At 39.4% G+C, this 144,179-nt stretch overlaps 1 pseudogene; it reads right to left on the bottom strand.

The window, feature by feature from the left end:
- Positions 1 to 41,134: 41,134 nt before the first annotated feature.
- Positions 41,135 to 112,934, bottom strand: LOC114680955 (annotated as a pseudogene).
- Between the last annotated feature and the right edge of the window lie 31,245 nt (positions 112,935 to 144,179).

Raw genomic sequence — 144,179 nt, 5'->3', positions numbered from 1 at the left:
TTTATTGAGAACTTATAGTGTAACAGGTACTTATTTAATTTCTATTCACCCAATAAAGTGAGTGTTTTATTATTTTCTTTTGCTCTTTGGCATTTGTTATTAAAGTAAGAATTTGAAGTTCTGTTTAATGTAATAGATAAAAAACAAAAACCCTAGAGTTTTAGAACTGAAGTGAAGTAGATATTGGACAGTCAGGAAAAGATTTCAAAGTGAGAAGAATAGAAAGGATTCCTTCTATTACCACCAAGTAAAGTAATCAGAATAACAAGGAATATGCAGTCCATCCCCTGACTCTATGGCAGGCAACTTCTACCTTTATATAAAAGGCAAGCAACAAACCAAGTCATTTATGCTACTCACTACATGCTACAGGATTGGGAAATAAGGGACTCTTAGTGAGTCTAGCCTTCAGAGAAATAAAAAGGGAAAAAATATCACAAATGATTCCAAAGCTGAACCCAAGCCCTGTCCTCAAAGAACAAACACAATCTATGAAGTCAGAAGAAAAGTTCGCCCCAGTTACCCCTGTAGTTTTCCTTGAAATAAATTAATAGGGCTTCCTGAAAATTCAGGATCCTTGGAAGGAGATTGTAATTGTATTAGATTTTCCCTAAATTGTTTCATTTCATAATTAGCTATAATTTTATGGAGCAGGAAGACAGTGAAAACTCAAGTAGGGTGGAGCTTAGTGAGATAGTTCAGAACACCTTGCTGAGTTAAGACATGATGGAGAGTTCTGGCAGGAACAATACAAAGAGAAACTCCAAGTAGAGAGCAGTTCTGGGGCAGTAGGAGGGCTCCCTCTAAGTGCTGGAATGCCAAGCAGAGAGGTCAAATTCTCCAGAAATCATGGGGCAAGATTCATTCTCAGAGACCAAAAGAGTTTCTTCTTTGATTTGTGCCTTCAGTTGAACTTTGGTAGTGACAAGGTATGAAGATATGTGTGTTTGGGTGGGGGCATCTTTAAAAGAATCTGTTCTCTTCACTTTCCTCCCAAATTGTGGATATGTTTGGAGGACTTGGACTGGAAGAGGTCTCAGGAGCTGTGCTTTGTGAAAATGTTTGTTTTGGGCAAGACCTGGGTTGGACTTTGCAGTGAAGATTCTCCTGGGAAATCTGGGTGTTTCCTGTGCTTCAGGGCATTTGATGACTGTATATGAAGGAGTGAAGTGCATGTAGGCACAAGAGAAAACTAGGAAAACATCTGGGTGTGGTTTACTCTTGCCTTTGACCATATTGATGTTAGCTGCTGTCTTTCTTGGTTTCAGCCCATGTCTGTGACAACCTATGGTCTGGTGGTAGCATCCTTTGTGGGTTTTATTTTTTTTTCTGTTGTTTCAGAAGCCATTACTAGTTGAAGACATTGCCACAGCAATTTGCCACTCACCCACACTGATGGCTTTTACAGCCTGCTACAGGCATTGCAATTCATAACAGAGGAAGGTTGAGCTAAAAGTGGTTTTGTCCATTTGAGAGAAGAGCAAAGTCAAGAGGGCAGCTAGCTTTATTATAGGATCCCAGAGAAAACTGCTCCTGGAGGAGTAGTCATGGCTGGATTTCTGGTAAGGGAAGCAAGAGAAAAGACTGAGAAGGTGAGTGTCTAGCTTCCAACCAATCCATGAACTGCAGAACAGTTTTGTGTAAAATTTAGACAGAAAAGCCTGGATGTATGTGATCACATTCTTAATTTTAAGTTTTGTGTTTATCATGTAGCTATTTATTTAATGAGCATACATAATACTGGTTACATTCTAGAAGATATCCCAAAGGAGTTTACAAATATTAACATGTTCAGTTCATCATAACAATGTGAAGTAGGCAATGATACTGTATTCTCAAGGTCCAGTGTAATAGAACTATATACATGACCTTCCTCAAGTTTTACAATATGCTATGCTATCTCTTTTGCTAGTGTGCTAATGAGAACATGGATTGAAGTACTTAGCAATATAGAATTTCCTGTAAGAGAAAGAATTGCTTGTGTTAGGATGGTTATGATTGCTACTAGCCAGTGTTTGTGTAGATGTAACCAACCATCTTATTAAATAAGAAACACAGAACCAATGCAAAGAAGAAAGCCAAGAGATCAGAGCTAAGAGCCTTACCTGCCTGCTGCAGCTAGCCTCTTAAGCCAAGAGACCTCTTTGAAAAGAGAGCTACTTCCTGTTTGTCTTTATATAGACTTTCTGTTCTGCCTTCTCATTGGTTATAAAACCAACCACATGACTGCCTCGTCATTGTCTGTATGTACAGCCCTCCAGGTCTTCTATGGTATTGAGATTAAAGGTGTGTGTCTCCAAGGCTGGCTATACCTTTGACCACACAGAGATCTACCTAGCTCTGCCTACCAAGTGCTGGGATTAAAGGCGTGCGCCACAAACGCCCAGCTCTGCTATGGCTTGCTATTAGCTCTGACCCCCAGGCAACTTTATTTATTAACATACAAATAAAATCACATTTCAGTACAATTAAAATATCACCATAGTGTAGTACTACACCATAGTGTAGTACTGTAATACACCATAGTGTAATACACCATAGTATAATATCTCCTGTAGTACTTGCCAATAGCTTCAGCATATGTGAAGAAATACATCTGCACTTTCAACTATGGAAGCTTCAGTTCAAACTCTGGTCCTGTTACTCAGCAGCTATGAGACAGTGGAGAAGTTATGTAAAGTCTCCATGTCTCAGTTTCTTTTCTTGTTTTCACTTTTGTGACATAGTCTCATTATGTAGGCCAGGCTGGCTTGGAAAATCATGATCTTTCTGCCTCAGCCTCAGTTGAGATTACAGACATGTGCCACTGTGTCTGGCCTCAGTTTCTTAAATGGGATGATAATTACCTAAATTATTGGTTGTTACTAATATTAAATAACAATGTCTGTGAAGTATTTAGCAAAACACCTTGAAGACAGTAATGGTTAGCAAATATTTGTTGCTCATTTAACTACCTGTTGCAATTAAACTAAATTTTTATTCTTTAGATATTTTTGGTCAATGAATTAGTCACTTATTTCCAGGGGTTTCTTGGTGACATTGCTTTGCATTTATTTATTGATCTGTTTCAAGCCTTTGGGTGAGATACTCTATTTAATTCTAAGGTTGGTGCAACTATGTTTTTGTCAGTGCTGGGGATGGGACCCAGGACCTTAAGTACAACAGAGAAGTGCTTTATCACTGAATGATATCCCAAGACTGATAATGTAGATATTATCTCTTCGTTAATGATGTGGGAACTGACGCTAGAAAGATGGCATGACTCCAATCATGGGAGATTTTCTGACCAACACTCCAGTGTTCTTTCCAGCATTATTCTCCACCCTCTCCCTACACACATGCCTCAGGCTCTCTGATTGTGCAGCATCAACCTAAATTCTTAAATCGTATGTTGTTCATGTGAGCAGACTCATTTTCCCCACATGCTTCTTTAGGAAGTGATGGGGAATTCAACCTGTGCCTTTCCCTCCCTATCCTTTTCCTCTCCACCTCTCATCATATGCTTTTCGGACTTGCCAAAACTTCCTTTCCAGGGTTGAAAGCCAGATCATTTCCAATTTGGCATTTTCAGAGAATGATAAAGGCAACAGGAACACAGGATTTTATCTATGAATGTCATTTCTTACATCAACATCAAACTTAAATTGTGGATCTCACCTTAATTTTTGTATGCAGTGAATTCTAAAGGCCTCCTACCTTTAGAATTAAATAGAAAAGCCATAGGGGGCTGATGGGTGTGAGGATGGCTAATTGGAATGGGCTCTATCTTATGCTGCACAGAGAGCTCCACCCAAGGACTCCTAAGGGGAAGAAGCTTGGGTTCAGGGATGCTTCTGTTGCTCCTAGGAGAGCAATTGTGGTCCTCTAGTACATGATTCCAAATTGTTTTATCTTTGTAGCCATAAGACAGTTTCTTTCTTTCTTTCTTTCTTTCTTTCTTTCTTTCTTTCTTTCTTTCTTTCTTTCTTTCTTTCTTTCTTTCTTTCTTTTAAAGATTTATTTATTTATTATGTATACAGCATGTATGACTACAGGCCAGAAGAGGGCATCAGATCTCGTTACAGATGGTTGTGAGCCACCATGTGGTTGCTGGGAATTGAACTCAGGACCTCTGGAAGAGCAGTCAGTGCTCTTAATTTCTGAGCCATCTCTCCAGCCCCCAAGACAGTTTCTTAACGAGCTGCTGTCTGGAGCTGAGTTGCAAGTCTAGTATTGGTATTGTTGATGTTACTCTATGCCCTCTAGCTATGCTTTCCGAAATTGCTGATGCAGTCCTTCCCCAAATACTATTTCCTTTCATTTCCCAGATTACATTAAATATTGTGAGGGTGTGTGGTGGGTTGTTTGCTTGTTTATTTTGCATCTGGCTTTGTGTTTGCTGCTTGATAAATGAATCCTCATAGGACTTTGAGGCATCAATGAATGTAGGTTCTTTTGTGGCTCTTCTTAAGTTAATGGAGGTGTTCTAGATGCAAATTCTCAATCTGATAGATGAAAAACAAAAATTCCAGTCGCTGGTAAAGACTCTGATAGACTTCGCAAAGTATACTATCTTGAATTACTAGTCTTTTGCCCATCTATAGGATGAACCTTGAATTTTTGCATAAACAAAGATACGTGTTCTTCTGAACAAAATCCTGGAAAAGTGAAGTGTAGTGTTTATGATTAAGATGTGGGGAAGTAAAGTGCATCACAGTCTAATTTGTGGTTTTCAGTCCATTCTGTCCCAGTGGAGTGAGTATGTAAGCATACTGTATTTTATTTCTTTTCTGATTCCCCTGACTAGACTCCATTGTCAGTGATGGTAGCTTCGAACAGGAGCTTGGGACAGGAAGCAGACAATTGAAGAGAGCTTAGTGGCAGGCTCCATTGTCAGTGAAGTTATTTGGTCATAGCCATGTTGATACTTGAACAGCTCCCTGTATCTGAGTCAGCATGCGTCTTAGCTGTGGTTATGGTTACTTCTGATTCTGAGATACCATGAATCTGTGTGCCTTTCACTTACCATTCTGTCCCAATGACTGACCTTCCTAGGTGATTCTGGCAGTGGAATGTGAGAAGTAGTTTCTATAGACCTTCCCTCCTTCCCATCAGAAAGAACTGCCTATGATGAATAAAAGACAAGGTAGACCTTAGCAGTGGGTGGTTTTATAGCACAGTAGTATTGCTTCCTCAAGTAAATTATGGTTTTTAAAGGGATCTTCACAATGAAAGTAACTATATACAAGGTATTACCAGGGTTCACTTAATTTGGTTGGAATGACAGGTAGAAAGGACTACTCAGGAGTTGAGCAGTGATTATTCTGTGTGATCAAATAGACAGAAATCATGCATTCTCTGGGGCCCTGACTTTGATGTTGCCTCATGAATGAACAGTGGAAAGGTGGGGGTCTGGAATAAGGAAGGTTATATCCCACAAACAGCACGGTTGATTTGTCCTGAGGTCAAGGAGGAAGAGGTGACAATGAATCCTGGTCTGTTGCAGACAGGAAATATGTAACTTAAGTCCAATGTAGACCCTCAATTATCTATCAGGTGCTAGGCAGATGACATCTGGGCCTTTGTTTCTTAGCCCATGCATAAAAAGACTCTGTATTTAAGACAGAAGATAAGGCCCAATATAAAGCCCTGAAAGAGAGTATTGAGGCATAGTAAAAAGCAAGGTTGCATGAAGACTTCAGGTCCATCCAGGTCTTCCCCATTGTATACCAACTATAGGACCATGGGCCAGACTTACAACCTCTGAACTTTGCTTCATCTAAAAAAATAGGATAATTTGTAAGGATGTACAAAGGGTGAGGTGTGAGTCGTAGGTTGAGTTCTTCAAAAGCAGAGCTTGACAAGAGGATTCTGTGTGTGCTCTATTAAGTGATAACAGGAGAGATGGGTGTGGAAAAAGGATAAACAAGTTAGGAACTGCAAAGGGTATAAAGAGGATAAAGTCTCATCCTCAGCTTGACCCTGCAGGTTTCCATCTCTAAGTCAGTCATTGGCCATTACCGAGAGGTAGGGTGTGATGGCCAGCATCATCTTCTAGTCTCTCTTAGGTTCTCTGTTTGAGAAATGGCTCTAGGTTTGTCATGGGCTGCTAGAAAATAAAGGATACTGACACTAAAAAGGTCAGTAGAAAAAGTAAAAAGAATGTTACAAGACCAAGAAATCATGACATCTGCTATTGAAGATTTCTCCAAGAGACATAGAACTGTGCTCAGCCGGAAACAAAATACCAGCTGACACCTTGAGACTTCCAAAAAAAGAAAGTATAATCCTTAACAAACTGCAATCGAGTTTGTGCTGAAAGCCTGAGCAACAAAAGAATATGAAGGCATGGTACACTAAGGGAAACACAGTTGTTCCCCTATAGGAAGCACACTGCTGTATTCAAGACAAGGAACAGAAATACTGCCTTGTCCATACACACTGAAGCCCCTTTAGAATCACCATTGCTGGACTGGGCTCATTTCTAAGAAGTCTCACCTACCACAAACCTGAGGAGTTTTAGAAGTTAAATATGTAAGCTAGTTACAGTAAAAGAGAGCTAACACCAAGGATCCTGAGGCCCTTAGAAAGGCAGAGCAGGCAGGAGCCTCTCTCAAGGGACTGGGTTTGCTATGAGTGATCCCCAGAAAGTATTGGGGAAGAGAGGATAAATCTAGATCTCACACTTTCAAAAATAAGAGGGAACTTGGTGTTGGGCTGCAGTTCTCAATCTGTAGGTCACAACTCCTATGGGATTGAAGGACCCTTTCACATCGGTCGATTAAGACTACCAGAAAATACAGCTATTTACATTATGATTCATAACAGTAGCAAAATTACAGTTGTGAAATAGTAGTGAAAATAATTTTATGGTTGAAGGTCACCACAACATGAGGAACTGTATTAAAGGGTCACAGCGCTAGGAAGCTTGAGAACCACTGGTGTATAACACAACAGTTGTCATGGGTAAAATAACAATAGTCACTCAACATTAGTCAGAGAAGGAAGTCATCTGCTTATTTTTGTGACTGCCTAGTGACTTTATTTTATTTTCTTTTTTCCTTTTTCACTGCTTTTGTGAGTTGAGAACATCATGGTCTAGCTGCCAGCAGGTCCATTTCTCACTTTCTCTGCTTGTCAGCAGGAATATATTTCATTTTTTCAATGGCACACCCTTTTTTTTTCCCTCATCAAAGTTAAAAGAAACAGCCTTATTTGGTGGCTGTGCAAATCCTAAGGACATGCCAGCCCTTGTACCACCTGGGATATGCTATCAAAACTCTATAAGAAATGTGTTCAAATTTTAGTCCCAAGAATGTCTTCCTTGAAAAATCGGCAGTCTTTCTTGCCATACATACATTCCGTGCTTCTTTTGAATTTTAGGATGCACACAGCCAAACCTGAAGCATCTCCAGGCGCTGATATTTGCTTTTCTCCTTTTTCTCTTTGTATTTCACTATTTTTCTATTATCTAGTATCATTTTCAAATACAAGTGAATCAATCCTGTGCCATGTTGCATGGTTTGCAACTGAGACAAGATGAGATCTCAAAGTATTTCTCAAATCTGTCTCTTGCAATTTAAGGATAGAGTGTCTGTCTTTTCTCTTTTCAATTTGTTTCCTGCCCTTAACATAGAACAAAGAGATGCTCAGTAAACCTAGTTGGAAACTTTTTGTTTGATGTTATTTTATTTTTTTTATGGGCGATAATAGTTGGGGGATTTTTTTCAGGCAGACAGCAGGGGTCACCATGGAGCTGTGCATAGTGGAGAGGCCTCTCACAGCAGTTCTTCTGAAATGGCATGGGGCTTAATCATTCAGGGATTCAGATGTGTATCTCGGCCCCCTCCAGCTTTTCAACAAGACAGCACTTTGCGATGGTTCTTGTCAGCATCGTATTAATAATAAATACAGTTGTTTGAAAGGAAAAGATAAAAGGTAGCTTCATATAGTGTTTACAAAAAATCCATTTCAAACACTAAGAAACTCTGAAAAAAGGTGGTTACAAAATGTGTTTACTTAAATATTGTGAAACAAGGATGGAAATTCGCAGCGCAGGGTATTTGTCATCTACTCATGACTAGCAGATGGCCTCCTCCTCCTCCTGCTCCTCCTCCTCCTCCTCCACAAGCCGAATGACTCACATTGTACAGGGTGTGCAAAATGAAATTTCGAAACTCCACAGAGTAGAGGTGGCAGTGCCATAACTTGATGCTGGAGGAGTGTGCCAGCCAGTTGACTTTGCCAGCCAATATGCTGCCAAAGACTTCACAAAATGTCTCTCACTGGAAAGAGTGTGGATGTGTATTCAGCCCACTATCTCTGAAAGGATCAAGGAAATGCTCCAGGTTGTGGGTGAGCCTGGGTGTGTGTGAAGGGGAGGGTGGTCTTCCCTGCCAGACCAGAGCTGGGTGGTAATCACTGCTACAAAGGTGAGTCATGTCAAATGGACTCACCTGTTTTGGCTTGCCAGCCTTGGAATGGTGGCAGGTCTGCCTCTAGCCAGCAAGGACTATTATCACACCTTCCAATAAATGGGAGATTAAGTAAAGGTTAGCGATAATGATTTAAGTTCAAAGTTCTTTTTTTTCTTCTATTTAATCAAAAGAAACTCTGGATCTTCTATGTTTAACCAAAATACTAGGGTTGTATATTAGGTGGTTATATTTGTTTAAAAACTAGAGTTCTTACCTCAAGACCCAGCCATCCCACTCTTGGGCATATACTCAAGGAATGCTGATTCATACCATAAAGATACATGCTCAGCTATGTTCATAGCAGCACTATTTGTAATAGCCAGAACCTGGAAACAACCTAGATGCCCATCAACGGAAGAATGGATGAAAAAAATGTGGTACATATACACAATGGAGTACTACTCAGCAGAGAAAAACAATGAAAGCATGAAATTTGCAGGCAAATAGATGGAACTAGAAAAAATCATCCTGAGTGAGGTAACCCAAACCCAGAAAGACAGTCATGGTATGTACTCACTCATAAGTGGATTCTAGATATAAAATACAGAACAATCAGACCACAACCCATAGAACCATGGAGGCTATATATATAGCATGGAGGTCCCTAGGACGACTGTGGCTTATAATAAATTTCGGTTTTACTCAATTATTGAAAAAAAAATAGCCAAATGAATGGAAACACATGAACTATGAACCAAAGGCTGAGGGGCCCCCAGCTGGATCAGGCCCTCTGAATAGGTGAGACAGTTGATTGGCTTGATCAGTTTGGGAGGCAACTAGGCAGTGTGACCAAGTCCTGTGCTCATTGCAAGAGTTGGCTGTTTGAAACCTGGAGCTTATGCAGGGACACTTGGTTCAGTCTGGGAGGAAGGGACTGGACCTGCCTGGACTGAGTCTACCAGGTTGATCGCAGTCCTTGGGGGAGGATTTGCCCTGGAGGAGGTGGGAATGGGGGGTGGGCTGGGGGTAAGGGGAGGGGGTGGGAGGGGGAAGAATAGGGGAACCCGTGGCTAATATGTAGAACTGAATGGTATTGTAAAATAAATAAATAAATAAATAAATAAATAAATAAACAAACAAACAAACAAACAAACAAACAAACAAACAAACTAGCCAAGGAAAATGTAAAAAAAAAAAAAAAAAAACTAGAGTTCTACCAGCCAGGTGGACAGATGCATTTGACTTTTAGCTAGATTTTATCTTTCCTCCATAGGCACAGAGATGCTCCCAGCCTCCCATAGTCTGAATCTTCTGGTGTTTACACCTTTGTGAAGTCTCTTGCTTTGGTGGTAAAGAAAAGTCTTGTGGTTTCTTTGGCTCTCTTTGAATACTTGCTCTGAAAGAAGCTAGTCGTCCTATAAAATCTCTTACTACCCCCAAACAACTATGCTTTGAGGAAGCTCAAACAGCCACATAAAGAAGCTGGGTAAAGAGAGGAATGCCTGGCAAGCCTTTAGCTGTTTCTAATCTTGGCAGATGAGACAGGCATGTGACTAAAGAAGCCATTGTGGGTGTCTTGTTCAGTTTAGTCTCTTAACGACTCCAGCTACCATCCAACTATAACCACCTGAGAGAACCCAAGGACCACCAGGCTGAGCCCAGTCAATCCTCAGAATAATTAGTCCTAATAATACATTGTTTTAAGCCACTAGGCTTTGGGGAGGTTTGTTTTACAGTAGAAGATCATCTAAATATGTGAGTGAGGGAGGAAATATCAGCTGACTAAACAAACTATTCATGTGTGTGTGTGTGTGTGTGTGTGTGTGTGTGTGTGTTCTGTCTGTCTGTCTGTCTCTCTCTCTCTACACACACACACACATACACACACACACACACACACACACACACACACACACACACACACACTGTAGCTAAAGTATTTTTGTATATAAATATGGCCTGAATTTCCAGTGTTTTAGACTCTGGTGATATGATGGCCACAAACAACAGAACAGTGTATAACACAGATATTACAGAAACAGAATGCCCTTTGATGTGCCTTATGCTGGAGCATATTTTATGGAGCTAAGAAGTAGGAGAGAGTCTGGAAGTAACTAAATATGACAATGCAACTGTCAACTTTGGGAGGTATCATTTCTTGCTTCTTACTGAATATCTAGATGTCTGAAATGTAACAAACTGGAGGAAGATGGGCAAAAATGTCTTGACTTGTTTTTTTAGATGAAAGAAGAAAAGATGAAACAGTAAAATATTTGAATTGCAGGAGCTTGGCTGAAAAAAAAATGGTTAAAAACAACAGCATCGAGGTTACTAGTGCCTGAGAAAAAAAGCACATCTTAGCTGTTACTGAGATTAGGTTAAAACCGGTAAAGGAGGGGAATAAGGGCAGTAGAGAGGAATGGGTCACAAGAAGCAAGCCCGGGCTGCACAGAGGTAGTGTGTTTTGGGGGTTAATGTCTTTCCAATTAACCACAACAATGGCTTAGGTACAAACACATTTGCAGTGTCAGAAAGTTTAGCAAAGCTCAAGTGGGGAGCTTTATTCAGCTATTAATAGGCAGAGTAACTTGGTGAGTCACTTATTCTGTCTGGGTCTCAGTAAGGTATGTTGTAGCTTATAGAGGACTCCACACAGACACAGCATTATTATCACTTATAACCAATAGGGAGTTGTACTTTAAAGGAATTTTTTTGTTGTTGTTTTTTGAGATGGGTTTCTCTGTGTAGCCCTGGCTATCCTGGAACTCACTCTGTAGACCAGACTGGCCTTGAACTCGGAGATCTACCTGCCTCTGCCTCCAAAGTGCTAGGATTAAAGGTGTGCACCACCACTGCCCAGCATACTTTATGAAATTTAAACTTGATTTTAACTGCAAAACCTTATGACTCTAAGCCAGAAAAACAAACAAACAAACAAAAACAGGTACAAACTTTTACAGTAAAATAACTAGACTTGTAGGCAGTAAGTATGAAAAAAGTCACCCATTGACATTTAAGAAGAGATACTCTTAAGGTGAGGATAAGGACCAAAATTCCTGATCAATCACTTAGGACAATGCCAGTGCACAGCGGTCACTAACCAAGACATATGGACTCTATGAACAAACTATTCCTGAGAAGCTTATGAGAAAGATGACTTAAACAATAGCTATGTCCACTGTAAATTTGCCTTTACCTCTTGTTTTTATGTTTTTTTATTTAGTCCTATTGTCTAGGTAAAGTCTGCTATCCAAATTTCTAAACAGTGCTTAGAGTTATTTCTGTCCCCCATTTTAAGCACTCCTATATCCAGGTATAGTGGCATGCACATGTAATCTGAGAGGCTGTGGTAAATGATTTGTGAATTTCAGGCCAGCCTGGACTACTATAATATATTCCAGGGCAGCCTGGCATATATAGTAAAATCCTGTCTCAAAAAGAAAAATAAAAAAATAAACAGTAAGCATATTATTTCCAAATAGTAATAACTTCTTAGTCTATAATTCTTGAAACCTTTAAAGAAAAATATGAAATGCATGGAGAATACCTGTCACAGATCCAGTAAATGTCAACATTCTACCATTGTAGTTTCATTTATTGTCCAGGTCCACTATTTATTATTCACACCAGTTTATATGTAATTATTTTATTTTTGAAAGTGGGTTTGTCCCATCTAATACAATAGAACCTACCAACTGCTTTGCATTGTACTTTCCCCAGCACACTCACTAGCAGCATTTAATGTCCCAATGTTTCAAGAAACTATTGACTTGCAAAGAAATACCAGGTTGCTAACTAATTTTTTTGTCAGAATCTCAACCATTTTAGACATGTTTTCTGTGAATGATCCTTTTTTTAAAAAAAGTTAGGGTTTTATAATTATTTTGCTTAGGAAAAGGTTCACATTCGTCTGCGTTTTGAGTTACAAATATCAAAATGGTTACAGCTGATTAGTAGGAAACTTTATAATAGAATTTCTGGACAGACTAGGTACTCAAGCCTGAAGATACATTATCAAAGACAGTAACCAAATGATGCTACAAAACAGTTCCAGGAGGTATTGCCCTGTTAACACTGCTGCTTGTGGATGCTGCAGATTACTGGATGCACTCTGAACAATTACAGTTCACTGAAAGCCACTGCCTCTGCATCACCTTCTTCGAAGAATGGTCTCCATGGTGTCAGCTTCCGTACATTGGTCTCCTTTGACTGAAATATCACATGGGTACACCTTATTGGCTGAGTCCAAAGCAAATGTTTATAATATAGCTGCAAGGAAGTGTGGAAAAGTGAGTATCTGACTATTAGGTTGGGAAAGCAAGAGTCCTACGATGGAAGCATTAACCTTAACTCAGGTGTTCAAACATTTTGAGTGGCCACAAATTATGACATGTGTTTGTTGAAGTCTCTTTAAGTCTACAATGAAGTAATCTCTGTACTGTTTTCACAATGTATGAAAAGGAGACTAGAGATGGCATGTCCATTTCCATGCCATGAAAAATGGATTCATTTCCTCTCAAGTCAAACAAAATCTCAATTCTTTCAGTTAAAATGCCACATGAACTATTTTTCTCTTCATGTGATATCTCTTCTAGATACACTGCAAAGTGTTAACCTAATGGTCTTCACCACTCAGTCGCATTTCCTCTTCTAATGTGATTTCTATGCCAAGCCATTCTTTGATGTAATATTTTCTTTGTTCTATGATGCTCTCTCATTTAATAACAGGTTTCTAAGCCCTAAATGCCTCCCCCATGAGGAAGAACTCATCTCAAAGGTTATAGAAAGATGATGCCAAATGATATGCATAAGTCACTCCCCTTTTCAATAAATTTTATAATTACAATCATGTTGAAATACTTTGTTTTAACAGTAGCCATCTACTTCCCATTTTAAAAAGAAGGAAAGAGGAAAAAAGAAGCAATGTCCAGAGATAAGAATTCACTCTTAGAAACTTACAAAGCTATTACAAAGCATTTATAATTCATATCAAACCTCTTTATTCTGCCATTTGAATGATCAGATTCATTCTTTCAAATCAAATTTGGATAATTTTCATTTCACATAATAGACAAAGTAGGATTGAAATTATGTAAATAAATATTAAAATGTATTCATTATATATTATCCAGGTTAATAACATAAATATACCAAAAGGTCACTCTAAAAAGTGTTTTTGTGTATAAAATAAGACAAATTGGTCTTCTCCTGAGGGATATAAACCATAAAATCACCACAAAATCATTTCTCTCATGTGATATTTTTTTCACTAATAAACCAAACTGAGATATTTACATCATAAATCTAGTCTAGTCATTCTCAATGGTTAAATGTGTAAATCATCCTCTCCTACAGGGAATACAACTTAGTGGGCAATTCAGTGGAAAGGTACTAGCCACACATTTGATGAAGTATATCCATAATTGTCCAAAGTCTATTTTGTGTTATTTAGGGTTATGTGATGAGTCAGGTTGTTTTGTTTTGTTTTTCTTCACTGAATGTAAATGAAACATTTAAGAGACCGAGGTCAAACTGAATGTCAGTGTGAAATATGAATAAGATCACTTTTATTATTAATAGGATTCTGGATCTTAACAACAGAATTTCATGATCATAAAGGGCTTGAATATTTTCCAGTTTTTATTGATAGTTTGAAGAAAGCAGTATTAAAATATGCCTTTCCATAAAAATGTTAAAGGCTTATTTTGAAACGAACAAAAATAATGAGATTTACAACCTCCAATAAACACTAAGATAAGTGAGAGAAAAAAAAGCAAGAATCTTAAACAGACAGTTTATGTTCCTTTTCTATTGTTGTGGAGCATGAATTTACCACCTTAAAACAATACTCATTTATTATCTTACATCACCCACAAGACAAGAGAGCAGTCACAAAGCAGTTCTCAACCCAGGTGTCAACCAAACTATGTCCTCATCAAAGACTTTACTGGGGAAAGAATGTTCCAGGTTCCCTTGGGTTGTTGCAAAGATTCATTGCCTTGTGACAAAACTCATTACAGCTTTCTTCTGCAAGCTAATCAGCATTTCAGAGAACAAATTAGTTCAGAGAGTTCTAACACATCATAAGGCGACATGCTATCACCTTTGCCATATTCCGTTAATTATAGATAGTTCACCAGTTCTGTCTGCAGTTAAGGAGAGGTGATTATACAGGATGAGAACATCTTAGAATTGTCCCCACTGCAGAGGTGAATCAGTAGTCTAGCCTGCCAATGAAATCCAAGGCAGAGTCTATGAGCCAGAGCATCTTGTTGGACTATACCATTCTCAGATTTGTAAGCATGGGATTCTCAGATATGTTAAGGATTTAAAGAGAACATGTTAGTTTAAATGGTTAAAGGTTTAAATGAAAACCTTTTGGTTTCTAGGTTATGTAAAGCCTAGAAAGGCACACTGTATAGAAGTAGCCCTAGCCATTTTGTAGCTGTAGATGGACTTAGTGTCTATCTATCTATGTATCTATCTACAGCATATAGGGAAACACAGTTGAATAGACCACACACAGACGGTTCTGCTTGTGGCATCACTAATGAATTACTCCTGGAAGTCTAGAGGGGCCCTGGGGTTTTGATCAAACACCCAAAGCACAGTCTTCATTGAATGTTGAGAGGAAGTTTACTTATTTCATGAGGAGACACAAACAGAAGTGAAATTAAACAGACTTCAAGTGAGGGAAAAATGACATGAAGCAGTAAAATGTGTGAGTGGAGGGCCACTGTCCTCCTCTTTGGAAGCATACACTTGTGCAATCCATCTTAAATAAAAGCACTGCTTTATATGTCCGTGCTCTTTAGCATATGTACATGTATAAGAACATGATTATGGGCATGTTTGTATATATGTGTTCACAGAGAGGACACAGAATTATGAGAATAATACTTATTTTACATTTTTCCAAATTATAGAAAGAACAAATACACTACCTGGACCTGTCCTTAGTGCATGAGCTGGCTGTTTGAAACCTGGAGCTTATACACGGACACTTGGCTTAGCCTGGGAGGAGGGGACTGGACCTGCCTGGACTGAATCTACCAGGTTGAACTCAATCCCCAGGGAGTCTTTACCCTGGAGGAGATGGGAATGAGGGGGTGGGCTGGGGGGGGGGGGGGGGGAGAACAAGGGAATCCGTGGCTGATATGTAAAATTAAATTAAATTATAAAATTAAAAAATAAATAAAATAAAATGAAAATAAAGTATTTTAGAGAAAAGAGAGCCCAGAGATTCTGTTAAACGACCCACAATGTATAAGACAGTCTCCCAAAGGATAGCTCATTCAGCACCAAATATTAGTTCCATATTGAGAAAACATTATATAAAGCCAATCCCATTCAATGTCTTATCTCTTGTTTCATTCCCAAACTATACCTGCAAGATGAGGAAACTTTATCTGTTTTCCAAATACTTTAACTAGCAAGGTCATTGGATAAAGAGGGACTGAGCAATAGCGTGTGTGTGTGTGTGTGTGTGTGTGTGTGTGTACAGTATGTAGTCAGAGAGACTGCCTGAGTTCTATTTACTTTTACAGCTCCATAAAAATATTTAACTTTAACCTTTTTAAATCAGAAGAAAAGCAATACAGTAGTAATATGCATACTGTTATATATAATAATAATGACTCAAATAAAATATATTTAGCATTTATACTATCTCAGTGGTAAAATGTAATTATAAATATTTTAGTAGAGAAAGGAACCATGAAATCCAAAGTGTCCAGGACCCACAGAAATTATAACGCACCCCTTTTACACAGGAGGAAACATCTGGAAGTTGTAAGCATAAATAAAATGTGTAATATCCCCATGGATGTAGGAAAGCCATTTTAACAGAGAAAAATGAAATTTTTGGTAAGGCTAGCAGGCATTATTACAAGCCCACTTTGGGTTGATAGCCTTCAATTTGTAGGTCCAGCAGTTTATCTAATAGAACAATTCTTGTCAGACCTCAGCTGCATGGGTATGGCACAAAGCAAGAAAACACTTGAGATTTCCTGTACTAACATTTGGAGTAAGGAAGAGACAATCAAATTTTCAAGAGAATTTGTATAATTAAAAACTGAGGGAGCTAAGCTGACTAAAAGTGAAGAGAGAACAGAACAAGGTTTTTGAATCAAGTGAAAGTCAGCAAAAAAGAGATTCCAATCAAGTTGAAAAAAATGTAACGTGTGTTATTATTTGTGAGCTTTTTGAAAAGCTAGCATGTGCTCAGATATGCATCAATCAAGAACTAAAGATTTAACAATACGTATTTGTAACTTAGGGAAGTCTTTTCCAATTTGATGTTTCCTGTCTAAATGCAGATGTCCTTAAAGAAGGGAAAAGCTATGCTTTTTTCACTAAGCACCTTAACTTACTATTAGTTATAACTGGGCTTTGATAAATAGGGCCCTGAAAGTGGACCTAGGAGGCAGGCAAATTCAAATATGTATTTAATAAAAAACAATACAACTTACAGTATAGCTGCTACTGTGTGAATAGCTGCTTTGTGAAATGCCATGTATTAGACATTTGTTCTCCAGTGCAACAACTTGGGAAGTTATTGGGTCATGAGATCTCTGCTCTTCTTAAGCTATTATGTTTATATGTTAAGGAGCTCTCATGGAACTTAATTTAATATTAAAGAGATCTCTTTGGTATTGAGAGCTCTTAGACTTTCAAGCCTCCAGAATCATGAGAAAAACATTTTCTCTCTATAAAACCCAGACTCTGTCATAGCAACAGAAAATTAAACAAGACAATAGTAAGCATTATAAATATACAATTTAACTCTCCTTGGAACCATATCCCAGCCCACAACTCCAGCAGAAGCCCCCTGTTCCACCAGAGACCATGCCATTAGCCAGAACCGCAGGTAAGCCCAGTGCCTGCGGACAACCAATGTTCCCTCAGTGCCCACCCAGCCTATCCCCAACCATCCCTTCTCTCCCCAACACCATATCCTGGCCCATAACTTCTGATTGAAGCCCCCTGCCCCACCAGAGGTCATGCAGGCCGCCAGAGCCCAAGTAGGCTGCTTGTCTGCAGATGCTCCCCATTATCTCAGTCCCTGTCCACACTACCCCCAGTCGCCCTCCACTTCCTTGTCATGCTATCCTGTCTCCCAGCTCCAGCGGATACCCCTGCCTGACCAAAGGCCACACTGGCCACCAGAACCACAGACAGTCTGCCCACCAGGGCACTGTCCCCACTCAGTACCCAACCAGCCTACCCCTAATCATCCCATCCCTCTCCATCACCATATCCAGGACCCCACCTCCTGCAGAGGACCCACCAGCTAGACCAGAAGTCACACCAAACATCAGAAATCCAGACCCCAAATTAGGTGGAGACCCTCTACTCAACCACAATCCCCTCCAGCCAGAAGACCAGGGAGGAAACAGAAACAAAGGCAGAAAATATCCATACAACAAAATCAAATTCAGAAATCAGCATCAAGACCTATAATCACTCCAAATCCAGATGCCTACACACCAGGGTAAGAATACAACCAACAACAGCTAGGGCAATATGTCACCACCAAGCCCAGCCTACTATGGCAAGCCCTGAATATTCCAACACATTTGAAACACAAGAAAACAACCTTAAAACCAACTTTATGAAGAGGTCCTTAATGAGGAAATGAATAATCCCTTAAAGAAACAGAGGAAAAGGCAAATGAAAAATTGGAGGAAATGAATAAATCCCTTAAAGAAAGCCAGGAAACCCAAAGGGGAAACAACAACAACAAACAGTTGATGGAGACTAATAAAACTGTTCAAGATTTGAAAACAGAAATGGAGGTCATAAAGAAAACACAACTAAGGGGACCCTGGTTAAATGGAAAAATCTAGATAAGCAAACAGGAACTACAGATACAAACATCACCACCAGAATACAAGAGATAGAAGAAAGAATCACAGACATTGAAGATATGATAGAGGAAATAGATACATCCATCAAAGAAAATGCTAAAATAAAAAAAGAATCCTGACACAAAACATCCAGAAAATCTGGGACACTATGAAAAGACCAAATCTAAGAATAAGAACAGAAGAAAGAGAAGAGTTCCAGTTCAAAGGCCTAGAAAGTATTTTTAACAAAATCATAGAAGAAAAAGAAAAACATGTGTATAAAGATAAAAGAGGCTTACAGAACACCAAATAGACTGGAGCAGAAAAGAAAGTTCCCTTCCCCACATAATAATCAAAACACCAAACATACAGAACAAAGAAAGAATATTAAAAGTGCAAAGGAAACAGGCCAAGTAACTTAGAAAGGCAGACCGATGAGAATTACACTCAACTTCTCAATGGTGACTGTAAAAGACAGAAGGACCTGGGCAGATATCCTGCAGACTCTAAGAAACCACAGATAGCTGCCCTGACTACTATACCCAGAAAAACTTTCAATCACCATAGATGGAAAAAACAAGATATTCCATGATAAAGTCTAATTTAAACAATGTCTATCCACAAATCCATCCCTACAGAAGACACTAGAAGGAAAACTCCAACCCAAGAAGGCTAACTACATCCACAAAAAACACAGGCAATAAATAATCTCACACCAGCATAACCCAAAAAAGAAACACACACACACGCACACGCACACACACACACACACACAACACACACACACACACACACACACACACTACCACAACCACCACCAACAATATAGTAATAGGAATTAACAACCATTGGTCACTGATATCTCTCAGTATCAATGGACTCCATTCCCCAATAAAATGACACAGACTAACAGAATGAATGAGAAAATAGGATCCATTGTGCTGTTGTGCACAACAAACACACCCTAACAACAAAATAGACATTACCTCAGACTTTAAAGGTTGGGAAAAGACTTTCCAAGCAAACAGACCTAAGAAACAAGCTGGAATAGCCACTGCAATATGTAACAAAATAGATTTCAAATCAAAATTAATCAAAAGAGACAGGGAAGGACACTTCATACTCATGGAAAGAAAAATCCACCAAGATGATCTTTCAATTCTTAACAGTTTTGCCCCAAATTCAAGGGAACCCATGTTTGTAACAGAAACATTACTAAAGCTTAAATCACACATCCACCCTCATACATTGATATTGGGAGATTTCAATACCCCACCAATACCCCACTTTTGCCAAAGAACAGGTTATCCAGACAAAAACTAAACAGAAAAATACTGGAGCTAACAGATATTATGAACAAATGACCCTACAGACATCTATACAACATTTCACCCGAACACAAAAGAATACACTTTCTTCTCAGCATCTCAAGTAATACTTTTCAAAATTGACCACATATTCAGTCACAGAGCAAGTCTCAGTAGATACAAGAAAATTGAAATAACCTTCATCCTTTCAGACCACCATGAATTAAAGCTGTATTTCAACAACAGAAACAACAGAAAGCCTACAAACTCATGGAAACTAAACAACTCACTACTGAATGACTATTGGATCAAGGCAGAAACAAAGAAAGAAATTAAAGCCTTCCTAGAACTCAATGAAAATGAATGCACAGCATATCCACCAAACTTATGTGACAAAATAAAAGTGGTGCTAAGAGGAAAGTCCATCGCACTAAGTGCATACATAAAGAAATTGGAGAAATCTCATATAGCAACTTAACAGCACACCTAAAAGCTCTAGAACAAAAAGAAGCAAGCTCATACAAGAAGATTAGATTGCAGGAAATAATCAAATTGAGAGCTGAAATCAACAAAATAGAAACAAAGAGAACAATACAAAGAATCAATCCAACAAAGAGTTGGTTTATTATTATTATTATTATTATTATTATTATTAGTTTTTTCGAGACAGGGTTTCTTTGTGTAGTTTTGGTGCCTGTCCTGGATCTCAATCTGTAGACCAGGCTAGCCTCAAACTCACAGAGATATGCCTGACTCTGCCTCCCGAGTGCTGGCATTAAAGACGTGCACCACCACCACCCGGCAAAGAGTTGGTTTTTTGAGAGAAGCAACAAGGTAGACAAACCCTTATTCAAACTAACTAAAAGACAAAGAATATCCAAATTAACAAAATCAGAAATGAAAAAGCGGACATAACAACAGGGAGGAAATCCCAAGAATCATACTTTAAAAACCTGTACTCCACAAAATTGGAAAGCTAAAATAAATTGATAATTTTCTTGATAGATACTGCTTACTCAATTAAATCAAGATCAGATAAATCACTTAAATAGGCCTATAACCCCTAAGGAAATAGAAGAGTTATTAAAAATCTCCCAACCAAAAAAAAAAAAACAAAAAAAAAACCCAGGGCCAGAATTTTAGCACAGAATTCTACCAGAATTTCAAAGAAGAGCTAATGCCAATATGCCTGAAATTATTCCATGAAATAGATAAAGAAAGAACATTGTCCAAATTCTTTTTATGAGGCTCCAGTCACTCTGATAGCCAAACCACACAAAGACTCAACAATGAAAGAGAATTATAGACCAATTTCCCTCATGAACATTAATGCAACAATACTCAATAAAATGTCCATACACAAAATCCAAAAACACATCAAAATGATCATCCACCACTATGAAATAGGCTTCATCCCAGAAATGCGGGGGTGGTGCAACATATAAAAATCAGTAAATGCAATTCACAATATAAACAAATTGAAAGAAAAATACCCACATGATCATCTCATTAGAAGCTGGAAAAGCCTTTGACAAAATCCAACACCCCTTCATAATAAAAGTCTTAGAGATATAAGGGACATACCTAACATAATAAAGATAATTTACAGCAAACCAATAGCCAACATCAAATTAAATGGAGAGAAAATCAAAGCAATTCTACTAAAATTATGAACAAGGCAAGGCTGCCTATTTTCTCCATATCTATTCAATATAATACATGATGCCTTAGCTAGAGCAAGAAGACAACTAAAGAAGATCAAGGGGATACAAATTGAAAATGAAGAATCTAAAGCATTGCTCTTTGCAGATGATATGATAGTATACATAAGTGACCCCCCCAAATTCTACCAGGTCACTTCTTTTGATGATAAGCACCTTCTGTGAAGTAGCTAGATACAAGATTTGCTAAAAAAAAAAAAAAAAAAAAAAAAAAAAAAAAAAAAAAAAGGGCTGGAGAGATGGCTCAGCGGTTAAGAGTACTGGCTGCTCTTCCAAAGGTCCTGAGTTCAATACCCAACAACCACATGGTGGCTCACAACCATCTGTAATGAGATCTGGTGCCCTCTTCTGGCCTGCAGCCATATATGCAGGCAGAACACTGTATACATAATAAATAAATAAATCTTTTTAAAAAAATCAGTAGTCTTCCTACATACAAATGACAAATGAACTAAGGAAAAAATCATGGAAACAACACCCTTCACAATAGCAATCAAACAATATAAAGTATCTTGGGATAAATCTAACCAAGGAAGTGAAACACTTGTATGACAAAAAACTTCAAGTCTTTAAATAAAGAAATTGAAAAAGATATCAGAAGATGGAAAGATCTCCCACACTCATGGATTGGTAGGATTAACATAGTAAAAATGCCTATCTTACCAATTCAATGCAATCCCCATCAAAATTCCAACACAATTCTTCACAGACCTTGAAAGAACAATATTTAACTTCATATGGAAAAACAAAAAACCCAGGGGAGCTAAAACAATCCTGTATAATAAAAGAATATGTGGAGGTTTCACCATCCCTGACTTACAGATTTACAATAGTAAAATCCACATGATATTGAGATAAAAACAGACACATTGATCAATGATGTAAATCTATATTCCTATGGACACCTGACTTTTGAAAAAGACAGCATTTTCAACAAATGGTGCTGGTCTAACTGGATTCAGCATGCAGAAGAATGCAAATAGATCCATATCCATCCTGCACAAAACTCAATCCAAATGGATCACAAACCTCAACATAAATCTACATACTCTGAACCTGATAGAAGAGAAAGTGGGAAACTGCCTTCAATGCACTGGCACAAGAGACAACTTCCTGAACAGAACAATGGTAGCAAAGGCACAAAGAACAACAATCAATAAATGGGACTTCATGAAACTGAACAGCTTCTGTAAGACAAAAGACAGCATCAATAAGACCAAATGGAAGCCTACAGAATGGGAAAAGATTTCAACAACTCCACATCCAACAGAGGGTTAATATTACAAAATATACAAAGAACTCAAGAAACTAGACATCAAAATATCAAATAACCCAATTAAAAATAGGGTACAGATTCAAACAGAGAATTCTCAGCAGAAGAATCTCAAATGGCTGAGAAATACTTAAAGAAATGTTCAACATCCTTAGCCATCAGGGAAATGCAAATCAAAACTAATTTGAGATTCCATCTTACACCTGCAAGAAAAGCTAAGATCAAAAACACAAGTGACAGCTCATGCTGGTCAGGATGTGGAACAAGGGAAACACTCCTCCACTAATGGTGGGAGTGCAAACTCGTACAGCCACTTTGGAAATCAATATGGCACTTCCTCAGAAACCTGGGAATCGCTCTACCTCAAAACCCAATTATACCACTATTAAGTATATACCCCAAGTACACTCCATCCTACTGCTAGGAAACTTGACCAACTATGTTCATAGTGGCTTTATTCATAATAGCTAGAACCCGGAAACAACATAGATGTCCCTTAACTGAAGAATGGATAAAGAAAATGTGGTACATTTACATGATGGAGTATTACTCACCTGTAAAAGCAATGACATAATGCAAACTGCAGGCAAATGGATGAAAGTAGAAAAAAAGTCATCCTGAGTGAAGTAACCCAGACCCAGAAAGACAAACATGGTATATACTCACTTATAAGTGGGTCTTAGCTGTGAAATAAAGGATAATCATGCAACAGTCCACAGGTCCAGAGAGGCTAAATAACAAGGCGGGACCTAGGTTGGTACACATACATCTCCCTGGAAAGGGGAAATAGAATAGAGGTGGACTGGGAGCAGTTGGGGATTGGAACTGGAGGGTCCTGGGGGGGTGGTCAGGGAGATGGAGGAAGAGAGTACTGGGAGCAAGGACTGGAAATGAGGGATGCAGAGGGGAGGGGAGTGATGTAAGCACATAGTGCAGTGGAAATTTCCTGGAATCCACAAGAGTGACCCTAGCGAAGACTCCTAGTAATGAGGGGATATGGAGCCTGAACTGGCCATCTTCTTTAACCAGGCAAGGCTCTCAACCATGAGACTGAGAGACATCAACCCAGCCACAAAACCTTCAACCTACTTTCTGTCCTACCTGCAAGATGTGCTGGGGTAATGGTGGTGCAGAACTTGTGAGAGTGGCCAAACAAATGATTGGTCCAACTTGAGGCTCATGCCATGAGAGGGATCCCATGCCTGACACTGTGTGGATGGCCAGGAACCAGAGGCTGGGCAGCCCAGAGACCCAGGATAGAACCAAATACAACTGGCAAAAAAAGTCAATGTAATGATTTCTAGTGATATTCTGCTACACTCATAGATCAGTGCCTAACCCAATTTTCACCAGAGAGGCTTCATCCAGCAACTGGTGGAAGCAGATGCAAAGACCCACAGCCAAACATTAGGCTCAATTAGTCCTGTGAAGGAGGGGGAGGAAGGATCTTAGGAACCAAAGGGGTCAGGAACAGCACGAGAGCACAGTCTCACAGATGGGAACTTATGGTGGTTCACAGAAATCAGGGAGGTTGTGTGGGTCTGGGAGGTTGTATAGGTCTGCCCTAGGTTCCTTGTGTATATGTTATGGCTGAGTAGCTTGGTGTTCTTGTGGTATTCCTAACAGTGGGACCAGGGGCTGTCTCTGACTCCTTCACCTGCTTGTGGGACCTTTTTCCTCCTGCTGTGTTGCCTTGTCCAGCCTTGAGGTGACGATACATGCCTGGTCTTATTACAGCTTGTTAGGCTGTGTTTGCTTGATGTCCCTGGGAGGCCTGCTCTTTTCTGAGGGGAGGAGGAGAGGCAGTGGATCTGGAGCAGAGAGCAGATAGGGAGAGAGACTGGGGACAGGGAAGGGACGGGAAACTGCAGTCAGGATGTAATATATGAGAGAAGAAAAAATACGATTAAAACAAAAAACAACCCTGCTTGCTTCCAGCTACATGCTGTGCAAGGCCTCTTCCTAACCCAACAGTTGCCGAGTGAAACACCAGGATGAAGTTTCTGCCTTTGATTTCTCTGTGTTCTGGGCACTTGGGGCCACGCTTAGGTCCCTGAACACTTAGGTGTGGTCCCAGCTAGCTGGAATAAAGACTTTCAATTGATAAAAAAGAAGAAAGAAAGTAGTATGGTGCAAAGTAATAGAGGAAGTTGTCCAAGATAGACCTCTGGCCTCCACGTGTGTATGCACACACACACACACACACACACACACACACACACACACACACACACACACTTATATGTATTAATGTTGAATGAGATAATTTACAATTGAATGCTTTTCAAGTATTATTTTCATTAGTATAGATCAGCTTGGGTTTTGTTTTCAATTTGCTGCAGCCATTTTACCAGAGCACTTATGTAGTAGATTTTCCAGTCTAGTTCAGTTGAATCTCATTTGCCTGTGTGAATCACGTTTCTGACATTAAGCACCTTTCAACTCCTATTCAGAAACAAATTTCCATGGGTCTTTCTGTTTCTATACATCTTGTTAGCAAAATAAGACTATTGTTTGTTCTGAGTTATATTTTCAAGGATAGTTGTGTAGTGAACAGTATTTTCCTCCTGAGCAAAGGCCAGAAATGCTTGCTTTTCACTTTAGAATGTCTAGATTTCCTAAGCTCCAAGTTCCTATGTGCTGGTGTTACCTGGTCCTCTTCCCAGCACCTTGTAAGAGCTCCCACTCAGGAAACTTTCACAGATGTGCTTCCAGCCTACCTACTACTATTTACTGATATAGTAAATTGCCTATCTCTGACCCAGGAGTTCTGTAAATTGCCTATTTCTGACCCAGGAGTTCTGTGTATTCCCCTACCACCCATACTTGTTAGATTATAAGTAGACCAGTATGTAAAATAGATGAAAAATGTTAAATAAATAAATTAATCAATGAAATGAACTGATGAGGGCTGAGGGCATGACTCAGTTGTAAATCTATTGAAAGGCTGGGCCTTGGATTTGAAGCATAGAAGTTTTATTAGACATCTGGAGAAGAAAAGGGGCTACTACACAGGAAAATTGTTGGGTAATGGCCCTTGGTCATGAAGAACTGAATCAGGCTGTGCTGCTCAATAGCCCTGAGCTGTAAAGAATTGCTTGGCCCCAGCCTAACCTTCTGCTCTCTGTGTGAAACCATATGCCCAAGTATTGAAAACAACCCACTCTGCTCCCGGTCAAACTACAAAAAAGTCTCTGTACCTTCCTGGTAGCTACCTAGGCATATATACCTGTTCTCAGATCCATTTAATGCACCCAACCTTCATCTACTGAAGGACTGGGGTCTCTTCTGTTCCAATAAAGCAGTCTTGGCCTGTTGGCATAAAAAACACTATACGTAGACCAAAATCTCATATCTTTTTTGTCTTAGCATGAATTAAAATGCACATGAAGTATTCACTGTATCAAGTCAGCTTTTAAAAGTCTATGAATTGAAATAATTACAAAATGCTAAGAGCTGGATTTCAAATGATGAGTAAAACCCCCTCTGCCTTGGTCTGAAATCCTTGATATTTGAAACACATTCAGCATTTGTAATTTGAAATAAATAATTCTCTACTTAAAAGGTCATATATCTGAAGTATTAAAAAATGTAGAATACATTAAACTTTAGCTATTTGTAATGAAAGTCGGAGGCAAAACCACTGCTGGAAAAACTAATACTAGTTTCCATGGAATTTTTGTGTCAATAATCACAACTATGTACAATTTCCAAAGGCCGTTATAAACCACTCCAGCCACACTGACCTGCCATAAATTGTGTATAGAATTCAAGAGAACAATGTTTTAAATAATTGGATGAGCTGGGAAATTGCTCATTTCTTGACTTGATAATGGGAAACAGTGAGTGAGAAAGGGAATTTAGGGAGGATTGGAGAATGAAGGTGAGAAGAGAAACCACACCCCCAACTGCATTGCTGAATGAAGAACTCTAGCGTGAGATCCAGGGAGTTTCCACAACCAGGTGAGAATTGGACTCAATTTCCTTCTAGCAGAAGAATTCTTTATCAGCTGTAAATGCCACTTGTAGTAGAGGCTCTAGTGACTGAGAACTAACACCTTGTTGACATGGGTTCAATGCTTGGGTTTTTATAATTTTACCTAATCTCCATAGGACTCAATTTCCTCATTTTAAAGGCAGAGGAAATCATAGCACATTTCCAAAGGCTATTGTGACAATTCATTGAACTATGTATTAAAATGTCTTACTTTCCACATAGAAAGTGTTTAATAACATTAGCAATAGACATTATTAAGAAATTTCTGGAATTAAGGTTTCAGGCACTTAATCAAATACACTTAATTTATTACCTTTGTGTGTTGGTAACTTCTTTACATTATTTGAAGTGGGTAGGACAGGGATGTAGCACGTTCTGAAGGACTGAGTTAGTATTGGGTGGGGTTGATATCTTAGACAATCCTGTTAACTACAAAACACTTTGCAAATGTTTAAGTTTGGGTAGAACACTGAGATTTTGCAAAAACTCTGTCCTTTCTTTATCAAACCTCTGTGTATTAAAATGAAATGAATCATGTGGAATTTTTGATTCATTTACACTTAGTAAAAACCTGTTGTTTTAGCTAGTATTTGATGTTCAAGAAGTTATTGCTTCCTATCTTCTTTGTAACTTACCCTTTGCTTTATTCTTTTTGGAAGTTAAGTTATGTGGTGATTAATGTTCACATAAAATAAGCCTGCTTTACTTTAAAGACTGAATGCTGCAAGCCAGGTAGAAGTGATGTCTTCACCATCACCAATTGCCTCCTGATGAATCCTGCTACCTTCTTCCAGCCAGGAACTGGTAGAAATTGGGTCAAATCCACTTAGTATTATTGTTTTGGGGGATGGAGGCAGAGTCTCACGCTATAGCCCTACAATTCACTATATACCAAAGGATGTCCTTGAAGTCATGATAGTCCTGCTTCAGCCTCTCAATTGCTCTACCCAGCTTCAGTTACATAATTATTATTTTCACCAATATTAACAATTTGTTGAGCATTTAATGTGTGATAGGTACACTCAATTACATTTGAATTCTTGAAACAATTCTGTGATGTAAGCATTATTATACCCTTTTATTGGTGAGGAAATAAGCCTATAAAGTCTAAATAATTTGCTCAGGATTGCCCAGTTTGTATATGACAGAACCAGATTTTGAACAAAGAACCTGGAGTCCATCCCTTTGTGCTTCATCTATCTGTGCCTTAAATGACTGTAGTCCTAGAGATCATCCATATTCTGGATACAACACTGAGTTAAACCAGGACCTACCTAATTATAAAATCAGGAAGCAAAGATATAAAGAAGGGAGAGTGTTAGGATGGTCTAGCATCAATCATATTCTTCCAGACCCAGTACTGTTTCACAATTTTAATGATAATAGTTGATAGTGGTAAGAAACTTGTAGTACAGTGTGTGGGATGGATGAGGGTAATTCTTAAGTGCTGACACTAAGGACTAGACTAGTGGACTATAAATATTTTAAAAGAGCTTCCTGTGCCTCTGCTCTAAAATTAGCCATTTTTAGAATTAAGTTACAGATAGTCAAGAAGATAAGCAAGCATGTATTCTATGAATAAGAATTTAACTCTGAGAGATAGAAAACCCAATGACTAGTGGCTTGAATATACAAAGTTATTTTCTGAAAAAAATAACTTATAGTAGCTCAACAAAACACTATAGTCTGAAAATAGCTATGTTAAAAGAATTAGGCAACATGGCCAAGGAGAATTCATTTTAGGAATGTGGAGTAGCTTACCACCCTAAAGTCGATTAAAAGAGTGAACTATATCAATGTAATAAAAGTCAAACCACAAAATTATCTCAATAGACCCCAAAATAGCAGCAATTAAAATTCAATACCACTTCATGATAAAAATATTGAATGAGGACTTCCCTTCTGGACCAGAGGTGAGTATCCGGGCCCAAACCGGACCACCCCACCCCTGGGCACCAGCCACTCTGGGAAGACCTGCCCAACTTGGCCCCAGGTTCTGGCCACCAGACAGGTCCCCTTCTAGCCCAACTGGGAGGGATCCCCTTTTTCAAGCCCCCCGGCAGCCCCTGCAATCTCCGCGCCCTGCCCCCACGCCCATCTGCCCAAGATCCCAGCCACCTCCTGAGACTTAGAGACCGGGCCCCTGCTCCCATCCTGCTCCCGACTTCCCTTCTGGACCAGAGACTTCTGGTCCAGATAAGAGCTTCCTGCCCCAGAGTTCCCATTTGGACAAGAGAACTCCCATCTGGACAAGAGACAGAGACTTCCTGAATCTGTCAGCTCTTTCTGAACGAAGTACACTGATAAGACCAAGAAGGAACCACAAGAAGATGGGCAGATGTCAAGGCAGATGTACATACAACAAAATGAAGAGCAATACAGCATCATCAGAACCTAGCCCGCCTCCAACATCTAGACCTGAACATCAAAAATTGGAAAAAGCAGAAGAAAGTAGCCTTATGAGTAACATCATGAAGAAGGTAGAGCCTTGTGTAGAGCTAAAGACAAGAAAATTGGAAGAATGCTGTAAACAACTAGAGGAAAGGGCAAACAAATTAGAAGAAAACAATAAAGTCCTGCAAGAAAACAATAAAGTCCTGGAAGAAAACAATAAAGTACTGGAAGAAAACAATAAAGTACTGGAAGAAGACAATAAAGTACAGGAAGAAAACAATAAAGTACTGAAAGAAAATCATGAAAAAGCAATGAAACAAGTAAAGGAAACAGTCCAAGACCTGAAAAGGGAAATTGAAAAAATGAAGACACAAACAGAGGGATTGCTGGAAATAGAAAACCTGAGTAAAAGATCGGGAACTTCAGATGCAAGTATAACCAACAGAATGCAAGAGATGGAAGAGAGGATCTCTGGCATTGAAGATACAGTAGAAGAAATAGTTTCATCAGTCGAAGGAAACACTAAAGCCAACAAAGTCATGAACCAAAATATCCAAGAAATTTGGGACACCATGAAAAGACCAAACCTACGAATAATAGGGATAGAAGAAGGAGAAGAATACCAATTCAAGGCACAGAAAATATATTCAACAAAATTATAGAAGAAAACATTCCCAACTTAAATAAGGAAATGTCTATGAAGATACAAGAAGCCTATAGAACACCAAACAGACTAGACCCCCCCAAAAGTCCCCTCAACACATAATAATTAAACAACTAAATGTACAGAATAAAGAAAGAATATTAAGAGCAAAAAAGGAAAAAGGCCAAGTGACTTATAAAGGTAAACCCATCAGAATAACACCCGATTTCTCAATGGAGACTTTGAAAGCCAGAAGGACCTGGACAGATGTAATGCAGAAACTAAGAGACCATGGATGTCAGCCCAGACTAATATACACAGCAAAACTTTCAATCATCATAGACGGAAGGAACAAGACATTCAAAGACAAAGCCAGATTTAAACAATACCTATCCACCCCTACAGAAAGCACTAGAAGGAAAATTCCAACCGAAGGAAGTCAGATACACACTCAAAAACACAGGCAATAGATAAAGCCACAACAGTAAACCACAAAGAAGAGAAGTACACACACACTACCACCAAAAATAACAGGGATGAACAATCACTGGTCGTTAATATCCCTTAATATCAACGGACTTAATTCACCTATAAAAAGACACAGGCTTACAGAATGGATACGAAAGCAGGACCCATCTTTCTGCTGCATACAAGAAACACATCTCAAATTCAAAGACAGACACTACCTAAGAATAAAAGGCTGGGAAAAGACTTTCCAATCAAATGGTCTTAAGAAACAAGCGGGTGTAGCCATCCTGATATACAACAAAATAGACTTCAAACTAAAATCAATCAAAAGAGATCAAGAAGAGCATTACATCCTCATCACAGGAATGATCCACCAAGATGAAGTTTCAATTCTGAACATTTATGCCCCAAACACAAGGGCACCCACATATGAAAAAGAAACATTACTAAAGCTTAAACCACATATAAAACCCCACACATTAATAGTGGGAGATCTCAACACCCCACTTTCACCACTAGACAGATCTCCCAAATCGAAACTTAACAGAGAAATAAAGGACTTAACTGATGTCATGACCCAATTGGACCTAATGGATATCTACAGAACATTCCATCCTAACAAGAAAGAATATACCTTCTTCTCAGGACCACATGGAACTTTCTCTAAAATCGACCACATACTTGGCCACAAAGCAAATCTCAACAGATATAAAACAATTGGAATGACCTCCTGTGTTCTATCAGACCACCATGGTTTAAATTTAGATTTCAACAACAACAAAAACTACAGAAAACCTACAATCTCATGGAAACTGAATAACGCTCAACTGAATCACCAATGGGTTAAGGAAGAAATAAAGAAAGAAATTAAAGACTTCTTAGAGATCAATGAAAATGAAGATACCACATACCCAAACTTATGGGACACTATGAAAGCAGTGTTAAGTGGGAAATTCATAGCACTAAATGCCCACATAAAGAAGTTGGAGAAATCTCACACTAGTGACTTAACAGCACACCTGAAAGCTCTAGAACAAGAAGAAGCAAAGTCTCCCAGGAAGAATAGACGCCAGGAAATTATCAAAGTGAGAGGTGAAATTAATAAATTAGAAACTAAGAGAATAATACAAAAAATTAATGAAACAAGGAGTTGGTTCTTTGAGAAAATCAACAAGATAGTCAAGCCCTTATCCAAACTACCCAAAAGACAGAGAGAGAGAATCCAAATCAACAAATCATAAATGAAAAGGGGGACATAACAACAGGCACTGAGGAAATCCAGAGAATTATAAGGTCATATTTCAAAAACCTCTACTCCACAAAACTGGAAAATCTAAAAGAAATGGACATTTTTTCTGGATACGTACCACATACCTAAGTTAAATCAAGACCAGATAAACTATTTAAATAGTCCAATAACCCCTAAGAAATAGAAACAGTCATTAAAAGTCTCCCAACCAAAAAAAGCCCAGGACCAAATGGTTTCAACACAGATTCTACCAGATCTTCAAAGAAGAGTTAATACCAATACTCTCTAAATTGTTCCACATAATAGAAACAGAAGGAACATTACCAAACTCCTTCTATGAGGCTACAATTACCCTGATTCCTAAACCAAACAAGGATGCAACGAAGAAAGAGAACTACAGACCGATCTCCCTCATGAACATTGATGCAAAAATTCTCAATAAAATACTGGCAAACAGACTCCAAGAACACATCAGAACAATTATCCACCATGATCAAGTAGGCTTCATCCCAGCAATGCAAGGGTGGTTCAACATACGAAAGTCCATCAATGCAATACACCATATAAACAAACTCAAAGAAAAAAAACCACATGATCATCTCACTAGATGCAGAAAAGGCATTTGACAAAATCCAATACCCCTTCATGATAAAAGTCTTGGAGCGATCAGGAATACAGGGAACATACCTAAACATAATAAAGGCAATTTACAGCAAGCCAACAGCCAACATCAAATTAAATGGAGAGAAACTCAAAGCAATTCCACTAAAATCAGGAACGAGGCAAGGCTGTCAACTCTCCCCATACTTATAAAATATAGTACTTGAAGTTCTAGCCAGAGCAATAAGACAACATAAGGAGATTAAGGGGATACAAATTGGAAAGGAAGAAGGCAAGCTTTCCCTATTTGCAGATGACATGATAGTATACTTGAGTGACCCCAAAGATTCCACCCAGGAATTGATAAAGCTTATAAACACCTTCAGCAACATAGCAGGATACAAGATCAACTCAAAAAAATCAGTAGCCCTCCTATATACAATGGACAAAGAAGCTGAGAAGGAAATCAGAGATACATCACCCTTTACAATAGCCACAAATGACATAAAATACCTTGGGGTAACACTAACCAAGCAAGTGAAGGACCTATATGACAAGAACTTTAAGTCCCTGAAAAAAGAAATTGAAGATGTCAGAAAATGGAAAGATCTCCCATGCTCATGGATAGGCAGGACCAACATAGTAAAAATGGCAATCTTACCAAAAGCAATGTACAGATTCAATGCAATCCCCATCAAAATACCAACACAATTCTTCACAGACCTGGAAAGAATAATACTCAACTTCATATGGAAAAACAAAAACCCCAGAATAGCCAAAAGAATCCTGTACAATAAAACAATTCTGGAGGCATCACAATCCCTGACTTCAAGCTCTACTATAGAGCTACAGTAATAAAAAACAGCTTGGTATTGGCATAAAAACTGACATGTGGACCAATGGAATTGAATTGAAGACCCTGACATTAACCCACACACCTATGAACATATAATTTTTGACAAAGAAGACAAAAGTGTACAATGGAAAAAAGAAAGCATCTTCAACAAATGGTGCTGGCATAACTGGATATCAACGTGTAGAAGGCTGCAAATAGATCCATATCTGTCATCGTGCACAAAACTTAAGTCCAAATGCATCAAGGACCTCAACATAAATCCAGCTACTCTGAACCTGCTAGAAGAGAAAGTAGGAAGTAGTCTTGAATGCATTGGCATAGGAGATCACTTCCTAAATATAACACCAGTAGCACAGACACTGAGACAAACAGTCAATCAATGGGACCTCTTGAAACTGAGAAGCTTTTGTAGAGCAAAGGATACAGTCAACAAGGCAAAGCGACAGCCTACAGAATGGGAAAAGATCTTCACCAACCCCACATCTGACAGAGGACTGATATCCAGAATATATAAGGAACTCAAGAAATTAGACATCAAAACAACCAACAGTCCAATTGAGAAATGGGCTATAGAACTAAACAGAGAATTCTCAACAGAGGAAACTCAAATGGCTGAAGGACATTTAAGGAATTGCTCAACATCCCTAATCATCAGGGAAATGCAAATCAAAACAACTCTGAGATACCACCTTAGGCCTGTCAGAATGGCTAAGATCAAAAACACTGAAGACACTTTATGCTGGAGAGGATGTGGAACTAGGGGAACTCTTCTCCACTGCTGGTGGGAATGCAAGCTTGTACAACCACTTTGGAAATCAATATGGCGCTTTCTTAGAAAATTGGGAATCAATCTCCCCCAAGATCCAGCTATACCACTCTTGGGCATATACCCAAGAAATGCTCAATCATACCACAAGGGCACTTGCTCAGCTATGTTCATATCAGCATTGTTAGTAATAGCCAAAACCTGGAAACAACCTAGATGCCCTTCAACTGAAGAATGGATAAATAAATTGTGGCACATATACACAATGGAATACTACTCAGCAGAGAAAAACAATGACATCATGAGGTTTGCAGGCAAATGGATGGATCTAGAAAAAATCATCCTGAGTGAGGTAACCCAGACTCAGAAAGACAAATATGGTATGTACTCACTCATAGGAAGATGCTAGATGTGGAACAAGGATGACTGGACTGCTACTCACATCACCAGTGAGGCTACCTGGAAAACGGGACCCCAAGAAAGACACGGAGAAATGGATGAGATCTACATGAACAGCCTGGACATGAGTGGGAGCAATGAAGGGCGAGGGTCGAGGGAAAGAGAGCGGGAGATCCCAGCTGGATCAAGAAAAGAGAGGGAGAACAAGGAATAGGAGACCATGGTAAATGAAGACCACATGAGAAAAGGAAGAAACAAAGAGCTAAAGAGGCCCACAGAAATCCACAAAGATACCCCACAAAAGACTGCTGGCAATGGTCGAGAGACAGCCGGGACTGACCTACTGTGGTGATGGGATGGCAAATAGCTGTGCCATAAACCCCATCCAAGGACTGAGGAATCTGGATGCAGACATCCACGGCTAGGCCCCGGGTGGAGCGCTGGGAGTCTAATTAGTGAGAAAGAGGAGGGTTTATATGAGTGAGAATTGTTGAAACCAAGGTTGAATAAAGCACAGGGACAAATAACCAAATGAATGGAAACACATGAACTATGAACCAAAGGCTGAGGGGCCCCCAACTGGATCAGGCCCTCTGAATAGGTGAGACAGTCGACTGGCTTGTTCTGTTTGGGAGGCATCTAGGCAGTGGTACCAGGTCCTGGGCTCATTGCATGAGTTAGCTGTTTGAAACCTGGGACTTATGCAGGGACGCTTGGCTCAATCTGGGAGGAGGGGACTGGACCTGCCTGGACTGTGTCTATCAGGTCGATCCCAGTCCTCGGGGGAGACCTTTATCTGGAGGAGGTGGGAATGGGAGGTGTGCTGGGGGGAAGGGAAGGGGTGCTGGAAGGGAGAGAACAATGGAATCTGTGGCTAGTATGTAGAACCAAATAGTATTGTAAAATAAATAAATAAATAATAATAATAATAATAATAATAATAATAATAAAAATCCTATATACAAAAAAGTATTTAATGAGCTGGGAGTAAAAGAGCATCTTCAAAACAAATAAACAATAAAAAAAACAAACAAGAATACCCAAATAATATACTAAATGGTGAAATTATCTATAGCTATGCCAAAATGAATTCACTAAATCTCATCTAAGTAGTGAAATGATGAAATTTCATCTAATATAATGAACAAGATGTGTTCCATTTGCATCACAACTACTTTCTCTTCTAAAAAGTTGAGTCAGAATATTTAGGGAGTAGAAAGAATGAAAAGGTATCAAATTTGGACCAGAACAAATAAAGCTATCTTTGTTTGCAGGTGACATGATCTTATTTATAGAAATTCTAAGGAATACACTACAAGTTCTACTAGAGATAACAAATTCATCCTGACACATGCTACAGGATCATTATAGATAGTAGTTAACTGTATTCCTATACATTTGCAAAATGGAAAGGTACAGAAATGAAATTATGAACACAATTACGCTTACAATACCAACATAATAATAAAATCCTTAGGAACAGGCCTAGCATGTTTCAAGGTCTTAGATTACATCCCCATTAGGACTCACATAAAATTTCTAAATAAATAGAAGGGCAGTCCATGTTCACTGGTTGGAAGACTTAATGTCATCAAAACAGCATTACTTCCCCAATTGATCTACAGATTACATGCAACACCTACTGAATCATAGCTGGATTCTTTGTAGGAATGAATAAACTGATCGGAGATTCATATGGAAATTCAAGTGACCAAAAGAAACCAAAACACTCTTAAAAAATGTAGCACCACCATTTAGTGGAAGAAAGACATCCTTTAAACAAATGGTGCTGAGACAATTGGAGAGCGACCTGCAGAAGAATGAATTGGAACCTCTTTCTCACACCATAATTCATTCAAATGGATCATGTTGTAAATTTTAGCACACACTTCTTAGTACACTGCTAAATGCACAAAAGGAGGATGTTTTCATTAAAATTAAAAACCACTTTTATCTCAAAAGACATGATCGGGAAAGTTAAAAAAAAGATGATTCACAAAATACAATATTTGATATAATATTTTAAAGTAATATTTCACTGGGGATTTGAGTCAAGAATGCATAAAGAATTCATAGAGTTCAACAATAAAAATAAAAATAACCGGGCTGGAGAGATGGCTCAGAGGTTAAGAGCACTGACTGCTCTTCCAGAGGTCCTGAGTTCAATTCCCAGCAACCACATGGTGGCTCACAGCCATCTGTTATGAGATCTGGTGCCCTCTTCTGGCCTGCAGTCATACATACTGTATACATGATAAATAAATAAATAAATAAATAAATAAATAAATAAATAAATAAATAAATAAAAATAACCAAATTTAAAGTTGGACAAAATATCTAAATGGACATATTTTCCAAAGAAGATACATTGTGCTCTCCAGCCATTTGTTCCTTATCATCATTCATCAGAGAAATACAGATCAAAGCCACAAATAGTTACAAGTACACACTTAATAGGTTAGGCATACTGTTTTGAAATGGAAAATATCAAACATTGGTAAGAATGTAGAAAAATTCTATCCTTCATACTCTGCTGGGAGAAACATAAAATAGCAGAACTACTTTAGAATGCATTTTGTAATTTCTTCAAAAGTTATATATAATTTTAATTTACCATTCTTCTCCCAGGTATTTTCCTAAGATAAATGAAAATATACTTTGCCACAAAAAACTTATGCAAAAATGTTGTCTGTAATGATACGCATGAAAGTCAAAAGTATAATAGAAACAAACCAAATTTTCATCAAGTTATGAATGGATAAGCAACTGAACATTATTGAGCTATAAAAAATAACTAAATATTTATATGACTTAAAACATCTTTAAACCTTAAAACTATTATGCTAGGTGAAAGAAACCAGTCACAAAAGACAGAATACTATATAATTATGTGTACTTGAGACTTCTACAACTAGCAACTCTGTAGAACATAAAGTAGATTAGTGGCTACTAGAACTCGGGGCTGGTGGATTATGGGGAATTGAGCAGAGTGATAGCTAAAGGGCACAAAACTTCCCTTTGAAATAATGAGCATGTTCTAAGTTTAACTGTGGCAATGGTTATGCAACTCTGTGACTATTCTGAAAAACATTGACTTGTGTGCTCTTAATGTGTGGGTAGTATGGCACAGGAAGCATATCTCAACAAAGCTGTTACTAAAAGAAAAAGAAAAATTAGAAATTAAAAGGTTATTTGATCTGGATATAGAAAACAGAATACTGTAAGGGTCAGTATATGTTTGGACAACATGGTGCTTTATGGATATCCAGCATGGGCCAAGATTGTGAATGCTGGACATTTAGGGGCCTATGAGTCAGCAAAGAATGGCTGACACTCAAAATCCAGAGAACCCCAAAGTAAGCAATCATGCAGTCAGTTTATGGCAGTAGTCATATTACTGCCATAACATATGTAGTCATATTGTAATTTATGGCAAATAGCACTTTTGTGTGGTTTTGTGTAAATATGGGTTTGAGGTCAAAGGTAAATACCTTTGCCTTTTGTAGCCAGCCTTTGTAGGACTATGTGTAGTACCTACCTGCATCTTGTATGCCAGTCTGCATGTCTGTGCTTGTGCCCATCTGTGTGTAGCCAGTGTGTGCTTCAGTGCCTGCTGGCACCCACCTGTCTGAGGTCTGTGTGCTGGTGAATAAAATTGGTCTTATCTGCCTATGGCTCCTTGCATACTTATCAACATTCCTGGCTTTGGAGCATGGGTCTCATACTGATGCTACACCAGTCTTAGAGGTGGTGAAGACTGGCAAGAAAGCAATTATAACAATGGACACATGGGATGGATACATATGGCCTTGGCCCCACTGAAGATGGAGAGTCGGGACATCAAACTAGTTCCATGAAGGGCTATGCTTTTGATGAGAAGGCAGACTAGACAACTATCTATATGACACTTAAGAAAAACCACAATAAAAACTATCACAGTCTGAGCTGAAGTGAAGAAAAAGCTTCCATGGGAATTTATAATGATGAACCTGTCCCACTGTGTGGTTGAAAGTCATCTTTATACTTCTCATGCTATTCCGGAAAGCCTAAGCAAATGCATGCACACTGTGGACAGGGGTCTTTGGGGGTGAGAAAGAAAAGGGGTCACATCAGAGGCTCGGGGCCCATCTGGCCTCTCCTCAGGCCCCAGGAAGGGCCTGCTCTACCTCTCCACCCAGCTCTTCTACTTCAGGAAGAGTGTCTCCTGGGGGAGCAAGCAGGCTGTCCTCTTCAGCCCTAACCTGGGCCTGCCTCTGCAGGGTCCAGCATTCTCGGCCTTCAGGGAGACCCCGCCTGGCCACAGCCCTGTGTTTGGAAGCCCACACTTCCTTATGAAGGACAGTGGGCACTGGCCAAGCCACAAGGCTCAGGGGACCATGAGACAGCAGGACAGGAGGAATTCTGGCTCTGAGGACAATGTCCTAGACCTCAGATGTCGACACAGGGTTGACAGGGAACACAAGGACCAGGAGGCCTTGGGCAGTGATGCCAGCGAATTCAGTGACACCTCTGTGGAGGACAGGGGCAGCATGACAGTGAGCACTAAAAGCCTCAAGTTGTGACAAGCATGTCCTGGTTCTCTTGCCATAGCTGTGTGTGTGTGTGTGTGTGTGTGTGTGTGTGTGTGTGTGTGTGAGAGAGAGAGAGAGAGAGAGAGAGAGAGAGAGAGAGAGAGAGAGTGTGTGTGTGTGTGTGTGTGTGTGTGTGTGTGTGTGTGTTGGCAGCATGGGGTGGGGGTAGGAGATTCTGACCATTAAAGAGCAAAAAGAAGGGTCCCTTCTGCACAGCCCCCCTGTATAAATATGTACACTAACCTCAAATGACATTTTTATTTAATGGATGTGTCCTGGCACATATGATATTTGTAGGATTTTTTGTAAATTATTTAAAGTACTGTAACAGATATGTTTGAAAATGTCATTCAATCTTTCAAGGTGTGCCTAGCTGCAATTCTCGGTGGTCTCCATGCATGTGTGAAATGAGCAAATACTTGGTTCTCACTGTCCCTGTGAGGGTCAGAGACAGAGGCTGGATCTCTGGGCCATTTGCTGGTGCAAATATTCAGGCCTGGAGACAGCAGCAGCTGTCCACCTCAGAAGTGCTAATATGGCTGAGGTGTCTCAGAATGCCACTGGGACAAGGGTGCTTCATGAGGACTCTAGTCTCTGGCCAGAGGCTGTCTCTGCATCCTGTAGTCATGGCCTGTAATTAGAAAACACTTCAAAGCACAACAGCCAGCAGATAGCTTGCCAGTCATCCCCTGTCTAGTGTGGGAACCTGGCTGCTGGCTCTGGCAGCTCAGCTGAGCCCAGATTGTCCAGTATCCAGTTGCTGGGACATTCTAGCATCCCTATAAACCTCTTTATACTGAGAGAGCTACTGGTTTGCTTTTATTTGTGACTCTAAAAGGCGATTCCCATGTTTGTTTTGACTGTCCTGTTCTTGATGTATGTATGGGTGAAGAGTGAGGCCATGAGATGGTTTGGTCCCTGAACACCTTAACCACCTGTGATGGAGAACCCCTGCCCTGGAAACAGTGGAGACAAACCCTCCCCACACCAGCCCTGTAGGACTCAAAGCCCAGTTGTATGTGACCAACGATGACACCAGCAGCCTGCACGGCTTTCTGCAACCCTGCCTCTACACAGGAGAAAGAAGGGCCTGGCCAGTACTGAGGCCAGGCTGCAGGCAGCAGCGTTGGGTCCTGTAAAGTTAGCCAGAGTGATACTGCCTTGGTGCGGAGGTGCCAGTTGCAACTTGGGGCTGAAGATGTGCTGGACCCGAGATGTGAGGATTACATCTGTGTTGTGGTTATCTACCTGAGTCATGTCACTCCTGAGTCATGCAGCTCAGTATACTGGGTTGTTGTGGCTCTTGTGGCTGAATTCTGTCAGTATTCTAACGTGGAAGTGAGTTTTATATTTTATGCACCTGGGTCTTAATTACAATTCACTTCTGTGCCCAGATGCAGACACATACTCCCATCATCCTCAGTGTCTGCCATGTTGAAGCTGTGATGTACACAGGGCTCTGTGGTCCTGTCTCACCCCTGAATGATCTTGATCTGTGTATAATAAATTCCATGTGCATATTATAATTGCTTATGTATTTCTGGGAGAAACAGCTTTGTGTCATCCATGTTCCCACTTTATAAATTTTGCAAGAGTGCTTTTAACTCTTGAAAACAAAAGCATCTTGTTTTGTAATTAAGACCCATTGGGTTTTTGTTTTCATGTTTCTAACGAATAAACCAAGTACTATCCACAAAAAAAAAGAAAGAAAAGAAATGGAAAAACCACAATGAAAACTGTCACAGTCTGAGCTGAAGTGAAGAAAAAGCTTCCATGGGAATTTATAATGATGAACCTGTCCCACTGTGTGGTTGAAAGTCATCTTTACACTTCTCATGCTATCCAGGAAAGCCTAAGCAAGTGCATGCATATACACAAACACATACATACAAGATCCCTGTATTCACTGCAGATACAGCTGACTCAACGCAAGTTGAAGGACACAGGGTCAGAGAACCCTGTTCCAATTACAAGAGTGGGATAGAGAAACTGTTCTAGACACTCAGGAGAACTTAAATTTCTGTAATTGGAGGCAGGAGGTTAGGAATAAATGAGCCCATATGTGAAAACTTCAAGACAGTGCTTAATAATTTGCTGTTCTAGAAAGTCTAGCATCTTCTTGAAGCTATTAAATAGGGAATGATGGGATTGCATTTGTCTATCAGAAAGTAAGCTCTTGGTGGTGGTGAGGAAGGTGAATCAGATTAGGCTGGCCCAAGAAGAACTAACAAAAAGCAAGTAATGGAGATTAAAGTGTGATAAAAGCTTTTAAGGAATAGAACTAAATTGGGTGGATCTGGGGAGCAGACTTCTTGTATATAGATGTGAAAATCTGATGGCTGTAACACTCATTACAGGGTGGTTTAACTCCAACTCCATTAGAGCAACAGTTCAATTTGATTGATATGGTGACATTAATTTAGGAATATTTAACAGTGAAAAAGATAGTTTTATATATAATTAAAATATTGTGCTTGAAAAACTAAATAGCAGTTGTAGTGATTATTGGTCCATGGAGAAATAATAATGAAAACTAGAAATATGGGTAGCATCTGTGCTCATAAAATAAATAAGGAGGCCATGAAGTTAGGAGGACGATGCCATGGGAGAGGGGATTAGGAGGACTTACAGGGGGAGTCGAGGTGATTATGACCAAGATACATTGCATACATGCATGAAAATTTCAAAGCCATGTTTTTTTAAGAATATAGAAAGAGGCTTTATTTGTGAGGAGCAGGAACTTAATCAAACAAGCCAAATCCTGAGTCATCATCTGGCTCCTCAGACTCCTTCATGTATCGTCTTTCTTGTCTGCTGCATCAGGGGCAGAACCAGTGGCAGGAAGGGCAGAACCAGGTGCAGCATAAACAGCCACAGCTTCACCAGCCAGCACAGTGGCGAGTTTATCAACACCCTGGGCAATGCCATCTTCAATATTTTTTTCCATTTAACCCAGTAATGACCTTTTTGAGCCCATCATTGTCCACATCCACTTCCAGACTATGTGGGTCTTCTTGATATTTTTGGCAGAGGGAGAGGAACTGTCCTCAAGGGTGGCCAACAGGTAAGAGGCTATATACTGTTTGTCTGTGGTGGACAGGCCTCATGTGTGTGACCTCGGTGGTGTCTAACTTCTTTTGATTAATAAATAAAAATTTTAATGAGAAAATATTTAACTAACTAATAACTTATGCCACATATGAAAATTTATGAGATAAGGCAGCATGTAGAGAAAATAATTGGACCTTCAACCACAAACATATGAAGAAAGAAGTCTGAAAATTGATCTCAGAAAATCTAATTACAAAAAAATGAAAAAAAAAATTAGACTAGTATGGAGTCTATTGGAATAGAGAAAAATCTAATGGAATAGAGAAAATATAGAGAACAAAAAAATCAAATATGGCTTTTTGAAAACACAAATAAAATTTAGAGACTTCTAAAGAAATAATAATAAATGAACAGGAACCCTAGGAATAAACAAGGGATATTTACTATAGTGTGTGAAGCAGAAATTGCTTTAAAAACTGAACAAATCAACAAAAAACTGCAGTTTTAGTTAGATACTTTGAAATCAGCAAGGATTGTGAACTCAATAATAGCATCAGTCAACTTGATTTAATAGAACATTCCACCCAACAACAGTGGAACACAGATTATTTTCAAATGTCTCCAAATACTTACCAAACAAACCTTCTCAAATATTTAAAGTTGAAGGCATATGACATTTTTTATTTCATGTCTGTTGTTGTGATAAAAAAAAATTAACCTGACAAAAAGTAACTTAGGGAAGAAAGGGTATATTTGAGTTCACGATTCCAGGTTAGTCTTATCATAACAGGGGAATCAAGACAGTGGGAATTTAAAAAAGCTAGTCCAAGCAGAAGGGAGAGAATACTATAAATAAGAGCAGAACTAAATGAAATTTATGTAAAAACAAACAAACAGAGCATGGGAAGATGGCTCAGTGGGTAAGTGTGTCTTGGGGGGCATTGCCTATGGAGCCAGGTGCTAGTAAAGATGACCCTGAGGGCAAGTGTAGAGGGTGGAACCCAAGTTGTTTACAAAAAGATATGATTGGAGCTTCAGGACAAGAGAGATGATGTCAGTACATGATTCCCTCGAGGACAACACTGTAAATACTGTAGACTAGGGGCATGATTGGGTAACCTTTAAGCTGATTGGCCCAATGGGCAATCTACCCTCCCCAAGTCTTGTTTACTTTATGCTTTAAAAGAGCTTGCTGTTCCTAATAAACGAGTCCTTGCTTGAATTGGCTCCCCATTGCTGTCTGATTGTCGGGGATTGGGGGGTGGTGGTGGAGGGATGGGCTGGGGACCAGGCAAGTGGCGCACTTACCTTTCCTCAGTTCCAGGTTGTCCCTTCTTGGGACACCTAAGTTCCCGGTGGGCCAGGACAGGTAAGAGTGCTTGCTGTGCAAGCATGAGAACTTGAGTTCATACCTCCAGCACCCATGTAAAAAGCCAGGCATAGTGGTGCCAGCCTGTAATGCCAGCACTGTTAGGAACAGAAACAAGAGGATCACTGAGGCTTGCTGGTTGAGAGCTTTACTTCAGATTCAATGAGAGACTCTGTCTCAAGGGAATAAGATGTTGAGTGATAGAGCAGGACACAACACCTGCACACACATACAAATCATAAAGTAGAGAATCTTTCTTTGAAAGACTGATAAAGTTCTAGCATAATTAACAAATATAAAAAGAGATGATATAATCACCAGTCACAGGAGCAAAATTGGTCATTTCATACAGCTACTGGTAAAGATAACAAGGCAGTATTACAATTACTCTATGTACATAAAATTAACAGTATGGACTAAGTAAACCCATTTTTCAAAAACTGAAATTACTCCAAACCCAAATTAATGAAATAGATCATCTGAATGGTCCCACACCAATTAGAAAAACAGAATTGACAACTAAAAAGCTTCCCCAGAAAATAAATCTGTTCAGCTAGGTATTTTCACTGAAGAACCAAGTCTTAACCTTCAAAGTGGAGTTCATGAAAGTTTCTCTCCCAGAAAATAAAAGGCTCACTGACATGTATCCTAGCTTGCTTCTCTGTTTCTGTAAAAAAAAAAAAAAAAAAAAAAAACACTGAGGAAAGCCAACTTGTAGAGGAAAAGGTTTATTTCATCTTGCTAATAATACCAGGTCATACTCCATCATGGAGAGAAGTGAGGACAGAAGCTCAAAGAAGAAACCTGGAAGCAGGAACTGAGGCAGAGACCATGGAGGAATACTGCTTACTGTATTGTTCGCCATAGCTTGTTCAGTCTTCTTTCTTATACCATCTAGGACTATGGACCCAGAGGTGTTACCACCTACATTCTGTTGAGCTCTCTCACATCAACCATCAAACAAAAAAATGCCCCACAGAGTTTGCTGTGGGCAACCTGATGAAGGTAATCCTTCAGTTAAGGTTCTCTTCCCATGACTCTAGCTTGTGTCAAGGTGATTGAAAATAAAATTGACCAGCACAGGTGTGATAGCAGCCCTTATATATTGAGGAAAAGCAACTGAATCTTATTGGACTTGTGCCTCACTCAATGGAGGAAATTCATGCCAGATGCTGATAACCTAGCAAACTATTCGTGGGTAATGAGGTCATGGACTCTAAAGAAAAATCTACTACTGCCATTTCCTAAACTAGTAAATACATTCTAAAAAGCTATCATTATGCTTACAGGGAAGTGTGGCTCTTAATTCTCATCAAAGAAGCTTCTTTTTACAGGAAACAGAAACCATTACAAAGAGCTACAACTGGTCAAAATGCAGACAACAACTGACTGTGGGGTTACCACAACTGACTGTGGGGTCCCCAGCCCCAGTAGAAACATCTACAACACAACCCCTAAACCTAAAGTTCAGGAAACATTGTAAAAGCCAGAGTACTATGACATCTACTTGAGATAGTGTCTTCTGTATACAACAGGGAAGCTATATCCATGAAATTCCAACAAAATGGCTGCTTTAACAAGGCCTGTACAATGACAAAACCAATTAACATGCCATCATGGATGTGAGAAATCACACAGGGCCCTACCCCTAGAAGAAGAGCTACAAACAATTCATGGCTGCTAGGAGAGAGTCTTCTCCAGGGACAAGGTCAGTGATAGGGTTTTGCCCCTTTAGAATCCTCTGCCTGGGATTCCTCTGTGGGATAGTTTCTCTCTGTCATAGGAAATTTTAGCTCAAGGGCTAAGGCTTGTTCTTGCACCTGTCATCACTTCCTCTAACCCCTTTTGACTGCTTCTATTTTACCCCTATAGTTGAAAACCCCAAAGCAAAATTTCAAAGGTGGTTTAGGGGTGCTAGGGTCCCATTGTCTACTTTTGCACCTTCCTTATAATGCCTAGAACACATTAAATGATGGAGTCATCACCTAGCAAAATGTGATCCTTGGAAATGTTTAAATTGTCAACTTAATCTCACACATGCTTTTTTTTTTTTTACTGTTTCATCTTTTACAACCCCCTATGTGACATGCTTTAACTTCCTGGTTTTACCTTTTTCTCTTCCCATTTTGTAATAATTCTATACTTTTAGTGCAAAACTATTTTACCATGAAAAATTCATTTTCATCCAAAAAGATCTTGTCTTTATCCTTTCCCCCTTAACCCCCCAAGTGTATTTTCATACCTGCAATATTATATTCTTTCACCTACTTGGCTTCTGCTTGCCTTATTTTTAATTATAAGTTTCTAAATCTAGAAAACAATTATTTTTTCTTAACAAAATGAAGTGACTTTGAACTTAATGAAAATTAGGGGTGTTGTATAATATTATTTTAAGTTGTGTTATATTTGTTTATGTTGTGGAACATTTGTTTAATGATGTAAATAAAGATGTGCAGCATCTTTTATGTTGCATTTGTTTAACTCTGTGAAGCTGTGTTACTTTGCCTGCCTAAAACATCTGATAGTCTACTAAAGAACTAAACAGCCAATAGCAAGGCAGGAGAAAGCATAAGCAGGGCTGGTAGGCAGAGAGAAATAGAAGGAGAAATCTGGGAAGAAAAGAAGAAAGCAAGAGAACAAGGAGAGGAGGATGCTAGGGGCCAACTGCCCAGCCACACAGCTAGCCACAGAGTAAGAGTGAAAGTAAGATTACAGAAATAAGAAAAGGAAAAAGCTTAGAGGCAAAAGGTAGATGTTATCCCATCTACCTTTACAGATAAGAAATCTAGCAAGAAACAAGCCAAGTTAAGGCTGGACATTTATAAGTAATGGTAAGTCTCTATGTGTATTTATTTGGGAGCTGGGTGCCGGACCCCCAAAAGAGTAAAAACAACCAACAACAGAGGGGTGCTGTATTTGAAGCCTTTTCTATGTTTTCTACATAGAGTGTATTTGAAACATCAGCTATAAATATAAACATAGGCAAAGCATGTTTCCAGTCCTGGAGACATTTTATTTGCTCTTATTGCCAAAATAGAAATTAACTTATTTGTTAAGGATTTATCCAAGCCCTGTGAAAGAAAAGAAATTTGGCTGATTCTATGGGAGCACTCAAACATCATAAGATCATTTTATATTTTCTGAACAGTATATGAGTGTAACAAGCACACATGTAGACCAACAGTACATACACCTACACAACTATGTTTGTAGTGTAGATGAAAACACTTAAAGATTCTTTAGCTTTCATTTACATTGTTCATCTTTTTAGTGTCAGATAGACTATTGGTCTGAGGACTTCCTCCATAGCACTAAGCAGTCTTTAATCCTTTATCTGTACATCCAGTGATATGACTTATAGTAGAAACAAAGTAGAAATTTTGCACCTCAAAGACATAGATAGCTTAGTCAGTAAAGTACTTACCATGCAACATGAGGACAGGAGTTTAATTCCCAGAGCCCACATAAAAAGCTGGAGTATATGTGTGTATATTTGTGTGTATGTATTTGTACATATGTTTCTATGTGTGCATGTTTGTGTGTGTGTGTAGGTGCTTATGCACAAGTGTGCATACTTGTGAAGTAGCTACTGACCTGATATTTTGGTTTTGGTATGTAGATCACAACGAACTGCTGGTATCCTGCCATCTTCCCACCCTCAAACATCAGTGCTGATCATTCTGTGAAAGTGACTTTTAAATTTAGAGTAAAGCAGATTCCTTCTATGTGTGAGTGGGCCTAATCTATGGATGGATTGAATAAATCCAAGAATGGCTTCCCTCAAGCATGGAGAATTCTATCATAGCCTCTTTGGACTTAGATTGAAAACCTTCCCTAAGTGTCCAGCTTGCCACAAGCCTATTCTTCAGATATTTTTATTAACCACACTTCTACAATTGCATAAACCAGTTATTTAATACCTCTCTTCTCTCCATCTCATAGAAAAGGATATAATTCTAGTTATAATCTGTTTATGTAATTAGTTTTCTTGGTTTTCAACTATACATCTAGTTAGAGAACTCTGAATGACAAAACCATTAATCAGCAACAATTAAGGCCAAGCTTTTCATTTCTATGTTAAAATCCTTGACACTTTGGAACTGAGTTTTAGTGCTTTGGTAACATAATTTCTGTAAATACTTATATAAAGCTCTCAACAAATATGTATTATACCAGATAGTCGTACAGGTTGTAGAAATGTAATAAAGGAAGAAACCTCTTGAGAAGCAAAGTTCTTTTAAATAGGGCAGGGGAAGATTTCTCAGACAGGGTGGAATTCGTGCAGAGACTGAGGAAAATGCACAAAGCAGCTAACTGAAGTTGCGGGAAGAACTGTTCCAGGCTGAGGGACAAACATTGCAACCTCTGTGACACCTGATAAAATATAAATTCATTTGTCTCTTGTGTCTTCCCACTATAATGTAAGATCCTTGAAGACAGAATATGTTTTTCCCTACTGACTCCACAGCATTTAATACAGTGCTCAGTGCCTGGCTGATACTCCTTCATCCTTTGTTGAGAACTAGATGAATAAATTGTTCCTCTTGTTATAGTATCTGACAAATTAATTGTCATTTATATGTACAACTGTATTATACATCATGTAAAAGTGAAAGAACTATGTTTATAATATGAAAATATAATATTAAAAATAATATATGCTTAATGGTAATATATATAAATATCTAAAATGTTTAAAAATATAATTTTATATTCACTATAGTTAAATATGTATTTAGTACCATACTGTGCATGGAAATCTTGTATAGCAACATTTGAGAAATATAATAGGAATTGTATGTTCCAAAAGCATTTCCATCAATAAAATTATAAAAATCATGTGTTCTTTCCATAAGAAAGCAGCTGCTGAGTAACTAAAATGCCATGAAAAAAAAATCAGAAACATAACATGTACTAAAAGGCCAGCATGCAAACACCTACCTTCAGGGGTTCATAATCTTGGGCCAAATATGTTTTGTGTTTTTGTATGGTTCTAAAAATCTATTCAGTTTGGTTTGTTTGGTGTGTGTGTGTGTGTGTGTGTGTGTGTGTGTGTGTGTGTGTGTGTATTCAATGGGAAGGAGAGGAAGTAGAGCTAGAGCAGTGGTTCTCAACCTGTAGGTCTCAACACCTTTGGGGACTGAATGACCCTTTCACAGGGGTTACATATCAGATATCCTGCTTAACAGATATTTACATTATGACTCATAACAGTAGCAAATTGCAATTATGAAATAGCAACAAAAATAAATTTTTGGTTGGGGATAACCACAGCATAAGCAATTGTATTAAATAGTTATAGTAATAGGAGGGTTGAGAACCACTGGGCTAGAAGATGTAGCAGAGGAGCAGCATAGAGGCTGTATGTGACCAGCAAAGTTTTAAATACTTGCCATGTAACTCTACACACACAAAAAAAAAATTGCTGAGCACTGCTATAGATATACGTGTGTTCATGTGCTAGCATTGGTGCAATAAAGTACCACAAACTAACAGCTTAAACAACTGACACTTATCTTACAGCTTTAGAAGCTAAAGAGCTGAGTTCAAGATATGACATTGGATGGGGAAGGAGGTAGGGAGGACCTGTGAAGATTTGAAGAGGGGGAAATGTGATTGAAATATATTGTAAGGAAAAAATTCAATTTAAAGGATATCTTCAGGACTGGGACTCGCTGAGAGCTGTGAGGTGGGGAATTCACTTGTTCCAGTTCCATACATTTGCCTACAAATTTCATGTTGACTATACCATTGTGTAAGTGGACCACATTTTCTTTACAATATTCACTCTGTGACCCTCCCTTACACCATGGTGGTTTGCTTTTCATCTTTGACATTTCTTGGTTTGTACATTGTGGCCTTCATCTTCTCATGACATTCCTTCTTTGTGTCTTTATCCAAACTTTCTTTTTATAAACATGCCAGTCATAATGGCTTAAAGGCACACCCTACTTCACTATGCCCTTCATCTTAACTCATTACATCTGTAGCAATCATATTTTCAAATAAATTCACATTCTGAGCTACTGGAAGTCATAACTTCAACATGTTAATTGAAGAGGGGAACAGAATTCTATCCATAACCATATGTTCCAAATACAAAAATATAGCTTACACATATGTGAATAGTTAATGAGAGTCTGAAACACCATGGGGATTTTTATATGAGAATTGAGAGTTAGTAACAAAGTAGGGGAGATAAAGGAAACATCTCGGCAATGGGACTCCAACAATATCTTTAATTTTGTTTTATTTTATATGTATAGATATTTTGCCTGCATGTATGTATGTGCACCACTTGTATGCCTGGTGCCTGTGGAAAAGAGAAAAGGTATCAGATTCTCTGGAACTGGAGTTCCATGGTTATGAGCCACCATGTGAGTGTTAGGAATCAAATCTAGATCCTCTTGAAGAGCAGCCCAGTGTTCTTAGCCACTTAGTCATCTCTATCCCCCTTAACTTGTTTTTTAAATGAGCAACTGTTATGCCCAGATTGTGACCCCCCAAAGAGACCACCGAAGACATTGGATGTCCAGAATGCAACAGCAAGGTTTATTCTGCAGATACAAGTCTAGCTAGACAGGGGACTCATTCCTACACCCAACACAGTGAGGCAGGGAGGAGTTCCTCTTTCTTTGTGTGGCTGGCTATTTAAAGGCAAAAACCACAAGCCCTTCAGGGGGGTAGGGGGGTTTGCACGGGTGCAACTCGGATTGGTTTATTTTTTATCTCTGTTCTCTTTTAATTGGGTGAGGGTATGTAACCTTTGAATTTACTGGTTGGTAGTTACAATTATCACTTTGGGGGCTGTCCAGCACAAGTCCCAGGCTTTGTCCTTGAGCCGCCATGGGGGCTGGATGGCCTAGCACATCATGCACATAACTCTAAGTTGGTGAGGGGCCCCAGACAGTAAACATCTGGCTGACCTTTGAGCAGTCAGAGTATGTGCAGAAAGGGAGCTACTATGTCTTTTGTTCACAGCCCTCCCAAAGACTGCTTGCTCAGTCTCAGGAAACTGAAATTGAGGCCTGATCTCTGAGACAAGACTGAGCAGCCTGTTATGGCATCTGCTTGGTCCTTTCACAACCAAGATAGCAAAAAACCTTTAGCTCTTAGTGCTAGGATTACAGGAGTATGTTCTGTTATTTTCTGAACCCTTTTTTTAAAAAATATTTTATGTATCAAACCCATGAGTCATTTCTTCTCTAAGAAGAAGCTACAGTGGGACTGATACACTATGTCCAATATTACAGGAAGGATGCCAAACCATTAGAATAGATCACTGTATTTTATGTTAAAATGAAAAATAGTAGTTGGTTTGCTTTCATTAGACTTGTTATTTGTGAAGTTTTTTTTTTACTCTCTCTCTCACTGAATGTGTGTGTGTGTGTGTGTGTGTGTGTTTCCCTTCTTTGGGATTTGTGCGTGCGCGCACCTGCCATGGTACATATTGGAGATACAACTTGCAGGAGTCAATTCTCTCTCTCCACTTATGTGTCCCAGAGACTGAACTCAAGATGGTCAGGGTTAGTGGAAAGTACATTTGTCCACTTAGGTCTTGCTTCTGTTATTTATAAAACATCTCTATCAGTATGATCATATTTGGTAGATTCAGATGTGTCTGTGATGTAAGGTAAGTGGGGTCTGGGACAGGTCAAAAGAGCATCCAGGTGTACTTTTTGATCTATGCTTCCAATACAATGATGGTAGGGACACACAAGAACTTTAAGACATGTTTCCTCCTCCCTTCTGACTTTCTGTTCTCCCTCTCTTTGAACCTTCTCCTGTCTTGTAAGGTTCAGTTCATTTAAATCCAAGCATTGCATTTGCTTTCTACCCAGTACTAACTGCAAAAACTTATGCAGAGACCTGGTGGGGCAGGGGTGGGGGAAAGGGGGGCACTCAAAGTCCAACCTTACTTCATCAATAGCTAATTGCTTACTCTTGGACAAATTCCTCAGCCTTTATGTTTTCATCTAAGAAATAAAAGATCTCTCAGATCTAAACGTCTAGAAAGACAAAGGTGATGTGTTGTGGAATATTATTTTAAAGTGTTTTGTATTTTATCCTACTGCTTTTGTTAACAATGCAAGGATGTGTTACAGGTTTTTTTGTTTTGTTTGGTTTGGTTTGGGTTTTTTATTATTATTATTATTATTATTATTATTATTATTATTATTAAATAAAATTAACCAGTGAGCAGGAGGCTGAGTCAGCAAGTAGCTGACAGGAAGTGGTAAGGAGGAACCACATGTAACTAGGGTTCTTAAGTGTGGACTAAGCAGAAGGACCGTTGGGTTTTTTGGACCGGCCAGCAAAGGGAGAAGGTTGGATTGCTATTCAGCCTCTCTGAGTAAGCAGAGTTCCACCTCAACCTTTGAAGAGGGAGTTCTTTGGTGGGCTAGAGATCTAGATAAAGTTTCCCTTAATAGCTTTGAAAGAGTCTGTGCCTGAGGGAAAGGAATTCCCTTGGGCTGTGGCCCTTGTGGCTGTTGGTAGCTGCAGAGTTGCCGTCTCTGATTAGGAAAGCAGTTGCTTAAGGGGCAGCCACTGTAAATAACAAAAAACAGCTAACAACAGCGATGAGTGGAGCAAAATATAGAAATGTTACAAAATTAATGAATACAGGAAAATTTTATTTAGACAATGCATGTGTTTTCAATTCTGTGATCTGTTCAGTAGTTGATGTGATTGTCCTTTACTCAGATGGGAACATAATTGCCTGTTTATCCTGGCATCATGTAGATACTATGTTAACCTTACTGATCTATGCAGCCTGCAACATAACATTCTCCACACATTAATAACTTTAACGGTCCCTTTGACGATGATGTCACTTGACTCCTAGAAAAAGAAAAACTAAACAAAACATAATGAAAGTGCCAACTGAAGTGCTCATCCCTGAGCCTTGAGTATGGTTCTGGCCTGAGCTTCACTTGATGAACACTTGTGCCCTTAACATATGCCTTCAAGAAACAAAGTCACACCAAGTTGTATAAGTTTTTGGAGAATTTTGTGGAATCACAGGGAAGAATGAGGTTGGACAACACACTGGATCTTATGTAATTGTTCCCAGTTGGAACCATGCCTCCTCTGAGACTTATCTTTGAGTTTCCAACCACTGGTTTTATCTTCCTACTAAGCCCTTCCTCAATGCTTGTCACTTGTTTTTCTATGGAGTAGATTCCTCCTTTAGTGAGAGACGTGTTTTGGAACCCAATCTTCCATGTATATCATTATCCAAGTAATACCTCAACAAAATTGGGTTCTGCCTCTTCTAAAATATCCCTCTTCTAGACACTGAGATAAACCACAGGCAGAGATCTCTAGCCTATCAAAGGCTTCATCTGATGCACTGCTGGTTTTACTCTTATGTCAATCAAAGGATTGTCTCCAAAAACCATGGTCCTTCTCAGGCACCAAGATTATGAACTGACACCAGAATTGTCCTGGACACAGGCCCCTAACTCCATCAAAAACCGATCTTCTCAGAAAACTAGCTTTCTTACTCTATCTAAAATTCATTGGGAAAAGCTACTTAATTTTAAGGAAAAATCAGAAAGTGGATAACATTGTATAAGTATAATTTTCTGAGATTATTAGACACTTTTTCTTTTGAAATGAATAAATAAAGGAGAGAGGGGCAGAATAATACTGGCACAGGTTTTACTTTTTAAGGTTTGAATAAAATTAGCATAATTTCCCTTTTATTAAGCTACAGAAGATAGAAAGCACATTATAGACACTGTAGGTGGAGATGTGGGTGGACACATAGGAGGAAAAATGAGAGAACACTGAGAATACAGCTGAAATAGTGAGCAAGTAAGATGAGGCATTGCAGCAAGGATGGGGATAGAGAAGGGAAGTCTCCAACTCTGTTCACAGACAAGGGCATGGAGCAGAGAAAACAGACAGACTATTTGGCTGAGCTAAGAGATTGGGGTACCCCGGACTAAGGGAGTTGGGTACAGGCAAAAAAAATAATAAAGAACACTTTATTTGCTTGGAATTTTAAAAATTATGCCTATGTTTAAAGGGAGGAAAATACAATAACATTCATTATTTTTTAAAAAAAATCTAGTTTTATTCACATTAATTGTGATAGCATTAGAAGCTATACAACTCAGGAAACACAGCATGCTACCATTTGATGAGGAGCAAACTGACTGCAATAGTGAATATCAGGTTTAGTGTTCTTTCTGCTCTGCTTCCCCAAAGCTTAGGCAGCAAAACCCTCTATCTACACCCTGACTGCACCACTCATTTTACAAATGAGGAAAGGAAGGAAGGCTCAATGAGGCTGTGCAAAGACAGTGATTTTTTAAAGCACTTTTTAAAAAAAAAACCTTGCGTATGTGTGCTCACATGCATATGTGGACGTCAGAAGATGACTTGTTGGTTCTCACCTTTTGTCTTGTGGGTCTCAGGGATCAAACTTGGGCTGTCAGGCTTGGCAGCAAGGGCCTTTACCTGCTGAGCTATCTCACTGGCCCTAACAAAGTGCTTAAAGAATATATATTAGAACCTTGGAAGGTAGACAACAAAATTTCCATATATGATTTCTGTTGAAAGTACTCTGCTGCATGACACAAAGCAGAGAATGAATCAAGAACCAGGGATTGAGGAAAGCTTTATAGTTTCAAATGTTTGCTTTCTAGTAGATGAATTTTTTTTTTATTTCCTGGCTTAGCCTATGCTAGGCACACAATTTAGGTAGTACTTGCCTCAAAAGCTCAGAGAATTGTCTATGCAACAGTTTCTCTCCCCAAAGCCTTTGGAATTAAATTCCCAGGTCGTGGCTTTAAAACGAGCCCAGAGATGTCATCCTTCTAGTTGGCTTTCTATCTCCACCTCCCTAGCCCTGGCTCTGTCTGTAGCCTCTCTCTACATTCAAGATCTTTCCCACTTTCCCCCACACTCTTTCAACTCAACTCCACCTTTTCCCCTTCTGGATATTGCATACATCTTAAACCACTCAGTATATTGTAACAATATACTGTAAACTAGGTAGTTTATGAACAACAGAATTGTGTTGCTTACAGATCTGGAGAAAGAGAGGCCCTAAACCAAGGCACTAGATGATCTGGAGCCTAGTAGGGCCTGATCATCAGACTATGACGTCCATATGTCCTCATTTGGCATGTAGTGCAATCAAGCTCCCTCGGACCTCTTTTGTAATGGCACCAATTCCATTCACTAATTAAGTAATTAATCTCCTGAATGTCCCACCTCTTAATGATATTTCACTGGGGAATAAAGTACATGAATGGTGGGAGAACAAACTTTCAGACCATAGCAATATCTTAGAAGTTGCAGATAGCAACTTGCTGTATGCAGGCTATCCCCTCATTATCCTCCCTGGAGGAGATCTGGTTGTGTTTAAAATACCTTGCCTGATACTGGGCTTCTCTCAGCCACTTTATCTTTTGAAGCTCATTCATTGTTCATATCAGGACACTATTTCCTTCATAACATGTATTACAGATTAAATCAATTTTTTGCCTATTTGTATCTAAATTTTGTTTATGTTCCATCAGGGCATTGACTATGTTTCTCATGGTTTTTGAGAATTAGTAACTACCTATTTTTAACATATAGTCAGCACTCATGAGTTCTTTAAGAATGGGTTTGTAATCTATCATGGAGAGTTAGACCGTTCATAGCAGCCCTCCAGAACCACAAATTATCTATACTCATAGACCAGAAAAAACATCAATAACCACATAGATTCAGGATGCTGGCTCAGTCATAATGTTGTCTTGACTACTATCAGGAAAATTTCACTTTCCAACCCATAGCAGAGTAAGTCATAAATGCCAGTTCTTCACATTTTCTATCATGTATTTTTTGTAACTCTTAATTTTGTACTCAGCCATGTCTTATTTTGGTCAGTGTATGTCCAAGTAATACCAGGACTCCTCTGAGCCTACAACTTGAGATTTTTCATTAGATGTTTTGATTAATGCAAATATATGCAATTTTTGACACAGAAGAGATGAAATAATCACCAGCAACCCTCAAATCTTAAAAATTGTATAGATTCCTGCAAGAAGGGGGAAATTGATAATACCAAATTAATGAAAAACACCTGAACTGATAACTACATGAATGACTATTAAAATGATTAAATATTATATAAATGTCTTTAATAGATAGTTGGTTTCCAAAATAGGAATCAGCAAATTTTCTGTAAAGAGCAAGATCATACACAATTTACGAGCCAAAATTGATGCTCACATCTGCAATCCCAGGACTGTGAAGTGGATGGCAAGTTCTAGGCTACCTGGAGCTACAGTGAGACCCAATGTTATCCCTCAATTTTTTTATACTTTCTGGATCATATGAGCTCTGCCATGCTAATCAATGCACAGAAAACAACAATAAACAACACATAAGTTCTTTTCTAATAATATTTATTTACCTAAACAATGATCTGGATTTAACTGATGAACTATAGTTTGCCAACCTTGGCATAAAGCAAAATTAACAAGAATACATTATAGGGTTCATAATATTCATAAATGCACAACAGATACCAAGAAGAGTTTTAAGATTGAAGGGAAGAACTGAAAAGATGCAACAGTGTAGCGCCCACACTACCACCCATTCACCATGTCCGAGGGAAGGGGCTGAGAATTTAAAACTGAGACAAGACAGTGGGACATTCATCTCAGTAGAATGCCAAATGCCGTTCATCAAAGGAGGGAAGAGGCCTTAAATACAGGCTTACAGCACAGTGGGAGAACCCCGGAGGGCAGAAGTTCGCTACAGATGTTTTACATTCTTGTATCCTAGCTGTTTACACCAAATGCAGGATACACAAACAAGGAACCTCTGGTAGGCTGTTCAGGAGGAAGGAAACCCTCAGGGAATTAGCATAGGGAGGACATCTGATCAAGGTCAGCAAGCAAGGCAACAGCTACTCAAGGAAGTGGGTGTGTGTGGGGGTGGGGTGGGGTGTCAGGCCCCAACACAACAGTGTGGCTATACTACATATGGAAGGATATCAATTGACTGTAGACTGTGATAGCGAAACATCATAGCCAAGTGAAATAAAGTAGAATCATAAAAGTACTCAATCCAAAAGCATGCAAAAACTAGAAACATGCTTAACTAAGGACCCTTTTCCATTTTCATTGGCAGTGTGGATCCCACATGTGGTGGTTTAAATAGGAATGGCCCCTATAGGCTTATATATTTGAATGGTTGATCATTAAGGTGTGGTGCTACTTGAGAGGGATTAGGAGGCGTGGCCTTATAAGAGTAGGTCTGGCCTTGTTGGAGGAAGTGTGTCACAGGGGAGGGGGATGAACTTTGGGATTAAAAAAGCTCATGCTAGTCCCAGTGTCTCTCTTCTTCCTGCTGCCTACGGATACTGATGTAGAACTCTGAGCTACCTCTAACACTATGTCTGCCTGTGTGCTACCATGCTCCCTGCCATTCAGATACAGGACTAAACCTCTGATACTATAAGCAAGGCACAGTTAAATGCTTTCCTTTACTGTGGTCATGGTGTCTCTTCAAAGCAATAGAACATTGACTAAGACACCACTTTTCCTTATCCTCACCAATCAGAGTTTGCTTTTAGATTTTTTTTAAATTTTCATTTTGGTTTCTGAGACAAGATCCTTTTTTATAGCTCAGGATAACCTCAAACTCGTGGCAGTCCTGCCCCAGCTTCTTGTGTGTTGAGATTACAGATATGTGCCACAATGCTATCTATCTTCTGACTTTTTAATGATCATTATCTTAGAAAATACAAAATTGTATCTCATTGAGTTCTTCATAGATGCCTTTTACTGTTGAAGTTCTCTTTTGTTCCAGGCGTGTGGAATGTTTTTAACTTGGGTAGATGTTGAAGATCATCAAATACCTTTTCTGTTGTACTTTTGTTTGCTGTAATTTTTTTAGTTAGCTTATAAAATAATGAGTATCATTAGGACAATTCCATCCATGTATATCATTGCAACTTGTTCATGTTTGTCCTCCAGTCTCTGTCACCTCCACACTGGTTTTTTCTTTCTTCTAGAAGTTGTCTTTCTACATTCATGTCATATATATGAGAGAAAACTTATTTTGCCTTTCTTCCCTCCCCATCCCTCTCTCTTGCTCCCCTTTCTTCAATCTTTCCTTTAGACCCTTTCCTCCTCAACCCTATAGTCTGCCTTTTACTTTCACATCTCCCCTTGATGCTACTGGGATTGAACCAAGAACCTAACATGCTGGGCAAGTACTGTTCCCAAGAACTACATTCCCAGCCCTCTTTTCACTTTATATTTTGAGACAGTCTCACTAAGTTGCCCAGGTTGGCCTCAAATTTCCTATGTATCCCAGGCAGAACTTGAATTTGCAATCCTCCCATATCAGTCTTCTGAGTACTTGTGAGGCAGTCTAGCATAGGGAATAGTTAGTAACCTAGGACTCCATTGGATTTGAGTTCTTACTCATACCCCTAAGATTAATCCACTTGGCATCCTGGCTCCTTTAGCTGCATGTATCATGCACACACACACTCACATGCACACACACATGCACACACACACACACACACACACACACACACACACACACCCCTCCAAACAATGTATCTAGCAACTTCAGCCCCCACCTACTTCAAGCTACACACAGAGTACTCCCTCAACAGTGGTGTAGGTTTCTCCTCCCACAACAACAATTACATTTAGACAGTTTCTGTTCAAATATATTTCCACTGTATCCAGGTGGGAAAGATAGGTGACTGATCTGGCCTGAATTGCCTTCTGTTTTCATATCTCCCCTGAACACTATTGAGGTTAAATCTAGGGCCTAGCACATGCACTGGGAAAAAACTGTGTCTTTAAGTGAACTTTTAGAAGCAATCCCCAATGCAACATCTTATGTATATACAAAATAGGGTATGTGTGCATATGAATAAAATCATGCACACTATGGGAAGGGACATGTACAGTGGAAAAAAAATGATGGACCCAATTCATCAATCAAAACAGAATTACTTTCAGTTAACCTCCTAATAACTAAACACTTACTCCTCTTGAACTCCATAAAAGGAAGCACCAAACAGACACAACAGTCGGTGTCTTCACTCTGGCAGTGTATACTGACTGGCTCTGTAGCTTTGCTTCCCATAATGCTTCACTGCCACTTTGTACTCCGTGAGACTGTATTCTTCAAATAAGAGAGCAGAAATCTGGAAACACAGACTAGCTACCAACCATCTGAAGCCCCAGATCTCTGTCACCAGGCCCAGGCAGTATTCTTTCACTTCATTAATTGTGCTTTTCTTTTTTCTTTGAACATGTTTCTTTGAGAGAATTGGTCTGCTAAATCCAACAGCTCAAGCCCCTCTTAGGCAGTTTCAGAAGCATAACTTTTCAAGTGTTTTGTCTTTCTTGTTTCTTTCCATTTTCTGTAATTTAATGTTGGAAACTGGATATCTTAGAAAACATTTTCCCAGGTTTGAGTACTGAAACACTTCTAAAATTTGTTGTCTTTTTTATTGTTTGCTTGTTTTATGACAATAATATTATTTTAGTGAAAGATGTACCTGCCCTCATGAAGCTCTGACATTGTGTCTCAGGGATGACAATGATTTTGATAGATCTCTCTTTGACTTCCTCTTTTTGAGACTATGCTCTGATCTTAATGTCCACCAGTTGCCAACTGATCCCTTTATCATTTTTTTGTGTGTTTTGTATAGTTCATTCACTCAACTATTATACTGGAGAAAACTTATTTCATGAATATTTCATGAATTTCAAGAATTATTATTCTTTATAATTTTTTTTATTCATTTTACCTACCAACCACAGATCCCCCTCTCATCTCTCCTCCCACTCTCCCCCACCTTCCCTCCCTCATCCCCTCCTCCAATAGGGTAAGTTCTCCCATGGGGGGCAGTTAATACTGGTACATTCCATTGAGGAAGGATCAAGCCCCTCTCTGCTTTATCAGGGGTAAGCAAGGTGTCTGACCATAAGTAATGGGATTCAGAAAGCCAGCTCATGCACCAGGGATAGATCTTGATCACACTGCCAGGGGCCCCTCAAACAGACCCAGCTACACAACTGTCTCCCATGTGCAGAGGGTCTAGTCTGGTCACATGCAGGTTCCATAGCTGTTGGTCTAAACTTCATGAGTTCCTATAAGATTTGTTCAGTTGTCTCTGTAGATTTCCCTATTGTGATCTTGACCCCCTCCCCTTGCTCATAGAATCCCTCTTCCCTCTCTTCGACTGGACTCCTGGAACTGGGCCTGGTGCTTGGCTGTGAATCTCTGCATTTGCTCCCATCAGTTACTGGATGAAGGCTCTATGGTGACAGTTAGGGTATCCACCAATCTGATAACTGGGATAGGCCAGTTCAGTCACCTTCACCACTGTTGCTAGTAGTCTAAGCTGGGGTCATCCTTGGGGAGTCTTGGGAACTTCCCTAGCACAAGGTTTCTCCCTTGCCCCATTATGTCTCCCTCTATCAAGATATCTCTTTCCTTCCTCTCCCATTCTATCCCTCCCAAGCTCGACCATCCTTTTCCCTCATGTTCTCATCCTTTACCCTCTATTGCCCCCTGCCCCATCCCCAGTTTACTCATTAGGATCTCCTCTGTATCCCCTTCTCAAGGTGATCTGTACATCCCTCTTAGGGTCCTCCTTGTTTCTTAGCTTCTCTGGAGCTGTGGGTTTGTAGTCTGGTTATCCTTTGCTTTATATCTAGTATCCAGTTATGAGTGAGTACATACTATGTTTGTCTTCCTGAATCTGAGTTACCTCATTCAGGATATTTTCTAGTTCCATCAATTTGCCTGCAAATTTCATGATGTCATTGATTTTTACTGCTGAGTAATACTCTATTGTGTATATGTACCACATTTTCTTTATCCATTCTTTGGTTGAGAAGCATCTAGGTTGGCTATTACAAACAATGATGCTATGAACATAGTTGAGCAAGTGTCCTTGTGGTATGCTTAAGCATCCTTAGGGTATATGCCTATGAGTGGTATCATTGGGTCTTGAGGGAGATTGATTCCCAATTTTCAGAGAAACCGCCATACTGATTTCCAAAGTGGCTGTATAAGTTTGCACTTCCACCTATGATGGAGGAGTGTTCCCCTTGCTCCACATTCTCTCCAACATATGCTGTCCTCCCATTCTGACAGGTGTAAGATGGTATCTCAGAGTCGTTTTGATTTGCATTTCCCTAATGACTAAAGATGTTGAGCAATTGCTTAAATGTCTTTTGGCCATTTGGGATTCTTCTGTTGTGAATTCTTTGTTTAGACCTGTAGCCCATTTTTTTTTGTTGTTGTTGGATTGTTTGGTATTTTGCTGTCTAGTTTCTTGAGTTCTTTATATATTTTGGAGATCAGCTCTCCATCAAATGTGGGGTTGCTGCAGATCGTTTCCTATTACATAGGCTGTCATTTTGTCTTACTGACAGTGTCCTTTGCCTTACAGAAGCTTCTCATTTTCAGGAGGTCCCAGTTATTAATTGTTCCTCTCAGTGTCTGTGCTACTGCTGCTGTATTTAGGAAGTTGTCTCCTGTGCCAATGCATTCAAGACTACTTCCCACTTTCTGTTTTATCAGATTCAGTGTAGTTGGATTTATGTTGGGGTCTTTGATCCACTTGGACTTGAGTTTTGTGCATGGTGATAGATATGGATGTATTTGCAATCTAGGCTTTCTGTTTTTACATATGAAGTTGAGTATTGTTATTTCAAGGTCTGTGAAGAATTGTGTTGGGATTTTAATGGGGATTGCATTAAATCTGTAGATTGCTTTTGGTTAGATTGCCATTTTTACTATGTTAATCCTACCAATTCATAAGCATGGGAGATCTTTCCACTTTCTGATATCTTCTCCAGTTTCTTTCTTCAAAGACTTAAAGTTCTTGTCATACAGGTCTTTCACTTGTTTGGTTAGAGTTACCCCAAGATATTTTATATTATTTGTAGCTATCATAAAGGGGTTTGTTTCCCTGATTTCTTTCTCAGCCCATTTATCATTTGTATATAGGAGGGCTACTGTTTTTTGTTTTTTGGTTTTTTGGTTTTTTTAGTTAACCTTGTATCCAGCCATATCACTGAAGGTGCTTATCAGCTCTGAGGAGTTCCCTGGTAGAATGTTTGGGGTCATGTATGTATATTATCATATCATATGAAAGTAGCAAAAGTTTGACTTCTTCCTTTCCAATTTGTATCCCCTTGACCTCTTTTGTTGTTTTATTAGTCTAGCTAGAACATCAAGTACTATATTGAATAGATATGGAGAGAATGGACAGCCTTGTCTCATTCCTGATTTTGGTAAAATCACTTTGAGTTTCACTCCATTTAATTTGATGTTAGCTGTCAGATTGCTATATATTGCTTTTATTATTTTGAGGTATATTCCTTGTATCCCTGACCTCTCTAAGACATGTATAATGAAGGGGTGTTAGATTTTGTCAAAGGCTTTTTCAGCATCTAATGAGATGATCATGTTTTATTTTTATTGTGTTAGAATATTTGATTTTTAAAATGGCTATTTGAGTTGTTGATTGTACCTTCATAAAGAAAATCATTAAATGAATTTTGGCTTGAGATTGTGACAAAATTTCCTACAATTTCTGAAATGTCTCTGGGCATATTTCTGATATTCTTTGCTACGTGGGTTTTTTTTTCATTTTTAAAGATAATTGCTTTATTTTTCATTGTGTGTGTTTGAATGTTTTGCCTACATGAATGTCTGTGTACCACTTGTGTGCCTGGAGCCTACAGAGACCAGAAGAGAGCATCTGATCCCCTGGGACTGGAGTTACAAACAGTTGTGAGCCACCACGAGAGTACTTGGAATTAAAGCCAGTTTGGCTATAAGAGCAGCAAATACAGTTATCCAGTAAGCCAATTCTCTAGCCCTTCAGTATTTTTTTAAGCAACATTCTTAGCATTAGTAATTATAAACTCAAGATATCAGTCAGGTCAGGAAAATGCTGGAGAAATGTAGATGAATTTCTAAATGGTTTTATTAATAGAAAGCATGGAGCCAGATATAGGAGTGAAAATCTGAGAGAGATCAGAGGAATAGGAACAGCCACATGCTAAAATCACCTTACCAACTCCACAGCTTCCAAAAGCAAGTTACTTCCTATCTACACATGCCTATATGCTGTTGTGGTTCTGCCATCTGATTTATTCTCTCTTGTCCAGCTACATCAGTTCTTCCTGCCCAGCTCTGTCACTTCCTGTCTGTCTGTACAGACCTACAGACCTTCATGGTTAACTAGTGTTGGAATTTAAGGCATGTGCTATCATGCCTGGCCCTGCTCTCAGTGTGGCCTTGAACTCACATAGATCCAGACAGATCCCTGCCCCCCAAGTGATAGGATTAAAGGTGTGTGCTAACATTGCATGACTTTTGTGTTTACTTATAATGGCTAGCTTTTTCCTCTGATCTTCAGGCAAGCTTTATTTATTAAAGCACAAATAAAATATCACCACATTTCCCCTTTTTGTCTATTAAATTTTTTTAAAGTTATAACTAATATAAGAAAAATTATATTTCTGACCTGAGAAGGAAATAATATTACCTAGTAAAACAGGAAGTCCAAACAAGTGACTTCAAAAAAATGTGAGTTATGACAGAAACAGCCAACTTCCTGGACAGTCACCTGAGGTTTCTCTGCAATGTTGGGGCATCATCTTCAGCCTAAAGGCCTAGCGTATCTGACAGACTGATTTGTGAAGTAGGATGTATGCAGACCTACAGCTTGACTCCACATTTGGTGCGAGTATTCCGTGTACCAGATAAACTTGAATTCCACCAATGTCATGTCATGATTCAGAATTTAAATTCTGGAAATTGCTGGTATTTTTGTAATTTGACTTCCCATTCTTCTCAGCTTGTGAGTGGTTTCATCTCCTTTTTAAAATGCCAGTCTGGCATTGAGAGGCCAGACTCCATCAGCCTAGTTACTCCTCCAAGAATAACTGTTTCAGCTACTGTTCCAGGGCACACTAAGAACCATTGGTCCTCTGCTTACTCAGGTGTCTTTGAAGAAAGGGGCACTGTACCTTTTCCAGATTGCAAAGCCACTTCAGTGATGGTGTCACAATGTCCTGGAATCAGAGGATGCCTATTGCCAAAGCTGCAACCATACTTGTCTTGGCAAGGATTGGTAGTCCTTTGTTTTGTGTCCTGCTTGTCCATTTTGGACAGCATACTGTCAGCAGTCTATGGGAGGGCACTATCTTGCCCAGTGGCTAACTTCTGCACTGTGTGCAAAACTCCATATGCAGTTTCTTCAGTACCCATATCTTCTTTGAAGTAGATTGGCACTGCCAGGAGCAGACATGTCTCATAGGCATAAAAAATTATGTTCTTAAAATAACATTAAAATTTATGTTACTAAAATTAAATGCTATATTCTGTAGATCTCTGAAGGGTTTGAAGATGACTTGTCTGTCTAAAATATATCTCTACTAGACTTTGAAAACATACCTAATATGACTACAAGTTTGATTGCAATGTGTAACTACTAACTTTCATTTCTTTATATCATAATAGTTGTTAAAAAAACAAATTGAGGTCCTGTTTTCCAGGTAGCCTCACTGGTGATGTGAGTAGCAATCCAGTCATCCTTGTTCCACATCTAGCATCTTCCTATGAGTGAGTACATACCATATTTGTCTTTCTGAGTCTGGGTTACCTCACTCAGGATGATTTTTTCTAGATCCATCCATTTGCCTGCAAACCTCATGATGTCATTGTTTTTCTCTGCTGAGTAGTATTCCATTGTGTATATGTGCCACAATTTATTTATCCATTCTTCAGTTGAAGGGCATCTAGGTTGTTTCCAGGTTTTGGCTATTACAAACAATGCTGATATGAACATAGCTGAGCAAGTGAAGGCTACCTGGAAAACGGGACCCCAAGAAAGACACAGAGAAATGGATGAGATCTACATGAACAGCCTGGACATGAGTGGGAGCAATGAAGGGCGAGGGTCGAGGGAAAGAGAGTGGGAGATCCCAGCTGGATCAAGAAAAGAGAGGGAGAACAAAGAATAGGAGACCATGGTAAATGAAGACCACATGAGAAAAGGAAGAAACAAAGAGCTAAAGAGGCCCACAGAAATCCACAAAGATACCCCCACAAAAGACTGCTGGCAATGGTCGAGAGACAGCCGGGACTGACCTACTGTGGTGATGGGATGGCAAATAGCTGTGCCATAAACCCCATCCAAGGACTGAGGAATCTGGATGCAGACATCCACGGCTAGGCCCCGGGTGGAGCGCTGGGAGTCTAATTAGTGAGAAAGAGGAGGGTTTATATGAGTGAGAATTGTTGAAACCAAGGTTGAATAAAGCACAGGGACAAATAACCAAATGAATGGAAACACATGAACTATGAACCAAAGGCTGAGGGGCCCCCAACTGGATCAGGCCCTCTGAATAGGTGAGACAGTCGACTGGCTTGATCTGTTTGGGAGGCATCTAGGCAGTGGTACCAGGTCCTGGGCTCATTGCATGAGTTAGCTATTTGAAACCTGGGACTTATGCAGGGACACTTGGCTCAATCTGGGAGGAGGGGACTGGACCTGCCTGGACTGAGTCTATCAGGTCGATCCCAGTCCTCCGGGGAGACCTTTATCTGGAGGGGTGGGAATGGGGGGTGGGCTGGGGGAAGGGGAGGGGGGCAGGAAGGGAGAGAACAAGGGAATCTGTGGCTATTATGTAGAACTGAATAGTATTGTAAAATAAAATGAAATAAAATAAAACAAATTGAAGGATTAGCAAATTGCATTACATTGTTAAATGAACTGTATAGGTAAAATATCTTGAACAAGATTAGAAATATACATATAGCATTTTCTAACAAAATCAATCTCAAATTTGTATCAATATATACAATTTGTATACAACATACAAAAATCCAATCCAATGCAAAATATTTAAAACTAGTAGTTACCTTTTAAAAGTAGATTCAATAATCCACCTTTTTATCTATATCATATCTATATACTCTCTTTTTTTCTTTTCAGAGTAGATTCAATAATCTCACATTTATTCTATCATTTCTATATCTTTTTACATTAGATTCAATAATCTACCTCTTATCTATATCTTCTTTATTCTTTTTCTTTTTTTAAAAACAAGAACCTTAATCTGATCTCCTTGGTTTAGGCTTTTTCCTGACCATTAATCATAACAACTTGTAACCAACCCTCCTAGACAATGACAATTATCCAAACCCCATTGAAAGACCAAAAATCACCCACCCTACCTCTTGGGAATGTGGGCATTGTGTTCTTAAAATTGATTCTTGCTGTTTGGGGGAAAACGCATCTTTAAGGGATCCTGAAAAGAAAAATTTGGGTTAATTGTCAAGTTCTGGGAGAGATAACTGTGTTATTTGTTGTCCAGTCTCTGCATAATGCAAAAGTGCAGGGCTTATCTCAAGTCCTCATTTGAATAGTCTGTGAGGCTGGATCATCTTAGCTAGACATCTCAAAATTGTCCTGAGCAGTTTGTAGTCCAAAGCTAATCTTTGGATAATGTTTGTCAGCTTAATGGTATTATTGTCCATGTGGAATTGTCATTGGGGGATCCCATCATTCTTTTTGAGACTTCATATTTGCTGTTGGGCGTGGTCATAATTTCCTGCACAAAAATGATAGAGACTCCAACACAAAAATATGTATAGGCAGCTAAATGAAGCCTTTTTTCTAGAATTAGTTAGTACTCTATATGAACATTAGTATCATAACAAAAGTTTAATATATATTAATCTTATAAATTTTGATATAAAATTCATATCTTAAGAAAAATTTTTAAAAAATCAAACTAGACCCAAAGAATTGAAATTAATGGCAATAAAATAGCTCCTTAATTTTGGTTTTCTTCTGTCCCATATCAGATGACTCTTCTTACATGTTATAGAGATTTTGCATTTTCTTTTTAACAAATATGGTTGGGCTTAGATAAGGAGAGAGCCGTTCTTTGACTCCAAAGCCAACTTTAATTTTTAATTGAACTGGGACTACAAGAAGACCATTTGTGTTAAATTTCTTTAGAGAAGAGCAGAAACAAACATTCAGGAAGACTTATGAAACTTTATAAATGATTTACCAATAAGCCAATTTACTCTTTTTTGGGGGACATTTTTTCTGGACAATTTGCCCTTTTTCTTCATAAGTCTCATTTGTCCAGTGTTCTTAAGATTCCTTAGCTTTTATTGTCCTGAAAGACAAAAACAAAAACTCTGCCCCAAGCCTTACTTTGGGGAGGTTATCTTTTGGCAAATTATATCTGATTAAATGAAAAGCATTTGTTAGTGGTATAAGTTAATTTAAATTGGATGGTCATGCTGGTTGGTGAACTATCACCTCTTCTAATTAAGAGGTCTCTCTTGTTCATATCAAACCTTTATCATTTTTGATGATATCCACAGCTTTTCTTCTCCTGTAGAAACAAAAGCAAAACCTCATCCCCAGCGTAATACATACCCTGGTTTCAGCACATCTTTAAAGTACATAGGGTGATTTAATTCCATAGTTTTTTCTATTATCCAATGTCTCTCCATGGCTGTTGTTCCATTCTCATTAGCATTGAGAAAATTCAAAGTTAACAGAGCATTATGTAATCTATTTCTGGTGGGTTTTTTTTTTTACCCCTTTCTGTTTATTTAGCATATCCTTTAGAGTTTGATTTGATCTTTCTATGACTGCTTTGCCTGTAGGATTATGTGGCATACCTGTAATATGCTTTATATTGTAATAAGCAATAAATTGTTTCATTTTAACAAAGACATATGCTGGAGCATTGTCAGTTTTAATCTGTGATGGCCATAACTTCTAGCAAATCTGTGATTGCCAAATAAGCTTCTTCAGAACTCAGAGCAGTTGCCCATTGAAATCCTGAATAAATATCAATAGTGTTGTGTACATATTTCAATTTTCCAAATTCTGCAATGTAAAATATATCCATCTACCAGATTTCATTCCTCTGAGTACCCTTTGGGTTACATCCTGCTGGTAATGGCGTTTGATTGTAAAAAGAACAAGAAGGACATTTCTTATAATTTCCTTGGCTTGTTGCAAGGTTATGGAAAAACCCTTTTTTAAACTTTTACTATTGACATGATTTTTTTTGAAATTCTGAGGCCTCCAGCGCATTTCCTAACAATAGTTTATCAATCTCATCATTACCATGTGCTACAGGGCCTGGCAGACCCATATGGGAATGATGTGAGTTATATATAGGGATGCTTCCTATTCCTGAATATATCTTGTAACTGAAGAAATAACAAAATTAATTTTGACTCATCAGAGATAAATTCTTCAGTCTCAATATATAATACCACTCTTTCAGCATACTGAGAGTCAGTAACTACGTTGAGAGGTTCTGAAATATCCATTAATACCAACAGAATAGGGTACAATTCTGATTTTTGAAACGAATTATAAGAACTTTGAACAACTTTACTTAAATTTTCTGATTTTTAACCTGCCTTTTCTAATTTGTTTGCATCTGTATAAAGTGTATAACCTCCAGATATGGGTGTTTCCTGAACAATGTGAATCAGAATCCAATCAACTTTCTTTATAAATTGAATTCTATCACTTTTGGGATATTTGCTGTTAATCTCTCCCAAAAAATTATTGCAAGCTCTTTGGCTAGGTTCACTTTCTTCCCATAATTTGTCAGTGTCCTCCTTAGTTAAAGGTACTACAATTTCTGCTGGGTCTATTCCTGCTAATTGACAAAGTCTCAATTTTCCTTTTAAAATCAAGTCAGAGTTCTTTTCCACATAAGTTTTTAATTTTTTATTCTGTTTATTTGGTAAAAAAAATATTCATTCCAATATAATATCTTCCCTCTGCATTAAAATTCCTGTAGGAGAATGCTTAGAGGGTAAAATAACCAAAATGCAATCAAGCTTTGGATCCACACGATCCACATGTCCTTCCTGTACCTTCTTTTCCACCAAGGCCAATTCTCTTTCAGCTTCAGCTGATAACTCTCTTGTTCTATTTAATTCCTTGTCACCTACTAAGGTTTTGAACAAGTTACTCATCATTTTTTACCCCAACAACAGTCTACAGATGGAAAATGTCTACAAATAATCTTCGAAAGTCATCAAGAGTCCGTAATCAACCTCTTCTAATTTGCACCTTTTGGGGTCTAAATTTTTGTAGACCTATTTTATATCCTAAATAATTAATAGAATCTCCTCTTTGTATCTTTTCAGGAGCAATTTGTAATCCCCAACAAGGCAAAATTTTCTTTACTTGTTCAAACATTCTTTCTAAGTTATCTGCATTTGAGTCAGCTAGTAAAATATCATCCATATAATGATAAATTATAGATTTAGGAAATTGTTTATGTATTACTTCCAATGGCTGTCATACAAAATATTGGCACAGCTGAGAATTATTATAAGTAGGCACCTTAAAGGCAATTTTTTCTCTGTCTTTTTCTCATAAAGGTATTAAGAAGAAACAGTTTTTCAAATTGATAACTATAAGAAAGCCATCCTTTAGGTAACAGAGTAGGCAAGGGAATTTCAGATTGTAGTGAGCCCATTGGCTGAATTACATTGTTAATTGCTCTTAGGTCTGTTACCATTCTCCATTTACCTGTTTTCTTTTTGTTTTTTTGTTTTGTTTTGTTTTTTGTTTTTTTTGAGACAGTGTTTCTCTGTGTAGCCTTGGAGCCTGTGCTGGATCTCACTTTGTAGACCAGGTTGGACTTGAACTCACAAAGATTCACCTGGCTCTGCCTCCCGAGTGCTGGGATTAAAGTGTATGCCACCACTCCCCCTCCCCCCGCTACCTGTTTTCTTTTTAATAACAAATACAGGAGAATTCCCAGGGATAGTTGATTCTTCAATATGCTGAGCATTTAACTGCTCTTGTACCAGCTCTTCTAAAGTCTGCAGTTTCTTTGTTGTTAAAGGCCATTGCTGAACCCATACAGGCTTGTCTGTTAACCATTTTAAATGTAAAGATGTTGGTGTCTTTGAAAGATCAGCAGGTGTTGTGCCCTGTTCTTGTAAAAAACTGGATGGCTGGTGACTGCTCTTTATAATATCTCCTAATATTTCTCTCAGAAACATGTGTTAGTTTATGGTTTGTTTCTGAGGTTGGAGGAATGTTAATCTGGGTATTCCATTGTTGTAATAGATAAATTCATAGCTATATTAGCCACAAATGGCTTTAATTTTCCTCTCTGTCCTTCTGGCCCTATACATTGTAGCCATTTTGCACTCTGTTTCACTTGAGATAATGTTCCAATCCCTAACAAGTGAACCTGAAGAAGCCAATTTGGATGCCAAAATTCTGGTGCAATTATTGTGACATCTGCATCTGTGTCTAACAAACCTTCCAAGAGAATGCCATTTATTTGTATTTTTAATTTTGGTCTTTGTTAATTTATAGAAGTTTACCAAAAATTCACTTTATGGTTCCTCCTGAATTTTCTCTTCTCTCTGCTATAGCTGTTCTATCACCCCGAGCAGTATGGTTTATTACAATAGGCATTTGGTTATTTAATTGCTCTGGGAAGGGGTTCCTTCTACAATGGCAGGAAAGGACTGAACTGAATTTGCCATGGGGGCCTGTGAGAGGCCCCTCAGGGGGGTTTCCTGATGACAAAGGCAAAGGATTACTTTGTCTGTCCCTTGTTGATCTACATTCATTAGTCCAGTATTTGCCTTTACCACACCTTCTGCATAATCCAGAAGGGAGGGATGTTCTATTGCTATTGGTCCTTGAAGAATCATTGTTTCTAGAAATGCCCTGTTTATACTCCCTTTTCAGGTGATCTTGTTTACCACAATTAAAACATCTGACATCATTATTTTTCCTCAAAACTTTTGATATCACCTCCCCTATCCACACATCATCTTGGTCATGAGACTCAATATTAATTGTGTCCCTGATCCAATCCTCCAAGGGTGCAGATCTGTCCTGTAAAGGCCTGATAACCCTCTTGTATGCTGCATTTGCATTTTCAAAAGCCAAAGATTCAATTATTACCTGTCTAGCTTCTGAATTTGGTATCATTCTATTTACAGCTTACCTTTGTAAGAAATCCATGAAGGCTTCTCTCAGGCCTTGTATAACTTTTGTATATGATTCAATTTTCTCCCCTGCTTCCTCTATTCTATCCCACACATTCATGGCTGCCATGTGGCATAGAATTAGTATTGGTGAAATTATTAAGGCCACTCCACATAGTTACAAGGGAGATTTATTTAATGGTGTAACTTACAAATGAAGGGATAGGTAGGTTGCGGGTTCTGTGAAAGACGCAGCCCAGTCTGGTGGTGTTCTCTAGAGAACTCTCCTCGGTCTACCTCTAGCGTCCATGGTCCAAGAAGGAAGAGAGTGCGGCACATCCCAATCTTCAGGGCTCTCCCTTTGCCCCGCCTTGTAGGCATGATAGTTACCTAAGCCTCAGTGGGGGTTGGAACTTCCAGACCAAAGCTGGAATGGCTACCCACTACAATTAGAGCTTGGTTATCATATAAACATTGTCTCAGGTACAGATAGATAGGAAATGACAGAGCTGGGAAGGAAGAGGAAGTGATGTAGCTGGACAGAGAGAGCAAATCAGATGGCAAAACATATAGGCATGAGTAGACAGAAAGTAGCTCATCTTTGGAAGCTGCAGAGTTGGTGAGATACAGTTAGCTGTGCTTTCCCTATTTTCCTGATGTCTCAGGTTTTCACCCCTATATCTGGCTCTGTGTTTTTTTAAATTTAATAAGACCATTTAGAAATTCATCTACAAAGAAGTTCTACCATCTGTAGTATCAAATATTCAACCAAAACTTAATTCTACATGTAAAAATGAAGAACATCATAGTAGTATGTGAATTTGCTTTTCTTTCAATAAATGGGAAATTATATGTACACTAAAGAACTGTTTATTACAAATTGTGATTTATTGACAGTAAATGTTGGAATTATATATATGTAAGTATATAAATTATATAAATATATATAAATTTATATATAAGTATATAAATATTATATATATATAATATTTATATACTTAGGTCACAAAAATTTCTCAGGTGAAAAGGGCTCAAAAATGAAAAAGTGGAAGTCTCAATTTAGCTCATGTTTCTGGAGGTTCTAGTTGACGACCAAGTGTCCCCATTGCTTTGGGCTTCTGCTGAGGGACACCAGGTGACAATGGCATGGAGGTAACCATCATATCATGAAGCAAAGAAAGACAGAGGGCTAACAGTGTCCCTTAAGCCCTTACAAGGATATACCTCCTAAAGGTCCCACAAACTCCCAAAACTACCACTGTGGGAACAGAGCCTTAGAAGAAATAACTACAAGGGGTATATAAAAATAATATAATAAGGGTAGGACAGATAATGAAGAAAGCAGGTAAACAGGAATGGTACAGGAGAAACATAGGGATAAAATAGATTCAATAGAACATTTTCTATACAGACTATTCATTAGTAAGTCTGAAAAAGATATCAACAGACTTGGCAATCAATAAAGCCACTGGTGACTTTGGAAAAGACAGTCTATGTGGATTATGGATTAGGATTAGTGTTGTGGATTAGGCTAAATTGAAGTACAGACATAAAATGTCAAGAAGGATTATTTATTTATTTGTTTGTTTGTTTATTTATTATCATGGATATGAAAAGACAAAGTAAATAGGACTAGAACAACAGTAGAATATGTGCTGTTAGAAGATTTAGAAGAATAGAAAAAGACTTCAAAAGGAGAAAAGCTGGATATACAGGAGAAATAATCAGTAATATAGAGGCTAATGCCCTGAATCTGTAGGATATAAGAGATGTAATGGGGTTATCTTGAGCAGGAGACATGATAAGGCCTTCACAGCCTATTACTGTTTCCTTTAGCATAAAGAGGCATAATAGGACTGATGTACATATGAATCCACAAAGACTGTGACATGAACAAGGCATGCACAAGTTTAAGCCAGACGGAATCCCAGTACTGAGAGGGGGAAGTGGATACAGGCCACGATCCCTAGGCCAGAAACTATATCCAATTTGACAAGGGATTGTAAATGAAAATTTTGTTCCCTCCAATGGAGTCTCACTGGGTATATTAACCACACTGAAGGATAACCCTTATGCCTAGCAGTAGATGCCCAGCACAAAATTAACTCAATGATATTTCTGTAGACTTTTTTGTCTCATATTATCTTGTTTGGGTATTTTTTCTGTCTCACTGGCCTTTTACTCTTGTACATCATAGATTCTGATTTTGTGGTCTTATGGAGTGTGTGTGTGTGTGTGTGTGTGTGTGTGTGTGTGTGCATTTCTTGTGTTTTTTCTTTAATTATGGTTGGTTGGTTGTTTTGCCTGTTTCTTTTCCAAAAAGAGAGAGGAGGGAAAGAAAAGGTGAATGGTGTGGTAGGGAGGATCTGGGAGGAAATGGGGAAAGAACCACAATCAGAATATATTGTATAAAAAAGTATGAAAAAATTTCCATAAGAAGAAGATTCAAAGAAACACACACATACACACAAATGAGAGAGAGAGAGAGAGAGAGAGAGAGAGAGAGAGAGAGAGAGAGAGAGAGAGGAGAGGGAGAGGGAGAGGGAGAGAGGAGATCACAAGTATATGGTGGCTTTAATCTATTCAAGAATGTGGTTTGTTTCCTCAGCATCCAGTAGCCAAGGCAGAAGCAACAAAGGCAGATGATGGAGTTTATCACTTTAGAAGAGATGTGGTAGCAGTATCATGGTTGAGTGTAGTGGAGGGGGGGCTAATTTGCATGGAGAAGAATCAAATCCAAACCAGTCTAATGAACAGAGAATAAAATGGCTTTGGTGTATTTCTGTATGAAAATTAATGGCGAGAAAAGACTGAAAAGATAGGATATAATACTTGGAATGACACATTAAAATATTAGTTCAGGGTCCAGTAAGATGGTTCAGTGGATAAAGATGCCCACTGTCAAGCCTGAGTCACCTGAGTGACCCCTAGTACATAGCAGAGGGAAAATGATTTCCTCATGTTAACTTGTCATCTGACTTACACACGCACACACACACACACACACACACACACACACACACACACACACAAATGTAATAAAATAAATAATAGAATAGAAGTTCAGAGGCAGAGAGACTCTGAGCAATATCATGATATGGTGAGGGATCACCAAGGAAATTTCAGGTATAGAATCCGGTGCTGATGATTTGTTGTTGCTTTTGAAAATTTGTTTAGATACAAACACTACCTATGTGGCATGAATGCAGTACATAAAGAGAAACAGTAAACTGCTATCATAATTTTTGATGGAAAATAAAAGAGGAAGAGATAGGCACTCCAAAGACAAATAGAAGAAGGATTAAATGGAGTATATACAGCTATCACAGATCTTAATGGTGGAGTATTTCTTGCTCCAGGCTAGAGGGGAATGATAGTCTTCCAGTTGTAATGAAGCTCCGGGAAACCCAATCCAACTACACTGGTGTTGAAAGGAAGGAATGGAGAGAGAGAGAGAGAGAGAGAGAGAGAGAGAGAGAGAGAGAGAAGAAGAAGAAGAAGAAGAAGAAGAAGAAGAAGAAGAAGAAGAAGAAGAAGAAGAGAAGGAGAGGGGAGGGGAGGAAAGGAGAGGAGAGGAGAGGAGAGGAGAGGAGGAGAGGAGAGGAGAGGAGAGGAGAAGAGAAGAGAAGAGAAGAGAAGAGAAGAGAAGAAAAAAGGAAGAGAAAAATAGTCTCATTCACAGGCATTGCAGGAAAGGTATGTTCTGAAAAGAGTGTGTAGATGGAATCCTGTGAAGTAGTTGAGGGCATAAGTAAAGTTATTCACTAGGGAGCAAGGGTTTCTGAGGAAATGGGTGGAAAAATCAGCAGTGTGAGGAACTGAAATGAAATGATGGGTGATAATCATAATACACATCCAGCTTACTATATTGAATTTAATCACTGCACTTACTCTGCAATGTAGGTGTCATTTCTCTTTTGTATGTGAATAAATTGGCACTGAGGACATTTTGAAACTCCTTTTAAGTCACATATCTTTAAAAAAATGGGTTTTTTTTTTTGGTTTCATTTTAAGACCTAAGTCCCTTAACCACTGAACAGGATTGAAATGAGAGGACATAAAAGGTACCAGAAGTACTTTAATGTAGAAAAGCACCTGTGATGATAGAGGGGGAGACCTTATGGATCCATGCAACTCTGAGATCTAGCCACATGCTTAAAGAGTCCTCTTGGTATCAGAGGCCTTGACCAGGGTTAGCTGCCTGCTTTCAGAGTTGCAGAAGGAAAACGGACAGGAGGCTTTTATATACCTTCAGAAAAATGACAAGAGAATCACGAGGTCAAGAACAATTGATTCTTGGCAAATATCTGCCCCCAGAACTTCACTATAAAGTAAACAGAATACTTTAGCAAAGGTTTGCTCTCTGAGGGCAGGAAACAAGAAGATTGCAGATACAAAGTGATTCTGTCTTTTTTTCTCTCCTTCCCTCCCACCACCAGTCATCCTTCTCTGACTGAATTCTGCTTTCTTTGTTCTTTGCCAGCTCCAGTGAGAGTGTTATTGATACTTAGCTTCCCTCAGCTCTTTCCTGTTTTGCATACCCCTCTCCTGTTTCAGATGTGAATTTGCCTCCAAAGACCACATGCCAAAGCCACTCTCATGATGACTGCTCTTTGCCTTGAGACAGCATTTCACTAGAGACTGATGGATGTGTCACCACAGCTTCCTTGCCTGAAGTTCAACCAATGTGGATGCATGACTTATATGCCAGCATTCACACAAGGGCTCAGGCTGCATCCTCCTTTTATTAGATCTACTTGAAATTGTACTCTGGTTTGACCTTTTCTCTGTCATGGTTTCCTACTCTTTAGTCTCTCTTTAAACACTTTTAATTTATTTTGTATGTTTTTATTGTTTGAGAATTTCATATATGCATATAGTGTGCTTTGATTAAATTCACACTAAATTTCCTCATCTCTAATCCTCATGTATTCTCCCTACTACACTTTAATCTCAACTTCATGTGCTCTTTTTGAAACCCACTCACTCTACTGTGTGCATGGTGTAAGACTTATCTAATGGAGCATGGATAACTTCTTAGGGACTACATCCCTGAAGAAAATTGATTGTGCTTCCTCCAGCAGCCGCCAACTGCTAATAGCTATTCAGCTGGGAGTCAGATTTCAGGAGCTCCTCCTCATCCATGCTGGATTTTGATTGGTTTGATCCTGTGCACATCTTGTGCATGTAGTCACAGCCACTATGAGTTCATTGTGCAGTGGCCCTGGCATGTCCAGCAAACATTGCTTGACTGTAAATGTTTACTACCTCTTGCTCTTAGAATATTTCTGCCCCCTCTTCTGCAATAGTCTCTGAGCCTGGGAGGGAGAGTGGCATGATACAGATGTCCCATTTAGAGCAGAGTAGTGTACAGGCTCTTATTCTCTGTATATTGACCAGTCATGGGTCTCTGTTGTGTTAGTAGGCATTTACTAAAAAAAAGAAGCTGAAAAACCTTTTAAATGAGCCACATTCCTATGATGCCTTGGGGTAGGGTGTATTTCTGAGAACTCAGCTTAAGACAGAGAAGATTATTTAGTTAGACATTTTTGAGAAGAAAAATTTAAAAGTATTTTTAAATAAAAATATATGTGTAATCATTAAGTACTAAAAGAAGGCATATGTCAGGAATAGTGGCCTTTAATCCTAGCACTCCAGAAACCAAGACAGGCTATGAGTTCGAGGCCACCTTAGTCTACATGTTGACTTATAGTCCAGCCTGAAATACACAGTGAGACCTTGTCTTAACACACACACACACACACACACACACACACACACACACACACACATTCAAAAGAACAAAACAAAACTACTACTGCAAAAAATGTGCAAAATGCTCCATAGATTTTCATAGTATAGAAAATCTAACTGTGGCTTAAAATCAAGAAGCAATGAAAAGAACAAAGATCAATAAATTTACATAAAAACAAAAATAACATTTTCTTGAAATAGGATGATGGTTTCCAGGGCTGGAGGGCAGGAACAATGGGGAAATGTTGATCAAAGGTAGAACGCTTTAGGTATGCACAACAAATAAGATCTGGAAATCTGGAAATTTAGTGCATAACGTGGTATTTACCAGTCCTGGACCATACAGTTGAAATTTACTAAGAAGGTGGATGTTAGCTCTCTAAAAGAAAAACAACAAAACAAAACAGTAATGACATGAAATGATGGATGGACTGATTGTCTTGTTGTGTCAATCATTTCAGAATATACATGTAAATTTAAAAACAACCCATTATATACCTTAAATATATACAATTTGTATTTGGCAATTATTTCCTTAATCAAGTCAGATTTTTTTTGCCTAAAAATATGATAAGATTGGAAAAACTGACAAAGTAAAACAAAAAATCCTTTCAATCACAAATGGAGAGCTATATATAAAGTGCCATCAAAACTTGAGAGGAAAAATACCAAAGCCCACTAGGGAAATGTGAAAAACGATTTAAGAAAGTGAAATGGCCCATAAACATATGGGAATCTGTCTAAAAATCACTCATAATAGAAATGCAAGCTACCATCACTCAGAGGTATTTTATACTTATCAAACTGACAAAAATGAAATGTTCCACTAAACACCCCATTGGAAGGCTGGGCAGAAACATATGCTCTCATGTACTGCTGGTGGGCAGTGTAAATGGCACAATCCTTTTGGAAGTGAATTTGGCAATACTGAACAAAACTTAAAATGTATTTATTCTTTTGCTAAGCAATGCTGAACATACAACTCCATAAAATAAAATGATTTATGTATAGGTATGTTAGCCATGTGTTGTTCATAATAATAATAATGTTTAAAATGATGCCGTGTCTGTTAATACAGAAATGAACTGGGCACAGTTAAGTACTATTCAATCATAAAGAATGAGAGCAATTGGATGAAAAAATATGGAGGGATTACTGATATAAATTAAAGATTAAGACACAGAATAGTTTAGATGGCTTCCTAAATTTTGCATATGGAAAAAGTAGGAAATAATGATCTATATACGTGCATATACAGATGTTCCTTTCCTTATAATGGAACTACATTCCTATAATTTCACTATAGTTTTAAAGTATTATAAGCTGAAAATGTCTGGACTATTGAACATCCTAGCTTAGCTCCTTACACAAAGTCATAAACCCATCTTGGCTGGGGTGACTGAATACAGTAACTGTGAAAGATTTGGCAATATTAAAAGGTTTCTGAACATGCAATAACCAGAATTTTGAGAATAAAATCAAATCTGTAATTAATCTAAGGTATTTCTAGCAGCACTCACCCATGTTGCATTGTGAAACTTCACTGCTACCTTGGCTCTGAAACCACGGCATACACACTTTTCATTGTTCGTACTGTTGCATCTTGCAATGCCAATGAGCACTGAATGAAAAATATCTCAGTTCATATTCAAGACAATTGTATCTATGAATTGCCATATTTACCCTGCACATATAAAGCTTTTCACTCTTATGGGAGCATAATTGTTTAATCTTTGAAAAAAGACTTCATATTCTCCTACCATCATTCCTCAAAACATAAGGATCAAATTAGTATATCTTTGGATTATAATGTGTTAAAATGTTTGATTTTTAAAATTGAGGTTCTGACTTGAGTTTCATGATAATATTTTTATTAAGTTTAGCTTGGGATTAGAACAGAATTTCTAACAATTTTTTAAACTGGCTTCTGCTATTTTGTACTATGAATTTTTGCAAAGCAGCATTCTCAATATTGACCATCAAAAAATCAAAATGACAATCAACTATGAAGATGTTCTACTTCTCCAGCATTAAGCAGTCAACCAAAAATCATTTATTTTCAAATAAATAAGCACATCCTTATCATTATTATGTCAATTTGCTTTTCTCTTTAATAAATGATAAAAATCTTTGATAAACCAGATTTGTGTTAAAATAAATTTATGATTTATTACCAGTAAATTATTGAATACCTAGTTTTATCTTTATACACCCAGTGTTCTGCTGCTGCTCTCTCCATTTTGTCTTCTAGGATTAGTGAATAGCATGTCTTCTCCTTCCCGTTGTAGAGGATTAGGTTTTACACAATGTACCCACTTTAGCATCATAATTCCCCCTTGGTTTAAAATTCATTCATCAACACTAAGCCAAGGGATAACAGATATCTCCATCTCCTTTTCAGTAGGTCATCGTTTGACAAATGCTTCAGCCAACCAGTCAAATAAACTTTAGACACCCTTTTTTAACTGTGAAAGCTTCCATATTAAACCTAGATTCTTCAATCAGTGGATGCATATCAATAAACTCATCTGGTCCAGTTTTATGCTCCTTCCACTATTATCCCTCACCTAAAAATCCATTCCCACATTGCTGTGGGGTGGTCTGTATGTCAAATCTGTTGCTCTGATTGGTCAACAAATAAAACACTGATTGGCCAGTGGCCAGGCAGGAAGTAGGTGGGACAAGGAGAGAGGAGAATTCTGGGAAGCAGAAGGCTGAGGCAGAGACACTGCCAGCTGCCGCCATGACCAGCAGCATGTGAAGACACCGGTAAGCCACCAGCCACATGGCAAGATATAGATTTATGGAAATGGATTAATTTAAGCTATAAGAACAGTTAGCAAGAAGCCTGCCACAGCCATACAGTTTGTAAGCAATATAAGCCTCCGTGTTTACTTGGTTGGGTCTGAGCGGCTGTGGGACTGGCGGGTGACAAAGATTTGTCCTGACTGTGGGCAAGGCAGGAAAACTCTAGCTACACCACATATATTCTTCAGACCTCTGCTTGAATGAATTTTGAAGCTCATCAACATCTTTAGTGGAGTAGTATACCTCCTCATGGACTACACTTTATATCTCCCTTCCAAGTGCCAACTTAGCCTGAAGTCTGGTATTTATAACTACCTTCCTCTACTACCCATTCTGTATTTTCTCTACCCTCAGCAAGTACCTCAGCAGGTCTTGATTCTTTTCCTGGAAGAGCAACCCATGACTTCATTTCTGAAGAGTCTATGCCCTTTATCATCCTACCTGGATTGGGCTGTTGTAGTTGACTTTAATCACATGACATGGTAGTGCTTGAAGGATCTCTTGCACTCCAGACATAAGCCTTCTCACCTCCATTGTGGAGAAGCAATCCAATTTCCCCATGGTAAACTATATCAATCACCCCACCTAACACTGTTATTCCTTTCTTAGAATAAGCCAAAAGTGGCCAGGGGGAAGTTTGAGTTTCCAATTCAATGGCATGTTTGTTGTGGCTACTGGCAAGAATACTCTCTTATCTGGAACCAAAATTTCTAGGCCTGCAGAACTTAAAGTTACAGGACTAGGAAGCAAAATTTTCCTAGTGGGTCACTAGGGATGATAGTGAATGGAACCATTTCCTTTTCTAACTCTTGATTCCTGGGCCTTTGAATACTGACTATGGGAGAAACTGAACAATATATGGTGATTCAAAGCATCCACTCCTATCTGAAGAGTCTTTCTCTGGCTACCATCCTCTAGGCTATTGTCACCTAATTGGTTCTGTAAGTGTGTCTTCAAAAGGCCATTCCACCATCCTATCAAGCTAGCTGGTTCAGGATGTTGGGGAACTTTTAAATGTTTGAACTTTTAAAGACTGTGTAACTCAAGTTCATATTGTGCTTTACATTTTAATATTAATATGAGATCTAGGGAATAACAAGAAAGGGAAAGTTATGTATTAATAAGTGATGCATTGTGTGTCAAACTGACAAAATGATTGTTGGCTAGTTTTAATGTCAACTTAACCAAGCTAGAGTCATCTGAAAGGGGGAAACCTCAACTGAGAAAATGCCACAAGATCTGGCTGTAGGCAAGGCTGTAGGGCATTTTCTTAATTAGTGATTGATGTGGGAGGGCCCAGCACATTGTAGGTGGTGCCATCCCTGAGCTAGTGGTTCTGGGTTCTATAAGAAAGCAGGTTGAGCAAGCTATGAGGAGCAAGTCAGTAAGAAACACTAAGGCATGGCTTCTACATCAGCTCCTGCCTCCAGGTTCCTTCCCTGCTTGTGTTCCTGCCATGATATTTTATAATAATTAATTCTGCATAATTATTAAGGGTTTCAAAATGTTTGGGGGTTATATATATATCTTAGTTGTTCAGGCTAAGGCATACTTTTTTCTTTTGTAAGGAAATTTTTTATTTAATATATATTTTAAATGCTTTTAATTGAAATAGAATTACATCATTTCCCCCACTATCTTCCTTCTGGCCCCTCCCAACTAACCTCCCTTGAATACCTCATGTCCCCCACTCTCAAGAAGTTAATAGCCTCTTTCTCTTTGTTTATATTTATTACATATTTATATATGTATGTATATGTATATATGTTATCTATATATTATTGAGTCCGTTGTTGTTGTTTGTGTGTATACTGTTTCAAGGTTGACCACTCTGCATTGGACAACCAATAAAATTGGACAACCAATAAAAGCCCCAGGGAAAGGCTAATTCTCTTTCTTCCAGCAATCATTGGTCGTCTGTAGTTCTTTCTCTAGGGGCATTACCCTGTGAACTTTTCCTTTAAGGCAAGAAAAGTGTCTAAGCACATAAGGATTCTAAAGAAAGGAAGGCAAGAAGAGAAGGAGCAAGGAAAAGAGGGAAGACAGCTCTTCTACAGATTAAAAATACACTTAATAACTATGGAAGAAATTATGTCATTATGAAAAACCACTATTTCATGTCTTCCAAGTAATAATTAGTTTAGATAAAGAACACCAACACACATTTAAAATGTCAGGCAAACATTCAATAAGACCTAGGCCATTCATACAATGGCAAAACATCAGCTACAGGTTTCTCACCTATTGGAAAACAGAAACCTATATTTACAATGGAAGGACCTGATGCTAGGCATCTTAACTAAATAATCAAACTCAGTATAACCAACAGGAACACAACTTGGCATATCTCCCCTTACATAATTTAATGTAAAGTACACAATATTATCTTTTTTAAACATAGTATATGCAACACAAGTTGGTTTCAAACTTGGGATCCTCCTGTTTTAGTTTCCAGAGTACTGGTACTATATGCCTGTACTAAAACACTCTGCAATTACTTATGAACTCTTAAGAAATATTCTTACCAAATATGTTTAATTTGAATCCCAATGAGTCTATAATTTAAACAATACAGGTGGTAGAGAAAGAATAAATTAAATGGGCCCAAGAGGTCAGACAAATCCAACAGACAAAATGAAGGGACTGCTCTGGGCTTTTCAATAAGTTAATGTTATAAAAATATGTAAATGGGGAACCATCTACTCTAAAAAATACCAACAAGATGTGACAGCCATATGTGCAAAGGTAGAGTGTTTCTTGGTTATAAAACAATAGCTAAATGTGACACTAATTAAATATGGTATTAGTTCTCTATTGCTGCTACATTGTGGCTTAAAACCACAAACAGTTATCATGAAGTTTTGTGTGCAAGAATTTGGATGGCTTTAACTAAGCATCTTTCACATGATTGAAATCAAGATGGTATTAAGGACTACTAGCATCTAATATCTTGCATAGGGATAAAAGATGTGTTCACAGATTTACTCACATGGCCATTGACTGGAAAGCTCATTCCTTTGAGAGGAGATCCTTTTCTTGTGTTTGTACATGTATGGCATGAAGAATTGAACCTAAGGTCTTTTACAAGCCATGTGTATCTAGTTCTCTAGAGCAGTATTTCTCAACTGTGGGTAGTGACCCTTTTGGAGGTCTAATGATCCTTTCACATGGGGTCGCCTAAAACCATCAGAAAACACAGATAGTTACATTATAATTCATAACAGTAACAATATTACAGTTATAAAGTAGCAATGAAAATAATTTTATTTGGTGGGGTCACCACAGCATGAAGAACTTTATTAAAGGGTCACAGTATTAGGAATGTTGAGATCCACTGCTCTAGAGTAATAGAACTTATAGAAGGGATATTTAGAAAGAGGATTTATTAGAATGTCTTACACTTCTGTGGTCCAGTTTATCTAGTGATGGCTGTCTATGAACTGAAGGTCCAATAATCCAGTACTTTCTCACTTCACAAGGCTAGATGTCTCAGCTGGTCTTCAATAAATACTGGAATCCCCAAAGAAGTAGGCTCTAATGCCAGTGAATGAAGTTGCTAGCAAGGTGAGGGCAAGCAGGTTTTCTTAGTTAGGGTTTCTGTTGCTGTGAAGAGACACCATGACCATGGCAACTCTTATAAAATAAAATATTTAATTGGAGTGGCTTGCAGTTCAGAGGTTTAGTCCATTATTATCATGGTGGGACATGGTGACATGAAGGCAGATGTGGTACTAGAAAAGCAGCTAAGAGTTCTACATCTTGATCAATAAGCATTGGGAAGTAACAGAGACACTGGGTATACCTTGAGAACGGGAGACCTCAAAGCCCACCCCTAAAGTGACACACTTCCTCAAACAAGGCCAAACCTACTCCAACAAAGCCACACATCTTAATTATACCACTCCCTATGAGATGATGGGGGCCAATTACATTCAAACTACCACATTCCATTCCCTGGTCCCCAAAAGTAACAATATCATATTGTAAAATACATTTAGTTCAACTTCAAAAGACTCCAGAGTCTATCACTGTCTCAACAATGTTTTAAAGTCTCTTCTGAGATTCATGCAATCACTTAACTGTAATCCCCCGTAAAATCAAAATAAAAAACCAGATCACATGCAATCACATACTTCCAAGATATAATGGCACAAGATACACATTACCATTCCAAAATGTAGGGAAGGGAGCATGGTGAGGAAATACTGAACAAAAGCAAGACCAAAAACCAGCTGGGCAAACGCCAAACTCTACATCTCCATGTTTGATGTCAAAACACTCTTCAGATCTCCAACTCCTTTCAGCTTTGCTGACTGCAACACACTTCTATCTCTTGGGCTGGTTCCACCACCTGTTAGCAGCTTTCCTCAGCAGATATTGTTAGTTATTTAGCTGCGTTGTGTTCTTACCCTGCAAGGAAGTGTCACGAAACACGACAGAATCTGCTTATAAGAGTTTATTAGAGATAAAGGGATAGAGAGTGCAGGCCTGTGGGAGAGACACGTGAGTGGGGAAGAGGAAGAGAAGAGAGCCAGGAATATGGCGCTCCGCTTTAAAAACCGGCTGGGGGCGTGGCCAGGTCACGTCACTACTCCACGCATGTGCGTAGATCACATGGTCACGTTGGACGCTTACGTAGCCATGTAACGTCACGGATTCTGGTCACGCGAGATGCCTTGGCCGGAACTTGCTAGGCGGAGGTGTCCGGCCTGACCGGAATTGGCTAGGTGGAAGTGTCCGCCTGGTAAATGCGACCATTGGGGGGGGGGCGTGTTGTGAACCCTTCATTCCCGACTCTTTTATTTTTTAAAAAAAGAAAAAATTGTGGTTGACTGGGTACGGGGGCGACGTTTCTCTCAAAGACTGCTTCCAGCTGAATAGTGGGCGTTGGTTGGCTCTTGGGGGGTGAGGGGTATCTTGTGAAGTCCAGGGATGATGGTGGAGGTCCTGGAACGACGTTCTGCCGTCTCCTGGTTCTGCGGCTGTCCATCCGTGCTGCTGCTGGGGACCTCCCATTTAACAAGATACTGTTGACATAGAGAGAGCTTAGAGAGAAAGAATCGTTATTATTTTATTTTGGAGTTGGCATTTGTCTGAGGTAGATTTGGCCTGCCCAGATAGAGGCATGTGACATTCACCTGAGGTAGATCTGGTCTTAGTACTCTGCTTAATTTCTATCTGAGACAAGCCTCATTAGAGGTAATTCATGTAAGGCACCTGTTTTCCTCAGGCAAGCCTTGCTGGAGGTAGTTTATTTAAGATACCTATTTCCCTTATTAGGTTAACACTTGGGAAACACAGGTGATCAGTTGCTGAGTATTGAACAATGATAAATGGTTGTATTACATTATTCCTTACCACCTGGATATTTTTGATGGTCCTTTTTGCCTCCGGCTCTGTGTGGCCCTGGTTGGGAAAGGGAGGGGTGATACCTTATTCCTCTGGAATTGGTGACAAGGCAGTGGATCCTGATGTCCTCTGGAGCTTGAGAATGAAAGGCCCTGTTTGTTTCACTGTATATGAAGAGAGATTTTCTGGGATGGAGTTGAGATAAAAGGTTTTAGGTGGGACAGGTGGACCCAGTGAGGAAAGCCCTCGAGTTTAGCAGCTGTGGGGGTTACAAGAATTACCTTGAAGGGTCCCTGCCACTTAGGGGAAAGAGGTAAAGGGCGCTGGCCTGGAGGAAAGAGAAGAACCTGATCCCCAATGTGTATTGGAGATGGGCAAGGATTGTCACACGGCTGAGGCAGTGAACAGTCCGCATAGCTTCATAGAATAGACCTTAGGTGACATAAAAGAGGAGTTAACAGTCTATCTGGAACAGTTGGAGGCTTGGAAAAAAGACCTGGTGTTAGAACTGGTCTGAGGAGATATTTAACTTTTCCTGATGGTGGGCATATGGGTAAGATCGAGCTGTAGCCCTGGGGAGGTGGGAAGCCTCCAGCATGGCCATTATATGGCCTGAGTTAGACACGGATTCTCCTTTTGCTGTGAGAAGTCCACGCTCCCTCCAAATAGCAGCGTGGGACAGGAGGATATGAAAAGCATATTTGGAGTCTGTAGAGTTAGTGGCTAGGAGAAGAAGTAAGAGAGCTGCTGGCGTGTCTGGGAGGAGGCAAATGTGTGGAGTGAAAAGAAATGGACGCTCCTACCTTAGCTAGGAGATCCCTCCCCATTAAAGGTACAGGGCAGCTTGGCACCACTAAGAATGTGTGTGTGAGAGGGATGCCTCTGAAAATACAATTAAATGGCGGTGTCTGCTGAGGTAGATAAGGCTGTCCCCTGTACCCGACAATAAAGGAGAGGTGGCATCCCAAAACTCCCAGGACTGAGTCAATGGCTCTGGTGTCCAGAAGGAAAGAAACGGATCGCTTCCCTGCTGCGTTCTGGGTTCCCTGTCATGTCTGTAGCCAAGCCTAGGTCTGTTGGAGGTCTTAGCTTGATGTACCCATGCATCTTGGTGCCTGGGGGCAGTCAGCTGACTCTGTCTTTCTAGGCGGCACTTTTAACAAGGCTGTTGATGGCCTGGCAGGGCATTCGGTAGCCCGTGGCCTTTTCCTCATTTAAAACAGGGACCCAACAGCTTTTGGAAGTCAGCGAGTGTCAGCACTTGGCAATTTTGTTTTCGGGCTTTTATCTCTTCCCTGGCACACCTTAAATGCCACAGGTGACTCTTTTGCCTGTGGGGTCAGGAGCCTCGCTCTCCAGATGCTTAAGTTTTAGTCAGGTAGGTCTGGGGAACAAGAGACAGATTTTTGTATTTATCCTGAACTATTTACTGGTTTTAGGGCAGCCTTATGGAGGCCTGTCAGGAGACAGGTAATAAACTTATCTCTGGCTAGACAGCCACTCTGGGTGTTGTAGTCCCAGTGTGGCTCTCGATCCGGAACCGCTTCGGCTCCTGGGGGGTGTGAAAGGTTAGTTTGATGAATTTCGTCTGCGTGAATCCTAGCCTGCTCCCATACCCGCCTGAGTTCCTCCGGGAGTAAATTATTAGAAAGTATCATGTATATATATATATATCATGAAAGGTAAGACTATAAAATTGAGTTATATATTGAAATTGTTTAATAAAGGAAGCAGAATTAGACGTATAAGAACCCAGCTTACTTTCTATCTGAGAGAGTTCTGCTAGAGAGAATGGAACATGAACTTTAACCAGTCCATCCACACCCGCCACCTCTCGCAAAGGGAGAACAGTGGAAGGTTCTGGATGGCTGGAATCAGCCAATTTAGCAGCTCGAGAGTGGGTGGTAGGGGGAGTGAAGTTTGGAGCCAGGGCAGGGCTTTTGGAAGCAGCCGCTGCCGAGGAAGAAACAGCTTTAGAAGAGGAAGAGTCTGGAGCGGAAGGAACGGTTGTTCTAGGAGTTGGAGCCGGAGGTCGGATAGGTAGAGGTTCATTAGCAGGGTCTAAAGTTAAAGAGTCCGGAGTCAGAGAATCCTCCGGTTTAGGCATAGCTAACATCATATGAGCAGGAGAGAAGGAAATGAGAAGAGACAGTTTAGCGTTGAGAAAGAAGAAAGCAACTCTTTCCATTTGCCTGAACGCCGACAGTGATTGGATAGCTCCCGTGAAATATCGGGATCTAAGGAGCCGCTCAGCGGCTCTTTGTTATTTTTTAAAGCATACTTTGGCCACTTTTTTTGAACATAAACAAGTTAGCTTAGAAGGCATTAAACTGAGAGGTTTTAAAGCTTCAACAAGACAGCCTAACGGAGAGGAAGGACTAACAGGGTTGGAAGCCTTGTTTCCCATGTCTGCAGCGGAGGCAGAAAAATAAAAAATAAACGTGATCCGGAGCCAAGGCCCCAGGCGTCCCCAAGGCCAAGGACGGATACCGGGCACAGGCTGCTCCTTGACTCGTCAGCCACAGAAGCAGGGCCCCCTCCACGGTGAGGAAAGGATTCCCCGGGAATCCAGACAGCGTTTACCCCTTCGTCAAGGAGATGGACGTGCCAGCCTCACGTGGCTCCCAGAACGCACCAACGGTGGTGGCCCTAACTCAAGAAATATCTCAGGCTGCAGACATGGGAGACAGCTAGAAGAGTTAGGTCTGCGATAGGGGCCGACCGTAGCCAATGAAGACCGTGGTCGGGGTTCCCCTGGTCTCAAGAACACGTGTGAGGCGCCGGACAATCAACGGTCGTTCTCACAGATTCAGGAAACCGTTTACGCTGGCTGAAAAATGGGAGGACTCACCAATCGAAGAAAGCGGTGTTGGATGCAATTTGGATGCGATTCAGGCGAATGGAGAGCGGTCTGTTGCTTACGGAGCAGATTCCCCGGTTCACGGGTTTCCAGGCGCAGAGCACCCGGGAGCGCCCGCTTGGTTTTGGCACCAAAATGTTAGTTATTTAGCTGCGTTGTGTTCTTACCCTGCAAGGAAGTGTCACGAAACACGACAGAATCCGCTTATAAGAGTTTATTAGAGATAAAGGGATAGAGAGTGCAGGCCTGTGGGAGAGACACGTGAGTGGGGAAGAAGAAGAGAAGAGAGCCAGGAATATGGCGCTCCGCTTTAAAAACCGGCTGGGGGCGTGGCCAGGTCACGTCACTACTCCACGCATGTGCGTAGATCACATGGTCACGTTGGACGCTTACGTAGCCATGTAACATCACGGATTCTGGTCACGCGAGATGCCTTGGCCGGAACTTGCTAGGCGGAGGTGTCCGGCCTGACCGGAATTGGCTAGGCGGAAGTGTCCGCCTGGTAAATGTGACCGTTGGGGGGGGCGTGTTGTGAACCCTTCAGATATACTATGGCTCTGGTGTCTCCAACATCTTATGGTCTCCATGGCAATCCAGGCTTCACCTTCAGAGCTTCATGCAATAGCCTCTCTAGGCCTCCATTTAGGGATACCCCTGACATGTCTGGCCTCAGTGGCTTTCCTTAGTCACAGAGGAAAATTCCATAATCCCTTTCCTCTATTTTTAAAACCAGAACTACGTGACCAAAGCTGCCAAGTTTTGCTGCTTACTGGGACTGGAACACAGCCCTATTGTTCAATTACATCTTCACCAACTTTCTGTTTTTGCTGCCTAAGATTAGCTGTCCTGAAACTGGAACTGTAGACCAGGCTGGCCTCAAACTCAAAGATCTGCCTACCTCTGCCTCAGGTATGCTGGCATTAAAGGCATGCACCACCACACCTGGCTCTAAATTTTTCTTTAGTTCCTTTTCACAAGTTGGAAACTTAACTGGGTGGGATATTGCCCTGAGGTCATCACTCCCTTTATTCCATTTCTTAATGTTTATCTCCTTAAACACAGGATTTAGCACTATTCCACTTCCTGGTGCTTCTTTTCTCCTCAAATTGTACATTTTTAAATTTTTCCTTGCTCAGATTGCTCCTTTTCATTATATATCTTCATTTGAGTTACCACTAATATCCATACTACAGAGTCTATACTAAGTTGTTTTGAGATTTCCTCTGCCAATGGAATTAATCCAAACCTATTCACCTTAGCCCCAGGCAGAGTCTTCTGACAAGGGCAAAAATCAGTCACATTCTTCACCAAACTATCACAAAAATGATCTCTTGGTCATATAGTATTATTATTCTCCTCTGAAATCTCTTGAACCAGGTCCTTACAGTTCATCAAATCATGCTCAGCAGCATTGTCTTCCATGCTCCTACTAGTATGGACCATTAAACAGCATTTAAAGTATTCAACTGTTTTTCTAATCCACAGCCCCAAAGTCCATATTCCTTCAAACAAAAGCATGGTCAGGCCTGTCACAACAATAATCCAGTTCCTGGTATTAACCTCTGTGTTCATTAGGGTTTCTATTGCTGTGAAGACACACCATGACCATAGCAACTCTTATAAAGGAAAATATTTGTCATAGTAGCATGCATGCAGACATGGTGCTGAAGAATGAGCTGAGAGTTCTACAGCTTGATTCATAGGCAGTGGAAACAACTATGTGCCACATGGAGTATAGATTGAAGGAGACCTCAAAACCTGCCCCACAGTGACACACTTCCTCCAACAAGGCCATACATACTCCAACAAAGCTACACCTCCAAATAGTGTCACTCCCTATGAGCTTATGAGCGATTATATTCACCACACAGGTAAAGAGCAAAAGCTTCTTTCTTCCAACAGAGGGTGTGGCCCAGATTAGAGATGGGTTTTCCTAGCTCAAAGGATTTGTATTAAAGGTGTGTATTCCTACCTCAAAGATCTGGATTAGAAGTAACTTTTCCCACTTCAAATTAAGCAAAAATTCCTTACTGGTATGCCACTCCATTTTGGGGTTTTAGTTAATTCCAGATGTAGACAAGGTGACAACCAAAAAGAGTCATCACACTAGGCAAACTCTTGAGCAACTAAGCTTTTGGACCTTACTAAAGCTTTATGGTTTTAAACCCTCTTTATAAGACAATTGACAGTTCTCCCTGTTGTGCCCAGATCGTGACCCCCAGAGAGACCACCAAAGACAAGCATGCCAGAATGCAAAAGCAAGGTTTAATTCTGGGTATCCAAAAGCAATACAAGCCTAGGCAGGGACTTCGTCCAATACATCCAACGCAGTGGAGGCTGGAGGAAGTGCCCACCTGTCTGCAAGCTCAGTTTTTAAAGGGAAAAGTCACAAGGTTACATCATTTAGGGCTGCTAGTATGGATACAATTCTGATTGGCTCGCTTCTAGGGACTTCTAGAAATTACTTCTAAGGGAGTGGTTGCCCGCCACCATTTCTCATTGGCTGCCCTCAGGTTGGGGCATTTCTGTGGTTAGTTACCCTGGAAACCAGGGAGAGGACATTCCATAGTCTGGCAGGCATTACCTCGTGACTATCTTGTGACTGTGAACTTCTACACTTCCTGGTTTCTGGAATCTGAGCTGACTGGTTTCAGTAACTAATGGCCTATTCCCAAAAGGAGAAATCTTAGGCCTTAATTTTAGGGTGAAAGCATTTTGGTCTTATTTCTAAGATGGCTCCTTTTGGTCTCACATCCCAACACAAGACAGCTATCTTCAGAATGAACAAGGTTAGACATAAAGAGGAAGGAAGTTTCAGACTCCAAAGTCACATGTTGTCACCTTATTGTGTTTATTAAAAACAATAGAATGTAAATAGGATCTATCTCTTAAAGGGAGAAATATCAAATTATTTGGGATATATTTTTAAACAACCACAATATGGACTGGACACATGAAGATGTGGAATTACTGCTAATTTTCCTAAGTATGATCACTTAGAAGTAAGGTAATTAAAAAAAATCTGTCATTTTAAGGATAGAGATAAATGGATTCTTCTTAGCTTTTATTGAGGAATCATCTTAATAATGAAGAAGTACTTAGAGCAAAATGGTCTAATACCAAGCAAGAGAAAGAAATAATGACAATATACTATTTGTACTTGTTTGTTATAGGGAAACCATATAAATATTCACTTAACAATTTTTCTCAACTTCTTCCTGACTGGAAACTCTAGAGAAAAAAAAATGTGAGGTAAATGTTACACATTAAGTTTTCACAAAATATCTTGCCTGACACATGCTAGGTGTTGTAGAGAGGAGGCAAGACGTGGAATAGGTACAAATTAGGCAAAAGGCACAAACTCCTGTATAATAAGAAAACAGAGGTAATGAATAAAAGGAAACAAGCAGGTAGGCTGAGAGGTTGAATTACAGGGAAGCAAAGGGGAAGGCTAAAACAATGTGTGAGAAGTATTGTTACTGATGGGATATAGAAAAGGCCACTTTATACAGAGAAAGGAAAGCTCATATCCACTGTGGTGGGAATGTAAATTGCTGTGACTATTATGCAAAGCAGTATTGAGGGTCTTCAAAAGCAATCACATTGCTGAATATATAAGTTCCAGGGTTTAAGTTGATTTTTTAGTTAGTTGAGTGTTTTGTTTTGTTTTGTTTTAAGGAGTGCCTCAATATATATCCCAGCTGAGACTTGTTGTGGTAGCGCCTGCGCTACCACCACCCATTTACCATGTCCAAGCAAGGGGCTGTGAATTAAAAAATAGAGACAAGAAACAGTGAGTCATTCACCACAGCAAAATGCCGAATGCTGTTTATTGAAGGAGGGAGGAAACCTTAAATACAGGGTTACAGCACAATGGAGGATCCCCAGAGGGCAGAAGTTTGCTACCCAATGTTCTACATTCTTTTATCTAAGCTGTTTACACCAAATTCAGGATACATGAACAAAGAACCTCCAGTGAGTGTTCAGTAAGAAGGAAACCGGCAGGGAATCAGCATAGGGAGGACATCTGGTCAAGGTCAGCAAGCAAGGTGGCAGCTACTCACAGTGGGGGGCCAGGGCCCTACAGGTCCCCCCTTTTTACTAAAAAATGAGCTTCTGAATTAGTTTACGTGGGACATCAGCAGGTCACCTTACCTGTCATGGAGATGCCTGTCCAGGCCACACAGGTGCTCTGCCTTAGGTTGGTAACCATCCCCCAGGTATTACCCATCACTGAATACTCATTATCATACAGACTCAACCATGTGAGCTGTAGAGTTAACTGCTGCCAAAGATCTCAAAGTAGTGCTGGGCTTGCAATCTGTGCAACACAGAAAAGACCAACAGAAGTCCTAACCCACCATAGCTAGTAGGCTAAAGGCAATTGAGCCATTCCCTTCCTTAATGAGCCTTACTGCAAATGGAGTCCTTGTAAGGTGGTATCCCATAGGCAAGTGGAACTTGAGTTTTATAAATTTTACAACTTTCAAAGCCAATTGAAATGTATATAACTGTTGAATTAAATGCATCATGCCCAATAGAATGAAAGATTAATTAACTGTGGTAGCTACTTATGCTGCCAGGGTCTCCATTGTGCTAGCTATAGTAACCAATTAGGAAATAGCAATCCCAGGAACAGTAGCAGCAGTGGCCACCACCACTATAACAGCAACAACAGCAACAGCGATGTCAGATTCTCTTCTGGAGTATGTGAGCATCATCTGTGTCTAACTGCCACGGTCCACTGGCATGGACACAGCTCCAGGAACATGAACCACCAAGGCCCATTTTTTTTATCCCAGCACGACTTAAGCTGGCAGCTCTGAAAAGAACAACTAAGAACCACAAAAGAAAAACAGACAGCACACAAGGAGCAGAACTAATGGTCTCATAATGGCTACATTCAGGCTCACAAATTTTAAGGTATCATTAAAAGAGGCTAGATGAATTTCATGAGGCCAATAAAAGTTGCACAGAGCAACTCCTGAAAAGTAGGTACTACACCAACTTGAAGAGAATTGTGAAAATGAAAAAGGCTTAGCTGGCATGCTATTGTTAACAAATGAAGGCCAGTGACCTTCAGAGTTATCCTTAATCTCCAAGGTGTCTGGGTGACACGTTCTCAACATTTTTGAAAAAAGTTACCATACATTACCTTCTGAAGAATCCAACCACATGGCTAGAGTTCCTAGCCTCACATTAATGCTTGCCAAGGCTGGCTGTATTGGGCTCTCAATCCCCATTGGCATCAGAAGGGGAGAGTTTTTCACAAAGGCTCAATAGGTGTCTGCCATGTTGGGATTCAGCAGCAGCCACAAGGCACACACAATGCTCAGGAACCCAAAGAGGTACCTCATTGTCCTGTGGAAAGACATAAACAGATCCCTGGGCCCATACCAACACCAGATCAGGTCCCCTCCATGTGCCAGTACAAAGATCCTTACATCGCACCAGAAGATGATTTGCAACAGGAGCCCTCCAGTGCTTATCTGCAGTGGATACTCCAACAGAATCCACCGATAAAAAATTTTAAATATATAGAACAAGGGAAAGAATAGAATGTGGAGAGGAGAGATGAACCCCTAGCTCCCCCATTTTTACTTTAGCAAAATATGTTTTTAAGGTATGATGACAGTGTTCTACTACAGCCTGTTCTTGAGGATTATAAAGAATACTAGTCTTATTAACAATAGAAAAATCTTGGCAGAATTTTGAAAATCCCGTACTGCTCTAGGTGGGACCATTATCAGTCTTTATGCATTTTGGCACTCCCATATAAGCAAAAGCATGAAGACAATGATTCTTTACATCCTTAACCTTTTCCCCTGAATGGGCAGAAGCAAAACTTAGAGAAGAATATGTATCAATAGACACATGGACATATTGTAATTTTCCAAAGGAAGGCATGTGTGTGACGTCCATCTGCCATACATGATTAGGTAAAAGTTCTTGGGGATTAACTCCTAAATGAGGAACAGGTAAAAATTCAACACAAATCGGACATGATTTAACTATCAGATGACTTGTTCCCGGGTTATGCCTATATGATGACAAAGAGATCCAGCATTAAGATGATAACGTTGATGCAACTGAGTAGCCTTTTCAAAGGCAGAACAAATTAATGTGACAACCATACAAATAATGGCATCACCCCTCTGATTACCTTCGCTTAGAGGTCCAGGCAATTGGGTATGAGCTCTAATAGGGCCCACATAAAGGTTATGTAAGCGGTACCATATGAGTCCTTGCACTTGCAATAAATATTCAAAGGCATAATGGCATGTGTCACACATTGGCTATCAGTATAAATATTTACACTCTCATCAGAAAACATTTGTAAAGCAAGCAACAGTGCCTATACCTCCACCATTTGGGCAGAAGTGCCCTGGACTTTCATTCTCCTCACTATGTTACCAGAAACCACCACAGCAAAACCACGTGAAGTGTCATCAGTAAATACCACATGGGCCTGAGGATTAGGAGTCATCTTACTATCTTGAGAGATATAACAGGATGCAATTTAAAAAAATGACACACATTGTTGGAAGGGTAGTGAGTATCAAACTGACCCTGCATGGAGCATGTCAATATGGTCCAATCATTATCATTAGCTTGCAACCATCCTATTTGATACTGGGAGTATGGGGTCACCACAATATCTGGCTCCTTACCAAAGGTTTGAACACTGATCTTGATTCCCTTAAATATAATCTGAGGAACAGCCTGAGGATAAGGAGTAATGGTTTTCACTGGAGAAGCTGGGGAATATACCCATAGAATAGGACATGTTTGCCAAAACACTCCAGTGGGTGAATGAGTAAACCAAAATATTCATGACCTAAATAATGATAGGGGAAAGATACCTGTACATTTTTTGGGGGGCTATTTGTAAATTAGCCAGGCTAAGAACTTCTTATAATTTAGAAAAGGCATCAAAAACAAGTTTTTACCTTTAGCAGCCATAAAATATAAGCCAATCACAATTAAATGTCAATGTTTAGGAATTGCCACAGGGGCAGGCAAGCCAGGCTGTGTTGCTCCCATGAGAAGCATGGTTTTATTTACAGCTCTAAGATCCTGTAATAGTCTCCATTTTCCTGACTTCTTTTTAATAACAAATATAGGTGTGTTCCAAGGTGAAGTAGAAGGAATGATATTCCAGCATCTAACTATTCTTTAACTAATGCATTCACAGCCTCCAATTTTTCTTTAGTAAGGGGCCACTGTTCCACTCATACAGGGTCATCACTTTTCCAAGTGACTTTCATCAGTTGTATTATCAAAGGCTGTTGTGCAGTGACCCCTATGGAAAAGACCCTAATCCTCTAGTATCCCCAGGACATCTAGTGACAGCTTTTGTCCGCCACAGGTAGTTGATCTCCTTGCAACATTTTCCCTAAGCCTCTGCCCGGGCAGTAGCCCTGACTGTTCAGCATCTGTTGTACAGGCTGTGTAGTAAGCATTGCTCCCATACCATGTAACACATCCCGTCCCCACAAGTTCATTGGAATGTCAGGTAGCACAGAGGTTTGACAAGTTCCTGCATGACCTTCCTCATCCTTCCAATTTAAGAGTAGCCTGCTCTGTAATGGCATCTGAGCTGTGCCGATACCTTGTAGGTTAGAGGTGGAATTTTTAAGGGGCCAATTGGGATCTCAGGATTCTTATGAGATTATAGATATATCCAGCACCAGAATCCAATAATCTTCCAATTTCAATCCCATATAATTTTATTTTTAATTTAGGCTGTTTATCATTGATAACTGTTTGTCAAAACAACTTTTTCCTGTACTTCTAAAGCCTCCAGTTCTATATATCGGTGCCATTTTGCATTTAAAATATGAAAGCAATAATAATTGAGCAATTCTATCACCAACTTCTATTTTCATGGTCCCTTTTACATATGCCAATTATAAAAGCATTAAATACAATCTCTATAGGATTTGAAGAGGTAACTTTAGGTAATACTTTTGAGTATTTTTATAAAATCTTAAAAAGAGGATCCTTTTTTATAGATTTCAAGTAACATATTAGCACAAATAGCCAATTATTAACGATGTGGACCAAACAATTTATCTGTATTTTATTTACTGGGAAAATAATGTTGTAACCTCTTTATCAGTAAGAGATTATTTTTTATGGGTTTATCTTAGCAATAGTATTTAATAAGCTAACAACCCAATCCATTTCAGGTGTTATATTTCTATAGAATTCTGGAAAGCAACTTAAAGAGCAGAGCCAAATTTCCAGTAATGGTCAACAGACAAGAGCATACCTAATATATAGTTCAAAATTATGAATCCTGTTTCTCTAGTTTATCTACCATGAAAATCAACCATTCATCCAAACGTTTATTAAGACAATCAAAAGAACAGAACATCATTTATTCAAACAGCATTGACTTAGCATTCTATGTCCTGACCGAAACCATATTTTACCAGAAGTTGGGCCCATTTAAACTTTTAGCACTAGTCCCTCTCCTGGATTGCCCACCTGCGAGTCCGTTCCCCTTGTCAGTCTCGCAGCTACACCTCCCGCCTGCGCATACCTGCCCACCTGCTGTTCCGGGCCATCTTGCTTGCTGCTGCAGCATGTGCATTTATCCACTGTGCAGGCCTGCACATGTGCATTTCTGTTTAAACTTCCTCTTACTCCCATGAAGGGCTTACCTAATAATGAGTTATTCCCACCATAAGGGAAAAATAGGAAAACATTTCCCATGAAGGGATCCTAAATATTGAGTTATTCCCACTCTGAGGAAAAAAATAAAAAAAAACATTTAAATCAAAATATGCAAAACTTGAACCTCTGGGCTTGCTAGCTTGTTCAGCCAGCAGCAATGAGGCCAACCTGCTGATTCTTTGTAATTCAGATGCTGCTGCTCTGTGCTGGCAGGCAGAAAGAGCTCAGAGTTTCAGCTATCCTGAAAATTCTAAAATTGGAAAGAGCCTTTTCTTCCTCCATTACCACTGGGAAGAGGCTTTTGTAGCTAGAGTTTTCCTGCCTTGCCCACAGTCAGGACAAATCTTTGTCACCCGCCAGTCCCACAGCCACTCAGACCCAACCAAATAAACACAGAGACTTATATTGCTTACAAACTGTATGGCCGTGGCAGGCTTCTTGCTAACTGTTCTTATATCTTAAATTAATCCATTTCCATAAATCTATACCTTGCCACATGGCTGGTGGCTTACCAGTGTCTTTACATGCTGCTTATCCTGGCGGTGGCTGCAGTGTCTCTCTCTCCTTCTTCCTGTTTCCCCAATTCTCCTCTCTCCTTGTCCCACCTATACTTCCTGTCTGGTCACTGACCATCAGTGTTTTATTTATATAGAGTGATATCCACAGCACTTCCCCTTTTCTTCTTTTTTTAAAAAGGAAGGTTTTAACTTTAACATGATAAAATTACATATAACAAAACAATTATCGAGCAAGAATTGCAGTTACAATATTAAAGAAGATGTCCTATCTATCTTATATTTGTGAGTTTAAGGTTTTATATCTACCTTATCTTTTATCATAACTGAGGAAATTACAACTATCTAGTCTTTAACCACATCAAAGATGTCAGAAGGAACATAATGGTACCAGAGAAATGGTAGATGGATGCAAGCAACTTTCAGGAATCTTGCAAGAGTAGACCAAGACAGCTGGCAGCCTGGACAGTCACCTAATGTTTCTCAGCATTGTTGGTGCATTCAAATTGGCTACAGGCCTAGAGTATCTGACAGACCATTTTCAGAAGCAGGAATTCTGAAAGACTATCTTACCCTGTCTTGGCAGAGTACAGTGGTCGCTTTCCTTGTGTCCCGCTTGTCCAGAAAGGACAGCATTGCATTTGTACTGTCAGCCATCAAGGCAAGGGCAGTTCTTTGCCCAGTAGGCCATTTTGTGCCAAGAAGACAAACTTCCAAATGGAAATGTCTTAGAAGCCCAACATTCTCTCGGGATCAAATTGGTGCAGCCAGGAGCAATTGTGTCTCATGTTAACAGAATTCTAAGTTATTTAAATGCCATATTCTCTAGGTCTATGAAGTGTTTGAAGATTACCTATCTATCTGAAATATATCTATGTATACCTAGAAGAGTTAACTAACATGGCTACAAATATGATTATCATAGATGACTAATTATTAATCTATTTCTTAATTATCCATTACAATTTTAAATGAGTTACATAAACATAATACTTCAAACAAGAATAGAAATATATATATACAGTATAACAAAATTAACTTCAAGTTTGTATCAATAAACTAAAATTTATACCAATGTAAAACATTTTAAACAAGTTGTTCTTTAAATGTACGTTCATTAATCTACCCGTTTATCTTATCATCTCTATATCCTCCTATATATCTATATCATATCCCCTTTTCTTTTTTAGAAAGAGATCACATTTATAATCAACCTGTTTTAAATAAAAATATTGGTTTTTCTCTGTCCCACACCAGAGGGCTCTTCTGATTTGGGACACAAGAATCTTTTAACCATTTTTTTTTAAAGCAATATGTCTGGGTTTAAAGGGGGAGTGAGCCAATTCCACCTCTAAAGCCAGCTTGGTATATTTGGGAATTTGGGCATAGCATCTCTTACTACTTCCTGCTGGAGGGGGATGCTGTATCTTATGGGGACGCAAAGAAAATTTTAGGTCTATGGGGTAGTCCATGAGGCTGTATTGTGTGAACCAGTTGCCTTGAAAACGCTCTGGATGTTAGATTATCTGGGCCATGGTGTCATCGGAGACCTTTCAGGGGGTCTTGGCTGGTCAAACCTGATGTATCTTAATCTGGAACAAATCCATAGCTTCTGGCTTTCTGTGGAAACAAAAGCAGAACCTCTTTTCCAAAGTAACATATCCTTATATCCAAATTTTGAAGTCAAGGTACCTTTAAAATATACATTTTGGCATAACTCAACAGCTTTCGTAATCAAATGTTTTTCTTCAGTTACGAATATCAAAGAGAACATAATCCAGATTCTCTGTGTGGTAGCCATCTTTACGTGGCTTATTTTTTTATATTACCTTGAGCCCATTGCTTTAAACTTCAGCCTTTTAAGCCTGAAACAGCACTGGCACTGTGGCTGCTGGCTCCGCCCACTTCAGCTTCCCAACATGGCGGTGGTACGTTTTCTGCCAGCTCTGGGAGCCATCAACTCTCAGAAATAGTGGGTCTATGCTTCTACCAAGGCAGTGTGTAGCCCAGAAATCTCTTTTTGTTTTGTACTAGCAAAGGCTAAATCCACCACGCAGCTTAATGTGTTACTTGTAGAGGCCTCATTCCCGCCATACTGCAGGTCAAGCGCCCACATCAGGAACCCGCCATAGTAGCTAGTAGCTCAAACACGCACTCTGCCGCTAACTTGAAAAAGACAACTAGAAACTGTTTTTAGCTCTGTTTTAGAATCTTTTTACTCAGGTTTTAGGTGGAAACTCTTGCCAACACGTTGGGCGCCATTTGTAGTTAGAGTTTTCCTGCCTTGCCCACAGTCAGGACAAATCTTTGTCACCCGCCAGTCCCACAGCCACTCAGACCCAACCAAGTAAACACAGAGACTTATATTGCTAACTGTTCTTATATCTTAAATGAACCCATTTCTATAAATCTATACCTTGCCACATGGCTGGTGGCTTACTGGCGTCTTTATATGCTGCTTATCCTGGCGGTGGCTGCAGTGTCTCTCCCTCCTTCTTCCTGTTTCCTCAATTCTCCTCTCTCCTTGTCCCGCCTATACTTCCTGTCTGGTCACTGGCCATCAATGTTTTATTTATATAGAGTGATATCCACAGCAGGCTTTTCTCTTTTTTTCATCCTTCCTCTACAGGGCCCCAATCTTTAGGCCTAGTTTCAAATTTTTTCCCCTTTTTATCGGGAAAATCTTTTTTACTTGATTAAAATTTTTCTCCCTTTTCTAACGGGAAATTTCCTTTTCTTTCCTCTTCTCTATTGGGAAGATTTCCTTGTTATTTAAAATCTTTAGCTGTCTTGCCCTTTCTTAACCATGGTGGTGCCCTATTTGCACCCATGACAATTCATCCTTACCTTTTATTTTTTCTTTAAAATGCTGGCCAGCCTTACCTTTTGGGTGTCCATCAGCGATGTCCCTTCTTTCTCAGATCTCGGTAGAAACTCCATTTGTTGCAGTAGTGCCTGTGCTACCACCACCCATTCACCATGTCCAAGCAAGGGGCTATGGATCAAAAAACGGAGACAAGAGACAGCGGGTCATTTACCCCAGCAGAATGCAGAATGCCGTTTATTGAAAGAGGGAGAAAACCTTAAATATAGGCTTACAGCACAATGGAGGAACCCCGGAGGGCAGAAGTTTGCTACCCAATGTTCTACATTTTTGCATCTAAGCTGTTTACACCAAATGCAGGATACATGAACAAAGAACCTCCAGTGAGTGTTCAGTAAGAAGGAAACTGATAAGGAATCAGCATAGGGAGGGCATCTGGTCGAGGTTGGCAAGCAAGATGGCAGCTACTCACAGTGGGGGGCCAGGGCCCTAAAGAGACTGGCCTTATACTCATGATACTCCTGTCTCAGCCTCTTGAGTGTTAAGATTAAAGACATGTGCCACAATGTCCACATGAAATTAGTATGCTGGAAAGACACCTTTATTCACATGTTTACTGCAGTACTCTCCACAATAGCAAGCTTACAGAACTATGCTATATGCCTACAGATGGATGAATGAATAAAGAATTTGTGGTACATATAAATAATGGAATATTACTTACTTATAAAAAGGAATGAAATTATTTAATTGACAACAACACAAATGGAAAAGAAAGACAAATACCATGCATTGCATAAGCTACAAAGTTCAACACAAAGCAGTAAAGAGTAGACTAGTAGCTACCAGACTACGTAAAATATACAGAGAAATTGAAGATGGTTAGTGGATACAGAGGAGCAGTTGGATAGTAAAAACAACATAATAATAGCACAGTAATAGAACAGTATATAATAATAGTTAATTGAATAGCTTTAATTAGCTAGGAGAGAAGATTTTGAATGTTTCTATCACTCAATAATTATATGCCTGAGGTAATAGATACACTAATTACCCTGATTTGATCATTACACATTGTACACATGTATTGAAATGTCACACTGTACCCCATAATTATGTAAAATCACCATGTGTGTGTTAAAAATAAAAGCATATTTTAAAATGAAATAGCCATTCTCAATACTCAAAATTGGACTCCAATTTTAAGGGTCATTTAGAAATCCCAATTTGTTGAAATTTCGATGAGGAATAGGCCACTTACACAGCTTCAAAATATCTTTTCAAAATTACTTTTTTTCTTCAAAGAGAGAAAATGATGACTTTAAAGTTGACAAACCTGCAAGATAGCAATTTAACTGAATAGTCAAAGTCTAACATCACCAAAATTGTGACCAACATTATCACGTGCCTCTCTAATCCAACATAACTGGCAGACATTCTGACCAATGTTTTGGACAGCCTATCAACGAACTGGCATGTACTCTGCTATATGACACAGAGACAACAGACCAAAGCATGCTGAGGAACTATTCCAGACCAAAGGTGACTAAGAGGACACAATGACCAAAAGCAATGTGCAACACAAAATATAATCAGGATTTCAAAACAAACCAAAGTAGCACTGAAGGTCATTATTGGAACAACTGTGATAATTTGAATGTTATATTAGCATTGATTTTCTAATTTCAGATTGTTTTACTGTGATTAGGAAAATTTCATCCAGGTAAATTTTCATCAGTTTACCTGAATGAAATGGAATCTAAGGCTAGCCAAGTGTACCTCTGTGGCACCATTTCCAGAGATTATTGATATGTAGGACAGCAACTGAAGAGGAGAGACATGCCTTGCATGGGGTGACACCATCCAGCAGGCTGAGAGCCCAAGTGGAAAAGGTTTGAAGAGGAAGCCAGTGTGTATGGAAGCAAGCCCCTTTTCTTTGTGAGTGAGTTCTCTACTTCCCCAGTGTACAATCAGCCATTTCTGGACTACACAGTCCTTACAGTGCAAGCAGAATTTCTCTTAAAAAATTTCTTGGTTCTGTTCCTCTGGAGAACCCTGACTAACAAAGAAAAATAATGGGAATGGGGTAGAGAGACCGAGAGTGAGAGAGAAAACAGAAAGAGAAACACAGACAGAAAAATAGATGAGGCAAAATATGAGCAACTTGCAACTCTGTGCAAAGAGTGGGGTGGGGGGCTTACATTATGAAGCATAAAATTTTATCAAGACAAGTGACCAAAATTTATAGTTTAGATTAGTGTCCTCCAATGGTTTGGCTCCCAGAATGTGGCACTATAAGATGATGGAGCCTTTAGGAGATGGTGCCTCATAGGTTTCAGGTCACTAGGAATGTGCACATAGGAGGGGATTATGGAATACAAATATCTTCTTCTGTATATTTCTCAGTGTCCATGAGAAGAGCAGTTTCCTCCAGTTTGGGTAACCACTATAGTGTGCTGCATAACCACAGGTCCAAAGGCAATGGAACCATATACGCATGGACTAAAATCTCTGCATTATGAACTATAACCATTCCTTCTTACAATTTGATTTTCATGGGTGTCTTGCTAACTAAAAATCGACTAACTCAGAAAACAAAAGGTTATACTAAAAAAATCACACTTTCTCATCCTGTATAATATCTGAAAAAGCAGATCAAATGGAATGTGTTCAGATATCAGCCTGGTGCAGGATACAAGACAATTAGTAGGCAAAAGAGAATCTCACACAAAACAAATTAAATCTTTAATCACTGAACACATTATCCATACAAACAAAATACCTGTAGTTTTTTTTACTATTAAAAAAAAATCATAAGTCTGCCAGGCAGTGGTGGCACACGCCTTTAATCCCAGCATTTGGGAGGCAGAGGCAGGTGGATCTCTGTGAGTTCCAGGCCTGCCTGGTTTACCGAGTAAGTTCCAGGAAAGGCGCAAAGTTACACAGAGAAACCCTGTCTCAAAAAAACAAAACAAAACAAAACAAAACAAACAAAAAAAACCCCCACACAAGTCCATAAAAACACACAAAACCAGAAACCATAATATGTGCACAAAAGACCTGTAAAATATGTGTGTCACTGCATCTATATGTTTCTTGCACCTTTTCCTTGGCTCTTTCTCTTCCATTTGTTTGTTTGTTTTGTCCTATTCTTATTTGTGTATTTTTATTTTATCTAGGTGTCTGTATTTTAAAGAAAGAGAAAGAAAGGGTGTGGATTTGGATAGGAGTGGAGGTTGGGGAGGATCTGGGAGGAGTTGGGGAAAGGAAAATCACCATCAGAATATATTGTATGAAAAGAAATCTATTTTCAATTAAAAAATAGAAACACAATCAAAGCATTCCCAATTTAAAATTATCACAAGTTTAGTCAAATATTTGGAATAAATTCTGTGATAAATCCAGAGAATAACACCTTATTGTCTTCTCATTTCTTCTAGTCTCTGTGAGAGATCAAGAAGGAAAGGTTTACAGATATCCTTTTCACTTGGAAAGCTAACTTAGAAGGGCCTTTTCCATAATGTCAACATATTAAATACCATGTGTTATGTTGAGCTGCTTGACTAAAAATATTAGTATTTTCAATAAAATATGGATGGGCTTTACAGTCTAGTTAAGCAGGGAAAATGCAGACATTGCAAGTGGATATGTGTATGACTTTGTGTTCCAAATAAAGCAGGTAGTGTCACACATTCCCATTACTGTATGGTTTGAGTTTAAGTGTTGATAAATGTATGCTAAAGATTTAAGAACAAGTCTAAGCCTGAATATTCTGAACTAACAATTGATACCACCTGTTTTTTAAGAACTATCACATGGCTATTAGCCTGGGGGTAGTGGGTGGCATTGTGTGAGAAAGTGTCCTTATAACTATCATTATTTCTATATGTGAAAATATAGCCAGCATTCAAATTAATATTCTCACTCTTGTAATTTTTAGATATAATTATTATATCTGCTTTTAAATATTCAAAAGAACCTTGCTATTTGAAAATTTGTTTTGGAGGCAAATGTAGATTCAGGATTGACAATAAATTATTTCTAAAAGAAATCTAAAAGTAGGAAGAATATTTCATTTTATAAGATGAGTTGCTATTCATAAAGATTGTAACTTTTGTCCCTTAATATTATAATTTTCTTTGTAAAAATTACTGACATTCACTAAACATTTACAAGTGAAAGTATCATAAACACTTTAACTGGGCAAAATGGATGGGGTTTTAAGAGGTGGATAATAAATATATAGACTAGCCAAGCATGATGGTGTACAACTATAATCCCAGCACTGGGGAGGCAGAGGCAGGATGATCATGAGATCAAGGCCTTGGCTACACAATAAGACCTTATCTAAATCAATAAGTCACTCAGTCCATCCTAATACGAGATAAGAAAGTAGACTCCTCTTTAGGTTGACTGGTCCCTAGAGCAGGGGGGACATTTGTTCCCATGCTCAGTTTTGGAGGGAGATACTCTATAGCTACACAGAGAAGTCAGAGCCTGAAGGGAAGTAGAGAAGAAAATACTAGTGACACAGTAAGCAGGGGCATTCTTTCTCCTTGAAAGGTGAAGGGCCTACTAGGGTCACTCAGAGGTAGAACATTTGCCTAGCATGTGAGAGATGCTGTTCCCATCCACAGCAACAGGAAGAGGGAAACGAAAACATAAAAACAAGAGAGTGCATGAGAGGCCACTGCCCTCTCAGTCTGGCAGGCAGCAGTAGGCCTTTGCAGCCACTTCATTAACACATCATTAAGAAGACTGGCCCATTGTATGTTTGTGAGTACTTCCCAGAAAATGGATTATTTCTGTCCTCTCAAAATTTATAAGTGCTGCTCAGCACACTCCCAGGTTTCCTGTAATGTCTGTTAAAATGCCAGATATTGTAACAACAATGTCCAATCTATTTCCACTAAGTGAAATAAGACAAAATATTACAATATTGTTATATCCTCTGGCCCAGGCTGGATCTTCCTTAGATAATGTACACAGCTGAAAGGAGCTGTGACATTTGATTGGATATTGAGATCACTACTAAAACACCTATGGACTCTTAAAAATTACAACATCAAGCCGGGCGTTGGTGGCGCACGCCTTTAATCCCAGCACTCGGGAGGCAGAGCCAGGCGGATCTCTGTGAGTTCGAGGCCAGCCTGGGCTACCAAGTGAGCTCCAGGAAAGGCGCAAAGCTACACAGAGAAACCCTGTCTCGAAAAACCAAAAAAAAAAAAAAAAAAAAAATTACAACATCACTTCTTAAAAATCAAAATGCAGAAAAGTCATTTTGATCACTAGATTTGGAGATATTTTTCTTTGCAAAATAGGGAAACTCAAAGAGTTTAATGTAGTAGACACTATGCAAGATTTGTTCACTTTGATAATTTGTATTTTCTTCTTATTGAAAATAGATGTTTTCTCATATAATGCATCCTGATTATGGCTTCCCTTTCTTCTATTTCTTCCAGTTCCTGCCCATCCTCCCTTACCTGGATCTAACTCCTTTCTGTCTCTCATTAGAAAACAAACAGATGGGAGGAGGGAGGACAGAGGAAGCTGTGGTTGGTATGTAAAATGAGTAGAAAATCTCTTAATAAAAAAAAGAAAACAAACAGGCTTCTATGGGATTATAATGTAATGTGATATGATAAAACAAAAACGAACACATCAGAACTGGACAAAACAAAAGGAAGAAAAAGAGCCCAAGAAACAGAGACCCATTCCTTTGCACATTCAAGAGTCCTATAAAGCACTAAACTGGAAGCCAAAATGTAAATGCAAAGAATTTGTACAGTAAAAAGTGAGAAGAAAATTATATATAAATTGTAACACTATTCTTCTAATGGCCTTATTAAACTTCTAATGGTCTTATTAAACTTCTAAATGGTCTTATTAAATAAAAAAAACTCAGGAGTCAGGTATTGAGGTGATAGCTGAGAGATCAGAGAGACAGAATAAACCACAGCCAACCTCACCTCGCCAACTTCTCAACCGATCCTGTTTCCTCAGACTGGAAGCCTCTGAGTCCTCATCCAAATTGACCTCAGCTGGACGGCTGCTAAAAAGCTAAAAGCTTAAAAAGCCTCTAGTTCCTGGTCCTCATGCCTTATATACCTTTCTGCTTCCTGCCATCACTTCCTGGGATTAAAGACATGTGTCTTTCTCAAGCAAGACATGAGATCTCAAGTGCTGGGATTAAAGGTGTGTGCCACCATTTTTTGGCCTTTATGTCTAATCTAGTGGCTGTTCTATTCTCTGACCCTCATATAAGTTTATTCAAATACACAAAATATCAACCACAATAAATAAAATAAAAATAATAAGGTAAATTTTAAAAAAGAAGGAGCTCTGGCGTTACATTATGAGACAAAGAATCTCCAAAGATGCCTTTGAGTTTGTTTTCTGTTGGTCATCTACTTCTGAGCATGAAGCCTACTCTTAAGACAAGTTTATTTTCCCAGTGAGACTCCCTTGGAAATTAAATTTTTATTTGCAAGTGTTATCAAATTGGAGATTGTTTCTGGATTAGGAATGAGGGCATGTGTCACTTCTTTTAGCTCTAGGACCTCAACTGGTGCAGACCCGTTCAGGCTCTGTGCATGCTGCCTCAGTCTCTGGGAGTTCCTATGTGTCTCAGTCCTGTCTTGTTGATTTAGAAGGCCTTGTTTTCTTGAACCCACAGGCCAGGGAATCAAGTAGGCTAATTGCAGATGCCTCCATGCCTCCAAATCCAATAACCCCAGTGACATGCCCAGCTCTTCAACAAGCCACCTGCTGCAGCCTCCCTTTACTACCTGCCCTCATCTCCAGTGGATCACATAGATCTTTCCAAACTTCCTTCCCACCACTCACTGTCTTATTTCAGCCCCAACTCCAGGCGGCATTCCCCAGGCCACTCCCCCAAGGGAAGCAGGTAAGCCACCTTCAGACCTCTGCCCCCATTCCTCCAAATCCACACTCCCCCAGTCTCATCTCCAGCTCTGTAGCAGAACACCTGCTGTGGTCTTCCCTTTCCTCTCTAACCCCTATCTCCAACAGATCACATTGACCTTCTCCACCAACCTTCCTCCCCACCACTCATTCCCTTATTTCAGCCTCCAAAACCAGCAGGCATTCCCTGCAAACACACAGGCCAGGGAAACAAGTAGGCTAGCTTCACTCTCGTGCCTCTCTTCTGTATCCAATGCCCCATCTCATCCCCAGCTCTGTAGCAGACTACCTGCTGTGTCCTCTCTTCACTCTCCACTCCACCCCCAATTCCCTGGGGACTAAGCAAATCACCTAGAATCACAATCTTCCCAAGCCCAGATGCTGAGATACTGTTATGCCCAGATCTCGGGACCCCCAAAAGACCACAACGGAGACCGAGTTCGGTATGTAAAAGCAAAGAGCCTTTATTTCAAGCTCCAGGGCTCAATTCCTCTGTTTGTCTGACATAGTAGTAGTGGTGAGAGCAGAGAGCCCTGAGCCCAGGCAGGGTGGGATTTTTATCATAGCAGAGGTTGGAGTGAGGGGATTTTCAGGGTTCAGGACCCTGATTGGCTGACATTTGTCTAGCGGTATCTGTAAAACAAAAATAGGTGTGTATTAGACTCAAGGACATCTGGCCACCTTATCTAAAGGTTGGAATGTTAGGTATTTCCTCATCCCTGGGTGGATCCCTAGGTGGTATCAGCTTGAGGCTTTTTCTGGATCTGGGTGTTGCCTGCCAATAAGCCTGTCTCAGAAGCTATGTCTAGGCCCCTAAGCCTGATATGGCTGCTGTGTGGTCAAGCTATTTTGGAATCCCTTCACAATACCAGGGTAAAAGCACTATTGTGTTGGTTCTTGAACTGTTTCTTTAGAGCCATGAAGCTACTTTCATTTGAGAGTATCTTTCTCTTCACAGAGAGGAAGAAAAATGCCAATCATTGTGCCATTTAATTCAACCCATGATTCAGAGCATTCTGAACTTGAGAAAAATTTGGGGGAGTAAGTAAATATACATATAATTAGCAAGAAGCAAATTCAATGCTTTGTTTCTGTTTTCTATGGCTACAGATCTGGACCCACACATAGTCTAAGCATCCATATTCCTGTGGTCATTTGTGTCAATCAAAACATTTCTGGTTACCACTCTTTCCTGCTGCCATTTGTCATAGTTTCTTCTTTTCACAGATAGAATACTTACAATATTATACCAATGAGGCCAATTATGTTGTATTTCTTTTTCCACTTAAAGATAGAATGAAACCTTTTCAGGAAATTTGGCAAAAAAAAAAAAAAAATGGGGATAAAACACCTAAATCTCACCATCCTCAATCAATATTTATTTTCAAACCTGTCAACTGTCTTTCAGTCTTTATCCACAGCTGTATATTTTTACATAGTTACAATAAATGCATGTTCGTGAATGGAAATCATCTGCTTACTATCTATAGATCTTATCATAAAAATATATTTTTCAATATTACAAGTCAATGCTTGATAGTCTATCAATTGGGTATACTATAATTTTTTTGAGCCTACCATTGAATAGCCAAATTGCTTCTGAATTTTCAACATTAGGAAAATCAGGTCAAAACAGTCTTCATATGTATGGCATTTGCTTTCTTTCTGGATTATTTCCTTAGGATAAATTCCTAGTAGATATGAACATTTTTACAGTAAGCTAAAAATCCCTCTGGTCAAATTGCTTTTTAAGAACAGTATATCCAAACAATATCCACCAGCATCAAGAATGTTCCAAAGCTGCACATTCTGTTCTGCTGTCCTTCAATAGCATATGATGCCTACTGTGGTACATTTTATTCATTTAGTAGACAGTATTTAGTACCTGGTGGTGTTGTGCCCAGATCGTGACCCCCAGAGAGACCACTAAAGACAAGCATGCCAGAATGCAAAAGCAAGGTTTAATTCTGGATATCCAAAAGCAATACAAGCCTAGTCAGGGACTTCGTCCAATGCATCCAACACAGTGGAGGCTGGAGGAAGTGCCCACCTGTCTGCAAGCTCAGTTTTTAAAGGGAAAAATCATAAGGTTACATCATTTAGGGGTGCTAGTACGGGTACAATTCTGATTGACTTGCTTCTAGTGGCTTTCTAGAAATCATGGAGCAGTTACCCGCCACCATTTCTCATTGGCTGCCCTCAGGTGGGGACACTTTTATGGTCAGTTACCCTGGAAACCAGGGTTAGAACATTCTATAGTTTGGCAGTCATTACCTCATGACTACCTTGTGACTCTGTACTTTTACACTTCCTGGTTTCTGGAATCTGGACTGACTTGTTTCAGTAACTATTGGCCTATTCCTAGAAGGAGAAATCCTAGGCCTTAGTTTTTGGGTGAAAGCATTTTGGTCTTATTTCTAAGATGGCTCATTTTGGTCTCACAGTGGTATCTCCTATTTGATTTTTGTTTGCAGGTCTTAAGTTACAACCAGAAATGAATAATTAATTTTCTATACATTTACCAAAGAAGTAAAATTTCTTTTTTCCATTTATCTATTGATCAATGAATGTTGTACTTTTGGCTACTTTTTTGTAATTTCTTTTTTAATATTTAAAACAGTATTGAAATTAAAACATATTTGATCATGTTCTCCACCCCTTCCAATCCTTTCAGATGCTCTCCTGATTCCTACCAACCCAATTGTAAGTTCTTTCTCTAAAGCCCAACAAAATGCAACAACAAAATGAAGAAAAAATAAAACAACACCCCAAAAGAAAAATAAACACCAAACTGTAACCAATTAAAAGCACACAAAAATTGTGGAATCCATTATATATTGGTCAATTACTTCTGAATACAAGGCCAGCCCTGGAATAGTTGATATACCTAGTGTCACTCCATTGCAAAAAACTGACTTTCCCTCTCCAAGCAGGTACAAATGACAGTTCAGTTGTTAACATTTGTTGTGCCCAGATCGTGACCCCCAGAGAGACCACCAAAGACGAGCATGCCGGAATGCAAAAGCAAGGTTTAATTCTGGATATCCAAAAGCAATACAAGCCTAGGCAGGGACTTCGTCCAATACATCCAACGCAGTGGAGGCTGGAGGAAGCGCCCACCTGTCTGCAAGCTCAGCTTTTAAAGGGAAAAGTCACAAGGTTACATCATTTAGGGGTGCTAGTACAGGTACAATTCTGATTGGCTCGCTTGTAGGGACTTCTAGAAATTACTTCTAAGGGAGTGGTTGCCCGCCACCATTTTTCATTGGCTGCCCCCAGATGGGGGCATCTGGTGATTACACAGTCACTATGGAAACTAGGGTTGGGACATTCTATGGTCAAGCAGTTGCCTAGGGGGCCAGGGAGAGGACATTCCATAGTCCGGCAGCCATTACCTCCTGACTACCTTGTGACTCTGTACTTTTACACTTCCTGGTTTCTGGAATCTGAACTGACTGGTCTCAGTAACTTCTGGCCTGTTCTCAAAAGGAGAAATCTTAGGCCTTAATTTTAGGGTGAAAGCATTTTGGTCTTATTTCTAAGATGGCTCATTTTGGTCTCACATTTCCCCCTTCTCATGTGCCTAATGGAACCCAATCATGGGTTTTGGACAGTTAGCTCCTAAGTATCCCTCTCTAATAATGGCCATGTATTATTAGCCATCTTGTCTCTATGCCAGGGAGTTTTCTTTTGACCCAGCATTTCAGCCTTTTCTGAACAGGGTATATGGGTGATGTATTCTCTTCTGGAACTGCTTCGAGCTGGCATTGGGGCGCCGATGTCAGGGGGCCCCAAAAGGCTGAAAAGCTAGTCAAAGACTGGGCAAAGGGGCATTTGTCAGAAGCATGTAGCTGCCTGACCCCATAGGGGCAGACAGGGAAGAACCATGTTAGCTGGGCTGGTCCACGTCAGCTTTTAGCAAGTTTGGAGCTCACAGTCATCTGGAGCAGTGGAGTCAGCAACTGAAACCTGGAGGTGACTGCCAGCCAAATGGAAATCTGTTGAGACAAATTTAAACTAGGAACAGAGGTTAAAATTTATGAACTTATTTGGAACCCTTAGGTCCATACCCTTAGTAATAGGAAAATCAGTAGTCCCAAGACCAGGAGAGAGGAAAAATACCATCTTTAGGAATACTTATCTGGGGTCCTTTTGACCTCTGTGAAGTGGGTCTAGGTTTTTATGACTCTTTTGATCCTTTGAGGCCTACTTACAAAATGACATAAAAGTTTTAGATACATTAGTATTACCAATCTATACTGAAATCCATATTGTCTGTAAAACAGCAGAAGTGGACTCATGCCTTTGAGTCCCAACAACAACTACAGATTTGAGTTAAAAGCTTGTGCATTTTCCTTCTGTCCAGAAAGCCAGGTATAAATTGGACAGAGATTTTTGGCCTGGTGAGAGGCACTTTTAGGTTTACATTTAGACATATTTAGATGACATCTAAAACAAATCCAAAATATTGAGCTTGTGACTGAACAGTAAGTAGTCATTGCTCTACCAGCTCATCAGGACTCCTAAATGTTAAGCTCTGAACCATAGAACAGGAGAGTAGTCTGAAACTTATCTCATTTTGGACTCATATCTGAACCTTTATGACTTACTTAAACTTTTATATCTTAGAACATTTTCCTAAAAGTGAGCTAACAAGCTAGCTATGGCCTTGCAGAAGGATCTGGTTGATGCTGCCATGCTGACAAAGTTAGAGCTAGCCTGGCCATCAGTACTGTCAGAGATCTGAGAAGGATAAACTATATCTGAGTGCAGACCAAGAAGCTTCCAATCCTATAAATTACAGGGATCAAACCTTACCCAGGTCTCCACAGCATTGGAGGCACCAGTCAGAACAGTATCAATCTTCTTCCGCCATCAGGTCCATAAGGCAGAGTATTTTTCCTGTGGAATAGGGACATGGAAGACTGACCTTGGTCATGCAAAAGGGTGCAATCAATTCCAGTGTCCTACTGCTTGTCCACAGTCTGGGCTGGGTCCTGGCAGCAGGCATTGCACTGGGGCATCTTGCCCTGTGGTCAGCATTGTCATATTTCAGGCAGAGACGTTGTGGTGCCTCGTACGTAATCTTCTTTGGAGACCTTGGGTAACTGCTAGGATCTGGAAGCCTGTCTGATATAGTAAGCTTTTAGATCAACATTTAAATGCCATATTCTGCAGATCTCTGAAGTATGAGGGCTGTCCAGGTATATCTGAATAGACAAACTTTGTTACTAATTACTTGTTTCAAGCTCAACCCTAAAAACATATGCAAGGGACTGAGTAAATGAGTAAACTTATCCCTGTAATACTTACCCTGACTGCAATTAAAAAACTTGATTACTTATGACTGATTATTTATGTTCTCTAACAGCCTACAATAAATAGCCTAAAAACAATGCTTTTAAGTTGACGCTATTCTAGCATCAAATACAGGTTCACTGAGGAAACCAAAACAAAATATCAATATTTTTTAAGTCATTGGTTTTTTAACTATAAAAACTGTTCTTAAAAGACTGAGATCTCTCAAATGTCTTCCACCACTGCAACTAGACTCTTTTTGGAACTCTAGTCCTGCCATACATTTGTAAACCTCAGCTGTTTCCTATGATTCCTTTATGTTGCAAAGTTTGGCTGCCAGAGCAAGGTATATTCCTGTGAATAAAAGCATTGATGTGCAGCTTTAATATTAATCAAATAAACATGTTGCCATCTATTTAAATTTTCTAGAAACTTGCTGTTGAACACTTGGTAAAGACATAAGTATTAGGTGTTAACCTGAGTAGATCTTTATAACCTTAGTAAAAGATGGCTACCAGCCACATGGCTGCCCATGAGGTCACCAGCCAAGATGGAGGGAGCCACGTGGTTGCTGTTTAAAGCTCGTTTTTTTAAACAATAATTACTTGCACACATACACACAGTTGGATCCAAGTTACATACATACATACATACAGTTAAAGCTTGTTTACATTTTCAAGTCACATGCCTGTATACATACACACATAAGCAGTTTGCAGAATCATTAGCCATTTTTAAGATGAAAACCAATAAGAATTAACTTTCAAATTCAGTATTTGCAGGTATAAGAAACCATAACAAACAGTTTGCATCACATCCCCTCTGACCTTCTACAACCTTCCATGTACCCTCAGTCTGTTCCTTTGATCCCTCAGACATTTACTCTAGACAAATTCTGCTTTTTTTTCCTTTAAAACAGAAACTCTTACCAAAGTCTTTCTTGTGATTTCCCTCAGTACTCTAGAATATCTTGTAAAGTTACAATATTTTAAACAAGAACAGAAATACATGCATATACCATAAGAATAACTCTCAATTTGTATCAGCACTGTACCGCAGACAAGAAACTATTGGTGACATTCCATTCTTGGAGCCAGACCTTGATCAGGTTTTAGCCCCAGGGCAGGTCTTGGGAGCCCCACCCAACAGCATGGAAGAGGAGGACGGGGAAAGCGGGGGAAAGCATGCACCATGGAGACAGAAGATGACTCCACACCCTGGCTGGGCCCACAGACCTGTAGGCCACTCCTCAGCTGTGACCCTGGAGGGGCAGGTAGTTCTCCACCAGCCCCCACACTGAGCTCCACACAGGAGCCCAGCCAGAACCTACTGGCCGTATCTGGGCCTCACAGTGCTCACAGCCCGCTCTAGCACAAAGCCATGCCTAGTTCCCATGCAGCCAAGCCTCTACTCCACAGCTTTTTGAGCGAGCGGGGCCCCAAACCCACTGCATCTAGGCCCCGTGATGCTCACGGGCCACCTAGCCCTCTCAGCAGCACCCTGGGTCCCCGAAGTAGCAGCTGTGCAGCCGCTGCCTGCACTCGTTGGAAGCTTTCTGCTGCCTGCTGCCTGTGCTCTGGTCAGAGAAAGCAAGGAAGCAATGTTAGGTTAGTCTGTGCCAGTTCAACCACCGAAGGGGTCTCCATCCCTTCGGCTGGCAATCGGCCCACAAATCCCAATACACACACAAGCTCAGGCATAAAACACTCACACATGTGGCCACAGTTCTCACACATTTATACATTTATGAAGGTATAACAAATAACACTGACGAACAAGATAGGCAGACAAAAAGGAAGAATGGCCAGATCAAACGTGCCCTCCGCCGGCCAGCCAACATTAAGAGTTGGCCACTCTGCGGAGTAAAATCTCACCCACTTACGCTTCCTGACATTCACACTGTTGTTGTTCGCCGTGTCTCGCATGTCCTGCCAGTGAGCAAGGGTTAAATCCAAGGGGGAAGATGGAGTTGTCCCCATGGTTAGTTTAGAAAGCTAATGAACAAAGGGGAGAGAAACAAAAAACAAACACAAGAACAGACAATAAAGAAATGACAAGGCCTTAACAGATTAACAGATTCCCGGGTGCAACAGAGCGTCTCTGGAACCCGTGTTGATGTACACGGATCCAAAAACCATACAGACGGGGCCACAGAACTCTAAGATTGGTTCCTGGTCCCCTTAAACGGATGGACTCCACACAGGAGTCCTCTGACGGAGGAGGGGTCCTCTGAGGCCCCCCCCCACGTCCTGACGAGGGGTTGAGACATCTCTCGACTCCTCCAGGTCACCTTACAGGCGCGTCCGCCAAGGTGAGCCTGTCAGATTCAACCGCCGGCTTCGGATAAGAAAAGGAAAGCAAAGACAAGAAAACGGAGCGCTCTTACCGATCGGTGCAGATGGACCTCCGGAGCTCTTAGGGGTCCCGGCAGGGGGTCTCTGGGGATCCCGGACGGGCCCCCAAATGTTGTGCCCAGATCGTGACCCCCAGAGAGACCACCAAAGACGAGCATGCCGGAATGCAAAAGCAAGGTGTAATTCTGGATATCCAAAAGCAATACAAGCCTAGACAGGGACTTCGTCCAATACATCCAACGCAGTGGAGGCTGGAGGAAGCGCCCACCTGTCTGCAAGCTCAGCTTTTAAAGGGAAAAGTCACAAGGTTACATCATTTAGGGGTGCTAGTACAGGTACAATTCTGATTGGCTCGCTTGTAGGGACTTCTAGAAATTACTTCTAAGGGAGTGGTTGCCCGCCACCATTTTTCATTGGCTGCCCCCCAGATGGGGGCATCTGGTGATTACACAGTCACTATGGAAACTAGGGTTGGGACATTCTATGGTCAAGCAGTTGCCTAGGGGGCCAGGGAGAGGACATTCCATAGTCCGGCAGCCATTACCTCCTGACTACCTTGTGACTCTGTACTTTTACACTTCCTGGTTTCTGGAATCTGAACTGACTGGTCTCAGTAACTTCTGGCCTGTTCTCAAAAGGAGAAATCTTAGGCCTTAATTTTAGGGTGAAAGCATTTTGGTCTTATTTCTAAGATGGCTCATTTTGGTCTCACACATTTACTCCATTGGATAGGTTTTTATTCATCCATTCACTCATTCATTCATTTTTTACATATAACAAAATAAAATATAAAGATTTTTTTGTTTTGTTTTTTCGAGACAAGGTTTCTTTGTGTAGCTTTGTGCCTTTCCTGGAACTCGCTTTGGAGACCAGGCTGGCCTCAAACTCACAGAGATCCACCTGGCTCTGCCTCCCGAGTGCTGGGATTAAAGGCGTGTACCACCACCGCCCAGCATAAAATATAAAGATTTTAAAAAGCCTATCATATCAAAGTTGAACAAGGTAAATCAGCAAACAGAAAAGAGCCCGAGAAGAGGAGAAAGAGTCAGAGACCTGTGGGCGCCATGGGCCCTGGCCCCCGACTGGGAGTGGCTGTGGCCTTGCTTGCTGACCTTGATCAGATGTTTTCCCTATTCAGATTCCCTGCCGGTATCCACCCTTCTGAATGCTTAAGGGAAGTTCCTTGTTTGTGTATCCTGCATTTTGGGCGTTAACTATTTAGATGCAAGAATGTAGAACATTGGGTCTGGAATGTAGACCATTGACAGCGAACTTCTGCCCTCCGGGGGTTCCTCCATTTGTGCTGTAAGCCTGTATGTATTTAATGTTTCTTCCCTCTTTCAATAAACGGCATTCGACATCCAATTGTACGGATGACCTGCTGTCTCTTGTCTCTATTTTTTAATCCACAGCCCTTCGCTCGGACATGGTGAACGGTTATCGGTAATGCGGGCGTTACCGCAACAGAGACCCACTTGTTTGCACACTTGGGAATCCCATAAAAACACTGAACTGGAAGCCTTAATATATCCACAGAGGACCTGGTGAAGACCTGTGCAGGCCATGTGTAATGCTGCCCCAATCCCTGTGAGTTTATATGAGCTTTGCTCATGGTGATTTAGAGGGTCTCATTTTCTTGGTGTCCTCCACCCCCTCTGACTCTTACACTCTGCCTCCTCTTCTATAGGGTTCCCTGAGCTCTAAAGGGAGGGATTTGAGATAGACATCCCATTCGGGCTGTGTTCCAAGGTCTCTCAGTCTGAACACTGTCAGGCTGTGGGTCTCTGTATTTGTTCCCATATATTGCAGGAGAAAGCTTCTCTGATGATGGCTGACTAAGGCACTGATCTATGAGTATAGTAGAATGTAATTGGGCTTAATTTTATCACTACATTTTTCTTCTTTTTTAGACCAGTAGTATTTGGTTTTACCCTAGGTTCCTGGGCTATCTAGTCTCAAATTCTTGGTCACCCAAATACTTCTGGGTTCCAGCTCATGGAGTGGGCCTTAAGTCAAATCAGTTATTGGATGGTTACTCCTACAAGCTTTGTGTCACCATTTCCCTAGCATATCTTATTATAGGCAGGATGGAATTATAATTCAAAGGGTTTGTGACTGTCTTGGTGTTTACATTTCTCTTTTGGTAGCCTGCAGAGTACCTTTCTGTACCATAGATACTGTGTGAAGGCTTTATGTAGGCACCAGCTCAACATCTCCATGTTGAATGAATTATGTAGGTGTTGTCTTCAGCAATGGGGCCTTGCTGTCAGTTTGTGGAGAGCAACCTATAATCATGGCAACAGCCTGAATTGTTTGGGGAGTCCCATGAGACCCGTTTGGCCAATAACTCAATTAGATGTAACACTATCCTGATACTGGAAGTTTTGTTGGTGACAAGAGATGGCCTGTTGGGACTCCATCTCATCCATTATCTGGTAATTTCATTTAGATTGCCTTCATATCTGTACCTATTTTAGGAAGTTTCTACTGCATTAGGTTTCCATGCTACCCCTCAAATGGCCTTTATTTTAGCTGTCTCTCCTAAGTATTTTATTCTACAACCCTATGTCCCCTCCCCAATCCCACTTCATTTTCCTGTTCTGAGACTTGCCCCCATCCATCCGTAACTGTCTATCCTATTTCCTTTTCCTCGGGAGAGCTATCTGTCCCTCCTTAGTCATTACTCTATATCTAACCTTTGTGGTTCTATAGATTGTAGTTTGGTTATCATTGACTTAACAACTAATAACCACATATAAGAAAACACATGCCATATTTGTCTTTCTGGGTCTAGGATACCTCACTCGGGATTGTTTTTTCTAGTTCCAACCATTTGCTTGCAAATTGCAGGATGTATTTTTTTAACAGCTTATTATTACTCCATTGTATAAATGTACCACATTTTCTTTATCCATTGTTTTGTTGAGGGACATCTAGGTTGTTTCTAGTTTCTGGATATTATGAATAGAGAACAGTGAACATGGTTTACCAAGTGTCTTTGTGGTAAGATGGAGCACCCTTTGGGTATATGGCCAAAAGTGGTAAAGCTAGATATTGTTCTATTCCCAGCTTCCCAAGGCACTGCCACACTGATTTCCATAGTTACTGTACAGTTTTCACTCCCACCAGCAATGGATGAGTGTTTCTTTTACTCCACTTCCTCACCAGCATGAGCTGTCACTTATTTTCTTCATCTTGGCCATTGTGAGAGGTGTAAGATGAAATCTCAAAGTAGTTTTCATTTACATTTCCCTGATAGCTAAAGATGTTGAACATTCTTTTAATTCTTTCTCAGCCATTTGAGTTTCCTCTTTTTAAAATTCTCTGTTTAGACTTGTACCCCATTTTTAACTGGGTTATTTGTCTTCCTGATATCTAGTTTCTTGAATTCTTTATATATTTTGGATATTTTAGATACTTTCTATGTCTTCTTTTAGTGGTAAAAGTCCTGAAAATAATTACTTCAAAAATTCTCCTGACTACATTCCCTGATATGTGTTTAGTTTGTCAAAATAGTGCTTTTGATGTCTTCACAGTTGCTTATCTTTTTATTTCCTCTAATGCTTTTAAGTTGTACTGTTATCTCCTTCTTCAAATATAATACCTTTTCCACTACACATACTTGTGGAACTTGTTAAGGTATTGACAATTTATTTTGATGAATTCTGTGAAGTGCACCCATAAATTATAGTTCTGAATTGCCAATCTTTATCCAAACCAAACAGTTTTATATGCTTCCTTTACAAGGTATGTAATCAAGTCTGCTTGTTCATTCTGTTCTATTCCATTGACCAATGTGTTGCTAGAGTTTCCCTGCCTTGCCCACAGTCAGGACAAATCTTTGTCACCTGCCAGTCCCACAGCCACTCAGACCCAACCAAGTAAACACAGAGACTTATATTGCTTACAAACTGTATGGCCGTGGCAGGCTTCTTGCTAACTGTTCTTATAGCTTAAATTAATCCATTTCCATAAGTCTATACCTTGCCACGTGGCTGGTGGCTTACCGGCATCTTCACATGCTGCTGGTCATGGCGGCAGCTGGCAGTGTCTCTCTCCTCAGCCTTCCGCTTCCCAGAATTCTCCTCTCTCCTTGTCCCACCTACTTCCTTCCTGGCCACTGGCCAATCAGTGTTTTATTTATTGACCAATCAGAGCAACATATTTGACATACAGACCGTCCCACAGCACCAATGTCTGATCTTCTCTACTACCTTACCTTTTATGCTACCATTGATTTTAAATGGGCATCATCTCTTTGTAATTAAATATAATTTTGACTATTTTTGCAATAGAGTGTGGTAGGTTGTACTGTGATAAAAATATCAAAAAATATGTGATTTAAACAACATAAATTTGTTTTCTTGCATTTGTAGAACCAAAGAAGGCCAAAGCCAAGATGCCAGCCAATTTTCTTCAGAAATAGTGCTCTTTGTGACCTGCAGACCATTACTTTCTTGCTGTATCCTCACGAGATAGAAGAGAGCAAAGTCTTTGGCTTTTCCTTTTATAATGATGCTAATCCTATAGGATGCTAACATTATGATGAATTCATTCAAACTTAATTATTTTCTTACTCCAAATACAGTCACACCAGGTATTAGGATTTCAAAACATGAATTCTGGAGTACACAAGCTCTTCTTCAAAGTTTTAAGGAAAAGCAGGATCCTGTCTTAGAATGACAAGCTTTCTTCAAAAATTCATTTGTTTGCTTTGTGATGTTTGTCTATTTGATAGAAACTGAGTTTTACTTTGTGGTTCAGGCTAACTTCTTAGAATGTACTGCATAGCCTAGGTTGGGCTTCAACTCATGGACAAGCTCTTTCCTTGTACCTACATGCCCATATTGGTGCTTGTTTTCTTTGTGTATGGCCAGTGACCATCTCACATGTCTTTCTAATTCCAATACTTAATGCAGTTCTTGGCATATAGTAGATACTCTGTAAGTACATGAAAGTAAGAAAGAGGAGATAAATTTTAAGCTATAAGCTGAGGTCAGCTTTTAATTTTACTATATTCAGCTGTTTGTTTTTTCTTGACAGCGAACCTGTTATCTGAGACATACTAAGATGCTATTCATAGGGACGATATTTTAAATCCAAGAGTCATTTCTCCAGAGATTTGGCAAAAGAAACATGCTTCATAGTAGAAATGTCTACTTGATACGTCTGCCTAGGATGTAGCAGAAGGAAGAGACTTATTTATTCATCCTGTCTGGAGACATTTATTATAGTTCCAGTGATGGAAAGAAGCAGTTCAATCCATAAAAACAAGGGTAACAGTGTGGGCATTGAAGTAAAGAAAACATTAATACTGGTGTAGAGTGGGCCTGCATTTTCAAAGTTGTAATACCCTTGGTGTAATACCTGTGGTTGTTCCATATGGTAACTGGATTTTCAGTTTCAAGTTGTTATGTTTATTAAGTATTTAATAAGCAAAAGTAACAGAATAATTGATAGATGTCAGACAAAAGCAGCAGATAACAAAACACCATCAAACCCAGAGTTTACAACATCCAGCAGAAATGATTGAATTAGTCTAATTGGGAAGCAAGCAAAAAGTACTGTCATCAAGTAAAGTGCTTATAACATCCAGAAGAAATGATTGGGGAAATGCTATTAAAACATCCACACTGGAGTTCTAGGTTGAGAAATTTCAAGGCTGAGCAGATGCTATCCCCATGAGTGAGCTTTGAGCTTCTCCTTTCCACCAAAGGCATTCTTTTTTTAATTATTGAAAATGGATTATTCTCTCGTACAATATATCCTGATTTTGGTTTCCTCTCCCTCTACTCCTCCCAGTTACTTCCCACCTCTTAGTAAACAACAGTAACAGCTATCAGAAATGGTTTTCTCCTAGCCATTCTCAAGGGTTCAAAGTTTTGAATACTCTTAGGTATTTGCTGTTTTTCTTTCTCCCTGCCACAGAGTTGAGAACTAGCTTGACCCTGAACAGAGAATTTTGGAGGACATTTGAAATATGTAATACTTAACTAAAGTCAATGCTATTTGTATGTAATCTTGCTTCCTGTGTGACTCTAGCAGTACTCTCTTGATTTGGATGCTCTTCTTTATCCTATTTTAGAGAGGCTGGTATTCTTACTGTTTGGTTTCCATGTAGTTGAGCAGGCATAAAGTCCTGCTGGGCATGGCATGGCAGGGACACAGGCCCTTCCTGTAATCTCCACACTTTTGAATCTGAGTAAATGGAAGGAGTCCTCACTCCCAATAAGCTTAAGCAGCACATGAAATTTGCTAATATACAGTATTTTACAACAGGCATGAAAATACTTGTGATTAGTGATTAATTTACTTTTATCTCCTATCTCTACAAATTTGTATTTTAAATTTTGGGGGGATTAATATCCTTTCTTACACTATTTGTCCCTAACATTTCTTGCTCCTTTGTAGTCACTCCTCATGCCCATCACTCAGCAATTACAACTTATGGAGTAGAGATTCAAGAGTTTCACCGTTTCTTATTTTAAGAACTTTCTGTTTTACATCTGTTTTTACAAATTTTACATTTTGTCATCTGGAACAGTGGTTTTGTGCCCCTCTGCTGTATTGCTTCTCATTTGATATTTTTATGATGTTTTTTATAATTTCTTATTATTTTCCCATTAGTTATAGAGCTTAGGAAGCCCCAAATCAAGATGTCAGCCAGTTTTCTTCAGGAATAGTGCTATCTTCTTCTGGATTCTCACATGACCTAGAAGTTCTATGTAATCTATGTCCTCTGTTGCCACTGACCACATTAAATCTGTGTGTTGTGAAGAAGCATACTTTAAAGGTGCTTAAAATATTTTGGGGGGGGGGATTTGGGAAAGTGTGTAAAGAGCCTTCCATACAAGCCTGAGAACCTGAGTTCAGATCACCAAAATCTTCATAAAATCTGGATGCAATAGCAGATGACTACAAGTCCAGCATGGATGAGGCAGAGATAGGCAGATCCCTGAAACTCTCTGGCCAGCCTAGCCAACCAGTGCACTCAAGGTTTGGTGAGGCCTTGTCTCAAAAACTAATGGGATGTCTTTAACAACAACATGAGGGGAGTTATTCCACACCTGGCACTAAAGTTTTTATGTCTTCTGGGGTTCACATACTCTCTGTGTATGCTAATTCAAATTAAACTCTTTTATATAAAGATACATCTATATATTTAGGACGCTTATAAAATAGTAGATTTCCATATGGCTTTTTCAAACATTCTCAAGCTCTCTCCAGCCCCCACCCCACTCTTATCTTCCTATCCATCTCCCCACTTTAAACCTCCATCTAAATTACTCCTCCTTTGCCCTTTCATATTATCTGTGTCCTACTATCCCTCTGTGACAGCTAGTTTTATGTCAACTTGACACAGGCTAGAGTTATCAGAGAGGCATGAGCCTCAATTAAGAAAATATCTCCAGTAAGATCAGGCTACAGGCAAACCTGTAGGGCATTTTCTTAATTAGTGATTGATGTGAGAGGGCCCAACCCATTGCATGTGGGACCATTTCTGGGCTGGTGGTCCCAGGTTCTATAAGAAAGCAGGTTGAGTAAGCCATGGGGAGCAAGCCAGTGATCAGCACCCCTCCATGACCTCCAGGTTCCTGCCCTGTTTGAGTTCCTATCCTGACTTCCTTCAATGATGAACAGCAATATGGAAATATAAGCAAAATAACAACCCCCCTCCCAAACTTGCTTTTGGTCATGTTGTTTCATCACAGGAATAGAAACCCTAACTAACACCCCCATACACACACCTTAAGATCTTTCTTCCTTCTCCCTACTAACGGTCCCTTTCTAGTTTACTGAATTCTATTGGTATTCCAAGACAAACATAAATTAAAAGCTTTGGTGTTAGGATTCATATATGAGTGAAAGCATGTGACATTTGCTTTTCTGGATCTGAGTTAGCTCACTCAGGATGTTTTCCAGTACCATCCATTTACTTGCAAGTTTCATTTTTCTTTACAGATGAATAAATTTCCACTATATGTATGTAGCACATTTTCATTATTCATCCATCAGTTGATGAATATCTAAGCTATTTTCATGTCCTGCTATTCTGAATAGAACATCTATGAACATGTGAGTATATATCTCTGTAGTAGGAAATAAAGTCCTTTGGTTATATAGACAGCAGTGAAATAGTTGAGTTACATAATAGATCTAAGTCTAGTTTCCTGAGAATCCACCAATACTGATTTCCATAGTGGGTGCACCCATTTGTATACCCCCACTAACAGTGTATCACACACATGGGTCACAGAACATGGAGAAATCAACTTGGTACTGACCAGAAAACTTCTTTATTCCATGCTGACTAGCTTTCTCAGTACTAGAAGGTGTTATGCAGGTTGCTAGGGAGAAAGATGTCAAGAGCTTTACACAGCTTTTAACCCTGTGAACAAGAATAATGTTAGCATGGCAAAATCAGCCAATGGGTACAATAGTGTCATGAATGTTATAGCATGTGGAGACCCACAGAGGTTTCCTAGTGAGAACTTACTCAGGGTCAGAGAATCTTTACCCAGCAGGACTACATAATGGGTTGATTTGACCATGGGCATGGTTACCAGATGTTTGGAATGGTCTATACTTGGCTGTACAGTGTGCTTTGATCTTGCAAGGAAGAGGTCTTTTGCTCCTCCCCTTGGCATATTATAAAACACCCTTGTGAATAAAGCCTCGAGGTTGTTGGGTATTGATCCAGGCCCTCCAGAAAGCCATCCTGTGTTTCTGTCTTTCTTCTCATTGGCTAGGTCTCTCTTTCTATGTATCATTTCTTAATTCCTCTCTCCTCCACCTAAGAACCCCTCAAAAGGTGGGGGTAGGTCAAAGCTGGTCTCTCCCAGACCCCCACAGATGGCACCCTGAACGTGCAGCTTAGGTATGGAGGATAAAGAGTAGGAACACTGTGTGTGTGTGTGTGTGTGTGTGTGTGTGTGTGTGTGTGTGTGTGATTCCTGGTAATGAATTAAAGAAGATGGTGATATTCTAATCTTCAAGGGTAAAATTGTAAATATAAAGCAGAGTGGTTAAAGTTAAGCTGAAGAAAGTAGTTAAAGTTAGGCTGCAGCAAGTATCTGTCTCTGTCTATGTTTCTCTCTCTATCTCTCTCTATCTATCTATTTAGTAAATTAGATTTAAAGTATAAAAAAGTTTTGATGAAGGTGGAGAATATAAGCTGTAGGTCTAGGAATATGGTGAAGGTTTAATATAAAGTAATTTACAGTAGAGTAGCTTTTCCCCAGCATAGATGGGACTTGGGACACACAAAGCAGCTTTGGGGACTAAGCAGACATTGCGAACCTAGCAGTCCAAGAATGAAAAGCCACTTTCGTGACTACTGGCTTCAGAAAGCATGGGTGTGAGCGACTGCCCCAGCCAGGCATCAGTGGCTAAGACCCTTGGGACATCATCTCAGAGGCAGCAGACACCAAGAACCAGTATGGGCGGAGGGGTTCTACATGCTTTCTGCCATAAAAGAGCTGTGGCAGGAGAATGAAGTTGGCCAACCTGAGAGAGACATGGCTGGAGGCTACACTCAACCTTGAGCCCAGCAGAAACTCTTCAGGAGAGGCAAATGGCAGGCATCGACAGTAGTTTGGAGAGTGCAGCAGAGACTTTGGATCTCAGCTACCGGAGCAGGTCTGTCAGCAGGCAGCTGGAGTGAGTGTGAGGGGCTTCTTTGCTGTTGCTTGACAGAAAAAGCCTCCAGAGAAAGATGCCCATGGGGCACACACTAGGAGGGCCAGGAAATTAGATGTCTTTGAGTCTGCATGTGTGCCTTGGGGGACAACAGAGGTAGGCCTGACTACCATGAGCAGTGGTGAACAGGGGAAGCCCTGCAGAGGCCAGGCAGCATCCCCAAGGGTGGAAAAGTGGAAATGGTGGAAATGACTTGGGTAGCATGAGCCCTGGTGTGGAGAGAGCAGTGGAGGTTTTGAAATCTTCCTTGCAATGAAATGTACAGGGTCTGAGTCCCTAGCAGCATCATGCAGCAGCAGTGCTCCAGGATGAAGTGGAGACACTGAAACTCAGGCCAGCCTGGGCTCCCAGGGACATAGTGAAGCAAAACAGTGTGGCTGTCCTGAGGTCAGCATTCAGCCATGCAAGCAGGGCAGTGCACAGAGGTTTCAGGAACTGGGGTGCTGAGAATGGGGCTGCTGGTGGAGCAGGTAATGGGACCCAATGAAGCTGCAGCTAGAAGTGGTCAGGTTTCCTCCCTTGAGCTCCTACAGTGCGAAGTGATTGAGAGCCCTCAGGCCTCAGGACTGGGGTTGTTAAAAAAGCTGTGCAGCTTCTGTTTGCTGGCTGCACACAGAATGTTTTTGAAGAGTTCTGCAACAGCTCAGTTACTGTGACAGTCACCTTCTCCCTAAGTCTTCCCTAGGGGAAGATTTCAATAAAGTGTTATTGTGACTGAAAGTGAAGTTTCAGAGACTGGTGTTTGAACTGAATTGTTGCAATCAGTTCAAACTGGGAACTGCAAAAAGTTTTGGTTATGGGACTCATATTTGGAGCTGCTTGTTTCAGAGTCGTTATGACTTGGACAGTTGTGCAAAGACTTCAGGGCAGCTGACAAGCCTGACCCTGATTTCAAGCTTTCAATGGAACATTAAGACTGGTATGAGAACTGTCTTTTTGAATTTTTCAGACTTAAGAAATTGGATGGACAGGAGTGATTCAATTACAATGGGACAATTTTGATTTAACCTACAACTCTATTACCTGTGATAACTTATGAACTGTTTTGTGTATGCATATATGCTTTATTAACTGACGTGACTCATGAACTGTGTGTAGAAATGAAACTTTTGTATAAAAATGGAACTGTTTGGTGTAGGAATAGAGAAGTTTGTTTTTTCTACCCAGGCTCAAATTATATAGAAAAGGAGGAGTTAATATTCCTCAGACTCTTTAATTTTGAAAAAAAATTACTTTTCCTTTGAGTGGACTAATGTTAACTTGTGTTAATGTACCTTATTTTTGTTAACAAGAAATGTAAAAAGTTCTATTAACAAATTGCTTTTGGATGTTTGCTAAAGTTTGTAAAGTATAAATAGTTATATTGAGAGTTTGCTTTTGGATGTAAGTTTGTGAGAATTGTAATTATGTATAGTAATATTTATGTTAGAATTATGTTAACCTGTTTTAATGTTAATGATGATGCTAAGAAGTCTTTAGATTTGATGTGGTTGCAACAGGAGTTTACTGGTTTATTTGATGCGGTTGCATCAGGAGTTCATAGATTTTAAAAAGGGCTTGGTGCAGCTAAGACTGCTGTAGTAATCTTAGACCCATTTTAAAAGGCCATTCTATCTTTATCATCCTCTACTTCTTTACTGGGAGCTGTGCCAGTCATAGGGAGCAGGAGTATTGCTGTGGTAATTCCAGCTACTTGCAGACTCTTAGTGGAAAGCTGATTCAGAGCTGCATAGAGTTAAGCTCTGCACTCTCACTTTATATTGTTAAGAAGGGGGAGCTGTGGAGACCCACAGAGGTTTCCTAGTGAGAACTTACTCAGGGTCCGGTAATCTGAGCAGGGCTGCATTATGGGATGATTTGACCACAAGCATGGTTACCAGGTATTTGGAAGGGTCTACACTTGGCTGTGTAGTGTGCTTTGATCTTGCAAGGGGGAGGTCTTTTGCTCCTTGGCAAATTATAAAAAGCCCTTTTAAATAAAACTTCAAGGCTGTTGGGTATTGATCCAGGCCCTCCCGAAGCTATCCTATATTTCTGTCTTTTTCCTTGTTGGCTAGATCTCTCTATGTATCATTTCTTAATTCTTCTCTCTTCCACCTAAGAACCCTTCAAAAGGTGGGAGTAGGTTAGAGCTGGTCTTCCACAGACCCCCACAATTGAAGTAACAAATCACTTTCTATTTGGCCTTAAGGCTCACTCCACAGGAAGAAAGATATGCCTGGCACTGAAAATATGGCCAAGAATCCATGGTTGTAGAACTCATATGCCCCAGGAGTGAATCCTCTACTACTAAATGGACATAGTATCGAACTATCCTCTAAATTTGTATCACCTCTCTACCTGTAGATTAGTGCTGCTATCAGACATCATCATAGAATTTTTTTGTGCAGTGGCAGCTAGTTCATGTAGAAACTCACCACTGGTCAAAATGTAGAGAGCAAATGATTAAGTAGTATAGTGATTTGAATTAGAATGGCTCCCATTGGCTCATATATTTGAATGCCTATTCATCACAAGTGGAACTACTTGAGAAAGATTGGGGGTGTGGTCTTGTTGTAGTAGGTGTGGCCTTGTTGGAGGAAATATGTCACTGGGGATGGGCTTTGAAGTTTCAAAAGCCCAAGCTGGTGGTGGTACATACCTTTAGTCCCAGCAGCACTCAGGAGGCAGAGGAAGGAAGATCTCTGAGTTTGAGGCCAGCCTGATCTATAGAGTGATTTCCAGGACAGCCAGGGCTACACAGAGAAACCCTGTTTGGGGGTAGGAGCCCAATCCAGGCTCAGTGTCTCTCTCTTCTACTGATTGTGGATCAGGATGTAGAACTCTGAGATACTTTTCCAGCACCATGTCTGCCTGTGTACCACCATGCTCCTTGCCATGATGACAATGGACTAAATAAACCTCTGAACCTGTAATCCAGGCCCAGTTAAATATTTTCCTTTATAAGAATTGCCGAACCGATTCAAGATGGCGGAGACAAGCAGACGCAGGTGTTGGTGAGACTACCCTGCTCAGCTGAAACCCATCTGGGAGAGGATTCAGATGCCTACAGTTTGAAGTCTGAAGAAACAAGATCAGCTGAGGAGTTGACAAATGAACAAAACGTGACCTGGGAACACAGAAGAAGGCGCTACCCAGCCACTAAACCAGATCACCAGAATCCTAAGTATATAATTCACCGACTGAAATCAGCTGTCCCTGAAGAAACAGCCCAATAGCACCAATTTAACCAAGAACCCCTACTAAACCAAGACTAAAAATTAGAACAAGAGAGGCACTCTCAGACACAGACACCACCTGCACCGCACAGAGGAAAAGATGAGTAGACGCCAGTGCAAAAATACAGGCAACAACATAAAGACCTATATGGCAACATCAGAACCTAGTGATTCTACACCTGCAAGACCTAAACATACCATGACAGAAGAAACAGAAGAGATCAACCCTAAAAATGACTTTAAGAAGATGATAGAGGCCCTTAAAGAAGAAATAAAACATTCCCTCAATGAGGAAATAAAAACTTTCCTTAAAGAGGAAATGAAAAACTACCTTAAAGAGGAAATAAAAACTTTCCTTAAAGAGGAAATGAAACACTCTCTTAAAGAGGAAATAAGAACTTCCCTTAAAGAGGAAATGAAAAACTCCATTAAAGAGGAAATAAAAAACTCCCTTAAAGAAATGGAAGAAAAAACGAACAAAAAATGGGAAGAAATCAAATCAAGCCAAGAAAAAGCAATTAAACAGATGAAAGAAACATTCCAAGATCTGAAAAATGAATTTGAGACAATAAAGAAAGCACATGCTGAGGGAATGCTGGAAATAGAAATCCTGACAAAACGAACAGGAACTATAGAAACAAGCATAACCAACCGATTGCAAGAGATGGAACAGAGAATCTCTGACGCTGAAGACATGATAGAGAAAATAGATTCGTCAGTCAAAGAAAATACTAAAGACAAAAAAGTTGTAACACAAAACGTCCAGGAAATTTGGGACACCATGAAAAGACCAAACCTAAGAATAATAGGGATAGAAGAAGGAGAAGAATACCAACTCAAAGGCACAGAAAATATATTCAACAAAATCATAGAAGAAAACTTTCTTAACCTAAAGAAAGAAATACCTATGAAGATACAAGAAGCTTACAGAACACCGAATAGGCTGGATCCAAAAAAAAAGTCCCCTCGCCACATAATAATCAAAACACTAAACACACAGAACAAAGAAAAAATATTAAGAGCCGCAAAGGAAAAAGACCAAGTAACATATAAAGGTAAACCCATCAGAATAACACCAGACTACTCAATAGAGACTATGAAAGTGAGAAGATCATGGACAAATCTCATGCAGACACTAAGAGACCACGGATGCCAACCCAGACTATTATACCCAGCAAAACTCTTAATCACCATAGGCGGAATAAACAAAATATTCCAGGATAAAACCAGATTTATTCAATACCTGTCTACAAACCCAGCCCTACAGAAAGCACTAGAAGGGAAAATTCAACCCAAAGAAGCTAAACACATCCATGAAAAATCAAGCAATAGATAATCCCACACCAACATACACCACAGAAGAAACAAGCTGGCGTAGCTATCCTAATATCTAGAGAAAAAGGATGTTTCAAAAGAGAAGAAGTCTTGTGGCAATGCCTCAGTGGTCCAGGTAACTACCAGAACTCGGAAAAGTTGGTTGAACTTGGGATTGACTGGGAGGCCAAAGATTTAAAAAGCAGAAGATTCTCTTAAGACATAAGTTGTGTGATAATAGTGTGGTTTGTGTGTGTGAATGAGAATTTGTAAATGTTGAATTCTAGGCTTCGACAATCATTGTCAGTGCAGATTAAGCTGCAAGTATTTATGTTCTAAAACTTAAATTATAAAGCTAGTTACGTCTTTCTAACAACTAGTTTTAATGTTCATGAGCATATTTTACCTACATTACTTTTTCAGGATGTTGAGAAAGCACAGGCTGGAGGCTGGGGGCTAGATGGTTTTGAGGAAGAGGTCTTGGTGGACTCTTTCATAGAGCAAAGGGAAGCAATGCCTTCTGGGAAATGAGCTAAGTTTTAATCTAGTCTTTAAGATTAGAAGTCAAAAACAAAAATATTAAGGAAAGGAAAACTTAATTGATCTTTGAAGTATTGTTATATGGAATTGAGTGGGACTTTTGAGGCCTTTCTTCCAGAAAACAAGGACTTGGTTGTCAGGCCTATATTAGGCCTAAACCTTGGTGCCATGTAGTTGTACTTAAATCATTTCAATGGAAAGTGTCTTAGTGATTGGATCTTCTAGTGCAGTTTGGAGTTCTTCCATCTGAAAAATGCGATATTTACATGGGATTGTTTGAATCTTGTTTTCTAGTCCCTCCCCATCACCACCCTCATAATCTGAAGGTAGATTTTTCTCTTGATAAAGGAACAAAAAAGATGAACATCTTGTTTGTAAATAGGTATCTATTAACTAGTGGTAAACTTGAAATGGTAGAATTCTTTAAAGCCTAATTCTAGGTAGCCTTAAGAAAATGTATCTTAATTATTTTTGAACCTGTATTCACCTTGTTTTTTTCAAATATCTTAAGTTATATTTTCTTTTTCAGAGCTGCTTCTTATTTGGGGCTACTTTTTTTTTATAATTGGGGTGTAATTCATAAAAGGGTATATTGTTTTGATGAGACTTTTTACAACTATGGCTGGATGTCTTTCTTTAGTCTTCCAAGAAGGGCCATTTTACTTTTTTAGAGTTACTTTTTAAAGTCATGAGGTCAACAACTTGGACTACTATGCATGTAAGTGCTAATGCAAATTAGAGCCCAAGTTGACCTCCAGCAGCAGTTCATTCTATGTTGACATTGAGAGAACACTTTGCCTGTTAGGATACTGTTACTCGTGGACTGAAATGCTGAAAAAACCCCTCCCCCTATTTTGTTTTTTGTAAAAATCAAGGTATATTCTAGGGTTTCCTGGTTGACCTCAACAGATAAACTGAGATGATAGTCTTAGATCAGAAATTATCTGAATGTAGATTTACAGTCTACGTGTACAGCTGGCTAAGTGAGATCGCTTTCACAGTTCTGCATGTATCCCATCGGCTCCCCATTAGTCACTGAACTCTTAAAACTGGTATTGTAACATTATCACAATGTTTTGCACCAATTTTATAAACTTTACAGTACAATATGTGTTCCTTTTCTGAGGCAAACCAAAGGTATATTTCTCAAGGTTCTGCTGCTATCAGCAGCATTGATGGAGGATTTTTTATACATTTGTAATAGATAGGAATAAACCAGAAAAAAAGAAGAAAAAAAAAAAGTGGTGGAGGAAAAGGTGAACACTGCAAGAATACTCAAAAGGGCTGAGAGTTGCAAACGCCAAGAATGGCTTTGCATAGTAAATGGAATAGAACAGCTCTGAACTATAGCTTACTTTTCCTGGTTTGGTCTGACAGAATGATTGAATGCTTTTGTACAAAAATCAGAGCCTTAAAAACAAGGATTTGGTGAGATTGTAAAATGGTGTGCCACTTTGGCAAAACAGTTTGATGGTTGGTCAAAATGCAAAACATTGTTACTCTATTACTCAACAATTTTACCCTTAGGAATATATCCTCAAACTACTGAAAATGTGCACCTATGAAACATGTACATGAAGGTTTACAGCAGTGTATTGCTAATAGTAAAAAAGTTAAAACAACTCAAATAGCTATCAAATACTGGAGAGAAATAAAATGTGGCTTATTCATACAATAGAATATTATTAAGACATAAAAATGAATGAGAAACTGACAGATTAAATGACTTTGGTGAACCTTCATAATTTCATTTGTAGATCTTTCCATTTCTAATTTATAAATACATTTGGGGTTATAAATTATAAATGTACTGCCTCCTGTCAACATTGTATACTTCTATTTGATGATTTCTGTGTCAAACATTATATGGAAATGTTTCCAAGTATTTTCTGTATTAACTGTGAATGAATAGAACAAAATAAATTGCCTGTGATGGAAAAAAAAAAAAAAAAAAAAGAATTGCCATGGTCATGATGTCTCATCACAGCAATAGAAACTGTAACTAAGATAGAAGTTGATAACAGGGAATGGGGTATTGTGACAGGACTGACCATGCTGCTTATTGGTAAAAGTGGACTTTGGGACTTTGGATTAGGAAAGCACTTGAATGCTTTAAGCAGGGCTTAATGAGTCATACTATTATGAGGATTGAAGACAGTGCTGAGGGTAATTTGAACTGTGGGAGCCCAGCTCAAGATATTTCAGAGGGGAAGACTATCAGTAAATGGCCTAGAGGCCTTTATTGTATTATTTTGGCAAAGAATGTGGCTGCTTTTTGCCCTTGTCCAAAAAAGTCTGCCTGAGGATAAATATTTTTAGTTTTGGATTAGTGGCATTAATGGAGGAGATTTCAAGACAGCCTAATACTGTGGTTATATTAGTGGTCACTCTTATGCAGCTCTATAATGAAAAGGAGCAAGCCAGTAAGCAGCACTGCTCTATGGCCTCTGTATCAGTTCCTACCTCCAGGTTCCTGCTGTGTTTGAGTTCCTGCCCCAACTTCCTTCAATAATGAACAGTGCTGTGGAAGTGTAAGTCAAATAAACCCTTTCCTCCCCAAGTTGTTTTGCTCATGGTGTTTTGTCACAGCAATAGAAACCTTAACTAAAACAAGAGTGCTCAGACACAAATGAGATATCGATGTCACACCACTCCCCAAGGCTTAGGGATCATAGTGGAAGAAGGAGAAGAAATATATTAAGAGCTAAAGGTTGGAGAGGACCAAAGTAAAATGGTGTCTATTGGACATGACAAGATTGCTGCATTAATGAACTCATGGCAGCTGTGGTTGCCTGCACAAGACCCATAGAAGATCAAGCTACTCAATAATTTAGCAGAGTAGGAAGGGGTTCATGAGCCCCCATACACACACTCGCTGAGGATTTAGGAGAGCTGATGGATTATGAAAGAGATAGAATAAGTTTTCTTTAAAGGTGTGGCTTGTGGTAGGTTGAATATGTTCCAATGGTTGACCTTACAGAAGTATATGAATAGCACAAATTAGAGGTGGTGATTAAACATAAAGTTAAAAGCAGATATGAAGTTGAGGGGAGGGATAGGAAGGTTGAGTGAATCTGGGAAGAGTTAAGAGAAAAAGTTCAAATAAATATGATCAAAATACATTGTACAATGTTCTCAAATTTAATTTTAAAAGTTAATAAAATATTTATTAAAGAAAATGGAGAGGGGATGGAGAAATGTCTCAGTGGTTAAGAGCACTGGCTGCTCTTCCTGAGGACCTGGGTTCGATTACCAGCATGCACATGGCAGCTCCTAATTGTAACTCCAGTTCCAGAGGATCTGCCACCTTCACACACACATACACACAGACAAAACATAAATGCACATGAAATAAAATCAATAAATTATTTTTTAAGAAAATATGGAGAACAAATATGGAAAGTACCCTAAATCCAGCTCTGGTCTCCATACACAGCCACAGGGACACAAGCACCCATGCCTTCATCCACACAAACATGTACAGATACATACACACCCAAACACATGTCTTTTGGGCAAAGAAGCATATTTTTGGTTGAAAACTAACCTATGCTAGCTACCCACTAGATTATATAGAATACTCTCCATTATTTACTTGGGATTCTTGGGGATTTTGCAGGGCCTTTCCCTAAGCAGATAGTTATTTACAGGGATGAAGAGGAAAGCAAAAATTAATAGGTATAGAACATGCACTCAGATATGTAAATATACTTCAATTTACCCTTGGAGACTCTGAAGGACAAAGCAAGGGAGTGTACTGCAACAGACCTTTTCAAGCATCCATGAACAAGAATCACCTGACGATGTGTTAAATGTAAATTCTGATCCAGTAAACATGGAGTAGTAGCTGAGATTCTGCATTTCTAGCAAGCCCCCAAATGATACAAATGTAACAGACTCAAGGGTCATGCTTTTTAAATCCAATAGCTGATAAAACTTACTCCCTAATTTACTTATTCACATCCTCTTTGTTCTAATAATAATATTCCTGCTGAGGTAGACCAGTTCCCAGTTTTCTGAGGAACTATCATATTGATTTCCATAGAGGCTGTACAAGTCTTCACTCCCACTAGCAATGGAGGAGTGTTCCTCTTGTTCCACATCCTGGCCACTAGGAGCTGTCGCTTGTGTAATAGATCTTAGCCATTCTCACAGATGCAAGATGAAATCTCAAAGTAGTTTTGATTTGCATTTCCCTAATGACTAAGGGTGTTGAACCTTTAAGTGTTTCTCAGCCATTTGAGATTCCTCTGTTGAGAATTCTGTTTATATCTGTGCCACATTTTGTATTTGGTTTGTTGGTGTCTAGTGTCCTGAGTTCCATATATATATTGCATATGAGCCCTCTGTTAGATGTAAAGTTGGTGAAAATCTTTTCCAATTCTGTAGGCTGTTGTTTTGTCCTAATTGATGGTGTTCTTTGCCTTACTGAAGCTTTTCAGTTTCACAGTTCCCATCTATTGATTGATGATTTTAGTACCTGCCCTATCAGTGTTCTGTTCAGGAACTTGTGTCCTGTGCCAATGTATTCAAGATATTCCACACTTTCTCTTCTATCAGGTCCAGTGTGTCTAGTTTTATATTGAGGTCTTTGGTCTACTTCGACTGAAGTTTTGTGCAGGGTGATAGATATGGATCTATTTGCATTCTTCTACATGCTGGCATGCAGTTATACTAGCACTGTTTGTTAAAGAAGCTTTCTTTTACTATTTCATATTTCTAGCTTCTTTATAAAAAAAATCAAGTGTCCATATACATATGGAATTATATCTGGGTCTTCCTTCATTTGACTCCATTGACCAATGTGTCTGTTGTTATGCCAATAAAATGTGGTTTTTTATTACTATAGCTCTGTTGTATAGCTTGATATCAGGAATGGTGATACCCCAGGATGTTCTCTTATTGTTCAGGATTATTTTAGCTACCCTGGGATTTTTGTTTTTCCATATAAAGCTGAGTATTGTCCTTTCAAGCTTTGCAAAGGATTGTGTTGAAATTTTGATGGGGATTGCATTGAATCTGTGGATTGCTTTTGGTAGGACGGCCATTTTTACTAAGTTAATCCTATGGAACCATGAACATGGTAGATCTTTCCATCTTCTAATACCTTCTTCAATTTCTTTCTTAAAAAACTTGAAGTTTTTATCATACTAATCTTTGATTTGCTTGGTTAGAGTTACCCATAAAATATTGTATAGTATTTGTGGCTATTGTATGCCCCGGCCAGCGGGGTCTTCAATGGGGACCTGAAGGGAGGGCTGGTGAATGAGAACAACAAGAGACACAATGAATGAGAGCAAGACAGGATGTCTGATCAAGCTCCAAAATTTTATTTTACTCTTAAGGCATATATAGGAAGGGGGCAAAGGCAGGTGCAAGCAGGGAGGGGACTTTAATCATGGGTTGTTCAGCTAGCAGGAAATGTTGCTCTGAAGGTTATCTATCTACTCTTGCCTAACTGCCTAATTGCCTAACTGCAGCTTGGTCACCTGATTTCTGAGAAGAGGTTCTGGTATTTGTGAGAAGAGGTTCTGGTGCTATGGAGACTTAAGGCCTAGATCTAAGAAACAGGAAGAGAGAAGCCCAAATATGGCGGCATGTGTGCTTATGGCTCCCATCAATTGTGAACAGTGTTGTTTCCCTGATTTATTTCTCAGTCTTTTTGTCAAGTGTATATAGGAGGACTATATATAAACTGATTTTTTTTAGTTACTCTTGAATCAAACCATTTTAATGAAGGTGTTTATCAGCTATAGGAGTTCCCTGGTAGAATTTTTGGTGTAACTTACATATATTATCAGATCATCCTTGAATAATATTTTGACTTATTCCTTTCTAATTTTTATCTGCTCGATCTTCTCTACTTCTCTCATTGCTCTAGCTATAACCTCAATTAATATATTGACTAGCTATGAAGAGAGTAGACAGCCTTGTCTTGGTCCTGATTTTAGTGGAATTGCTTTGTGTTTCTCTCCATTTAATTTGAGGTTGGCTATAGGCTTGCTTTAAGTTGCCTTTAGTATGTTGAGCTATGTTCCTTGTATCCCTACTCTCTCCAAGACTTTTATCATGAAGGGGTGTTGGATATTTTCAAAGGCTCTTTCAGCATCTATTGAGATGATCATGTAGGTTTTTCCTTAGTTTGTTTATATGGTGGATTTTACTTAGTGATATTCTTATGTTGAACCATTCCTGCATCTCAGGGATGAAGCCTACTTGATCATAGTGGATGATCTTTTGATATGTTTTGGGATTAGGTTTGTGAGTATTTTTGCATATTCATGGCCTATAATTCTTTCTTTGTTGAGTCTTTGCGTGGTTTGGGTATAAGAATGACTCTGGCTTCATGAAATGAACTTGGCAATGTTTCTTCTGTTTTTTTTTTTTTTTTTTGGTTTTTTCGAGACAGGGTTTCTCTATGTAGCTTTGCGCCTTTCCTGGAACTCATTTGGTAGCCCAGGCTGGCCTCAAACTCACAGAGATACGCCTGCCTCTGCCTCCCAAGTGCTGGGATTAAAGGCGTGCACCACCACCGCCCGGCCTCTTCTGTTTTATTTTGTGAAATATTTTGAGGAGTATTGGTGTTAGTGCTTCTTTGAAAGTATGGTAAAATTCTATGCTGGCCTTGTGCTTTTTTTTTTTTTTGGTTGGGAGACTTTTAATGACAGCTTCTATTTCCTTATGGATTATAGACCTATTTAAACTGTTTATCTGATCTGCTTATTTGTTTGTTTTCTAAGAAATAATGTCTTTGTGTAGCCTTGGCTGTCCTGGAACTAACTCTGTAGACCAGGCTAGCCTCAAACTCATAGAGATCTGACTGCCAATGCCTCCTGAGTACTGGAATTAAAGGTGTGTGCCACCACTACCTGGCTTCTCTGATCTTGATTTAACTTGGTAAAATAATATCTATGGAGAAAATTATCCCTTTTTTTAATTTTCCAATTTTGTGGAGTACAAGTTTTCAAAGTATGACCTAATTAATTTTTTGGATTCCTTGGTATATGTTGTTTTCTCCCCCTTTTTATTTCTAATTTTGTCAGTTTGAATAGTCTGTCTTTTAGTTAGTTTGCATAAGACTTTGTCTATTTTGTTGATTTTCTCAGGGAACCAACTCTTTGTTTCATTGATTCTTTGTACTGTTCTCTTTGTTTCTATTTCATTGCTTTCCAACCTTCACTTTGATTATTTCCTGCTGTCTACTCCTCATGAGTGACCTTGCTTCCTTTTGTTCTAGAGAGTTTAGGTGTGCTGATAAGTTGCTAGGATGAGATTTCTCCAATTTCTTTAAGTAGGCACTTGGTGCTATGAACTTGCCTCTCAGCACTACTTTCATTTTGTCCCATAGGTTTGGCTATGTTGTGCATTCATTTCTATTGAATTCTAGAAAGTCTTTATTTTTTCTTTATTTTGGCCTTGACCCAGAAGTCATTCAGTGCAGAGTTATTCAATTTCCATGAGTTTGTACACTTTCTGTTGTTTTTGAAATCCAGCTTTAATCCACGGTGGTTGTTAGTATTTTGACATGCTCCTTGACATTATCTTACATTAAAGACCCCTTAAGAGGAAAAAAAACTCCTTCCTGCTCTCTTCTCTCACTAGAGGTAGTGTGCATCTCTCTTTTTGTCTCTCTCCCTCTCTCTCTGCCTCTTTCTTTTTTCCTTCCCTCCATTTCTCTCCCCTGTCCTCAAACCCCAAAATAAACCTTCCATGTGGACATTGCATCTGCCATTGTGAGTAACTTTCCACCATCTGCCATGCCCGCATGGCATGTTTCACCCACCACGGGGCACCTTGGCTCCAAAACCCACCATGGCCTCCTGCACACTGTATTATTACAGTGGTCTGATAGAATATAGGTTACTTGTAGCTGTTGTGACTTGCTTCAAGAACAAGTATGTGGCAAATTTTAGAGAATGTTCTATGAGGTGCTGAGAAGAAGGTATACACTTTTGTGTTTGGGTGAAATGTTCTGTTGATATCTGTCCATTTGGGTCACAATGTCTGTTAGCTCTAGTATTTCTCTGTTTAGTTGTTGTCAGGATGACCTGTCCATTGGTGAGAGTGGGGTATTGAAGTCTCCCACTATCAATGTGTGAGGGTCAATGTTTGATTTAAGCTCTAGTAATGTTTCTTTTAAAAACATGGTTACCCCTGCATGTGGGTCATGGTTGTTAAGAATTGAAAGATCATCTTGATGGATTTTTTTCCTTTGATGAGTGTGAAGTATACTTTTCTGTCTCTTTTTATTAGTTTTGGTTTGAAGTCTATTTTGTTAGATTGTAGAATGGCTACACTAGCTTGTTTCTTGGATCCATTTGCTTGGAAAATCTTTTTCTACTCTTTACCCTGAGATAATGTCTGTCTTTGATATTGAGGTATGTTTCTTGTATGCAACAGAAGGATGGATCCTGTTTTCACATCCATTCTGTTAGTCTATGTCTTTTTATTGGGGAATTGAGACCATTAATTTGAGAGAGATAAATGACCAATGATTGTTAATCCCTGGGGTTTTTTTTCTGTTCTTGTCTAGTGATGGAGAGAGAGGAGAGAGAGTGGGGGGAGGGAGGAAGGGAGGGGGAGAGGGAGAGGGAGAGGGAGGGAGAGAGGGGGCATCTGTTCTTTTGGTTTTGCTGGTATGAGATTATTTATGTCCTGTGTTTTCATGGGTGTGGTTAACCTCCTTGAATTGAAGTTTTCCTTTTAGTACCTTCTGTAGGGCTGGATTTGTAGATAGATATTGCTTAAATTTGACTTTATTATGGAATATCTTGTTTTCTCCATCTATGGTGATTGAAAGTTTTGCTGGATATAGTAGTCCGGGCTGGTATCTGTGGTCTCCTTAGTGTCTGCAGGAAATTTGCCTAGGCCCTTCTGGCGTTTAGATTCTCCATTGAGAAGTCAGGTATAATTCTCATAGGTCTGCCTTTATATGTTATTTGGCCTTTTTTTCTTTCAACTTTTAATATTCTTTCTTTGTTCTCTATGTTTAATATTTTGATTATTATGTGGCAGGGGAACTTTCTTTTCTGATCCAATCTATTTACCATTCTGTAAGCTTCTTGTACCTTTATAGGCATGTTTTTCTTAAGGTTAGGAAAATTTTCTTCTGTGGTTTTGTTAAAAATATTTTCTGGATCTTTGAGCTGAGAATCTTCTCTTTCTTCTATTCCTATTAATCTTAGGTTTGATTTTTTCATAGTGTTACAGATATCCTGGGTGTTTTGGGTCAGGAAATTTTAGAGTTAGCATTTTTTTTTGACTGATGCATCTATTTCTCCTATCATATCTCAACGCCTGAGATTCTTTCTTTCATCTCTTATATTCTATTGGTGAAGCTTGTCTCTGTAGGTCCTCTTTGCTTAACTATGTTTTTCATTTCCATAATTCTCTCAGTTTGTATTTTCTTTATTGTTTCTATTTCCATTTTTAGGTCTTGAACAGTTTTATTCATTTCCTTCAATTGTTAGTTTTTTCTTGGCTTTCTTTAAGGGATTCATTCATTTGCTCTGACTTTTTTTGTTTGTCTTTTCCTCTATTTCTTTAAGAGATTTATTCACTTATTCTTTAAGGAGCTCTATCATCTTCATAAAGTTGATTTTAAAGTCTTTTGCTTATACTTCAGCTATGGTAGAGTATTCAGGCTAGGTAGATGGAGGTGATTTTAGATCTAGGTGCCAATTTCTAAGTTTGTCTTTGTTGGGTGGGTATTTTGTTCCTTGGTTTCTATTTCCTCTGACTGGAATAGCCTGTGGTTGAGTAGAGGATCTCTGTTTGAGTTGGGACAGACTTCTGGTAGGTAGGGTGACCTCTGGTCAGGCAGAGGACCTCTGTCCAAGTTGGTGGCTAGAATACAGTGAGAATGAGGGGAAGGATGATTGGGGATATGGTGGTCAGACACTGAGAGTTGAGGTGTTTGTGAGTGGGTGGCCTACCTGGAGTTTGAAGGCCAGCATGACCTCTGGTCAAGAAGGGGGCCTTTGTCCAAGTCAGGGCCTGGAACATGGCCAATTCAATTATTCTTACCTGCCAGATCTGAATACCATTTGCTCAAGGTGTGTGATCTTTTAAATGTGCTACTGAATTCACCTTGTTACCTTTGTTCACTTTTGTATTTATATTCACCAGGAAAATTGACCCATAGTTTTTATTTGATCTGGTGGTGGTGGTGGTGGTGTGTGTGTGTGTACGCATGTGGAAGTAAGAAGATAATTTTCAGAACTGGGTTATTGCCTTCTGCTTTGTTAAGACATGGTCTCTTGTTTCTGCTGCATTGGCACTGCATTCTCCAGGCTGCTTGGCTTTTGTGCTTCCATCAACTTTCCTGTCTACTTCCCATCTCCCTGTATAGGCATGCTGGGGTTACAGATGCTTACACTGCTTCATCTGGCTTTTTAATAGTGGTTCCAGGCTGCCAACATAGGTCCTCAGGCTTTTCTGGAAAGGGGCAGCAAGTGCATTTATTTACTGAGTCATCTGACTAGTTCTGTTGTTTCCTTAATGACTGCCATTCTGACTAGAGTAAGATGGATTTATATTTTTTCTGATGTCTAATGAAATTAGACTTTTCTATATGTTAATTGGTCATTTTTATTTTATCTTTAGCCCCTTTTTTCTTGTTGTTTAGTTTTTGTATTCTTTGTATATTCTAGATATTGATTCTCAGTAAAAATGTATGGCTAGAAAATATTTTTTCCCATTTTCTAGGATGTTTGTTTACTTCATTAACTATTTCCTGACCTTTCTTTTGATGGGGGACTGTTTATAACCGATTCAATATCCTCACCCATTCTTGGTATAATCGTATATTCTAGTTCTTCATAATTCAGTCTTGGAAGGTAGGTTGTGTGTGCATCAAAGAATTAATACATTTTTTCTAGGTTGTCCAATTTATTAGGAAATGTTCAAAACAATCTCATAACTTTTGCTATTCTTACAGTATTAATTGTAATGTCTCTATTTTGACTTCTGATTTTATTTCTTTGAATGTGACAATTGATTTCTTCTTTATTGGTAAATAAAATTTGTATTATGTAACACTTTCATATATTGATGGACACCTAGGTTGGTTCTGTAATTTAGCTATTGTTAATGTTGTGCAGGTAACTCTGTATTGTATTGACTTAGTTCCTTTATAGGCCTAGGAGAGCTATAGCAAGACCATATCACATTCCTATTTTTAGCTTTTTGAGAAGTCTCTCTAATGTTTTCCACAGTGGCTTAACTGCCTTACATTTCCCTCGATAGTCTATAAGAGCATCCCCATTAGCAACCTTGCTCATTAATTTTATAGTACTAGTATCACCAAAGATGTTGCTTTTACATACTTCTTCAGAAAGCCACCTCAGTTTCACTGATATTTCCTTTTGACTTTCAAGTCTCTAATTTATTTCTTCTTTGATTTTATAATTTCTGTGTTCCTACTGATTATGGGTGTCATTTATTGTTTTTTTCCAATTTCTCTTTCTTTCTATTTTTGGTGAGGGATTACTTGAACTCTTTATTAAAATTTTAATACATTGCACCCAATAGAGATTCAGGACTTTTATCACTAGGAAAGAAATTAAAAAATAATAGAGGGTACAATTTATTTTAATTGGACTTTTTTCCAGTTTCATAATGTACATTGTTACATTGGGTAATTGGTGATTTGTGTGTGGGGGTATTTATTGCTATACATTTCTCTTTGAGAATTGCCTTTCCTGTATCCTATAGGTTTGGGTAGGTTTTGCAATTTCCATTCCCATTAGAAATTTTCTAAAGTCTATTTTAATTTCTTTATTGACCTGGGTGTTTTTCTTATTCTGTTTAATTCCTATTTTCTAATGTTCCTCTGCTGCTGACTTCTAGATTTATAACATTGTGGCCAGAAAAGGGGATTTGATAGGATATTATTTGAATCTTCTCAAATTTGATAAGACTTGAGAGTCTTATTTATTCTGTGATTTACTGAAGCAGACCTAGACTCCTAGTACAAGGCAAAACCTTGTACTCACTTGCCTTTCTTTTCCCCAAGGAATCAGTATCTACATGCATGATGCTACCTGGGAGAAGAGATAACATAGTGATTTAAAACTGCTCTTCCTACTGTCTTCAAAGGTCTTTTTAATGTTATTATTTATTCTTTTTCCTAATTTTCTCATCTCTTGTGGAAATATTTTTGTTGTGTGGATAGTTGTTCAAATCAAAGTTTCTTCCAGGGAGGTGTGGTCACTAGAGAGAGTGTTTTGCCATCTTGCTTTGTCCCTTCATCCTCTCTGTGTGTTTTTAGTGTCCAGAACAAAATACAAAATTTGATGTGCTACAGGTATCACAGGTCTGTGGGAGAAGACCTTCTCAGTGCTCAGTAGAAGCAATTGTCATTGAGCACCAGGAAATCATATCCTGTGGGTAAAACAGGGGGTGGCCAGATGAAGCAATGGGCCATATCCTTCAGCCCATTTTGAGAGGAAGTAGAATAGCAAACTCTGCTTTACAAAAATAGCATAGACAACCATGTAGGCTAATAGCATAGCTCCAAGCTTAGATGCAGAGCTATTGGGGAAAATTATAAAAGCCACTCCACGTAGTTAAAAGGAAGATTTATTTAGTGGATGACTTACAAATGAAGGAATGGATAGGTAGCGGGGGTTTGGGGAAAGTGTATCGCAATCCAGCGGTGTTCTCTGGAGCTCTGCACAATCAATCTCCACTATCCAGGGTCCAGGCGCAGAGACAGCGCCCAGAGCGAGCGCTTGCCCATCCAGCTCTCAGGTTTCCAGCACCTCCCCTCGCCCCGCCTCGTAGGCGTGACAGTTGCCAGAGTCTCAATGGGGGTTGGAGCTTCCAGATCCAAGCTGGAATGGCTACCCACTACATCTCCCCCTTTTTGTCTAAATAAGAAGGTTCTAAACTAATACAAGACTATATACAAAGGAATGGTTATCAAATATTGTCCAGAAATAATGAGGGATAATGACCTAGATAAGATGTAACTACAACCAATGCAAACAATATCAAGCAAGAAACACATTCTAAAATCCAGAGAAGTATAGAGCATAGGTAAATGGCATGTTATAAAGATCATTCAAAGGTGTCCTATCCTAAAGAACCTGAATCTAATACTTAATATGTTCTATCTAAGATATTATATATACTAAGTTGTAACTATAACTGCTAGTCTTCAATCCCATCAAAGACCTGAGAAGGAACATAATGGTACCTGAGAAATGGTAGACGGATGCAAGCAACTTTGGGAATCTTGCAAGAGTAGACCAAGACAGCTGGCAGCCTGGACAGTCACCTAATGTTTCTCAGCATTGTTGGTGCATTCAAATTGGCTACAGGCCTAGAGTATCTGACAGACCATTTTCAGAAGCAGGATTTCTGAAAGACCATCTTACCCTGTCTTGGCAGAGTACAGTGGTCGCTTTCCTTGTGTCCCGCTTGTCCAGAAAGGACAGCATTGCATTTGTACTGTCAGCCATCAAGGCAAGGGCAGTTCTTTGCCCCGTAGGCCATTTTGTGCCAAAAAGACAAACTTCCAAATGGAAATGTCTTAGAAGCCCAACATTCTCTCGGGATCAATTGGTGCAGCCAGGAGCAATTGTGTCTCACGTCAACAGAATTCTAAGTTATTTAAATGCCATATTCTCTAGGTCTATGAAGTGTTTGAAGATTACCTGTCCATCTGACCTATGTATCTGTAAATCTGGATAACCTAACTAATGTAACTATAGAGATGACAGGCATAGGCGATTATAAGTCTATAAATCTTATCTACCGAAATAATCTAAGGACTAAGGCTTCACGTAAATAAGGTAAACAGTCTATAAGCAAATGTATGGTGAAGAACGATGACTTCAAAATTGTGACAATACACAAGATATTTATAACAGAGGTAGGAATATATAGTGCGATATGCAATATGACAATAATCTTAAATATATATCAATATACCAAATATCCTAACAGAAGTAGAACATATATAAAGTATGACAGATATAAATTTACATTTGTATCAATATAAAAATGTTTCAAATAAGAGTAGAAATATATGTACATTATAACAAATATAGTTCTGTATTTGTATCAATATACAAATTATCTTAAACAGGAGTATAAAAATAGTTTACATTTGTATCAACATATAAGAATCTATAACAGTACAAATTACAGTGCAAATTGTCTAAGGTTGCTATTTTACCAAGTTTGTTTACTAGTATATACAATGATTTACCATCATATCTTATACCTATCCGTTCCATTTCTTCCGCCCCCCCCCTTTTTTTTTTATATAATACTGAGTTAATATTTTCTTCCACCCCCAACCCTACAACCGTCATCCATAACCCTGAGAATTATGAAACCTAAGGGAGAAGGGGCGTCGTTTTCTTAGAATTGCTTCCTGCCGTTTAGGGGGTGATGTTATCTCTGTTGGGTACTGTGAGAAAGCTCAGATAGTTAAATCTTAGTTAGACTAACTGTAGGTTCTGCAGCAAGTTTTAGAGTAATGGGTAAGATTGTCTGAAATTCTGGCAAGAAGTGTAGTATGATGATGATTACCATGGCATCATTCTGGATTGGGTAGAGTTGTTGTTGTTGGGGCCCCATCTTCCTTCTGGAGACTTCTGAGATTGCTATTGGAAAAACTTATTTGTTATCAAAAATGGGAGGTTTGGATTTAAAGAGGACATAGCATGTAAGAAAGGATTCTGAGAAATCAAGAGTAAGCATGGAGAGAATTAGAATTTAGAAGACAATGGTCCCTTTTTATTGGTTTCCTTCTGTCTCACACCAGAGGGCTCTTCTGATACGGGACTGAAGAATCTCTCAAACTTTTCTTTTAGCAATATGCTTGGGTTTAGAGAAGGAGTGAGCCAATTCCATCTCCAAAGCCAGCTTGGCTATAATTGAATTGGAACCACAACTTTTTTAGATTGATAGAGAGAAAGATGTTAGACAGTGAGATTTTACCATGTGTAGATTGGTACCAATAGATTCTTCCTTTCTGTTGTAAATATCCGGATATCCAAGGCCTTATGAGTTTTGGAAGATGGGTATTATTTCCATTATCCTGGAAAGACAAAAACAGAACCCTACCCCACCCTTTGATTGTTAAATTTTCTTACAACTTGTAGAGATGTCACATTGGTGAATGATCTTTTACTCCTCTTCATCAAGGGGTTTTTCCTGTTCGAATCGAATTTTTATTAATTTTGTTGGTATCCATAGCTTTTCTTCTCCTGCAGAAACAAAGGCAAAACCCCTTCCCCAACGTAGAACATATCCAGGTTTCCATTCTGAGGTCAGCACATCCTTGAAATAAACTGGTTGGTTTAGCTCAGGAGTTTTGTCTATCGTCCAATGTCTCTCCACAGCTGTTGTTCCTTTTTCATTAGCATTGAGAAAATTCAAGGTTAATAAAGCACTATGCAGTCTATTTCTAGGAGTCATTGTTACCTGTTGCTGTTTATTTAGCATATCCTTTAAAGTTCGATTGGATCTCTCTATGACTGCTTGGCCTGTGGGATTATGTGGTATACCTGTAACATGCTTTATATTGTAATAAGCAAAGAACTGTCTCATTTTATTGGAGACATATGCTGGGGCATTGTCTGTCTTAATTTGTACAGGCATTCCCATGATGGCCATAACTTCTAATAGGTGTGTAATCACAGAATCAGCCTTTTCAGAACTCATAGGAGTTGCCCATTGAAATCCTGAATAGGTGTCAATGGTATGATGTACATACTTTAATCTTCCAAATTCTGCAAAATGAAACACATCCATCTGCCAAATTTCATTTCTTTGTATACCTTTTGGATTACTCCCTGCAGGTAATGGAGTTTGGTTATAGATGGAACAAGTAGGACATTTTTTTACAATATCCTTAGCCTGTTGCCAAGTGATGGAGAAATCCTTCTTCAAACCTTTGCTATTTACATGGTGTTTCTTATGACATTCTGAAGCTTCTAGCACATTACCTATTAGTAACTGATCAATCTCATCATTACCTTGTGCTAAAGGTCCTGGTAGACCTGTATGGGATCTGATATGTGTTATATATATAGGATGTTCCCTTTTTCTGATGATTTCCTGCAATTGTATGAATAATGAA

The sequence above is a fragment of the Peromyscus leucopus genome, chromosome X (assembly GCF_004664715.2).
Source record: "Peromyscus leucopus breed LL Stock chromosome X, UCI_PerLeu_2.1, whole genome shotgun sequence".
NCBI lineage: Eukaryota > Metazoa > Chordata > Mammalia > Rodentia > Cricetidae > Peromyscus > Peromyscus leucopus.
The sequence above is the reverse complement of the archived record's forward strand: the minus strand, read 5'-3'. Positions and strand labels throughout refer to the sequence as shown.